At 44.5% G+C, this 144179-nt stretch overlaps 2 protein-coding genes across 5 annotated transcripts; both read right to left on the bottom strand.

The window, feature by feature from the left end:
- Positions 1–23877: 23877 nt before the first annotated feature.
- On the bottom strand, positions 23878–90696 carry ADARB1 (adenosine deaminase RNA specific B1). 3 transcript variants are annotated; one of them, XM_048309234.1, is made up of 11 exons: positions 90629–90696; positions 70593–70629; positions 63892–63966; positions 57134–58065; positions 49363–49477; positions 46953–47121; positions 46297–46445; positions 45519–45687; positions 36424–36605; positions 30507–30706; positions 23878–29808 (listed from the first exon to the last, which is right to left on the bottom strand). In XM_048309234.1, exons 3-11 carry the CDS (start codon positions 63917–63919, stop codon positions 29632–29634), a joined length of 2121 nt encoding a protein of 706 aa, XP_048165191.1. In that variant the 5' UTR covers positions 63920–63966; positions 70593–70629; positions 90629–90696; the 3' UTR covers positions 23878–29631. The 3 variants fall into 3 exon arrangements, with proteins under 3 accessions (XP_048165191.1, XP_048165193.1, XP_048165192.1); XM_048309236.1 differs by having other exon boundaries at positions 30528–30706; XM_048309235.1 differs by lacking the exon at positions 90629–90696 and adding an exon at positions 86736–86798.
- Positions 90697–103480: 12784 nt separating this feature from the next.
- On the bottom strand, positions 103481–143535 carry SLX9 (SLX9 ribosome biogenesis factor). Of its 2 annotated transcripts, none has more exons than XM_048309814.1 (6): positions 143383–143535; positions 141848–141956; positions 111247–111315; positions 108041–108194; positions 105505–105573; positions 103481–104128 (listed from the first exon to the last, which is right to left on the bottom strand). In XM_048309814.1, the coding sequence occupies exons 1-6, from the start codon at positions 143518–143520 to the stop codon at positions 104002–104004; spliced, it is 666 nt and encodes a 221-aa protein (XP_048165771.1). In that variant the 5' UTR covers positions 143521–143535; the 3' UTR covers positions 103481–104001. The 2 variants fall into 2 exon arrangements, with proteins under 2 accessions (XP_048165771.1, XP_048165772.1); XM_048309815.1 differs by lacking the exon at positions 143383–143535 and adding an exon at positions 143141–143286.
- Between the last annotated feature and the right edge of the window lie 644 nt (positions 143536–144179).

The raw sequence follows: 144179 nt of genomic DNA, 5'->3' as shown, positions 1-144179 counted from the left end.
TCAGCTGCTCGCTGCTCTGCATGCCTATGGATTAGAGGTAGCTCCGGAGAAAGTTCAACAGCATCCTCCTTGGAAATATTTAGGAGTGAAAATTTTGGACCAAACTATCCAACGCCAAGAGGTGCAATTCCCGGATTCGATTAAAACCTTGAATGATGCTCAAAAGCTGTTGGGTGTCATTAATTGGTTACGACCTTATTTAGGTCTAACTGCAGAGCAGCTTTCCCCTCTTTTTAATACATTAAAAGGGGACCCTGATCTGAATTCACCTCAGGAGTTGACTCCGGAAGCGCGGCAAGCGCTGCAGGAGGTCCAACATGCTGTTTCCGCTCGTCAGGTTTATCGAGTGGATCCCTCCATTGCTATCACTGTTTTCATTACTATTCCAGACCTCCATCCTGCAGGTATCATTGGACAGTGGAATACACAATGGCCTGATCCTTTGCATATCCTAGAATGGGTCTTTTTGCCTCACCAGCCAAAAAGGACGGTGACCACAGTGTTTGAATTGGTCACTTCTCTGATAATCAAATGCCGTCAACGGTGTTTGCAACTGATGGCTGCGGATCCTGCAGTAATTGTCATTCCGATCTCAAAGGAATACTTTGAGTGGAGCCTCATCCATAGTGCTCCTTTGCAAAGCGCGCTGCAAAACTTTTCAGGGCAGATCACTTACCATCTGCCCAGCCATAAATTACTGCAGCTGGCAAAATCGACCGTACTTTCCTTGCAGCCGAGAAATAGCCGAGTGCCGGTGCAAGGACCCACCGTCTTTACGGATGGTTCAGGGAAAACTGGGAAAGCCATTATTACCTGGAAGGAGGGATTGGAATGGCAGGTGCTGAAGGAACACGAGTCAGGCTCTGCTCAGTTGGTTGAATTAAGGGCTGTTACCATGGCTTTTCAGCGATTCTCACAGGAAGCTTTGAATTTGGTTACTGACTCTGCTTATGTAGCAGATATCACCCAACACTTAGATTGTTCACTTCTGAAGGAGGTGAACAATGCGGCTCTGTTTTCACTGTTGCAAAACTTGTGGTCTGCGATTCAGGCTCAAGTGCATCCGTATTACATTCTGCACATTCGAAGCCACACCAATTTACCAGGGTTTCTAACAGAAGGCAATGCCAGGGCTGACATGCTGGCCAACCCTGCGTGGGTAGGGCCTCAGCCTGACAAAACTGCACAAGCCAAGGCATCGCACGGTTTCTTCCATCAAAGTGCACATACCCTGCAGAAGCAGTTCCATTTAACGCCAACCGAGGCGCGCGACATTGTCAGCGCTTGTGCCGACTGTCACGGACTCGCTGCGCCTTTGCCAGCGGGGGTAAACCCCAGAGGGCTAAAAGCCTTGCAGATTTGGCAAACGGATGTAACTCACATCCCAGAATTTGGTCGGCTGAAATATGTGCACGTGTCTATTGACACTTTCTCCTCGGCTATGTGGGCTACTGCTCACACTGGAGAGAAGGGCCGTGATGTCATTGCCCATTGGAAATTGGCTTTCTCAGTCCTGGGCATGCCAGCTTCTGTGAAAACCGATAATGGTCCTGCCTACGCCTCGGAGAAGACGCGGCAGTTTTTACACCTATGGGGTGTAGACCATACCTTTGGTATCCCACATTCTCCTACTGGCCAAGTCATCGTCGAACGCGCTCATGGTACCTTGAAGCGTGTTTTGGACAAACAGAAAAGGGGAATGCATGGAGAAACCCCACAGAGCCGACTAGCAAAAGCTTTGTATACAATTAATCACCTTACAGTACCACAAAATTCAAATAATCCTGTTATTCTGAATCATTTCCTCTCATTGCAGTCTGCAGGCAACAGACAGCTGCCCCGGGCAAAAGTCTGGGTACGGAATTTACTCACTAACCAGTGGGAAGGCCCTCATGAGCTTATCGTTTGGGGTCGTGGGTATGCTTGCGTTTCCACAGATACTGGGGTACGGTGGCTACCTTCAAAATGCGTTCGCCCTGACCTACGGCACCAGAGGCAGAACAGGCAACCTCCAAATGATGACCAGAACGCCAACCATCCAAATGACGACCAGAATGTAGATCATCAGCCTAATGACTCTTCTGATGATGACCAGGATGTCAACCATCAGGCAGATGGTCCTTCTACAAGCAGAGACTGGGATGGTCCTTCCACAAGCAGAGACTGAATTTTGAATTTCTTGTTATGGAGTCAGATAGTTAAAGCCTTAAGGACATTTTTAGAATTAATAACTGATGTAGATTTCTATTTAGGATTAATAGTAGGGTTGTTATCTTATAAAACAAAAAGGGGGAATTGTAGGTACAAAAATGCTGTTAGTGAGGATCTTCTTGTTATTTTTCTAAGTCCGTGAGAGACTTTTCTCTCTCACAGAAGAGGTAGCAGGGAATGTAAACAACCAAGCCACCTGCAACCTTGGAAAGTCTTGTTTATGGTATAGTAGAAAATATTTTGATAATGGATGTTTTAGGATTTTGGCCAATCACCCCCAAGGGGTGGCTGGTCCTTTGTCCAATTAGACTATGAAGAAAAAAGTCTATAAAAGAGTTTGTAAAATAATTAAATAGATCAATCTTGCTGCACAATTCCTGCCTGCTGGATCTTCTCCTCCTCCTCCTCCCTATAGCTGCGGGACACGGTGACACGGTGATATACCGTAGGAACCAGGCCTGCGGTAATACTCCTCTCTGTTTAGTACCTCATAATTCCTGGCATCTATCACTGCAAGATTTTGGTCTTCCCAAAAGCATCCTGAAGGTCTCTTACTACATTTCTAAAGTTCAAGTGTTCTATCTTTGGTAAATACAGCAGCTAATCAGTAATCACAGTGCAGTGCAATAACCAGTAACGCTCATAAGAACCCAGCTAAATCTTTAATTCTTTCTCAAACAAAAGGAAGAAGGAGGCTGATGGGTTTAGGATTCATAAACAAGTTGCAGATCTCTTTGAAAACCCTCAAAAGGTGATACAGACACAGACTTCATGCAGGGGGTGAGATTTATCAGCACTCAAAGTTGCTCTGAATTTTACAGAATCCGATCCTAACCCAAAGTCCTAAAGCAAAACTAAGGGACTTGTTCCCTCCTTTGGGAATCAATCCATTTGTTCACTGGGCCCCTGCAGACAGGCTGTAACCAGCTGCCTTTAGTGGATATTTCTGGTTTCCACAGTTCTCCCTTACAGCTTTGCTGACAAGTTTGTCACATTTTCAAGAAGTACCTCAAAGGGATATTTATTTAAAATTATCATAATTTCATCCAATGCTACAGATCTGCCTCGAGTGGCACAGATGAAATCCTCCAGTTTCATCCACTCTGCTTTCCTATCTTACTTTAGACTATGCTATATTTATATATTTACATATTTACATATTTATATATTTATATATTTATATATTTATATATCTATATTATAATATATACAACTCAATACAGCTGTTCTTATAGTTCTGACAACAGCCTCTGCTCCCTCAGCTGTATCACTCTCTAACCTGCATGTTCTTTAATATGATTTTTTCCTTTTTTTTCTTTTTATGATGTATTTTATTTTTGTATGCAATCAAGCCATTTTTACCCAAGCTGGCAAGAGAAGTGGAATGGGAAGTAAATTAGTTTTCAAAGCCATTAGGGCACTCCAAAAATAATAAGGAAAAAAGGTGGCAAAGTGCAGCACTGTAAGATTTTGCTTCACTAGAAAGAAAGGAAAACAGTGGCTGCTCATAAAAATGCCAAGGGAATTGATGTTTCATTAAAGAAAAAAATTCCAGTGGCACAAAAGACTAATTTAGGTCTTAACATGCCACATAGTCAGTGTTTACTATTCCCATAGATAAAGGGTAAAATACATTCATGGTCTGGTTGTACCTGCATGTATTTATTACACCTAAGGCAGCTGCTCTGGGATACTCAGTGCCCTTTAGCTACAGCAAAAACAATTACCCTCTTTTAAAACAAAGTTACTTGAAAACCAAGAAGCATAATAAATAATACTCTTCTTAACCCATAGTCCTAACCTAAAGACAAGTAATATTGGAAATGAAAAACATTCATCTGTTGGATATCTTCCTAACTCAGAAACTTTGTTCATGAAGTATGGATTGTCAGTTTACCTAAAATACGTTTTTGTGTTGTTCAAAATACCCTGGAAAGTGGGATAGCTGTTTCAGAAAAATAAAAAACCTAAGAAAGAAAACAAGGCATGGGATGGGATGAGAGTTTCTGTTACACTGCTCTTATTCTGAGCTACAGATGAGCATCGAAAGTGCTGAAGGGCAATATTTTAATATGTTACAACATATTAAAGACAACAGCTATAGCATTCCTTGACCTGTTTCCAGCCTGCTCAGCACAGTTCATTCCTTATTTATCAAGTAGGTCACCCTTTCCTCTGGTTTAATAAAGGCTTACAGGGCAATTTATGGACTTACATCAGAGCTTTATATCAGTAGTGGTTCCACTTGTGTCTAGAAACTTCCAGGACAGCAACACCCTTACAGAGCCAAGGTAAGATCTTTTGATCTCATGAATTTATGTATTTGGTTGGCAAACTGTTAAAACTAAACTACTGTTAAAGCAATCAGCAATTGCATCACCGAGTTTTGAAAAAGAAACCAGAAAAAAAGAAAACCAAGTGGTACTAGGAAGCCATAGGATATGGAAGGATGTACTGTACACACAGAACATTTCAAATTCTTTTCCCACACAGGTCATCACACTTCCACTCTGATTTTCAGGCTTTTTCGCTAAAGAGGTCTACGTCAGGACTAACTTTTCCACAGAAGTAGGCTCATAAAATAGCAACAATGCATATGAAAAAGGAAAGCATGAAATTGAAATTTGCAGTCATGTCTCACATCAATAGCTCACCTCTCTGTTTTCTCAGCCTTCCTTCCCCAGTAAAGGAATTTTTCCCCCCTGTCTACACATAAATTATACACATATTATGCACGTAATTATGTGCATAAATTATAATGATTTTAATTGCTCTATCTTCTTCAAAAAGACAGACACTCTATTAAGTATGCATGCTCTCTCTCCATGTAAGCAAAGTATTTCTCTGCTCTGGAATCAGTTACAAACTTGAAGTTGTGTTGTCGAGTGAGAGAATGGTAAGTGTGAGAAAACTTGAACAGTTTTGAGGCTGATTTCACAAACAGGTTTACATTAAAGTAGATGGATAAATCTTTGTTCAAGCAATCCTTTATGATGCTTAAACTTTTACCAAAGTTACCAAAATTTATCCCTTCACTTCCCCCACACACTGTTTTAGCAAATGCTTTGCAATCTCAAATCCACCCTAGATTTCAGTAGTTATTCACAAAGCTATTTAGAAAAAAATATGGTGAATTTTCACTTTCAGAGTTTGCAGATCTGATTTCCCCACAGAGCACAGCCAGCAGTGTCTGAGAACTGTAGGGGTCAAACTCCACAGGAGTCATTGTTTTACCCATGATTAGATTCAGTGGAGGCCAAATTTCTTGCTCTATTTAAAAAACACTGTGAGTTGAGAAAAGACAGTATTCCAGGAAATAAGTATTGCTGGAACTGTTGGAAATTAAACTCTTTTTTTCTCTTCTCCTTCATTGTACATTTGACACATATTACTTTTTCTAATGTTACTCCCTTTATATCATGACTACTTTTGTCAAACAGTGTTGGTATAACCACAGGATTCATGCAAGACCAGAACTTTGCTGGTAAGCACAAGAACAACTTGGTCTTCCAAAGATAAGTTCTAAAAATCTTAACATTTTTTATTCCATACTGATCTGTTATAAAGTACAAATTATTCTTCAAATTGTTTCCTACCTCACAAAATACATTCCAGAGATATCACTTTATATTTTAAGAAGTACTCAAGACTTATTTAGAGATCATTTTGTTTCAACAGCACAAATGAAGACTGCCACTTTTCTAACTGGGCAACTGTTGACAAGAGCCATTTAAGCTGTCACACACACTAATAAACAGCTGTGCACTCTGTGGGCTTTTGGAAAGGAAAAAAAAAAGATGAAAATGCTTTTATGTGGCAGAAGCTGGGCTGTGTAAATGGGAACAGCTTGTTTGCAAGAGCAGGGCAGTGCTCAAAAGGAGTCCTGCCAGCCCACAAAAACAGTGGCACAGTTACACACTGTGGTGACAGTGAGGGGCTCTAAGCTGGTACCAAGCTCTCAAGGACAACTGGAACTCTGCTGATGCAACTTTCTTAGCTTTAAAGCATAGTCAGAAAAACTGACCTACAAGAGTCCTTGCAACAGCTACTGGTACTGAACATTTCTATCCACTTTTATTGGCTGCTGCTGCCAAGGAATGCATCAACTCAAAATAAAAGTGCCACATGTGTCCTTCAGCATAAAATCACTAATTGTTATTAGTAACAAGCACCTTCATTATTCATGGGAATGTTAATCCTGATGCTTTTAAACTGAAGAGGGTTAACTTGATGAATACTCAGTTTCTTTTTACAAATATTGATTCTTAAAGCTCACGGTGTTTTCAGCTGATGAATATACAGCAACAGTTTTCATTCTCAGGACCTGCATTAGTTTGCTGCACCATTGGTTGAAATCCAAGCATTTAGTCAAGCTTGTTTCCTTCGCTCCTGGCTTTGCATATGTAATGACAATGATGTGTTTCCCACTTGTGCCAGCCTGCAGTCCTTAGAGGAGAATGACAGAGTCAGCACTACATCAGGAGAGACAGCACTGCAGAAAATAATCCTGTGCAGGCTCACCCAGGTGGCATTCTGATTCCAAATGTTGGAACTAATGAACCATAAAGAGCTAATGACAGGACAGAGTTTGTTTTTACAGTCGTACCTTGTTTAGCTTAAACCACTTTAAAAATTATTACCTTGATGTAGCGGGTTGGTTTTGTAACCGGGCAGAAACACCAATTTAGTGCAGTGGTTTGGTCCAAAATACTCATTACTATTTACCCTCTGTGAGATAAGTATTAGGAGAAATGCAAAGCAGGCACCAAACTTGAAAAAATATAAAGAAATTTATTAACAGACCTAAAAGAAGAGGGGGGGGAAAAAAAATCATACCACACCTTCAGAACACTTCTCCTCCCCCCACCTTTCTCCCTCTCCCAGTGACAATATAAAAAGACAACCCTTGAGATGTTCAGTCTGTTTACCACTTCCATAATAACCTTGTTCAGTCCATTTAGGAAGAGGAGTCTCTCTTGCCCATGCTATGAAAACATTATCACAACGAGACAGCTGCCCGGGTTGGTTCTCTGCTCGCATGTGAGTCCCTTCCCCGACTTGCAGCTTTTCCCACAACTGCTTTCGAGGGTCCATTCTTGAATTACTGGGGTGCAATTTTAAGGTTGAGCCGTTCAGAAACAAAAGTTCTCTTCACCCATCTCTGGGAGCATTTCATCTCTAGGAACAGAGGCCCTTCTCCTTCCCTGGGAGCAAAGGGTCTTCCTCATCTTCATCTTTAGGACTACCTCTGGGAGCATCTCTAGGAACTGAGGTTTTCTCCTTTCCCATTTGGAGAAAAAGTCCTCATCTCTTCCATCTCTCCCTGTTCAAACTTCTCATGAAATTACAGCTGCTTCAGCATCTGCCGATCTCAGCGCAGGTGCTTTTGCTCACAAGTTGAACGCTCCACGCCCCATGCGTTCATGAAATTACAACGGGTACTCTGATACATCATAGCTTTACAACAGAATTTCAGCTTTAAGTATCTCCTCTTTCTTCTCCCTCAGGTTTTCAGCTCTTCACAGCACTAAAAGGGTTAATCTCACCTAGGCCTTGCAGCTGGAATGTCGCTTATTGCTGTTGGTCACATGATCTCTGCCAGACAGCAGGGCAGCTTCAGCTGAATCTTGGCCGCACTGGAGAGGGGGAGCCGGGCTGCTCCAGCTGCCCACAACAGGGATGTGGGGGGGTTCCATGGGTGGAACAGAGCCCATCGGCTCCAGGAGGGCCGTGGCCCAGCCTGGACTGGCCCAAGCAGGGCCTGGACCGGGCCCACTGGCCCCTGCACGGGGCCTGCTGCCACCTGTCCCAGCGCCGGAAACAAGACAGAGCCCTGCCCCAGGGTTAGTCTATTCTTAACTGTGGATCACAGAGGCGGTCACAACTTTAAGTGGCTTAAAGAATTGTCCATATTCAAACTGGCCAGCTGACAGGTTCTGTCAGGTCACAGAGGAAGCTGTAAGCACCCCTTTGCAAGAACATCACTTCCGGGACTATGCTTGCTAACCCAGATCCTGTTCCTTATACTCTAGGTATAACAACCTTGCACTCGGGTTGCAAACATGAGAAAAAAAAAAGAAACACACTTGAATTTCAACATAAACCACTTTTTGCTGATTTTCGCTAAAGACTGCAATAAAATCTCTGTATGCATTATTTTGCATATTTGCAAACAAGTTTTCACATCTGAAAACTACAAAAGGACAGGTTAATTTTGCACATGAATGAATCTAAAAGCATATGGAGGTTTTGTATTACCAGTACAGTTAGTACAATATGCACAAAAAAAAAAATTAAAAACCTTTATATATATTTTCTTGCTATCAAAAATTATATTCTGATATTCAGTGGTGGTTTTTTCTATTCAGCAAGACACTAATGAATAAAGTAAGCTCTAGGCCTCCTGTGAAACCTACACTACAGTCCATATTATTTAAACCCATCATCTCAATGCAACATATCCCTGAAAAATTTGCTAAATGGGCATATCCTAAGAAATTACATATTCCTTCCTGGAATTGGGACCCTCATCCTCAGACTGGCTCAACATGAACCTGAACTGACCATTGCCAATAAAAAGTATTATATGAGACTGTTGTCAGTCTGTTCCACAGTATAAGTTCAAACCAAAAATAAAGAAATATATAAGCAGTACCCAACAGTTCTTTAAAATAGTACTAATGGATAAAATAACCCAAATATTTAATTTGTTAATACAAGAATATGTTAAAAGAAAATCCTCAGTGAAACAGTTACGAGACTGGAACTAGTAACCCCTGGGGGACAAAGGTCCCTCCAGAAAACCAGCCCGATTCAGTACTTGCAAACTGGTGAGGCCAGAAACAAGGTAACAGAACATAAATCACATTTTGGATTATAGGTTTTTCTATTCTCTTGAACACTGAAATGTTTTAAAAATTAATAAATTAATATTTTATTTTTATAAATGTACCTTGTATTTCCATGAATAGAAGGATTCTCTTTGCAGCAGCAGCAGAAGGACAGACAATTAAGTAATGAGCTGTTCAACTGCATTGTGTGACAAGGGACAACATGACAGACTAATTAGGTCAGCCCCACTTCATTATTCTCCAGTAAAAAACACTGTGTCTGGTAGGCAAGGAGTTACAAGTTGCGATTACAATCAGTTATGAATTATCAATTACCTGGCTTCTCATTTGGGCCAAGGGTATGTTTCCCATTTTAAAACATACTGAATTTTTTATTTCAATACTAGCAATACTGAGAAAGTTTCCTTGATTTTTCTAATATAAAAACCAGAGGGGTTTTTATTTTCATCATAAAATAAGGACAAAACAGCTGTTCCTTGTTTTTTTAAGTCAGCTTGGCATACATTTTCTAAACCAACTTGAGGCATCCTGTTGCTCTGCTTTAGGGTTTCATTTGGTATTTTTTACCATAACGCCCTTACCCAAGGAACCATCCTGTGACAGAACTCAGTCCATTGAAGAACCAGGTTCTTTGTGCCTTCATGAAGATGCAGAAGAAAACAAGACCTTAAACTGCCAAAATCTGATGAAGAAAATATAAACCTAAATGGCATCACTAAACTGATGACTAAAGGAGTAGATGCACACAAAGCTTACATTACTTAGCCCAATTTTGTAAAAAAGTTTGTTTCAACACAACAAATACCTTAATTATCACTCCCAAGCTAATTTGCTTCTATTTTTTAAATTTTATTTTTAAAAACATGAGAGTTTTAACTGGATTTGATTCTTTATCTCTTCTCAATTACATAGGACCTGCAGACCAAAATCGGTCTAACATGACCACTTTTAGTAGGACCTGAATCTTTAATTAGAATTTTTTGAAGTCACTACTGGATACCAAATGACATCCTTTGTTCCACTCATATTTCTAGTGGTTAGAAGCAAGGCTAATGATATGACCAGAAAATGTCAAGGGGAAAAAGGTGTGAGCAGGTACTCTGTTGATAAGACTACCCCAAACAGCACTACTGTCTCAACCTCTGGTGTCTTTTTTACCTTTCAGAAAGTCCTTTCTCATCCTGAGAATCTTTTGCAGAAATCTTTGTTTAAAATCACATTGCCTAAGGAGAGACCACGTGAAATCTTACCTGCAGCCATTGCTTTTGAGATTCCAGTCAAACACATTTGGATCAATACCTGGGACAGTCTCTTGAACTGCTTCCAAATGCCAGGTCAGGAGCTCTTTGTTTTTTGCAGTCATCTCTGCCAATTTTCAAAGCCATGTGGCCCCTCCAGAGGCTAAGCCGTGCAAAGACTTTGATGGTAGAGATACGCACCTGGTTTTTCTACAGGCTCCTACCACCAAGCTTCTAATTTTAAGCTTACCTTCCTTATCCTTGGGAAGAAAAATATTTATATAATCATTTATTCAGATTATTCAAACCTGGAGGGGGGCGGGGGGGAAGGAAAAAATGAGAACTTGGTGTATTGCCTTCTATTTGTCACCAAAATCACAATCCACCAAAATATTCCTACCAAAGTTAGGGTTTTTAAAATAAATAAGAAATCTTTTATCCATGTATTAGGATAGGTCTGGTTTTTGTAGGGTAGCTGGGCATTTAAATCTCAATCGGACAGCACCTCTGTTGGGAGGGGAAAAAACAAGCTTTCCTTCCCCTCACTTAGAGAAGCTGCACTGTGTGGTTGGTACTTCAGATACAGGAGGATTTCACCCCGTCTCCTCTGTCTAACACAGTGTTTCTTTGCTCTCTTTTACTGAGCGATTTCTATTGCTTCTGCATGAGAGGAGGACTTAACCTTCATGTATGTAATACTTGCTGCTACTGCATGACACACCAGCCCCTTCTTTGCTCTTTCTAGTCTCCTCTTTGCTATTACGACACAAACCCAGTGTGTAGTGACACCACTTGTGTACAGCTCTTGACTTTGAGCTGATTACAGGTGCTTTCGCATTTGAAGATTGTGGAAGGTATCTTTTCAGCTTTATACCGGCTAGGCTAGTACTTTAATGCCTTAGAAAGCCTCGAGCAGCCTTGAGAGGTAGCACGGGCGATCTAGCACTTAAGTAGCTCTAAAATCGGTACCTGTATCAGCTGCAGAGCAAATACCATCAGCAGAAGCAAAGAGGGAGAAATATAGCTCCCTACTCGCTCAATTTCCTGCGGTTAGAAGCTTTCAAATGAGACAGACAACCAGAGATGTTCACAGGAAGATAGCTGAGCCAAGAGAGGGCAGGGCCTCCCTCGACCATCTCTTTTATTCGGAGAAGGGGAAAGGGGAGGACTGGGGGTGGACCCGGGGTGACCGGCCAATCAGACACTGCTAAAGAGTTTGAGTTACATTTGGTTTTGCCCGCGCTTAGAACAAAGGAGCTCAGAGCACATGGCAGGAGCAAGTGTCTTTGGGAGGGAGGAGGGGAAGCTCACAACAGGCAGCAACAGAAGATGACAAGGTAAAATGTTATTTCCACCCCTCTCAAAATCAGAGAGAGCACAGGGGGAAACAGGCACTTGCACCTCTGTGTGTTTGTGCTCCAAAAGAAAAGGTGCACTAATACAGCCTTACCCATAGTTTTCTAGCAGAAGCTGCCCAACACCAAGTTCTCTTCAAATAAAATACATTTGCTAGTTCCACAGTGACATTAGGAAGAAGAGAAGAATGTTTCTTGCTACGGTGCTAAACCAGACTCTGATCTACATGTGTTCTGCTGCTCCAGATCTACCCTGTAACCCTGGGCCGTCACTTAAACTTTCAGCTCAGTCATTTCCATGTCTATAAAAGGAAGACCCCAATTTCCATCAATCTCACATTTCCAGGTTTCAGCTCTGAAGGGCAGTACCTACTCCCAAAGTGTCTCTGCAGTGCTTACCAAAGGCACTGTGACAAGAGTGGGAGTCTAAAACCAGTGTAACAGCACAGGCGCTGGAATAAATGACTCTGTGCTCCAGAAGGTCAAGTCCTCCACACAGAATGTGGAAGGTTTAAGTTTTCAGATTTTGAATATTTCTGCTGAAGACAATCTTCAGCAAATAAGAGAGGAGATACCTGGGTTCTAGACAGAGATCCTCCTACAAGAGCAAGATCCTTCCCACACGAGTGAAACTTTGAAAACGCAGGTTTTAATGGTGACCTAAGCCTCCTCAGCCATCATCTGTTATAAGATTTGCTGTTCCCACACTTTTCCTTCCTGCATGGTGAAGATCTGTGACCTTTTTCCTGCCTAGAATCTTGGCAATTAAAACGTATAAAAACAATTCAATGGTTTATCAGCTGAATTTCCAGGTATTGGTATCTTGTCCTATGAAAGAAGGCTTTTCCTGCTGTGCCAAGGCAGCCTGGGATACAATGGGAGCAGATTTGATCAGTGAATCTCTGAACAGTGACATAGCACAAAGTGCCCCTAAGAACAGGATAAAGGCCTGCTGTGGTAGGCTATGTTTCCCTCTGTAGAACATTTATTTGTATTCCACAGAAAGAAAAACTATTTCTTTGCTCCTGAGCATGCAACAAATTGGGAAGAAAACTGTTGGATGAAAGTAACAGATGGGATTGAAAAGGGCAATCAAGAGGGAATCATGATGAACCATTCCAAATAACAGCTTGCAGGTGAAAAACATTCACCTCTTCTCTTTTGCAGCTAGCTGTAGGAAAAGATGTTTGTATTTAATCCCATTATATGTGAAACTCTAGAGCCTGTCAGGGCAAGTATTCCAACCTAATATGCCAGATCAGGTTGCTGCTTTCTTTAATTTGCTGCAGTAAGCCACAACAATTTCTAAGTTTTGAATTCCCCTTGTACACCAAGAAAGTCTACACTGTTAGTTCTAACAGTGCTGGGATGGTGGAAAAAAAATAACAATATCAAAAAAAAAAACCCAAAAAACAAACAAACAAAAAAAAACCCCCACAAACACAAAAAACCAATGAAACCAACAAAACCCACAATCCCCCCAAAAAATTTGATGCGAATGTAAAATTTGAGCTGCATAAAACTTAACCCTGCTTTTACTGAATCTTCTTTGATGTGATTAGTACATTTGTTTCTATGAGGCTATTATTAAACACAATTCATTTAACACACTGTCAAACTCACCAGCTATTTTAGTCCTGTCATTGCATAGTTATCTTTATCACTATCTTTAGGAGACAAAAGTTTGAGAAAATTAAACCCATAGAACATGAAATAAAATACTGTAAGGCTTCAGAAAAGAACAATTAGACTTATAGTTCTAGTATAATGATTTTTTGGCTCTTAGTGACATCAGAGAACAAAACCAATATATTCTTCATATGCAGTTCATATCAAATGATCTGGTCAATCATTAGTCCCTACCCAAAAACTGAAGTCTAGATATGCAAAAAAATAGGGGTTTTGATCAGAGTTTGCCTAATTCTTTTAAGAACAACAGTTTTCTACTGGTTAACTTTTATGGTAGTGTTCCTTGGGTTTTTAATAAAAATTTTTTGAGAGGAAACATAAAAACCAAACAGAACCTAACATAGAGATTGTGGAATCAAATCCCTACACAGCTCCTTCCTTCCAGCCCAAAGAGTTCATACAAAGTACAGACACCGTTGTTCCAAGTCCATCCTACTGGGACTCAAATGTCAGCAATTCCAGATGGTCAGAGCACAATAGCCACAAAAGCACTTCTAGATGTTAAAAAGAACCCCTTCATCCAGGAAATAAACACCTGGCTCAGAATGCCAAGCAAAACCAGGCTGGGTGGAGAAAACCCAATGCATTTCTTTCACACAAGCATTTACAGCACTGCTCTGTCAACCATATTCCATGAGCTTCCACCTTAGGGCAGAGGTGGCAGCTCATGCAGAAAGAGAGGGGGCAACTTTGATCATGCTACTTTAATTGCACAAAAAAAGGGCACTGGAAGGATACTGAGAAAATGTTCTTAAGCCATTTCTTTCTCTTTCATATGCAGTGATAAGGCTGAAAGCAAATAAATTTATGCAGCCTCATTTTTTCCATGCGAGGTGTCAAGGTTCAGAGATAAGTGCCCTGTTGTTACATGTCAAAACTAAATTTAGATCAGAATTTTGAACTGTTGTGGGGTAGGTCTCTCAGTGAATTTCTTCATCTGAAAAGACATCACGCTTGGCAGTTGGGAAACTTCTGTTACTGCGTTGCTGTTTGCTCTGTTCTGCGTTATATATATACACATATATATCCTAGTAAACAACTGTTATTCCTTTTCCTTCATTTTTGCCTGCAAGCCCCATAATTTTTGGAGTTATAATAATCTGGAGGGAGGGGGGTCTTCTTCCCCGTTCCAGGAAGGTTCCTGCCTTCCTCAGCAGATATTCTGTTCTTTAAACCAGGACATAAACTTTTCAAACACATCTCAGATGGCAGAAGATACATCAGAACATGAGCTTCCAATACTTGCTGCATTTTACGGGAGTTTGGTGACATTTGTACACTAGAAGTCACCCAATCACTTTTTCATACTATTCTAAAAATCTGCCTTACAGATTTACTCTCATTTTGGATTAACTGTACTTGACCCAGTGTTTGTCACATTGTGTATTGCACTAATGACTCCCTGACTCCCTGTCACACACACACAACATTTCTCAAGGTTCATTAAATGCCCATCTGGAGCCAGATGTCACAAAAGCCTTCTGGAAATAAAGCATCTATGCAGCTGCTCCTGCATCACAAGTTGATATGCTACTACAGCTTTAACTCACCTAAATAAACTTGGGTTTATCTCCTAGGGGTCAGAATGTCAGCTGCCACCCCTGCAGTACAACTAGTAGTAAGTTAAAATAGGTACCAGTGCCATAGTTGTTGTGACAGGAGTTGGACGCTATGATCCTCAAGGTTCCCTTCCAACTTGGGATAATTTATGATTCTTTACCTTTCAGGACCTTTCCCAGTGGCAACTCTACTTAGATCTGGAAAAAACCCCAAACATTTCAAGGCTCAGCTAGGAAGATGCCCAGCAACATCTAAATTTGACCATCTATAGCTGAAAGGACAGTGATAACGATCACCCACTCCACTAAAACACCCATATTGCAGTTAAACATTTTGTGTCTATTAGGCTAGCTGTCTCCATAACAACATAATTAAAAGTACATTTTAAATTCTTCATTATGCTCATGTCCATGAACGAGATTAATTTTTAGAAAGATGCTCTTGCAAGAGCTGACTTCTATTACAGTCTGGATTGATGAGCATTTTTGAGCAGGAGACAAAACTGGCTCAGTTGAATTAATAATATATGTTATTAATATATTAAAAGATCTAAACAGCTTTAAAAATCCATTTTCTAGTGCTTTTTTTGTCATTACAGACAACTTCGTAACTAATTCTTTCAAGCCAGCTATATGTTTAGTTGCCAGGAAGAAACAGTTTTGGCAAAAGAACAACACCATTTAACTTACCAGCACCAAAAAATTAGGTGGCTGAGATACACAACAGAAAAGAAAAAAATATTGAAAAGTTCTCAGTTTTTCATACTAAAAAATCAGTTCATCCTTACAACAAATGATATGTTCGTAAACAGATTTCTGCAGTAAACTTTACCAAAACCTGATGCAATAAACAATTGAAACCATAAAACAAAGGGTGTTCAGAACAATTTCTCACTTTCCTGCTGTTTCTAAACAGAAGAGAGACTCCAGCTTCAGGCAAAGAACTGTAATGAACAAAACCCACAATTCATCTGCAGAGATCACAGAGATGAGAATTCTGGGGTCACCTTAACTGCATCTGAATACATCAGCAATAAATTTTTTATTGAAGCTGAAAGTCCACTTACAAAGCTGACAAACTTGAGAAACCAAGAGATGTGTTGACATACGGGACACCAGAATTTACAGTTTCTCAGCCATGCTCCTGATTTCAACATGAGTTTTACTTGTGGAAAAGTGGAAAACATCACTGTGTTGGTAGAAGCACAGCTCATACACATTACTCAACAACATACCTGAGTCAAAGCCTTCCTTATTAAAAGCAAAAAGCATTTTACAAAGATTTTAATCTAAATTGTTTATTCCTGACTCTTCTCACCTGCAGTCTGAAATTCAATAAACCAGCTCACAAACCCAAATTGCTTGTGGGCCAGCTGATTTTGTTTTCCCTCACTTAAGAGCTGAGCAGCCTCATGTTCCTGAATATAGCTAGGCAGTACATTTTTTCAGGCTCATCTGTGAATTAAAGGAAACTGATGCAAGTGTTGTATTTTTACACATGTACACAGACTATCAGAAAACAGGTAATTATGTCTATACAAAAAAAAAAATTGTATTATGGTATATTATGCTGAAATATCATTTGGTTAATGTACCCATCTCAAAATGGAGATGAGTGAACACTGGTGAAATTTCAAATGAAGTTTAAGAACTACCTAATTGAAGCAATATTTAGAAGTCTGAATTACAGTTGAATTAACCTATTTAGTAAACTCATCTTTGTCCTTTTTTCTTCTTCTATGCAAAAGCACTTCAAGACAGTTCTGAAGAACTGCCACACGGTGGAGGCAAAAGCCTATAATTTGAAATGAGAGGCACACACGAGTCACTGTAACATTCTGTCCCGCTTGTATGTTAGTGAAAGTGAATTGCTGAAATAAACATCCCTTGCTTTGAAAGTTACTAGAAAGCTAAACTGAGGAGGGGTGGAAGGGGAAAAGAAGGGAAAAAAAAATAAATACCTGTAGATACAAAAATGCTGCTAGCAAGGATTTTCTTGCTATTTTCTAAGTCCGTGAGAGACTTTTCTCTCTCACAGAAGAGGTAGCAGGGAATGTAAACAACCAAGCCACCTGCAACCTTAAAAAATCTTGTTTATGGTACAGTAGAAAATATTTTGACAATGGATGTTTTAGGATTTTGGCCAATCACCCCCAAGGGGTGGCTGGTCCTTTGTCCAATTAGACTATGAAGAAAAAAGTCTATAAAAGAGTTTGTAAAATAATTAAATAAAACAATCTTGCTGCACAATTCCTGCCTGCTGGATCTTCTCTCCTCCTCCTCCCTATGGCTGCGGGACACGGTGATATACCCTAGGGCCTAGGCATGCGGTAATAAATACCATCTCCAAGATTTTATCCAAAAAATAGTTTAAACTGTAGGGAAATTACCATTGAAACAACAGAACAACCCTTTTCAAATTTAAAACCTGTGCAGATGTATATACTAAGAGAATTAGATCCCTGTGAAACACCCTGCCTGTGAAACAGGCAGACAACAGAAAATAAATATTCATATGTTTTATTTTAAACTGAAGCCATAACCCTGCAAAAAGTGTCATGTGCAGTGTAACAAGAAACCCCATGTAAGTAAAATCAGAAATCCCTTTCATGAGTATGTCCCATCACTAGCTGAAGTCCATAATTTTGGTTTTAATGTAAATCACATCCACCTACAGGCAGAAGAGAATTCTTCCTTCCTGCAAAGCAGCAGAGGTACACTGTTAGCAAACTGTAAAAGCTGGATTTTTAAATGCAATTCTACCTAGCAATGGTAGCTATCCTGGAAAAGGTTGCCTTGAAGACCTTCCAAGCATTCCAGAGATTTTTCAGAGGTGTACTTGTCAACATGTGGCCCCTGTACATTCATGTAATTAATAACAATCTCCATAAAATTTTTTAAAATGGCCTTTGTGGGGAACAAAGGGCCCAATCTGTTGACCAAACTCTGCTTTTACAGAATTGTTCTGCCTCCTTGAGGCTCAGGATAAGACATTACCAGGAAACTTCCATAGCCTCATAGGGCCTTGGGATCATTATTTGCTGTCACTTTTCTGTGTGTACCAACAAAGTCCCAATGAGAAGTCCAGGGGTGATCAAAGAGTCTTCAGGGCTGTGGGGAGATTGTTAAAGGCTTTAGGAGGAGACGTGCTATTCCCTTCTATCCTCCCAGTTGTAGAGAATGACATCAAAAGAAACAGGTGGAAGCACTTTATCCAGATCTGGCTCTGAGAATGGTGTCACTGGCAAAATTTTGTGGGTTTGGACCATGGGGTGGTCTGTACAACACCAGGCCTGTTTGTGCCCAGCAGGATTCACCTTTATCAATGGAGGAAAATAACATTTTCCTCATAAGTTGGCAGGATCAATCAAAAGAGCACTGCTGTACTAGTCCATAGGTAATTAAGGGAAATCTCTGGATCCTTCACTTTATAAGTAACTTCAGCTTCCCAGCTGTTAACTGGGACTATCATACAAGAGACTGAAAACAGCTCCAGGAAATTCAGGTAACATTCAGCTGGCAGCCAATCCCTAGTGGCGCTCCCCGGGCTCAACGTTAGGGCCAATTGGCCAATGATAATAGATTAGAAGGAGACATTAATTCCCCTGGGGGTGGAGAGACCATGACAGAGAGATCCTGATGGATTAGTGCACTTGGGAAATCACCAACCTAATGAAATCTAACAAGGACAAATGCTGGATTCTGCTCTTAAAATGCTGCAATTCCAGATGTACATACAAACTGGGGGACAAGTTCCTCACCAAGAGGGTGGTCAATCACTGGAACACACATGGAGGTGGAAGTACCACTGGGTTTGGCTGGGACAGAGTTTAATTTTTCTCAGTAGCTGTGTCATGGGATAGCAAGCATAGCCCCGGAAGTGAGTCTTCTGCAAAGAGGTGCTTACAGCTTCCTCTATGACCTAACAGAACCTATCAATTGGCTAGTTCGAATACTGACAAATTTTTAAGCCACTTAGAATTTTCACTGCCTCTGTAGACCACATTTAAGAATGGACTAATTCTGGGAAAGCTCTCACTTGCTTCTGGCCCTGGGACAGGTAACTGGGCTGGGCCCATATGGGGCCCAGCAGGCCCAGGCTGGGCCCTGCTCGGCCCGGGCTGGGCCCTGCTCGGCCCGGGCCAGGCTGGGACATAGCCATCCTGGAGCCGTGCGGCCCTGTTCCATCTGCGCCCCCGCCAGCTCTGTTACATGCAGGTGGCGCGGCCCGGCTCTACATCCCCCCCTTCTCCAGTGTGGCCAAAGATTCAGCAGAAGATGCCCCGCTGCCCGGCAAAGATCATGTGACCAACAGCAATAAGCGAAATTCCAGCTGTGGGGCCAGGTGAGATTAACCCTTTTAATGCTGTAAGTTTCCTCCAGAACAGATGGAGCCTGCAGACATTAAGTAAAGAAAGAAGAGCTGAAATCCTGAGGGAGGAGAAAGAGGAGATGCTTAAAGCTGAAATTATGTTGTAAAGCTATGGCAGTGATGGACTATGATACATCAGAGTACCCGTTGTAATTTCATGAAGGCATGGGGGGGTGGAGTGTTCAACTTGTACTTGTGAGCAAAAGCACCTGTGCTGGAATAAGCAAATGCTGAAGCAGCTGTAATTTGATAAGTTTGAACAGAGAGAGATGGAAACGATGAGGACTCTTGCTCCAATTGGAAGGAGAAGAGCTCTGTTCCTAGAGATAGTTCCCAGAGACAGTCCTAGAGATGAAGATGATGAGGACCCTTGTCTCCCAGGAAAAGGGGAGGACCTCTATTCTTAGAGATTAAAATGCTCTCAGAGATGGGTGAAGAGAACCATTGTTTTTGAACAGCTCAACCTTAAAATGGTACCCCAGTGTTGCTGCCTGTTCTGAGCTTCCCTTCCCCCTCCCCAAGACAAGCCAGAACTTGCCTCTGCCATGTGCTCTGAACTCCTTTGTTTCAAGTGCGGGCAAAACCAAATGTAACTCTTCAGCAGTGTCTGATTAGCCAGTTACCCCGGGTCTGCCCCCAGTCCTCCCTTTTCCCCTTCTCCAAATAAAAGAAGGACCCGAGAGGGGGCCCACGCTCTTTGGCTTTGCATTCCTTCTGCGAACATCTGTGTGCCTCTGTCTCTGTTTGAAAGCTTTTGATTGCAGGAATTAGGCAAACCGAAGGCTATATTTCTCCCTCTTTGCTTCTACTGGTGGTATCAGCTTTGCAGCTATTTGCCACTTTTAGAGCTACTGAAATGCTAGATTGCCCGTGCTACCTCTCTAGGCTGCTCAAGGCTTTCTAAGGCATTGAACTACGAGCTTAGCCGGTAAAAAGCTGTGAGTATTCCACACCCTAGTAGCTCAAGATTGGACCCTCGAAAGCAGTTGTGGGGAAAGCTGTAAGTTGGGGGAAAGGACTCTCACATGCGAGCAGAGAACCAACCCGGGCAGCTGTCTTGCTGTGATATTGAAGCCATGAGAGAACTTCTTGTGGAGATGTCTCCATAGCATGAGCAAGAGAGACTCCTCTCCCTAAGTGAACTGAACGAGGTTATTATGGAAGAGGTAAACTGACTGAAAATCTCAAGGGTTGTCTTTTTACAGTGGGAGAAGGGGGAGGAGAAGTGTTCTGAATGTGTGTATGATTTTTTTTTCCCCTTCTTTTAGGTCTGTTAATAAACTTCTTTATATTCTTTTAAGTTTTGTGCCTGCTTTGCTTTCTCCTAATTCTTATCTCACAGAAGGTAAATAGTAAATTAGTATTTTGGACCAAACCACTACACTAAATTGGTGTTTCCACCCGGTTTTTGAACTGAACCCGCTACAAGCTGGCACCGTGCTGCTTTGCAGATTTGAGACCAAAACAGTGTTGACAAGACAACATTGTTTTAGTGTTGCTGAGCAGCACTTGCACAGCATCAAGGCCTTCTGTTTCTCACTCTGCACCTGCGAGTAAGGGGGGAGTGGGTGGCTTAGTTTAGATGATGAAGGAATAGAGGCTGATAAGATCATGATGATCTTTTCATCAGGTGTCCTGTCCTGCTGTAAGAGGAATCCGGGAGGATTCTTTCAGATAAGATTTCTCAGACGAAAATAAAGCGCAGACGCAGCAGTATTATATCTGAGAACTGTTTATTGATAAATGTCCCTGCCGAAGAGGGGATAAAAAAGAGAGAAAGAGAGAAAGCAAAACACACAGAACGTCCCCAGCAGAACCCCAGGGGGCCCGCTGGTGCCTGCTCGAGGCACACGGCAGCCCTGGTGCTGCAGGGCTCAGCGCGGCTCCCGGCCGGGGCCAGCGGCTCCCAGCCAGCGCCAGCGACTCCTCTCTCCCGGCGGCGGGCTTGTGCAGCGGGGCGGCTGCGGGTTGCTGTCGGCTCCTGCAGCCTCGAAGCACAGGTTACCGTGGCAACAGGCCACTCGGTGGAACGGGGAAGGCCGACGGGGAAGGCGCGGAAGAGGTAGCTCTGCAGGGAGCCGAACCCCCAGGCAGCCCCTGCTCACCAAGAAACCAAACCCGGCGGCACTTGTGCTGCAGGTCACCGTGTCACAGCCCGGTTTCCCGGGCATTTTTTCCCGGGCGTCCGGGGCTCTGCCCGGCTGCCAAGGCCCCGGGGGGGTCGCCTACAGCCCAACCGCGGAAGCTTTCTCTGCCCCGATTGGCTGTTAGGGGAAGCCTCTACAGGACGGGGCTCCCCTCCCTTTTCTGCCTCCTTAACACATGGCACGTGTTAGGGCTTTCAGCACGTGTACAGCCCCTATAGTAATTTTTCACCCCATGTCAGAAAATGGATTCATAACATATGTTGAGGCATAAATAAAAATCAGATTGTTCCCTCTCATCAGGGTCTGTTTTGTAATACAAACAGCGTTTGTCCTGCCACAGGCCTGGCCAAGTGGTCCAAGCTCCCCCGCTCCCTGGGCTGCAGAAGCCCACTCCTGCTCCCACCACACAGGCCTGCTGCTGAAACCCACCTTTATTGGATGGTTCATCTTTTGTTGTGTGCTACAAAGATCCAGAAGTGACCCCTGCCAGAAGATTCCCATGATTCCTATTGCAGCATTTGATACAGCCATGGAAAAAGCTTAACCTTAAAAAGCTGCTGGCACCCTGGCTGACTGCACAGCCATCCAAGGATAATGTTTCTTGAGCTTCACCACTCTGGAGTTCATAAGAGATGTAACTATTTCCAGCCAGGTACATAAGCCATTGAAGAGAGGGGAATGAATATCTCTTGAATATCTTTTTTCCTACAAAAAGAGGAGTACAACCCTGCTGGATTCTAGGAAGGCTCAGTAGCGTGGGGCCTTGTGAGTAGAGGCCTCAGTGAATTGAGAGGTGCCTGTGCAGCAACAGACCTTACCCTCTGCTGTCCTCTGTCTCAAAGAGTGTGATGGGTCATCACTGTAATTTGATTCCTGTAGGCATAGCCTCTCTCAAAGCATTTATCTCTTATTGGCATCCCTTGGATCCCTTCTAGGATCAACTCATAGGTTCCCACGTTACCGGTTTCAGGTTTAAAAAAACTGCTCCAAAGGCTGTTTGCCCCCATGGCAGAAGTCCCAGTGGCTGTGGCAGTAATGCTGCCAAGCTGACTGCTTCAAATGCTGACACACTTGCCAAGCTTGGGATGATGCCTCTCGTGCCTGGGACTATTCTGGTTTGTTTTCCAAAAGCATGCAACCATTCCTGCGTGGCATCTAAAATAGTTGCCTGTTTACTGTTGTTAGAGAGTACTAACTTTATTTGAACAACTCAGTGTAGGCAGGAGCTGGGCCATCACTTAAGGCAGGTGGTCATGTCCTCATAAATCCTGGATTTTGCCTTAGCCAGGAGCTGCTCTTGGAACTGGTGCCCCTTATCCAGCATCCTCCAAACTGTGGTTGTGCAAGTGCTTGGTGACAGTACCACAGACACAGTTACATTGGAAAAGACCTCTGAAGTCATGAAGTCCAACCTAAACCCATGAAGCCAGAAACCGCTTTCACAGTGATAAGAGTTTCCTTTTGTACATTCCTGGTCTTTGCTTTCCCTGCTGTTCCTAGGAAAGGTCAGAGAGTCACAGAATATTCCAAGCTGCAAGGGACCCACAAGGATCATCGGAGCTTACAAGGGGTCTTTCCAAAACAGGTGCCTCACCCACGCAGGGATCTCCCATCTTACTCCTCGAATCAGAAATTGATTTGATAAGCCAGATGATGGGGACAACAAATACCAGGCTGAAGGCTACTATCCATGATAGTCCCACAACAAGCAAGCTGTGGAGCAGAACTGTCTTGGATCTAACTCCTTTTTAAGACGGATTTCTTCTATGCAGGGTCAGTTGGTACACCTGCTTCCAGGGGGCCAGATCCACAGGGGCCATGTCTCAGTGACTCCCCGCCCTTCCTCAGCCAGTGTTGGAGCCCTGGATTGGAGCTGGTATTTCTGACTGATGAGCTGAGACCAGGATTCTCCAGAGGCATCCTTTGAGCAGGATACAAGAGCAGTACATTTGGACCAAACCTTCCTGCTTTGTTGGGACAGGTGCTGGTTAAAGGTGACCATCGGGTGTTTGGGCTCCAACACCAGAGAGCTGGGTCCCCTCCTTGGGGAGTGGCAGTGCTGGCACCCCAAGGGGCTCACAGCTCCCACAGCAGCAGCTCAGGGCTACCACCCTGGGCAGGATCCAAACCTGATGGCAGACACATGCTGGGGTGATAACCCTGGTGACCACCTACAGCTTTTCGGGATCCCACTTGGGATTTGAGTGCAAAATGCCAGTTTTAAAACACACCAGAGGTGGCACAGCCCTTCTCAGACCCTGACACAGGCCATGGGTCTACACTGGAGTCACAGACCTGTCACTTGCCCTCCTCTTTCCCATGCTCTTTACCAGCTCTTCAGGACGTAACCAAAACCACCACCTTAAGGACATGCAGAGTATTTTGTGACATTTCACTTATTGTTTTGCTGTCACTAGCAACACTGATATGAAAAAAAAAAATAATGAAACTTAGCAATGATATAGCTCTTTATATTTTGAAATCTCTGTACAAACATTACTTAAAACAAAGCAAGGTAGTATGCAAAACAGCCATTGCTTAGAATAATCGACCAAGGGGTTGTGCTTCAGTGGTGACACCAGGAGAGGGACACGAGTGCTGGAAGGAAAGTGACAAACCAGAGGTATAACGAGGTCTCCTCTTCAGTTTGGGGTTATGAATGGAGAAAGTGTCAAGGACAGTATCTGAGAGTGTTCTTTAATAACCTTACACCAGGTAGGTAAAGCCGATGTATTTGCACTGTCACACAGGGAGACTGGGGAAGAGTACCTGCTTAATGCAAATAATATACAGCAATATTGTGCATACATATGTATAAATACATATTCACACACACACACATTGGACCTTAAACTTGTTGAGGATGTCTCAGCCAAACTGCAACAAAAATTATATTGGTATGATAGTGATGAAGATATTAAAAACATAAAAACACTGCAGTGACACTGACTGTGGATCTTTCCCTCCGGAGAACAGGTATTACTTAAACTGTTCCATCTGCCAAGGCTGGCTGCAAACATGGCTCTCAATTCCTCTTTCCTGGAATGACGGAAGAAAACAACACAACTACCCACAGAACTCATGCCTGCAAACACAAGTGCTGTTGGTGCAATTAACTTCCCATTTATTAATGTGTAATGGGACAGGCCTTTGGCTGAAAGGTTCTGAAAAACACAGTACATTGACATGATCCAAGAAGGAACTCATGCCCTCCCTGCTCCCCACAGCCCTGCCAGGTCCAGGATTCCAGCCCTAGCTCAGTTCCTGCAGCACCCCTGATGACTGGTTTGCATCATTCCCAGCTAGACAGAAACTATGGAAAAAGCAGTTTTATTGGAAGCACCATATGGGCTCAAGCACACGATGCCAGTGGATGCACTGAGGGAGAACTGCCAGAGTGCATCCCCCCAGGGACAAACACCTGCCTAGGGACACCCTCCCCCTCAATCCTGCAGCTCCAAACACCAAGCCTGCCTGCCCAGCGACCCACACAACTTCCTGCCGTGGGGAATCAACCCAAAATTGCTGCAAATACTCCAGGACCAGTTGTTTGCATAAAGGAAGAGCAGCAAGCCCAATGAACCTAAAAAGCCTCAGATGTACACACACAGCTGGTACATCTGAGCTGAGCTGTGACATTTCTGGGAAAAGCAGTGGCTGGGAGGACCTGCTGCCAGGTAGGCAATTCCTTTGGTCCATGCTCCCTGTGCCTGCAGCCCAAGGGCCTCTCCAGCAGAATCCCCATCCCATTTCTACATTAGAAACCAGAGAAAGCAGTGATTTCCATTTCTCTCTTCTCCTCCTGCTTCTATCAGATGCAGACTCAGCAAGAGCTGTAGCACATCCATCTCATTGAGCCACCAGCAGGACAGGGACCAAACCCAGGAAACCTCCCCCTTCCAGCCCTGTGGCAGGAATTCCAGCATTCCTTCTAAAATCCCGCCTTGTGTCTTTACCAAAACCCTTGCATCTCTGCTAGCTCTAGAGCCAGGATAAACATTACGCCTCTCCCAAGAGGAGCACACAAAGTGAAGGTGGAAACATTTAAGCTCAACTGAAAACACTTGGTATTAGAAAATAAATAAATAAATGAATAAAGAAACCCAACAAAAACCACAACAGTGATTCTGAGACAGAATAGTTACATTTTATACATTTTATTTCTGTGGGGTTTTAGGTTTTAAATAACATGACACATTTTTGTTCTGACTCTATACCTGAATTGCAACTCTCCTTCCTTTTCAGTAAACTTTGGGATAATTTTCACAGTGGACAGTTAATGATGATGAAATTGCAAAGAATTCAAAGTGCAGTTTCTTTGCAAGCATGAGCCTTCCAAACATTAATTTAAGGAATGGAAATAAAACTATTCTGAAAGCCACCGGTATTTAAAAAACCCAAAACTTTAACTATGAGGTGACCATGACTAAGCAATTCTTAGAACAGATTTTCAATTCCTGGCTGGTTATTTTTTTAAAACCACAGCTTGGTTTCCAAAGGCAAAACCACTCCATGACACTGGCTCTGCCTCACACTCCCAAACACTCTGAACCAACAGCTTTAACTTGTGCACATTTGCACAGAGAGCACAGTGAGTTTGGGGGTTTCCCTTGGCTAGATGCACTCTTGGACATCACAAAATCATGGAACAGTTTGGGTTGGAAGGATCTTAAAGCTCATCCAGCTCCACCCCCTGCCACGGGCAGGGACACCTTCCACTGTGCAAGGTTGCTCCAAGCCCTGTCCAACCTGGCCTTGGATACTTCCAGGGATCCAGGGGCAGCCACAGCTGCTCTGGGCACCCTGTGCCAGGGCCTCACCACCCTCACAGGGAACAATTTCTTCCCAATATCCAATCAAAATCTAACCTCTGTCAGTTTGTAGCCACGTCTCTTGTCCTGTCACACCAGGCACTCTCCAGCTCTCTTGGAGCCCCTCTAGGCACTGGAAGGGGCTCTAAGGTCTCCCCAGAGCCTTCTCTTCTTTTGGTGAACAGCCCCAGCTCTCCCAGCCTGTCTTCAGAACTGGACTGATGAAATGCAACACAAGTTCCGTAATCCTGAGCCTTTCAGCAGCTAGTTTTTTAGATTTAGAGGAATAGCACACAAAAACCTTCCACTCCAGAGCTGCCTGTGCAATAACCAGCCACGAAACAATTTCTTCAAGCCAAGGAGAAAGTGAGAATTGCCAGCTGTACAGAAACCCCACTGTTGTAAATCCCTAAGACAGCAGAGTCACTGTTGCCATCACCAGCTGTTCCAGGGGAAGAGCCAGCTGGACACCCCCACTGCCAACAAGCTCCCACATGACACGCTCACACTCCATAAGAATAATCTACAGTTATTACCGGGTCCTGAGTACAGCCATAAGCAAGATTTCAAGTGTTAACTTTTAGGCCCAGATTTTCTTAAAACGATCCTGTAGAACACATACATATTTAAAAAAAAAAAAAAAATCTATATTTAAAATTATCTATTTACCTAACCTACAAAACTTTACTACAAGTAGTCTGCCATCTGGAGAAAAAACACCTTAAATTCAATTTCAAGTATTCATCAACATTAAAGTTGTTACTCTAAGTCCTTTGAAGATCCTGAGACAAACAATTATAATTACATAAATATTCAATCAAAATAATTATATAAATATTCAATCAAATATAAGGGAAAAAAAATAAGTAAAAGAAAGGAAGCAGCTCCCAGAATGTCAGTACAATTTCCCTGTGCAGGCCAGCTCCCACCCACCCAGCCCAGGCTTTCCAGAGCCCTCAGCCTCCAAAAGCTGGTCCCCTACAAAACTTGGCAGCTGCCAGAGGCTGAGTTGTCTTATCTTTTGCAGTCACTTTAGATTATATACATTGCTATCCCTCCTTGCTCAGTGACAGTGATTTCCAGGGAACTCTCCCTACTTCCTTCTATGTGTGAGCTGCACAAAAAGGAACAAGGGATTGAAGGAAGCCAAGCAGTATTTTATTGACTCCCAGAAGACAGATATGGATTGCACATAGCCCTGGAAAACTTTTTAAAATCCCAGAATTACCAACAAGAGAACTCATTCCTCATAAATAACCTGACACCGCTCCTTCGTCAAAAGATTTTGGCATGGAACATATTTCCTTTACATTTTAATGTTACTAGTTCATTTCAACAGCTAAAAAACTGTCTATATAATATTTAAATATTTTGCTCATATTTTTGACTTCATAAAAAATAATAGTTTTAGCTACTACTTTCCTAGTCCTCAAACAAAATTCAGAAAGACACCAACTTTTGAATGAGTCCCTTAAAAAAGCGTGTTTCACCTAAGAGCAGTAATGACTCCAAGGAAACACACACGGTGTGACCACCTTTTCCTCAACCCTGCAGAAACATGTCCACACACTCAGCTACAGCCTTAAACAGAACTTCTGCACTGTGACCAAGACAAGGTCAATCCCAAAGGCTGGTGTCCCAGTGCTTGCAAAATCTGACCACATACAACTGAATTCCTTTCTGTTTTGGAAGAGGTCAGTCTACCTACCAACCTCTCAGTTGGATGATGACTCCAAGAGCCTTGTTGGGCCTGCAAGAGGCCATGGGAGTGCTCTCAGCTTTAATGAGAAGCTGACAGGGTGACAGAAGCCACCACAAAGGCGAATTAACCCAGCCCTTCTATTGCAGCTTCTTCCCCTGGCATTTGGAAAAGGCACTAACCTCCAGAAGCATCAATTTCCTGAAGGGGACCCCTGGGTCACAGACTCTCTTGCCTTCCCAGAGCAGTGCTTGCTATTATCCATAGTACCACCCAAATGTACTGTTTGCACCTCAGTGTCTTCCTCCCAAGACGTGAACCCAGAGACTTCAACTAATGCACAAATGATTTTCAGGTCTGATCAGGTTTTGAAGCTGAGAATGGGTTCCTACTCAAGCAGAAATGCCTTAGCATTCATGACTGGTCAGAAGTGGGTTTACAACAAAGTCTCCAGCACCCCAAGGACTTGCTGACCCAAGAGGTGCTGGGGCTAAGGTCCTCCTTCTACACAGCAGTTAATCAAACATACCTCAATATCTTGCTTCCATCTCACATTTTTACATAAAGCAGAGGTGTCCACACCTTCAGGAAAAACACTTTTTAAAGGAACAGTCAAAACAAATGGACACACATTTGAAAGCAACTTACCTAATTAGTTTCATGAAGCCCATCACACATGTAAAGCCCAAAGGCCAGGGAATCTCAGACACAACAATTTGGCTGAAAGCAGGTATAACTCACAGGAAGTAAGTTTTAACAACTGGTTTCTCTGTTACAAGAGCTTCCAGAGGAGAGCAATTAATACCCACCAAGTGATTGGTTTTGGCAACTCAGGCTCTGTGCCCTTAAAATGAGTAGATTTTTTTTAAAGCTGTCACATTGCTGTTACAGTGAAGATTGTATTCAGATGAGTTCCTGGGATATACGAATCACCTACTTCTAAACAGGCTTCTGCATGTTATAGACTAAACTTCTTAACTTACAAATAATTATTTTGCTGTTTCCAGTTTACAATGGTAAAAAAATGAAGACTTCACAATGTGTGTAAATGGGAGGTAAATGTATTTTTAAAAACAGAATAAAAAGCTGCATGTTAAAAACTGGCTCACAGACTAATAAATACATACATCAAAGACATGAAATTTTCAGCAGCTGGTTTTAAAGAGCAAGGAATTGGGAAAAAACTAGCTGTCCAGACTCCATTCTGGCTCTGTGATCTATGTGCTAAAAATATCTGCAGTTGAAAAACAAGTTAACAGAGGAGTAGAATCAGCTTTGTCGCCTATTTTCTTTTTAAAAAATTAAGCTACTTCCTAAAAGTGTGGTGTAAAACCTAGAGAAACTATTAATTTCTTCATGCACTTGATGACATTGAATTAAAAAAGAAATATTTTAACCCAGAAAAAATGAGTCATTGTATACAGTAAGGACAGCCTTACTGCAAGTTTTCTACAGTAAAAGTATTTCTAGAAATACACCAGAAATTACTTTCCTATAACAAAATATACAATTATGTGTCAGATCATCATTGAGTTTCAATACTTAGGCAAAACAGAAATAGTTGCTGTGAAGTTTAAAAAAAACCCAACTCCAAAGAGCAGAAAGATGTTTTGACGGCTGTGGAGATGCCAGAAAGCAATGCTGGACACCAGGAATTTCCAGAACAACTCCCTTTCCAAAGTGATGTGCAGTTTGTGAATTAGACCGTGAGAGAAAACTGATCCTGTTCTATGGGCTTCTCCACCCAGGCTCCAAGTCCTGCCTTCAGGAATGCTTTAAACAAACTCTCTTTAGCAGTTTGATACTCAGCGGCTCCTTGCTTGGTGTCGTGGTACAGGTTGGGCTTGAGGATCTTTGAGCGCAAGCTGGAGGAAAGCTGTGGGGATGAGAGACAAGACCCTATTAAGCCAAACAGTATCAGAGTGACTGAGTTATTTAAACAGCTAATATTAAAACAAGGTAAGGATCTACCAAACAAAATGTTGAGGCCAAAAAGCCACAGACATACTTCCTGGAAGCTTGCTTTCTGAGAGTAAAACATGAAACCTCAGCAGTGAAAATGGGATTATCCTTCCAAATAAATTAAAATGCAAAGGCAAGCTCAAAGGAGACAGCATCCTTTGCTTACTCAGCTACAAGGAATATGCATTTTGGACCAGACATCATCACATTAAAGAATAAGTTAACAAACACATTGTTCTTTTCCTTTACTGCATGGAGCAGCAGCTACCTGGCCTCCAGTTGCACCAGGGGAGGTTTAGATTAGATATTAGAAAAAAAAATTCACTGAATGGGTTGTAAAGCATTGGAACAGGCTGTCCAGGGAAGTAGTAGGGTTACCACCCCTAGAAGTCTTCAAAAAATGTGTGGATATGGTGCTAGAGGACATGGTTTAATGTGAACATGGTGGTGGTGCTGCATTGATGGTTGGACTTGACAATCTTAAGGGTCTTTTCCAGCCTTAATGATTCTGTGGTTCTAACATCAGGCTTGGCTTAAAATAGGCTGAGAAAGTGGCTTCTGAGTACAGAAAGCACATCCAGGTATTTCACTAAGACTTAAGAAGTGGCAAACCTGGCGCTGTGGAAGCTGTACCTTGGCATGGATGCGCATCCAGCGGCTGTAGAATGCATGCTTACAGAGGCGCGATGCACGGCCCATCTCATCCTTGCCAGTTGTAGCATTAATGATTTCCAGACCAGAGTCTCCTACTGTCCAGTTCACACTGAAGTTCGGGGCTTTCCCTGGCTGACGGGCTTCTGCGTTACTGATACCTGAAAGAAAAGTGATGTTTAACGATGATAATAAATACAAACACTTGATTTTTGGTTTTTTGTTGGGGAGTAAACAGTGTTACAAGCAGATCTTTTATTTTGAGGGCATTCTCCTGCAGATTTCTCACCGACTCGCAGAGGTAACACCATGGACACCTCACTCTCATTCTGGCTAAAGTGGTCTCTACTTCTGTCCTTCCCAGCAGGGCAAGTGTGCACCTCTGCAGAAAGCGGCCTCCTCGGCAGAGGGGATCATGGAGAGCTCTGTGGCAGGAGTTCATGGGGTTCATCTCACTTCCAAATGGATGCGAAACTATGAACCCTGGAAGTGTTCACGGCCAGGCTGGACAGGGCTTGGAGCAAACCTGGGATAGTGGAAGGTGTCGCTGCCCATAGCAGGGGGTGGAATGAGATGGGCTTGACAGTCCCTTCCAACACAAACCATCCTGTGAGCCCCGTCCTCAGAACCCTCCACAAAGCCAGAACTGGCAGACATTTGGGTCTTCCAGCATAAATCCATTGTGTTCTAGCTGCCTCCCCACTTTACATGGCCAGTGTTGCACACTGAGCCCAGAGATGGGGAACCACAGGACTCCAAACAGGATTCGAATCACTTTGCTCAGGTCTTAAATTATGTGACACCTTCAAGCTATGGCTCTATCTCCAGGGATAGAGAAGCAAAGCCACCACAATCCAACCCAAGTGCAAATCGAGGCTGGCTGCCTGCCCAGGGCAGGATTTACTCCCCACGACACCCCGATGCTCAAAAGATGGACTGTACATAATGAAGGTCACAGCAGCTGCTCCATGCATGTGTGACTCCTCAGACATTCCAGGGGTGGCAAAACTCTATTGAAGATGTCTCAGTCACCTCACCAGGAGAGAGCAAAGCACCAGGGCAATTTGTTCTTTCTAGTAAATAAAAATCCTGCTTTAAGGCAGCTCTCATTGAGAACCTATTTCGAGTCTACTCCACTGTTAGGCCAGGTCCTACACTTAGTAAAATCTAGACAATTTTTGGAAATTGAACATAAGCAACACAGCAGGATGCATTTCTGGCTGATATCTGGAATGCAATCTAATGAAGCTGGGCACCTGGTGATGCCTTTTCCTGGTCTTAAAATCAAGAGTCAAACACAGTTAGAAGGGAAAAAGGGATTTTACCTTGGTATTTATTTTAAGGATCCTTACATGCACACGTCCAGGTGGAATGCACCAAAATGCACCCTGCAATCCCCCCACAAAAGATCTGGTATAACATTATAGGTCTTACTAATTAGCATATCTATCAAAGATTCCCCAGTGAGAGGCTCAAGTGAGCCCCCCTCCCCAAGGAGCCTTCCCCTGGATGGTTCTATCTTAGTTTACAGAATGTGTTCTGGAGAGGACCTTGGGGTCTGGGGCACTCTGATCCCTAGCTATGAAGCTTCTAAAATGTTTAGTCTCTCAGCTTGACAAACAAGTCCAAGAATGTAGGCAAAAAGCACTAAGAATACAGAAGTTATAAAAAGGTATAACAGGGGTATAAAAGAAAAGGCAAAAAATCACCATGGCATCACTGGGAGCAGGACTGGCTCACCTGGCTCAGTCTCATGGCACCTCTGGGCCCAGGACTGAGAGTGTGCAAGACCTACAAAGTCTGAATGACTCAGCAAAATTCAGGTTTGCTTCCTACCATCAATTCCTCATTTAATAAACAAAGAAACACTTTGAAATATAAACTACTGAAGCTGTTGTATTTTTATACTTGGTTTGGATCAACCTTGTCACTATGACTGATAAGAAATAATTAAGTGAATAATAATAGAAAATAACCTACTATTCCCCATTTTCTTAAAATATAAGCTGAAAAAATTGAGAATTGGAACAAAAGTTCATTTTACCAAAAGTACTGAGGCAAGAGTGCTAAGAAATTGATGCCACCTGACAATTTTTTGTCTTTTTTTTCTTTCATTTACTGACATCTATACTATTACCTTTCCTTTCATTCCATACACTATTACACAAGTACAGGGATCAGACAGAGGTCATCAAGTACTCCAAAACACTTGTGATATCACACTGAGTCCCACAAGCAAATCAAATAAAGATGACAAAGCTGAACATCCAGTATGGACTACATTTCCATTGCAATTATACAATTCAATTCCTTGGGTTTTGATGAATTAATTATTTAAAAAAAAAAAAAACAAACCCAAAACTAACCCAGATTTAGAATTTCAAATAGATTTAATTAATAACAACCCATTCAGCTGCTTATTTGTATGCAAGAACTCTAGAGAGATGGCAAAGGAGTCCCTGATGGTGGATCACAGGTAGCATGGACAGGGAATAAGGGTTATCTCAAAATCAAAGCATTTGATAAAACTTCAGGTGGGTCAGATCTTCCCCCTCAAAATCTAGACATGAATATAGCACAGTATGCTGAGATTAGAAATAGAAAAGAAATCTAGGATAGAGAGTCAAATATTTTACTCTCCTTTGAAAACTAATAGAACTAAAGCTATTTAGAGAACATTGCTCAGAACTTATTGTTAAATATTATTAAAAAGGGATATAATAAGCAAAAGGAAAGGTCACAGCTCTTTGTGCCAGTGCTTATATAAATAATAATGCTTGACAGTTCTTTGAGGAGAGAGCTAAAACAAGCTTCATTAAAAAGGACACAGAAAGCTGAAAAGCACCAATGTGAACAGGAGGATGAGGTACCAAGGGAACAGCCAAGAAAAAAAATCACCAGAAGTTCTGCTGAAGGATTTAATTTTGTCTACCTTAAAAACAAATTCATTAACACTTGAATAAAGATGGTCTCCTTGGGAAGAGTGAACACAGCTGGAGAGCTTCCAGCTCGGGGCAGACCTGGGATGTGTTGGGGGGGGGAAACTGAGGTAGGATCGGTGATGATACTAAATTATTTTTAAAAGGCAAGAGGAGGAGCAATTGCAAAAAGCAGCAGAAAAAACCTCACATTCTGGGGATCTGGGCAATAAAAAGGCAGATGAAATTCCTCACAGATTAATATAAAGCAACATATATTAGGAAAAAACCCTAAGCAATCTTGCAAAAGGAGTTCTGGACTTGGAGCTCAATATTAGCATTCAGGAATGAGGTTTTAGTTTCTAATACTCAGTTCTACCAAAAGGTCAGGTCAATCACCAACAGTAATCAAAGTGAATGTTAGGAATTATTAGTGAAGGATCAAGGAAGTGAACAGAATACATGCCACCACATAAACCAGTATTGCTGCTTTACTCTGGATATCAGCTACTGCTCTGGTCTCACTAGCACAAAAATGGGTCTGCAAAATGATCCTTATGTGAAAGGGTCTCTGTGCAAGGAACAACAAAGTAGACTAAGACACTTCAGCTTGCAAAAAATAGGACTTAGTTTTCTATACCTCTGAGATACTCCTTCCTATCTGAGTGTCATGACCACTGCTTATGGTCTGGATCTCACAGAGCACTGAGGAACATCTAACTAATTAAATTAGCAGAAAGGAAGTTCCTTACCCAAGGAGGCTGTGGATGGCAAAAAGTTGAAACCATTTCAAAAAACATAACCAGGAATGAACAAATGAAAGATGTGCTAAGGATTTCTAAACACAAAGATCTCAGTACCTGACTTGGGCTTCAGCAGGGGTGAACTCCTGCGTGCCCACCTCCCACAGTGGCTCCACCAAAAAGAGTCTGTGCAGGTCACCCTGCAGACTGGCAACTTGACATTGGCTGATTTATCCAACCATCCTCACTCTGTGAAATCAGTCCCTTTTCAGATTATTCTAGAAATTTACAAGATTCAAACCTGTCTTCTCTTCAAGCGTGGTGGCCACCTCTCAGGGAGAGTTCAACTGCCCTCAGTGCTGGGCTGCTAAAGGCACCCTGAAAATCTGGCTCCTGCAACCAAAAGGCTTCCAAGAGCACAGGAAGGGAGTTTCCTATCAATAGACAGATTTCCTGCATCCCTTACCTGAAAAACAGCTGCTCTGGTATGCATGTTCCCTACTGGAACTGAATATATGGGGCACGTGTTAGTGGTGAACAGGGCAGTGCTGAGTTAATGGTTAGATTCGATGATCTTGGGGGTTTTTTACAACCTTAATGATTCTATGATTCAACTTGCTGGGAAAAGGTGTAACTCAAAACTCTCTTGTAAAGAAAGAAAGATGATAAAAGACAATTTTTAGCAGTACGTAACAGTATCTCAAAATAATTCTAACCTAATGCAGGTGCCCCAGCAGACATAAAATTTACTTTATTGAAGAAAACCTGTTTTTACAGTACTTTCTCGGCTAAACAGGCAGGACAGTGGGACAAGACAGGTATTTCTGTTCTAGTTCATCCCTCTGGTAGAAATAAATCACAGAGGTGTGTGTGTGGTACAAGAAAGAACACAGAACTGGAGACAGGTATTTCTGCAGTAGTTGTTCTAGGTAAGAATACACTGAAAAATATGTGAATCCAAGAGCACAGCTACACGAATGCCCCAGCTGAATGTAACAGCAGAGGTCAGAAAATCAGCTTTCAAGACTGAACCAGTAAAAAAAAAAAATACATCAACGGAGATCTCTGCCCAACCTCCTAAAAAACCTATCTGTACATTTTTGAGATGTGTATTTTTGTGAAAACTGAACAGCTGAGAACATTTCCGAACTCTCTGCTACTCGGCAAGTCCTGGCTCAACTGTTTTAAACAGATGGTTCTATTTCATGGGAAATAGATGATAGCACCATTGCAGAAAGATGATTTTCAAGAAGACAAGGTACTGTTCTATGCTGTGAAAAGGAAAACAAAAACTCTTCTCATCCTGCCACAAACCTGCTGTCTTGGAAGGACTGATAAAAATTCCCCAAAATCAGGCAGAAGCAGTCCATGCATCAGCTACTATGCCCATAAAACTATTAGCTATTTGGTACAGAGTGTTGCAACTGTTACTTACTTGCTAATATAAGGATGAATACGTTATTTAGCACTTTTATACATTCTAATTCGGGGAATCCTTATTAATTACCTTTTGTACCTAAAGGAATACTCATTGTTCACAACGGTCTTTTCCCCACTCCCTCCCTAAATCTGTTTTAAAAAGTCATGTCCAACTTTCAACATGCTTTAAAATTATGAGCTGCTTTTTTTCCCCTGGAAAATAAACACATACCAAAAGCTAAACTCTACAGAGCAAAGCAATGCACACAGTGAGAGGATGAGATTTCAGTTTTAAAGCTTTCAGGGCATTACTGTAATAAGCCATTTTTGAATTTAAGACAGGTGAAGTGTTATCTCCATCCATTTTGAGCTGATTATTGATCTAGAAATTGTGAACCAAGTGTGTCTATCTTGGCATACTAATAAATGAAAGGACCAGTCAACAAAAATCTGCAATGCAAGAGAAGTGACAGTCAGTGCTAACACACTATTTCCACAGGTGGGAAGAGGTTTCACTAAGCCTTCAACTTGCCTCTCATCTTCCTAGGGCATGCTCCAGACAGGAATGGTGGGGAAGCTCATCCAAAGTTTCATTCCCCAGTTCTTTTTAGCTTTTAAAGGTCCTTGCTACAGTATTTCTGACTGGATATCTGTATTATGTTTTACCACAACTTCTCTATTGTAACCAGCAAGCAGTTTACTCACAGCACACAGTTTGCAAGGTTTTGAGAACTGGAAAATCACAATGCTACTGAACAGACTTAGTTACCGGCACGGCCTTCTCCATTAGATACTTGCCACTAAGTAAAGGTCTGTTGAGTGTATAAAGAGGTGGTAGATCTTCTATCTCTGCTATCCTCTGGTATACGGCTCTGGATAGATGATCCCCATGATATAAACTCCCCAAGATGATGCTAGAGAAGTAAATTGGCTCCACAAAGAGGCTAAGTAAGGCTCCTTGAATACCCAATACGTTCCACCTAAGAGGGAGGGAAAAACAAAACAAAACAAAAAACAAAAAAACACTTTCTTTTTAATGGAACAAGTAACATCTGCCAGACATAACAGCAGTTAATCACAATGGACCAGACTTTCAACCCTTCCTCCTGACCAGCACATGACCATGGTAGCATAAGCTGTGAAACCTGCCAGAATTTCAGAGATCAGCTTAGGGGACACTCAGTGTAATCCTGAGTAAAATGACCTAAAACAGGAGCAGACTTCTTGTAACCCTGCTAACATATCTGGTGATGCATTTTCCAGCACTCTAATGCCAGAGATGGACAGGATCATTCAATGGGAGAAAGCCAAACCGTGAGATTCTCCATCAAAAACAGCAGCTGATGCCTCCAGAAGACACCTGGCAGGGAGAAGAGCATCCTTTCCGGAGCACAAGAAGGATTGTCTGCAAGACCTCCACACCTCACCATCACAAGGAAAGGCCTGTCCTTCAAACCTTAGCCCAACTGCCCACATCCTGCTGACATGTGCACTGGCTTGCAATATCCACAGGCAGGGAGAAAAGTGAATATGAAAACTGAAAACATGCAAAGAATGCATATAGTCTTTGCTCCCTTTAGCTGCTTCACAGATTGCGAACATAAATCCCTGTCTGAGCACTGTGATTTACACTGGATCAGATCTGGTGGCAGGGATGCAGAATGCCTAGGAGCAAAATCCTGATTCTGACTTTTTTTTTTAGCTGTGTTCATTTGATAAAGTTTTGGCTCTCAGTGTCTCTGTAACTGTCACGCAAAATACTTTTGAAAACTTCAACATCTCCTGCAGAGTATTTTCACTGCTTGGTCTGAGGAATACGTGCAAAAAGCTTGGCACAATGAAAATAGCGTATTTCAGTCTTGGAATCCCAGAATGGTTTGGCTTGGAAGGGACCCTAAACATAATCTAGTTGCAACCCCTGCCATGGGCAGGGACACCTTCCACTATCCCAGATTGCTCCAAGCCCTGTCCAACCTGGAGCTGGAGTCCAACTGCAACACTCAGACACAAGAAGCAGGAAAAGTTCCCTTGGTGCTTGGATGAAACAGAGGAGCACATCAGAAGCTCTCGTGCTCCCATAGAATGGTTGTCCTTGTTAAAAAGCCCATCCTATGCCAGGTTGCAAGGTTGTCCTAGGAAAAGAGGGAATTCGGATGTTGCTAACAGTGTTTCTTGCAGCTTGTGCTGGGATGGCAGAGCTACACATTAGCATCATTTCAAGTTAGAAACTCCACACCACAACTGTTTCACTACTGCAAAAACTGAACTACACAGGCTGGCTTCAGGACTTGCAACATGTTTCTTTTTTTTTTAATAAAAATGGTAAAACAAAGATTATAATCCAAGGAAACAGTTTCTTTACATATCTTTACTGAGGATGAAAATGGAGGCAATGCGCATTAATTTACTCACCTGTCATTAAAAAAGCTGGCCCTAATAAATGAGTAAAAATACTGTGATATTAAATGAGGTGTATTTTACATGGAATAAAGGCATATTTTTAATAAGACTGAAAACGCAATCAGGAACCAAGTGTCAGAGTAAAGATATCAAGTGAAAATTGCTGCTTCCCAGGACCAGTATGCCTTTCTGACTGCTACAGACACAGGTAAAACTATGGAAGAAACATCTGGAAAGAATTCAAGACTGAGCATTGCAAACTCAGGTTTGCAGACAAGGCACATCACATTTTACATTACATGATCAGTGCTTGAGTGATGATAGACATTTTAAAATAGGCCAAGGCACTCTTCTGGCAAAGCCCTTACTTCCTAAATAAACCCCCTTTGCCGGACCCTTTTCCTTACTTCTGACTTCAGTATTTCCAGAGCTCGTGTTTTGCTGCTTCCTCCCACACTTGGTGACCTTCTCTGGTGCAGAAAATGAAAGTTGACATTTGTCTTGTTAACTTCTGATTAGAAGAGGAGGAGGAGTGAGGACAGCTGAGCAAGCCTCTGCAAGGAGGGCTGTATGAACTGGTATTACTTGGCTAGGGCCTTGGTTTGCTGGGTTGTGCTGAATCCCCTTTGCCACTGCAGCACACACTCATTGGGCTCAGAGCAATGGGCCTGTACAAGGACAGAGACTGCAGAAACCACTCATACAACCAAAGCTCTTAATATTCGTTACGCAGGGTTGGGTGGTGGTTAGGTTTATAAAACTAGCTTTAAATTTCATTGTTGTAATAAAAGAACATTTACTTCTCTACAAAAATGTATTCTTATATCAGAAACTGGTTATAGTGCAGAGATGAACATGAAACCCAAAAGAATCACATAATCACTAAAGCTGGAAAAGCCCTCTAAGAGCATCAAGTCCAACAATTAACCCTGTTCAGCACCACCCTGTTCACCACTGTTCCCAGGTGCCACATCCACACACCTTTTGGACACTTCCCACCTACACTCCACCACTTCCCTGGGCAGCCTGTTCCAGGGTCTGGCCAAATTTTTCCCCAGTATCCAACCTGCACCTCACCTGGCACAGCTTGAGGCAATTTCCTCTGGTCCTGTCCCTTGATATGTGGGAGAAGAGACCAACCCTCACCTAACTCTACCCTCCCATCAGGGAGTTGCAGAGAGCAAGAACGTCACCCCAGAGCCTCCTTTCCTTCAGGCTGAGCCCCCCCAGATCCCTCAGCTTCTCCCTATCAGATTTATGGTCATGTTTTGCAGATCATAGCAGAGTGAAAGAAAGCACTGCATGGAGACTTTCTTCTTGTTCCTTTTTCATACTTTACTTCCATCGAACAGTAATATCTCACTTCCATTAGCACGTACACTGGAACAACCTTTATGAATATAAACTGAGAAGAAACCACCACCATACATCAGTTTTCAAAAGGCCACAGGCATTGCCTCCAGAAGTGCCTCATCCTCCAGTTTACAAACACAGGTTGTCAGAACACACACCAACAATTGCTGCCAATCTAACACTAACCTCTACTGAAAGCACAATTTCTTTTAAAATTAATGGGCCAAATGCTGTACTTCACTATAAACCATGTGGTGCAGAGCAGAAAAAGCAAAATGCACTACAGAAAACTTCAAGTCAGTGTTGTCTTTCCAGTGGAGCAATTAAACAATGGATTTTTTTTCTTCACATTAAAAATAGCATCAGAAAAGAGTTAAGTAACTAACTAAAGTGACTTAAATCTAGCCTACAAACCTAAACCTGGGTACTAAAAAACGAGCACGAGCAGAACACAAGAATGCTGCATCACATCAAAAGATACTGACATGCCTAAAGAAAAGCATGTAAAGCAGAGCGCTGCAGATAGGAAAGAACATGGAAGCAGGCAGGGAAACTTTTCCAATGTATACCTTCTCACTGGAAACACATGAGATGCTTGTCTAAGCTAAGCAAAAAAAAGTGTTATAACAGTATTTAACACATTCTGAGCACTCCAGTTTTAAGTTACTACAAGAATTTTCTTTGACAACCTTCAAAAACTTTACCTCAAAGTAAAACTGATATTTAAAGTGCAAGCTCTTAGATTGGTATGAATAGCCACAGGATTTACATTCAAACTGCCAACGCTCAAACACGGGTGCCCTGATTTGAGCTGGGGTACAGCTAATGGTGATTTCTTCACTGTTGGGAGTACAAGGACAGTGTTGGGAAATGCTCCTTCAAACCAGTACATCCCAACACCTTTACAGGCTCGACCCCCACCTTGGCCTTTGCAGATCAATGCAAATGAGTTGTGTTCAAGTCCTGACAATTTACACAGAGGACACTCTCTGTGTACTGTGCTCACCTGAGGTCTTACAGATGACCACCTCAGTGGGAAATCTGAATTTTATAAATTTATCATAGTCACTGGTTTTCTTATTCTGTATTCTCTACTCTAGATTCTGTTCATAACAATCTGAAGGATGGATGCACTTCCTCAACCTTTGCTGTTGTCACGCACGCTGCACTGAAAAAAGAGGGTGGAGAAACCAGACACTGACACCAAATCAAGAGGAGTCCTCTCCTCCTTGCTGTGTTGTCACATTTCTGCTTCAGACCACCATCTGCTCAGGGGTATCTACAGTGGATTCCTAAAAGGTCTGTGGATTTCTTCAAGAAATGCAGCTGATTTCACAGCTCTTGACACATGAGAAGGTAAGTAAAATTTAACTCTCAGCAACACTTTCACAATGTGCTGGTAGCACCTCTTGCCAAAAATAAAACCAGTTAAAAATATACGCGTCAGGTAAAAATTCCCCTCTGAACTTTTCAAACTCCAAAGGTACAGAAATGCTGCTATTCACATTATTTTAGAGAAAATACAGAATTGAGGGGGGCCTAACAGCAGTAAGTCATACAATTTGATGTTAATATCAAACAGTTACTAATTTTTTATGCAGAGAGCAGTATGGCGGAGGGCAGTCACTATGTGTGACCCACAATGGTGTCCACATGGAACTGGTGTCAAAATTCATCTCAGGAAAACAAGAGTCTCCTGCAAATACTCAAACAAGGCAAAACCTATCAAGTGTTTACAGTTCAAAGAGCTTCCCATATCAATATTATTTATAAACCACAATTACTATGAAGAAATAAAAATTATTTAGTTAGCATTTTGTTTATCACAAGTTTTTACTTGCAACTGATGGCAAGTGAGAAAAGGTGTCACTGTGGAAGATGAAGGACTATACCAGAAAGCAGTTTTCCTTCTGGTGTGCAGAAGGCACAACTTTAAACCCGATTTCTTCTTGTTTCCTTAAAAGATTAATTAAGTCTCTATGACCACTCCTCTTCAAGGGCCACAGTTGTAAACAGGCAGCAGTATCTTTACAAGGAGTGAGAGCTTCTTTTAAATCAAGTAGCTGGCTCAGCAGCCCACACTGTAAATTGTAAGCGCAGGAAGTCTCTGGTCTTTGACAGCAGCCCTTCTCACAAACACCGTTTTAGACTTGCAATTACACACATGAAAAAGTGTTTCCCCTTGTAGCTGCACCAAGGCAGGCAACCATGCAGCTCTGCCTTGTCCCAGCTTTTCTGGCATTGCCTGGATTTGCTGCCTGTATGTTGTTGGAGACTGAAATGTTAATAGTTTATTACTTAAACATCTTCATGAAGGACTTTTGCCTACTCTAGCAAAATGTATTACAAAAGCCGCAGAGACCAGTATTGAACAGGCCTGACTGAGGCCTTACACCTCTTGATGATGAAGATAAGATAAAGTAACAACTCAGGGCTGGGGACATTCCCAAAGCACAGGCTTAACACCTCAGGAGTGGAGACCACAGCCCCAGGGCTATCAGCTGCCAGGCTCACACAGACCCCCTGCACCAAAGGGTGGAGGGAGGAGAGGCTTCGGGTGTGTGCTGGAAAAGCCTCTGGTGAAAGGCAGTGAACGCCCATCCTCCGCTGTGCAGGGAAGCCCAGCTGAGGGCCCTCTTCTGCTAGGGAGAAGCTGCATCCACATGAAGGACAGAGGGGTGCCATGGCCCATCGAACGCCCCCCCCAAAGGGGTCCCCAGATCCTTCACCAGAAAACCAGAGATGATGCAACAGATCCATGGTGCTGCAAGGGACAGTGACACACTGGCGCCCTGCAGGGGAGACACCTGGGCGTTCCCACCTGCCCAAAACATGTGTTCATCCACTGCATTTTACACTCTTCAGTTCGGCGGCAGCAGGGGACCCTCACCAAGACCAGATGGAGGGGAGCAATGAGACATCATTGGGACCCTGGGATGGGTAATATGCTTCCACCTAACCCCTGTCACTCTCTCCCTGTACCCCCACCCCCCTGTGCACACTTCTTTCTCTATTTCTTTCTGTCTTTTCTCTTTCTTTCTCTTTGCCTCTTTTACTATTAAATAAAACACATCAATTTTTTGGCACCAACATCTAATCTCGTTCAGTTTTAATCTCGTTTTTGGGTATATTTTGAACCTTCAAAGTTTTTTCTGTTTTATACACAGACTTTGTTTTCTTTGCTCTTCTGGGTTTAAACCAGATCGTAACATATGTGAGCCTAGTTGGAGAGGTTCCATAATGGTACACCTTGGATAGTCGTTTCTCACCACCTCCCCTCAGGTATTTTACCTAAGTGCCACCATGCATCAAAGTGGCCACTGCAATCACATCAGCCACTGTCACTGGGTTAAGAACTGGTGAGGAGAAATGCTCTCTTTTGGGGACAAAAGGAGGAAGACTGAGTTACAAATGTCCATTTGGATTTCCCACTCTGAATAAGCACAAAACAAGGCTGGTGGATGGGCATGTGATATTCTTTCACACAAAAGTTAATCAGAAAAATATTTTCCCTTCTTTAAAGTAGAAGAGCACCAATGACTTTCCTTTTAACAACTCAACATAGAAAGTTTTTCTCAGTTCCTAGAGCTTTTCTACCAGAGAAACCATGTGAAAAGGAATTTTGCACTTCTCAGCAGGACATTAGCCATTAACTGGAATGTTTAATGAGAAGGTAAGTAATTATTTGAAACCAAAAATATGGGCAGAAAAGCACATCAGAAGGAGAATGACAAAAATCAACATCATGAAGTACCATGGCACCAGGTCAGGATACATTTAAAACAAATGCACGTATATTAATGTTAACTCTGGTCAGAAACCACCCTAACACCCTACTGCAGAGCCACCAAGCTCTAACACACCAGGACAATCCTGTTTTAATGCTTCCAGCCCAAGGGGGATTACACTCATGGCCCTCCCACATTTCTCACAACTCTCCCTGATTGTTCCTACCAGGTCTAGGAGGGTGCTGGGCAGCACGCTGCAGCAAAGCCCTCAAAGGCTGGAAACAGCAACCGGGATTATACAGATAATCCACACAGATGAGCCAGTTCAGATACAAGTGGTTTGATACAAGTGCAGTGCCACACCCCAAATTTATCCACATCTTTCCCAGGCTGTGACTGCAAACCTTGGGAAAGATCAGTGGTAATTCCCATGTCTGAGGCATACTGGAGGACTGATTGCTGGACACTGTGGAGCAAGGCATTCTTTCAAATGTAAATGGACAAAACATGTCAGGGCAATGTAAAAAAAAAAAAAAAAAAAAAAAAAAAAGATGAAAATTTGGGCCTCCTTACCCGCCATATAGTCTTTGTTCTGTGTCAAGGGGTTCTATTTGCTTCCTTCACTGGCACAAACAAAATTATTCCCATTAGCCCCAAGGAGAGGTGACAGCTAGCTATGGAAGCGAGAGATGGATTCTGTTCTGCATCATACAAAATCAACAAAAGAGTCAAATGTGTTCTAGCTCAACAACTGGCTTTTTTTTTTTTTTAATATATTTGCAATGCCAATGTGATAAAAGAATGTGGCATGAATCCCAAGTCAATAGGTTGGGAGAAGCCCCTGACATGAAACTGGGGAATTTATTTGGTGAATTTTACTGAAAATATTATAAAAGAAGCTGAAATGTCATTTTTATAGAATTACCTTTCCCCAGCTGCCTGTCCTAGCTTCTGAAAGACCCTATTCATTTATGTTAGGGGTATTTAAACTAAAATAAAATGTTTTCCTTCAGTAGAGATGCTGATTACTTGAGACAAGACTAAAGGAACAAATCCATTATGCAACTTTCCTCCTCTATTTTTCATTTGGCATATGCAGTTCACAAAAACAGTTCCTACTTAATATCCTTAATAAACTTTGAATCGGGCTAACGGTGACTTTAAAACATATTTAACATACATATCATTAAAAAATAACTAAAGTAACATTAGCCAAAAAACTTGGTATTTCTCATCTACTTTGCAAGAGCACAAAGGCTGCAAACGCACAGACTCATTTAAAAAAATTATGATGTTGCAACTCTCCCATACTTCTGACACTTGTTAAAGGATTCTACTGCTAATTTTTTTTTTGTCCATTTATGATTCTGAAAACAAAAACAATCTTTCAATCTTTGCCAAAAAGAACAACAAAGAAGGAATTGGATGAAATATAAATTAAAATACTGTTCTGGAAACAAAATATTTAATTACAATAAAATACTTAAACTATAAATAAAATTCTAGAGTTAAAAACTAGAAGTGCCCATCCATTAGGATTTTTTTAACAGGGACACTTTCCACCATACAAAATAATAAAAATCTAAACTATGCGTGGAAAATGTAGGTATCCTTGATATCATGGAATGGTTTGGGTTGGAAGGGACTTTGAAGCTTGTCCTGTTCCAACCCCCTGCCATGGGCAGGGACACTTTCACTAGACCAGGTTGCTCCAAGCCCCATCCAACCTGACTTGGAACATTTCCAACAATGGGGCAAGGATGTATATCACCAGAGGAAGTTATCCAAATATAAGTAATGTAATAGATTTATTGTACTGTTTTCCTAATGCTGTACTACTTTAGGGGGAAAAAAAACCACTAAAACATTCCTCTGCTATTCCCTAGTGATAGAAATACATAACAAAGCTGTCGTGACTTGATGTGGCTGGAATGATACAGAATGACTCCACCTTGCCTCTGAAGCCAGCAAAAGGTCTGACATCAACTGTAGGTGAAGAATCAGGGCTTTATCACGGGGTGACAGCCACTCTCACACTATGTCTAAGCATTGAGATAAGCCCAGCAATTCCCTGCACATGCACTGTGGGTATCATGCACCCCTCCTTTAGGAATCACAGGATGGTTTTGGGTTGGAAGAAACCTTAAAGATTATCTTATTCCATTCCTCTTCCACTATCCCAGGTTGCTCCAAGCCCCATTCAATCTTGACCTTGGACACTTTCAGAGATGGGGCAGCCACAGCTTCTCTGGGCAACCTGTGCCAGGGCCTCACCACCCTCACAGGGAAGAATTTCTTTCCAATATCCCATCTAACCCAGCCCTGCTTCAGCTTAAGGCCATTCCCGCTTGTCCTATGCCCTCCTTCAGCAGTAACATCAATAGCAACAAAACCAATCATTCAGCATCTCACCTGGCTATCTTGTCACTGCAGGACATGGTCAGCAGCCTCTCTCCTTGCAATACCCCATCCCATGTCTGGATAGTGGTAGTGGAGCGCACGGGGATGGTCCCTTCCCCAGACTCGATTTTTGTCCGTAGCTGTCCTCTGGCTTTTCGGTTTGGATGTCTGTCCCCTTGGTCTGAAGGGCAAAAAACACTGAGAATCAGCTGAGGAACATTTTCAAAGGGTTTTACATTAGAATCACAATAAGAAAGACTAATTTGAGGTATTTGCCTGCAGTTATTGCTGGCTTACATCACAGTTCCTGCTGCTCTTGGCAATTTAGCTACAGCATCAGACACCTCTCACAAACACTGCCTTCCAAAACACACTTGCAGTTAAACCAAGCTTTCACCAAAGGAGCAGTAGGAAGCAGGCAGCTCTTGAGCTCTTTTCTGGGTGTTACAGAGTTAAAATGAAGTTAATGGGCAGACTGTGGAAGGGGCAGGCAGAGAACTGCTGTTAAAGGATAGAAACAAGGAAAGGGGATGGTTAGTTCTGTAGGAATACTTGCTGACTCACTGGCTTATCTCAGTTAGCATCAACCTCTTCAAGACCACAGGGCTCATCACTCTATACTGAACTTCTACCACAGAGGAAGAACAGCTCAGACTTTTTTGGAAGAGATCTTTGTCTAACACACCTCTATGCTAAAAGGAAAGAAGACACCTAAATTTTAACCATGCCGCTTGTATATGCCCCAAGAATAATTTAAGCTCCCTTGGGTGGAAGAGGACTGCTGTCATACCCTCTTGAGCTGCTTCATGGGGTGAGAAAATCCGAGCATCACCACAAGGAGATGTGCTGATATAGAGATGGAACTGCACATTCTCCTTCAGCTTAAACCCGCCTTGCTCCGATCTGATAAAAATGGATTTTTGCTGATCTTCTTTATTGCTGAAACAGAGAAGAAAGCTAGAGTGAAAACTGTCATTAACATGGAAATAAGCATAAGCTGGGCAGACTTAACAGGCATTAAAAACAAACACAGGATGGCTGAAGATTCTGTAATATAAATCTAATAGTTATGACAATTAACAAAATTAAAGGACCATCAAGACAGGAAACAAAGAGCCTGTGGCAACCCCAGATGTCAAGAGCTTTCAGGCACTTAAATGAAACATCAGCAACCTTTAGCCCACTTCATATTATTTTGATTTATATGTTTACAGTTTACAAAATGATTGCCAATTATTTTCCCTGTCCTCCCCTCTCATGACTGACACCTCACTGAATAAATGTTTTGTTCAACTCAAACTTGAGGGCAAAGGGCACAAGTTCTAAATTCAACATCCTAATGCAACAGGACAAGTGTTTTACAGTGAAATAATGAAGACAGATGTTTTCCACAGACACTTTCTCAGCTCTGTGGGATCAGCTCATCATTTTTTCCCTCCAGCTTACCTTAGGTAAAGCTCAAGTTGTGTGTACAGAAATTTCAGCAGACACCGTCGAGCTATAATTTCTGCATGGCAGTCATTTAATGCAAGACCACGATCACTCATGTATTCACCATTGATGCATTTTGTTCCTGTAGAAACACTTATTACCAGGGCATCTTTCACATCTGTACCTGCAAAACAAAATTTCAGGAAGGAGATACAATTAACATCACCAATAATGCAGTGAGTGATCTTCTTGCAGAACCGAAACAAGGCTCTTCTTTTTGTTGTTGTTGTTTGCTTCTTTTAAAAAAACGGGTCTTTCTCCTGATAATTTATTTAAAACAAAAGCTTCATTGAGCCATACCTCCCTGCACCAGCACTGTCTGTGGCTCTTATGAGAACTACTCTCTTCATGTTGGAGTTCAGACAAGTTAAAAATTGAAAACCCGCAGGTAAAAAGTGCTGCTTCAAGAAGAATCATTAAAGACCGAGATTCAAAGTGCTTTTTTTCCTGAGGTTCAGGCAGCCAGCAACTTTCAGCATGTACCTTCTGGCCACCTACGCAAATATTCACAGCCACTTTAGAAATCTGAAAGGCACTGGTTTATTAAAGCAGCAACACATCATGGAAGGGTATTGAGCCAACAACAGGAAAGGTAAGACTAGGGAAAAAACAATTGTAAATGCTTAAATCACTGTAAAGATTACCAGTATAATGTGTAGTTCTTGGCATTAAACCACCCCATGCAATAGAATTTTAAAAGTATGTTGGGTGGGTGTTTCCCATACAGAGAACTGCCTTTATCACTCAAAAAACCCAGGTGAATGAAGGACTAAGAAAGACAGACCAAAATGCCACTTAGCAAAACAGGGGTAAAAAAAGCCCAACAAGTTAAAATGAACCTGAGCCCAGCTGGGCCCTCCTGCCCACAGGGCTAGAGGAGAAGCAATGAGCTGCAACACAAGGCTATGCAATGGGGTCATCTAATTCCAGGTGTTGCCCAGACATGTATTCATGGTGAAATATTTTCTAATTCTGTGTAAAGCTATTTCTACAGTTAATCAAAACATATTCATGTGTTAGTTAAGTCTTAATTCTTTGGCACATGACTCTTCTGGGAATTGCACATACAGGGCTGTAAATAGCATAAAAACCTGTTAAATATCACAAAATAAAAAACTACAGCACATTCCTCATGTATTTGGGGCTAAAACAGTGTTATTACCAGATGGAGGTCTGCCTGTTGCTCAGCAGTGCTTGAGGAGCATCAGGGCTTCCCAAACCTGCCAAGGGCCTGTGTCAGTGGGAGGGCAAGAGACCAGCAGGGGACACGGCTGGGACAGCCTCAAAATGAGCATTCCACCAAGGGTTCACATGGACTGAAGACCAAGATAAACCTTAATGTGAGGAAAACTCAGCAGCAGCGTGGTCATATATTAGTTTAGGGCAGAACTTCACCGTTTTGGGTTATTTGGACAAGCAGAGATGTTGGAATTGAAAAAAGAAGGAGGCCCGGTCGCTCCGGCGGGGGGGAGAAAATTGCAGTCCAAAACCAATGTGGTTGATAAGAGCAAAACTCCGTTTATTAGCAATCCAGAGGCACTTATATAGTATACCAGCTTGTTAACTCTTAAGTCGCTTAAAACTTATCAGAGCGCATTTCTACTTCTACATAATTGGACTTGCATTGGCAAGCTTCTACAGTTATGTTATGATTAAAAGAATTCAGAGTTTACCTCCCCTTCTCTGGGTCTTATCTGAACAGCTGCAAATCTTCAAACTCCAGTTCTCTTTGTTCCCAGCCCTGTTTTTTTCACACAAGAATTTTCTCATGCAGAGTTTTTCCTCACACACAGGCCTTTTGCTTACAGGCCTATTGCTACAGTTCTTTTATTGATCCCCTAATTCTATCAATGATCCATGCCCCTGATCCTTTAATAATTGCAACACAGAGAGATCTCATGTCAGCACCCAGAGAACCATGACACCACTGCTGACACATGCACACCACTGCCATCTGCCAAAACATCAACTGCTTTCTTCAGATATTTTTACTAAAATGACTGACATAGAGCACTAAGAATAAAACATGCCCAAAACAGGAATACCATCTACAAGGCCAATGGGGGATTTTATTTATTTTCCCAAAGTTTCATGATTAACTTTAAAACCTACATTTTGTGAGCTACTCAGATGTCTCAATCAGGAAGAGGACAGGAATTCTGTGGAAACAGGAGTGTTTTCAGGTCTAATTTTCCTCTAAGTACCTGAGATTTAATTACTGTATTTAGTCCACCTGCAAGATTAAACAGTAAAAATATATTTCAATACTGAAATATATACTGGTTGACTGAAAAAAGTTAGTTTACTAGATGCAAACAGAGCTATCATATTTAAGCATTCAAAATACTATTTTTTTTTTATTTACCTGTTGTCATGACAATTCCAGCAAGGACTTTTCGACGTGCATGTGGAGATGTGAAATTTTCTGTCAAATCACTGAATTTATCTACAACCAAGCGTGCAACGGCATCAGCTAAAACCTGTAACACCACACAGAAATGCACATTAAAAAATTTTTCAAAAATTAAAAATTACAGGAGCATTAAGTTATAAAGATTTACCCTTTTATATGATTGGACAAAGCAAATGAAGTGAGTTTTTATTGTTTTCTCTAAAAATTGAGGCATCACTTGCAAGTGGAAGCAGGGGTACGAGTACTCCATGTCTACTAAAACAAGGTCAGACAGCTGTAAGCCAAGCATCAAAGTATCTAATGCCTGTGATCCTGATGAACATTTGAGGCTTGGGAGAACAACTGGATAGACAGATAAGTCTATACTCTCATGCTCAAACCTCAAAACACATCATTTCAGTATCCTCAACATTGAGCCTGACAAGAAGATTGAAGTAAAAATCCATGCCCCTCAAATGAACCTTTTATAACAATCTAATTCCTTATCTAACTATTACATAAATAAGGGCAACTTTGTTTTCAACACTAGTTTAACACTTCCTATGTCTTATTACAAAATCTGTACAAAGTTAGGAATAGAAAACATCAGTGTATAACCCCAAATAAGCTGCCTCAAAATTAAGAAAGATTTCTGTCTTTCAGGAAAACTTGAACAGTCACTTTAAGTCAGGCTGTAAGTGGGGCTAACTTCTAAAATGAAGGAAAACTCCAAAATACCAGTCCTGCTCCTGTTGACAATCCAGTTCAGCACTGCAGCTAATCTCACTGGCTGTTTTCAAGGCAGCTGGAACTGTAACTGCTAGAAAAGATGAGTCAAGACCAAATTCTTGAATTTTCACCTGAAAAGAAACTGAAGCCAAGGCAACCATATGTTGACAACCAGCAGTATCTGAGAGGTTCTAGGTGTGCACACCCGGCCCACAGCTTCACATGCCACAAAGACACAGGTACTGTGTCACACCCACCAGTGCCATGCAGATGTTGCATGAAGCACTGGAACAGAGGAGCTGTGGCTGCCCCATCCCTGGAAGTGTTCCAGGCCAGGCTGGACAGGGCTTGGAGCAACATGGTCTAGTAGAAACTGTCCCTGCCCATGGCAGGGGGTGGGATTGGATGAGCTTTAAGGTCCCTTCCAACCCAAACCATTCTATGATACAGATGTGTTAGATGCCCAAAAGAAAAGGGGGAAAGAAAATAAAAATAGAAAAAAAGAAAAGAACAAGGTTTGAGGACCACCAGCCCCATTCACTCCCGTTTCCTTAACAAGGCTCATGAGAACCAACAGCCCAGAAATGATGTGGACATGCTCTCAATGTTAACTTCCTTTTGGAAAAGCTTTAGCAGCCAAGGAAGAAATAGCTAAAGGTTGGATGTCATGATTACAGAGCTTGGCAGCTCTCACCAGAGCCTGATAGATAACACTAACCAGCAGTCAGGTCCCAACTGCACCAGCCTCATCCATGTTTTGCAATTGCTCAACTTGTGGAATCAGAAGACTCTTGACATTGCAAACACCAATTTTGTTGATACATTTGAACGGACTGCAACTCAGAAACTCCATATATTTTTTGGGAACACAATTTGGCTCAGAGGCTATTAACATGTCCGGTCAGACACTGATTTTCAAACATGGTCTTTTTGTTGCTAGACCCAAAACTGGGTTACAGTCCATGTTCTGCCAGCACCACCACCACACAGCACTAAATCTGCATTTAATTGTCCTGGTACTTACCTAATGCAGAAAGCTGATCTTTAAGGTAAATACACAAAAGAAAAAGCAAATAACTGAGTGTTTTTTCATTTCTAAGACCCTGGTCTTAGAAATGAAAAATTAATACACAAAAGGCTTAAATTATTAACCTCCCTGCAGCCATGCAGGCAGATCACTGTATAGCCAAGGCACAGAGTCCCCATTCCAGTGTTTTATCCCTAGCCTCATTGCATAGTTACAGCTATTGCTTCCCAGTAGCAAGTTTTATGCTCTCATTTCTGTAATCTGTGTATTTTCTGCTCTACCCTACACTGTCATGTGCTAGACAGCACATGGTAAAATCATGCTGAATTGTAAAATCATGTTGAATGACATTGTGGTGGAATATAGATATTACAGAACCAAACTATTCCAGACAGGGATGGACCTGATCCACAAAGAGAATATATGCTTTAGGTCACTTCCAACCCAAACTATGCTACGCTTCTATGCTTAATAGAGGCTTCAAACCTGCTAGAAAAGGCTTGGCATCCAGGGAATAAAATATGTGATTCACCTTTGCTCAAAAAAAAATTTAAAAAAAGGAATGGTGCCTGGTACCTGGGGGAGTCTTCCCCAACACTGGGAACTGAAACTGCCAGGTGTTTCTGGGAAGAAATCCATGGCCACCTTGCCTGCTAATGCCACTGACAAAAGGCTCCCTAAACAGCAGCTGGGTAGGAAGCCTGCATACAGGCTGGATCCATCAGCTTTTTCCAAAAGGATCCTTTTTTTCACATAACAAGCAAAGCAGAGGAAACTGTGGTGTTGATATACAAACAAGCACGCAGTGAGTTCCTCCAGGAAGATGAAAGCTGGCACAGCAGAACGGGATGGAGTTGCATCTCACTGAACCTGGAACTAAGCTGCTGGCAAGGAATTCTAAAAACACGTGGATGAACTTGGAGCCAGACACTGGGAAGGACTCATAAGAAGGACTAAGCAAAACTCAAGCGAGACAAAATGACCCTTGGAGATGCAAACAATCCAGGATAAACGGGGGGTGGGGGAGGGGGATCACTGCCAGAAAACAGGCAGATATATTAAAGATTCGTTATTTCTATTTGATACACAAATAGTGTGACAACAGCTGGGCAGTGAGGAATAAACACTACTAAATGCCTACAGATGTAGTCACTAAGATTTTGGTCTTTTATAACAATACTCCCCCAAGAAATTAGAATTATCCCTCTCTCCCAGGCAATCTATTACATTGACATAGCTAAGAGCATGGAAGACAAGGGAATAAGGCAGTGCTGGGAACAAGACTTACTGGCCAGAAATTACGTCCTCGCTGTCCCCATCTCAAAACTAAGGACTTGAAGCTGTTTCCACAACAAGCCCAGGCCACTGACTGGCCTGAGTAGGGATCTTTCACATCTCATTCTGACTCTACTGCCTTTCATACAAATAAATATTAATTGGAACAGAAATTGAACTCATGTCTCACCTCCCCTGTGAATGCTCTAACATCTGACACACAGTTTCTCTACCCTCGCTCCTGCATTAAATCATTATTCCAAGTTGAGTAATTCAAAAAATAGAAGACCTAAAATAGCTGACAGTTGGCTCAGTAAGGCATGTTAGCTCCAAGTTTTTTGGGTGCTCCTTTCTCTGATTAAGTCACAGAGAATCCACTCCTTTTCTACACACACAGACTGGTTTTGGTTAAATTCAGGTGTTGCAGCAATGTTGTAGCAGAACTACCCTGACCATTCACACTTGAAAATATTCTGGAGCTGGTGAAGTTCAGGTCAATCTGGAGCTGAAGGAAGACATTGGCAAGCCATGGAGACCACCCAAGATGAATGCTGGTGATCCCTGAACAGTGGGAAAGGCAGCAGCAACAGCTCACAGGTCTCACGGGAACTGACCGAAGACATCTCAAGTCCTCTGTGCTCTCCTTGGATCTCCAGGGAACTTTCTCAAGCAGAAATGTTCTCCCTTGTTTTGGTTTTTTTCTTTTCTTCACAGTTTATGGCTTATGTGAACTTCCCACTGCAGGTAAAATCAAGGTCAACCAGGTCCTCCCCTTTAACAGCGACCAGCACACACAATTCAGAGAAGTTTCCTGTATTGATTTAAAGAAACTTCTGCCTGGTTGTAGAGTCTTTCACTGCTTATGCTGATGTATCTTGTACATTTCTTCCAATTCCACAGCAATTATTCCAACATATAATTCATTATATTGCCATAAATATATTCAAAATTATCTTTTTCCCAGGTTTGAATCCATTGCATTCTTATTCTCCTGTATACACTAAGCAGTCCATTGCAATGAACTGCCTAGAACTCCTCAGTACCTCTCCAGAACCAGCTTTCCCAGATCACCACTCATGTTCATAATTATTTGCATATCTTTTCTATATTTGAATAATTTTTTATAGTTCCCCTCACCCCATGTTGAACCAGGACTAAAAAAGCACTTCAAGTACAAGTAGCCATTCAGTACTGGTTCTCATCCCATTTCTCCTGCTTAACATTTTGTTTCAATGTCTGTCCACAACAACAGAAAGGATAAATTGAATTTAGTGAACGATTAAAAATACTCTCTCTAGTGATGTTTTTCAAACTGATCTCATTTGCAGTTACAATGCTCATTTGTGGAGCTCATCTTGCTTTCTCTCACAACAGTCCAACTTCCTAATCTAAATAACTGTATTTTAAGCTTCAGTGTGTACAATTTCAATTTCTACCTCTCTGCACACCTTGACTAATCAGTTATCTTGTTAAGTAAACAGTTTGAGGAGATAACATTAGGAAAACCTCCATCTCAGCTTTCTAATAGAAGCCATTAGTGGCCTGAAGAGGTGATACCTCCAACCAGCAGGATCCCACTGTCTGACGGAAAACTTTTCCCTGAGTGACGCCAGCAGCCTGGACTGCTGAATGTTTGAAGCATATACTGGGGAATTACTGCTACTGTTCTTTTCTCAGTTTTACTCCAAAGCATTTGGTACTGGTCTGAGAACTTCTTTTTGGGACAGCACCATGCCATCTTTGACAGAGGTGTGAGACCCCTCCAGAGAAGACCACCAAGATGTTCCAAGAGCTGGAGCCCCTCTGCTCTGGAGACAGGCTGGAAGAGCTGGGGTGTTCACCTGGAGAAGAGAAGGATCCAGGGAGACCTTAGAGGCCCTTTCAGTGCCTGAAGGGGCTCTGGAGACGGACTTCAGGACAAGGGCCTGGAGTGAAGGAGAAGGGGGAATGGCTTCCTACTGACAAAGGGCAGCATTAGATGGGATATTGGGAAGAAATTCTTCCCTGTGAGAGTGGTGAGGCCCTGGCACTGAGAAGCTATGGCTGCCCCAATCCTGGAAGTGTTCAAGGGCAGGTTGGACAGGGCTTGGAGCAACCTGGAATAGTGGAAGGTGTCCCTACCCATGGAAGGGGGTGGGAATAAGATAATCTTTAAGGTTTCTTCCAACCCAAACCATTCTGTGATTCTATGATTTTTTGATCAGCTCCCAAAGCAGAGCTAACCATAAAAATATTTTCTTTGTTTTGGAGAGGCAAGTCCCTCTAATGCAAGTGTGACAACCTGTACAATCCCACCACACCCACTGCCAGGTGATAAATGCACAGCTGCTGAGTTCTTCAGTGGGACACTTTTACCCGCTCTGAGGCACACATTGAGTGTGTTCCCGAGTTTAACTCACTTTCCCAGCACAGAGATGTTCCTCACTGCAGGGAACCTTCCTTCATCCCTGACAACAGGATGAACAACAGGCCAAGCTGTGAGCAAGCAGACGAGCTTGAATTGAAAAACTGAACCACAGGATCAGCACCTCGATAACCCCCTGTACAGACCATAAGGTTATTCTCACACCCATTTCACAACAATCAATTTTTGATTGCAGCAACCCTTCTGTACCCTTTGATACTTTGCACATGTGTTTCTGCATTTAACTCTCTTTGGGGCACCTGCAGCTCTCAGGAGGTCTGGTGGGGTCACAGACAAGATTTTTCAGCCATACTCACAACCACCACTGTCACAGGGATCATCTCTCATCTCAACTCCATTCTTCTCATCACAAATGAGCTACAGGCAGGTTTGGATCTGCCACCCAGGCAGTCAATTCCAACATCTTCACTAGCACAACTACACTGTACATCTTTTATTTCCCCTAAGCATTTGGTATTTGAATTTTTCCTCCCCTTGCATATTTCTAGCTTTCATTTTTTCCAACCCAGTCAACATTTTATTTGGCCCACATGTTATATCAAATCCTATCCTCATTTACATCATTCCTGCACTCTCAAATTTTTGTGATTTCACCCACTTTAGGATTATCTCTGAATTTAACAGTCTTTTACACAGTTATCACTATCTAAAAAAATTAAACAACTCACAGACTTTAAAAAAAGAAGATAAATAAAGCAGGACATCTAAACACCACAAATGCTTAAATCATTAAATACACACAGACCAAAATCACTAATACATAAAAGACCTAATGTAATTCCAATAACAGTTAATTAAAATTCAAAGCAAAGCAACACAGTGAAGTGCTTGATGACATCCTGATGACAAGCTGATCAAAAGTCCCTGAATAAAAAGATCACTTGAAATTTGGTCTAAATGAGGCAGCACCCATGTAAGATCTTTCCCAGCTCAGCTTGGGCTTTTCACACTTCCCTCTTCCAGTTCCAGTTTTCACCATTTTACTGATGCAAGAACTAATAACACATAAATTACTGGCAGTGAAATTTTTTTGGTGTCTGGGGTCAAATCTACTTTTAAAAGCAGAGAATGTACTCCGCTTTTAAAAAGCACAGAAATCACTGAATCTGCTGAAGAAATCATAACTACCCAAAACAGCATGATCCTGGATTTGAAAATGAAGGAAACATTTATCAGTAACACAATAATTGTGCAACGTTAAAATGAAACCATATAGGAAGTTCTAAAATATGCATATTGTCCATGTATTTTGCAAAAACAATGTATTTAAAATAGTCACAACATCTACTTATACTCTTTGACCCCACGTTATCAAATCAGAACAGTATGTCAGAATTTTAATGAAATCTAGAACAATGGTTTTGAGATAGAAAAGGTCAAAGCCTTGAAATTCTAAAACAGAAAGTTACTAAAGAATTCACAGGCAAATATTTTAATTTAGATGGGCATATAGTATCATTAAAAGGACCCAAGAGATGCAGTAGAAAGACAGTAGTCAAACAATTATTAGTGTAGTTTGACTGGGAAGATACATAAACAAGAAAAGAGAGGAGAATTCTTCTGCATTAAAAAAAATTCAAAATTACTCCATTCTAGTGATTTTAAATTTCTAGTCTGTGTCCAGTATATTTGATATTTTCTCTAGTTCACTAACTGTTTGATATAAATTATTTCTCAGCCAGATTTACTTGCCTAAGCAACGTCCATATGCATATTAATTCATCTGCCTAGAGCCCAACCCTTCAGATGACAGCCATTTAACCACACATCCTGGATACATGCATATGGAATGTGTTTACACCCTGGAAATCAGTGGCAGTTGCATCAGCCTCACTTAATCTGACCTTGACTTCCAACAATTTCTGTTTGCAGGAGAGAATGATTTTCTTCTCTGCTAAAAACTGTTGCATCAAATAATAACTTCACTTAAAGCAGTAATTCTCACTTGAACTCCATCTAAGTCTTGCTGCCTGAGATGAGCAAGATGTGATTCAATCTTTCCCCAGCACAAACCATAATTCAGGCTGGCACTGGGGCTCTCTTACGCAACATGGTCAAGGTAGAAAACATCAGAAACAAAGCCTCTTCTCTGTGCAAGAAAATACACATTGTCAGAAGCTACAACTGGATAAATCACCTAATACATATAAACATATATTATATATATGTATATATACACGCGCATATCTACGGAAGCAGAAACGCTGTGCAAACTGATTCAATACACATGACTTGACTCCTCTTGCTCATTACACAAAGCCATCCACAACACCCAAAGGGTTTCTCACCTGTGGCAAGTGTAACTGGAGCCCCTCGCTGGGAATGGGCTGGCGAGATGGAGTCTGGTCCAGCTGCATGTTAAACAGGGATGCCAGGGCTGACTGAGCAGCCCGAGCTTTTGCCAGCTTTTTATTCCTTCCCGAGCCTTCGAAAGTCTGACCATCCACCGCCACAGCCATGACAAAGTTTTTGGCGTGGCTCTCTCCGCTCTCCGAGAGGAACTCGTACTTCAGCCCCGGGCGCAGCTCGTTGAGGATCATGACGGGGTTCTTCCCACTGGCTGTGGGGTAGGGTGAGGGTGGGGGGAGAGGCGACTGGGAAAGGCTGCTGGCTATGGCAGACGATGGCAATCCGTAGTCCCCGCCCGAGCCAAAGGACCCGTCCCCATTGGACCCCAGATAAAAGGAAGCGTCAGAAGGGACTGGTGTCTCAAACCCGTTGAAAAGGGTGTCGGGGAAATCCGCTTGGTCAGATGTGAAGTCCGTGTTGACCGACAGAGTCCTGCCCATGGCCAAGTGGGCTTCTGAGGCATTTGGGAACTGGACGAAGGAGCGCAGAGCCTTCTCAGCAGCATGAAGCTTGGCTTTCTTTTTTGTAGGGCCAGACCCCTCAAACACCTGCCCATTGACCTCCACTGCCATCACAAACATGGGGGCGTGGACCGGCCCTGTCTGGGAGAGGAGTTTGTATTGTAAACCAGGTTTAATCTCATTAAGCTGCATCAGGGCATTCTTTGGCAGAACAGGGCCAGGCATTTTCTTCCTCTTCTTGGGGCGAAATTTGGAATGGCCATTGTTGCCTTCCTCCAGAGGTCTCTTCCTGCTGCTGCTGCCACCACCGTTGGAGAGCAGGGTCCCCTCCCCGGGCCCCTGCCCGGCGCTGTCCTTCGGGGGAACGTTGTCCACATTGCAGTTTTCTTTAATGTCGGTGCTGCTCGAACCTGCGGTGCCCAGAAAGAGTAACTTACAATGCCTTCGGTGCAGGATCTTGTAAATGCAAAATTTATAGATTCCTTTATCTCTCTTTGTAACTGGTTAAGTGATGTGTGCTCACAGGTTAAATATTTTTGTAATACAACTGGAGATGATGATAATGTAACAAACCTCTCAATAATTCAAGAATTAACACAATCTTCAAACTACACACTTGATACAACTGTACAGCAAAAAATCACTATAACTTTTTTTTTCATTTTAATTATGCTGGAACAAAACTTTTACTTGTAAGTTATATTTAGCCTAAAAAATTCTTTACATTAGAAATATATATAGCAACATATGCCCACAAAACAAACAACTGCCATTAGTAAAATAAAAATGGATGCTTAAGACCACAACTCTGAGCCAGATATTTATTTCTATTATATTATCAGTTTAGTCACGTTACTTTTTTATCTCAGTGATTTTAGTTGCTTAAATTGAAAAACTACATAAATAAAACCTTCATTCAGAGCAATAAAAAATTAGGCAGCTCTTTGGTAGGTACCATGACTGAAGAGTGTTTGAATGCTTTTGTTTCTGTTTAGCTATTCCATATTTTTCAAATTCAGTTCTTTTTTATACCTTTCCTAAACATTCATTTCACCTCATCCCAATTTTCTCAGGAAATACAGCTGCCCACTGTGCCAGCATGGCCACAAGACTACATATTTCCACACAGCCTTCTGTTAAAAAGATCTCTTATTCATCATTTACAAAGAGTAATTCCTTGTTGAGAAAACTGCAGTCATGGAGTTACAAACCCAAAAATCGCTAGAGATCCTCTCTAAGGCTATGCACAACAGAATTGTGACAAAAGCTGCCCAGTCATAGTGATAATATTTTAATGAGCGGGCAGGGGAGACAATATAATATTAATTTAATGATTTGTTTTCAAAAATATAAGTTGTGGCAATGATGTCAGAGCTGTATTTAAGGAATTAAATTTGCTATAAGTTCAAAGACCTCATTTTCACCCTGATAAAGAAACTTAGGAAATTAACTATTTGTGCTTTCTATTAGCATTTATGAATGAAAATTTAATAGGTCAAGTATTTTTAACTCTCCTGTTCCAAAACTTCAATAGATCTGTATTACATCTACACTGATCCAAGGTGGTAAATGCTCATTGAAATTAGAGCAAACCAAGGTGGAAGGAAGCTCTCTTTCACAGTGACACATTCCTGTGACACTTTTCAGTCTTCCCTAAGAATCCCCTACCATGCACACATCACTTCACCCAGGTTACAAAGCTGATGGAATGGTTACTAAATTTTCATTTATAACATCCTCCAGCAAAAGCTCGATAGGTTACTCCTTTCGGTGCTCAAAGAGAAAAAAGGGAAGGAAAAAAAAAGATCAAAAGAAAAAGCCAAAGTAGGAACACATTTTGTTAAAGCACAGCAGCACAACAAAGAATTGTACAGTACTGATCGTGCAATTAAGTCAATTAAATTTGGTCAAGAATTGAAATTCTGAAGCATTTAATTGCTAGAAAACTGCTAGATTTAATCAAGTATCTCTTGTTCAGCCACAAACCACAAACATTGCCTGGAGAACGAAGGCTATAGGGCCACAACTGTCAATACAGTGTTCATGCATATATTCTTCATAAAAATATAAATTTATGGTGGAGGAATCTAAGGACAATGGAGGACATTTTTAAATTTTTCCTTACAGTGAGCTTCTTACATCTCATCTAAAACATCATTTCTGGAACACTGCCCTTACTGGTGGCACCAGGTATTTGTTATCAACCACTAAGACTTTCAGGCTAAACAGAAATCATTAATACTAATTAATGGTCTCTGGTTTCATTTCTTTTTATATGAAAACTACCAGTGCCTGTGGAAACCACAGAAAGAAAACAGGAGTTGAACAGACTCCAGCTGAACATTAAAAAGAGTAATTTTTTGCATATAAGCACGGCAGCTGAACTAACTCCTTCATCAGGTAGGGGAAACGATGTCCTGAAAGGGAGGAAGGACTTGTAGGGAGCAGGAAATAAACTTGTACGCTTACCTTGTCTCATTAAGAGAGAAGGAAAGAAAACTACTCCTTGCCTGAGAGCTACTAGGCTTTGTTAGCTTTGGAGCATCTGCAGGGTGGAAGAAACTTGGAAAGAAAGCACATAGGGAGCTGATCCCGAGTCAAACCAACAGACCAGGAAAGGAGGTAACACTGTGGAGTTGATCCAAATCCAAAGTAGGACTTCCTGTGCAAACCAAAAGGACCTGTGCTTGTTTGAACCCACAGAGTTGCTGGACTGCAAGGAAAGGTCCTTCCCTGTCAGACCGAGGGCGAAGGTTTGCTTTTGGTCCTTTTCCTCAGCCTGTCCTGCCCAGCAGTGCTGAGGCCCTCTAATTACCTGAGGGATTGGGAAGATCTCACAGATTAGTCAAAACTTAACCTGTTCAAGTCAGACATGTCACCTCTAACCTTGTCCATGTTCAGACATAGACTAACGCCTCCAGGCCAGCCGCTTCCTGATGCCTTCCCCAGGCATGCCACCCTTCCAGGGAAGTTAGGAATGGCGCTTCTGGCTCTTCCTCACCTTGCCCAGTTCCCCATCAGTGACAGGACCACCAGACCCCAGGAGAGGGTATCACACCAGCATAAGGACACAGTGACCCTCCCCAGGGCAGCCTCGCAGCTCTGGGGCTCTCCCAGAGATCATAGCAGGGAGCCACATGTGCTTTTTTTCCCCCCAAAGAAAGTTTTCTAATGGCTTTTAAAGACCCCATAAACTCATAGCATCCATGATGTCCTGAGCAGGGCACTTCACCACTTCATTACCAATGGCATGAAAACATCTCCCATTGCGTTATTTGATCCTCCACCTGCTAGTCTTAATGCATCTCCTGGGTTTTATTTGCTGGATTTTAAAGTTTGATGATTCTAATATTAAACACCACATGTTGTGCATGATTTTAGAGAAATCGCTAGTATTTCCAGTCTTTAAATCTAATGTTTCAAGGAATGAATGCTTTTTTTAGAGAGCCCTTTGAGGTCCATCACACCTGCTGTGTATTTAAGGCTTTAATGCAGTATTAACATATATAAAAACACTTGATTGAGATCCTGTTTTCTTAAACATTTATACAACCCATGATTTAAAAATTGGGTATTTTTCATGAGATTGGTGTATTTTCTAGTCATTAAAAATAGCTGGCAGCTTCAATTAGAGATTTGATTGATGTCTGTGGAAGCCACCTTAGCAAAAATCATAGCTGACACCAACAACTTCAGCTGAAGGACAGTCCTGTCCCCAGATCTCATCTGAGTGCTTACAAGAACACTCAAAGCAGGAAAGAGGCATGGGGAATTTTTCATGCCAGGAAAGAAATAAATCTTCTGTCTGGATGTGCTGGCTTATTTTTGGGTTTATTCCCTGTAATTAAAAAGTGTCTGCCATCAAGATATTTTATCCGTTGGGGACCTTCCATTACCTGCTTGCTGAGAGACAACACTCCCCCTGCTCTGTCTGATCTGGAACACAATTAATTAAATTCAGATGACTCTTAGCTGAACCAAAAGATGGTTCTAGCTACCCCTTTATACTGCTGCTCTAATTTAGTGGCCTGGGGAAATTCTAAATAAGTCTTTTTTTTCATTAAAAAACAAGCAGAAAAAACCACATGCTCTCTTCTGAGCATTTTTTAGAAAAAGGAGCAAACAGATCACACAGATCAAAGAGAAAGGTCAGGAGAATCACATGTTTGTGTCCCAAGTGTTCAGAGTGATGCAGACACACCAGACACGCAAAGCAACAGAAAACAAATAAAAACATTCTAAAAAACTGTATCTGTCCCCAAATATCTTGTCACATCTCTATGACCAAAGGATAAAGAAGGAAAACACTAAAAATTGAAGTCTGAAACACTGTTTGTCAGGGACATTAATTTATTAATGTAAAACATCATCACTGTCTTATATTTCATCTGAACCAAAAAAAAACCATCTTAATTCTGGCTTCTGCAGAGGAATTCTCATTATGCAACCACAGGCTACAAAGACTGCATGGCTCACCTTCCCTTCCTTTAAGAAAGTTTCCCCAAATGCAGTTATAAAGTAATAAAATATTTATATTTTATTACTTCTAATATGCCACTTCACTATTTTAAGAGACATAAAGGTAAGGAGAGATAAAAAGTTTAAAAAACATGTATCTCTGCACAAATCAAAGCAAAGAACTTAAAAATTTAAAATTTAAACTTTGATTTCTCCCTCCCTCCCCCCCCATCAGATGATTTAACATTTCAAATTCATTATGTTTGCGTGGGCACACAAAGGAAGATCATCTTGCACTTTATATGAACCGGGCTTAGCCAAGGTTCTGACATCTCAAAACTGAAGTTAAACAAATGCATTCCCTAAACAGTTCCACTGAGCCAGGCTTCTGACAAAATAACAAAGTCCTTGAATGGTTTCCCATAATGATGCACTAACACAAAAAAACCCAGAAGGTGACAAAAATTTAGTGTTTTGCTTAATGACACGGAATTAAAGAATGCCCCTATAAAGAGATTATATTTCTCCAGCTCAGGAAGGCACCTTCTATTCATGCTGAGCTATACCATTATTGAGAAAAGGGATGCTTTATCAAAAATAAAAATCTTATGTGAATTACCCAATTACACTACTTTTTGATGGCCTCCTTAGGGAGGCCACTTTTAAAAACAGCTAAAACATCCATTTGAAGTAATTTCTTATATATAAAGGAAAAGAAAATTAAACCAAGCATATTCCAGTTGAGTTCACTGTTTCACTAAGGAAAAAAGATTAATTTTATTTCAGGTAATAATTTTCGCTTTGGTTTTGGTTTTTTTGGCAGGGTGAGGATTTTTGGTTTGGGTTTGTTTGCTTTATTTTTAACACAATGATCTAACTTCCTCATCTCCCCCTAAAATTGTTCTGTAACTCCTGTAGACTGAATTACAACTCTTCCGCTCCAAAGCAATTGCTGGGCTTTGTCACCTTTGCCAGATGCACTCTTTAGCCACTGCCACTTGAGGGGAAAAAGAAGCACATTTGTTATTACATAATATACAATTATTTACAGTCAGGCACAGCACAGCAGCAACAGAACAATTCTCTGAGTCACAAAAAGAAATAGATAGCTGAAAGGCAAATAACAGTAAAAATATTTTAGAATGGTTTAATGAGAATACTTTTCTCACAAGTTATGAGACCTTGATTATACCCCAGAGTTAGCACTCACACACTTGGCTGCATCAGTATGCATCAAGATGATTTCTTTATTTGACTATTTTTGTGCTTTAAAATCACTTTAATAATTCAGTAGTTCAGGGTTGGGACAATCAACATCTAAAGAGAATCATCAGGCTATGTGAGACCTACACAGAGCTCTTCCAGCTCCTCCTTTGCCTTGTCCTTTCTCCGTTTCTGCCTTCCCTCCATCATATTGTACTCTTCAACTCCATCCCCTTCATCTTACCACTCACTCCTTACCAGTACTTAACCCTTGGCATGGGCACTACTGCTATTATCCCTCCCTTCCTCACTGCCGGTTCAAAACAGGGAAATATTTTATTAGTCAGCTGCTGTAAGAAAAATCTAAGGTATAAAGTGTAATACAGAAGGTGTAATTATATTAACATATTTAAAACACTGTTAATGCAAAAGCTCCAATTCACCCTTCTTCACCACATTTAAGTATTGTCTTTTCCGCATCCAAAGTTTCTTTGCAGTCGCCCCTGTGCTTGGGAAAAAAAAAAATCACTTTCAGAAACTATTAGTTTATTACTATGTAAATAAACACATCTTACTCATGTTTTCTTCATCGTCTACATCCATTGCGAAATATCTTTGCTGGTTTCTTGGCTGGCGGAGACTGCTTCTGTCTGGAAAACAGGGAGGGGATATTTAGGCTTTAAGGTAGCAACTTGTAAGGTAAAGTATTGAATGTCCTTTAAAAGCAGCAGCCTGGGCACTGAGCTGTTTGGGTAAATCCTGACCAAAGATCCCTCCTAAAACTGAGATGATTGTCAGTGACTGAAAGATGCAGCCCCAAGCTGTCGAAGGCCAGAGTGGGAGGATGAAGACCACAACGAGTCTCCCCACAGGGAGAGACCCTTTCTCCTCCAGGCTGAGCAAGCCAAGTGCCCTCAGCTGTTCCTCCTATGGCTTCCCCTCCAGACTCTTCACTTTCTTCGCAGCCTCCTTTGGACATTCTCTAATAGCTTCCTGTCTTTTTTGTATTGTAGTGCTCAAACCTGTGCTAGGATTCAAGGTGAGGCCACACCAGCCCAGAGCAAGCAGGACAATCTCCTCCCTTGCCCAGCTGGCGATGCTGTGCCTGATGTCCCTCCTGGCTGCCAGGGTACTGATGACTCCTACTCAACTTGCCATCAGCCAGGAGCCCCATAGGTCCCTTCCACAGTACTGCTCTCCAGCCTCTCATTTCCTGGTCTGTACACACAGCCAGGGTTGCCTCACCCCATGTGCAGAATCCAGCACTTGCCCTTGTTAAACTTCTTACGGTTGGTGACTGCCCAGCCCTCAAATTTGTAAAGGTCTCTCTACAGGGCCCTTCTGCCCTTGAGGGAGTCAACAGCTCCTTCCAATTTAGTACTGGCAGCAAACTTATTTAGTATTCCTTTGATTTCTGTCTCCAGACTGTTTATTAAGATGCTGAAGAGCACAGGGACAAGGATGGAGCCCTGTGGAACCCCACTAGTGACTGAACACACACCTGATGTCACCCCATCCACTATAACCCCTTCTGCCCAACCCCTGAGACAGTTTGCATTACACAGCATCAGCACTGTAACAAGAGGATATTAGTTGACTGTAATCAATAGGACTTGTAAATAATTATCACCTTAATTAGCACATCACACCTGCTCCAGTTACTCCTGCAACTTTGTACTCAAGGACAAAAGACTTGAACAATTCCTGGTTTAACTCCTACCAAGGTGATGAGTGAGCTCCCTGAGCCAAGCCAGAAGTGAAAAAGGCTGTAGAGCTGCCCCTCACTTCCACACCATGGATAAACCCTCCTGAGGAGCTGGGTGATCAGCCTGGGCTCAGCAACTCACCCTACAGCCTGAAGGAGAGAAAAGGCAAGCTCCTCTCTGCTAAAAGCAGAAGCAAACAGAAACTCCATTTGCATAAATATCTGTATCATTTTGGGGGTTTTTTAAATAATTTCAGTAACTGTGCTAAAACAGATTCAGGAAGCATCAAGGAAGATTAACAGCCAAGGACAGTTAACAGAAGAGCCCTAAGCCACCTAAGAGATGCAACCCTACAGTATTAATGTAGCCAAATGACACTAAGCTCTGTTTTAAGCTTTAACCATGTATGTTTAAGAGTTAGACTACTCTTGGCAAATAAAGAATGATCACCTTTTTCCCTAATCCTTTCTTTATAAAAAAAATACATGAGTACAGTTAGCAGCACTCAGCTCCTCTCTCCAGTCCCCACAACTGCACCAGCAGATCACTCTGGTAAAGAACCTAAGGGTCATAGAACCACTGACTTCAAACCTTCAAGATCAAGTCCAGCCTTTTACTGAGTAAGAGCATGCCCCCACTAAACCAAAGCATGAAATGCCATGTCTGTTTGTTTCCAGAGCAATTCCAGAGATGGTGATTCCACCACTTCCCAAGGCAGCCTGCTAAGCCTCCCTTACTCTAAGCACATCACTACAAGACTCTGTGTGTCTTATACAACTATTTCCATTACAACTAATTGCTAACAACCACCCACTTCAAGTCAAAAATACTTGGAAGAGAATGAATTAGATATTTAAACAGTATGAAATGTTGTGGGTTCCCCAACCCCAGCACCGTTCAAAGCCAGGCTGGATAAGGCCTTGAGCAACCTGCTCTAGTGGGAGGTGTCCCTGCCCACAGCTGGTACTGGATGATCTCTAAAGTCCATCCCAACCCCTTAACATGGTATGATTCTACGAATAATGTGTAGGAGACAGTACTGAGCTGGGCAGAGAGAATGAACTCAGTACTCTGCATACACATTTATCTTCCAAACTTCCTCCCAATGTAATCCATGGGTTTTTTTCCCACCTGGCTTTCAAATGTAGAGGATTTGATAAGAAGAAAAAACGTTTTTCAAAGTCCTTCCATATAAAATGGGATCTATGTATGCTTTCAGAAAGAGAGGGGAGATTCTTTCACAAAATGGACTCTGAGCCTGGGCTGCTCACTACAAAAAAAAGCTTCCTCTCTTGCCAAGGCATGCTTGGTTACTTTTGAAAACATTACTGATTCAGTTATCATTTCACTTTGAAGAAGGAACAGCATTTCTGACTTCTTTGACCTTCCAAACTTTTATTCGAGCAGCAAAACTGCATTAATAAACACATTCACTGCCTGTAAATAACCAGTTTAGCAACTGACATCCAGGAACATCTCAGGTCCTACAGACACAAAGCCTCCACGTGAGGTTGGGCAATGGTCATCTGGCATCTGAGCAAGGACACCTTCCAAAAGGACTTCACTGAAGCTGTGCATCTGCCTTGGACACCAAGATATGATAAACTCTCACGTTTTGCTCCTAAAATCCTGCTCTCAGATAAGGGACACAACTACAGTAACATTCTCAGCACTGGAAAAATCTTTTATTTGGGAAAAAAAGTGTAAGAGTAAAGGAGAAAGCTTAACTGCTGTTCAGAGATTAACAAACTTTGAAAAACAGCAATAAGGAATGACTGCCATAAATACAAAGTGATTTGGGTCAGTGTACTTACAGCACGTTCTGTGTGGAGTGGGGCTGTGGGAGAAGCACATTATAGAATCTAGATGAATTCTGGTAGATGACTTACATGCACCATCATATTTTGACAACTATCCAGGCTGGCATTTTTTGAAAAACTATGCCACTGGCATCTTAAATTAGCAGTACTTCACTAACCAAACCCAACATGCTCAAGCTCACCACTGGAACTGGGCTGATGGGCTAACAAGGAGCTCTACCTGCTGGCACTCATTCCCCAGATCACAGCTTTTATATCTCCAGACGGTGATGGAAAGCAGAGACTGAGTGACTGTAATTATTTTTGTCTGAAGCCTAAGCACTAAAAGCTTCAAACTTCCCCAGTTCAGAGGAGCTGAAGTTCTACTTCAGCATCCATGTTATTAGACACTACTTTTCTAAGGATGAAGAAAGAGGAACAGGAACCTTTGAGCTCAGTTGACACAATTTAGAAAGAACTTACCACGGAGAAACAAGCCATCAATGCCATAGTCATGCCACAGTCACATGTTCACCACCAAGAAACTCAGGAGGACATGAGTCCCTTCTAAGAGCAACTCCCCAAACTAGTGCTGTGCCTAATTTGGTGTGCTGTTCTGCAGGCCAATTAACAGTTTCAGGCCAAGTTTCACAGTTCAATACACAATAAGCTGTGTGTGACAGACCAAGAACATGGAGGGTGAGGTATCTACATCTACACAGCATTGAAGGAACAACAATAATGACACGGAGAGAAAGGGAAAAAACACCCCATAGGGGGATGAGAATTCATTTTGCACCTTTGAGAAAATGGCACACTTTGTAAAATGCGAAGAGCATTCTGTGCAACTACTGAGCTCTTTACCATAATTCCTTCAGCTGCTTAAATTTTTACCACGTTGTTCTCAGCACAGCTAAGAAAGAGACACATAACAATGTGTACTTCTCCTTCCTTCTGGGGGAAGAGTTGCTGCATTAGCTATCTGAAGTCAAAAGTGATTTTGCTTTTAATAATTACTTTATCTGCCCTAACCTGTCAGAGATATCATTCACAAAATTTGCTGTAAAGATGGAAAAGAGACTTCTCCAGGTCACTTTTGTAGCTCTCCTCCCAAAAAGCAGCTCCTAACTCAACCAACATTTGCTCCCCAAGGCAGTGACACTAGGGTACAACACTCAGGAGGGAGGCCTGAGACAAGGCCTTGCAGGATGACAGCTTTGCAGAGACAAAAAGGTCTCTAAAATCTGACTATTGTCTGAAGAACATACACAGTGCACTTGGGAGAGAAACTTGGTGACCCACTGCAGGTGTGACATTAACAGTTTTAGGAAATAAAAAATATCATAGAATCAAATCATAGACCAGTGGTTTGAGTTGGAAGGGATCTTAAAGCTCATCTCTTTCCAGCCCCTGCCATGGGCAAGGACACCTTCCACTAGACCAGGTTGCTCCAAGCCCTGTTCAACCTACTCTTGAATGATTCCAGCAATGGGGCAGCCACAGCTTCTCTGGGCCTCACCACCCTCACAGAGAACAATTTCCTTTTAACTTCTAATCTAAATCTCTTCCTATAGTTTAAAACTATTCCTTCTTCTTTTATCACTATCTGCCCGCATGAAAAGTCACTCTCCCTCTTTTTTGTAAGCCCCCTTTAGGTATTGGGAGGTCACAATGAGGTTTTCTAGAGCCTTGTCTTCTCTTCTCCAGGCTGAACAACCCTGTAATAAGCAAACTGTAATATGTATGAAGTTAAATACTCAATACCCTTAAATTTATAATGTCCACATGATTAGACAAAAGCAGGCTGAAAACCAAGTGCAAGGAAGTAAATGCTGCACACAGAACAAAACTATGGCATTCAGCGTTAATGTGTGTGCTGGAAGCAGTAAATCCCATAACATCTTGTATTTCACAGATTTGACACCCACTGAGGCATCAAGGAGAAAATGGGCTGCCTTCTCTCCAAAGAAAAAGCAGTTCCCAGGTGGAATTTGGGACCTACCCCATCTGCAATACTCCCATTTCACCTGCATCACTGAACAAGGAAAGCAGAGACACTAAACAACTCAAGCATATTCCACTCAAATCCCAGAGATAAACTAACCCAGGCAAGATCAGAAGCAACACAGCCAGACTGGTAGAAAACTTCAGCATCTCCTCAGTTCTCCCCTCTGCCACCCAGTGGAACAAAGCCAGTCTATTTTTCCATGGATTTATGGCTTGTGATAGATGGAGTTTTGTGATGAGGGATTTGTGAGTCCAACTTGGAGACCCTGCAGCTGTGGCATCTCTAGTCCCTTCCCATCAGGTCCTCTGGCAGCAGGAGGCTTGAGGCCATGCTGCAGCCCCTATTTTACATATATATAAAGTATATGCATATACATCACATATCATATGATAAATTTTTTTATATATATATCACTTTAAAATCTCCACGCACCAAAACCACCCTTGCAAATCTCATTTACTTATGGATTTGGCCCCTATTATCAGCTTACTTTACATACTCTTTGAAGAAATAGTCATACACTGTATTTTGTAAGCACTTTCAAAGATTTTTTAGTTTTTTGCTCCCACAAGCAAGTTGTGTATTTTTCAAGCACAAGGACAATATTAGAGGCCAACAGCAGTTTTCCTTTTAGTTTTGTGTACTTCAGCAAGAATGAATATAAATTAGCAGCAACTGCTAGAATTAGTAGGGGCTAAACTACAGCCTGAGAAGTTGCTCTGCACAGCAAATTCCAGATCCAGAGCTGCTGGCTGCACATTGGGAACCCCAAGAGCTCTGATATACCTCATACTGGAGTTTATTGCTCAGCTTGAAGTTTATTCAAGCCATTCCAACAGCGCCATCTGCTGTTACACAAATAATTCAGGTTGCATCTATCCCTGGACCAAGGAAGTCCAGACCTCTGCTCCAAATTAGAAATAACTTCAGATGTTTGCAGATTTATTCCTTTGTCTGTAACCTCCTTACTGGTTTACTGTTAGGACTGAACATCTCATTTTTAACATACTTTATTTCTGAAGGACTCCTCAAATACCTGTGACTACCAGAAATGTATTTACAATGTGCTTCCAAGGCAAAAGTGGTAACTATTCAGAGAGAAAATTGAGCAGCCTAGACCTCCCAGTAAGTAATATCAATATTTTCAACATCATTTAAAAGATAACTGATACAGCTATCCAGTGCTAAGGAAAAGAATAGCTAATTGGAAGAAAAATCTAGAATAGTTTTAAAGGAAGTTAAAAAAGACTCAGATATCTTGAAGCTACTTCATAAAAAGATAAAAAACCAGTCACACAGGTAGGCTGATGGTTGGGATTAGGAGACAGACTTACAAATCCGACTTATTTCCTCTTTTCCCACCAAAATCAGCTATTAAGCTTTGCTCAAACACTCCACAAACTCTCAAGTCCTACCTGCCAGCTCTGCCTATTTACTTTATTAATATGTATTGGATACACATTCATTTGCATATACACACATATTAAATTTGCACCCAGAAGGGTAACTAAGTTTTTGTAGCATCAACTTCATTCCCTTAGATATTTCTAACCAATATCCTCTCTATTTTCAAACTGTGCTGATCAAATAATCGTGAAGGGATTTAGAGTAAAACTACAAATAAAAGATATAGATATAACAATAAAGTATATAAGTGTTCAAATAAATTAAGATGAAGTCTCTTCTCCTCCAACTTATGAGCCAAATGCATCAATAAGAAAACAGAGAATCCTGTTCTATGTTTGCAAATATAGTGTGCTTACCTTTTTAACTATTGGAGAGACATGCTGATTCTGCAACCTGAAAGAAGAGGAAACTCAGTTAATTGTTTGGCTCTCTAAAAATTTAAGAGCATTACAAATGGCAACCCCTGACCTTAAAAGGGACAAATTTCTGATTCCCTAAAAATAAATAGTCCATATTGCACATACACAGTCCCAGAGCGAAGTCCTTTGTAACCCTAGCAAAGAGAGGGGGACAGACCATTCTCGACATTCCTGGCTGGTTAAAAAAAAAAAAAAATTTAAGAAAAAGGAATTAAGACTCAAGGCTCCTAATACTGGGGGTCATGAAACATCCCTGAGGTACAAGCAGTTATGTAGTAGAACCCAATCTGCAATCTCTGCACCTTCTAGGAGAGAGAGTCAGAAAAAATGTGGTAAATAATGGTTTAAAACCAAAATAAACTTGTGTTATCACAGCCAACTTATCCTGAAAGCAAATCCAGAGTTCTCATCTTGTTAGATTTTTTTTAATTTAGATCTTCTGTTTTTATTTTTAGGGATTGATTTTAATCCATAAAAATGGCCCCTCATACAACAACCCCCTTTCCAAACACCAGTTTCTTGATAACACTGACACTAGTCTGTATTCTCCTGCAAAACAGGAAAATCCCTCAACTACCAGCAGTGGGATGGAAAACAACTGGTAGATGTAGGGTAAAACACACACACCCCCATTTTTAAGATCTCTTCCAACCAAACTGGTTTGATTCTTATTCTAAGGAGGATACAGGATAACAGGGATGCTGTGAGAAATTTTATTTCCACAAATAGGCACAGCTGTTGGATAAAGAACAGATAGCTTTAATTTAACAGATAACCTCCTAGATCTAAAAAAATATTGATGGGGCCTTACCAGTGTGAAGATAAGACTATTCTAAAATGGTTCCAAAATCACAATCACAGCCCACGAGAGGGTGCTGGTACCCTGCAGAAACCTGCATTGAATTCAAGTTACACAGAGCACGGCTACACAACACAACCCAATAGATGCACATCTTGGGTCTTAAACTGGTTTGGTCAAAAAGGGATCTGACACAATATTTAAAGTCCACATACTAGCATATTGCATCAATTCATCCCAGCTTATTTTTTTTTAAAGACATTTCAATTTCCCAATACTTCATGCTGGCATCTTCCAATAAAAATAAAAAGATTAATTCAAATACGACATTGGTCTTAGCATAAAGCAGGAAAAATGCCCAGATTACTCAGTTCAGAGTCGAAGTCCCAACCTAGTGTTCCCATATCGACAATAAAAACTTCCAAACTCTTGGAATACAAGCTATAAATTAGGTGTGATGTGAAAATCTCATATTTGCGGCAAAAGCCACCAAAAATGTGTTTTAAAAACAAGCTTGACAATTCTCTTCTTACGTGAGCATTGCTTAAAGTTATAATTAATGCTGAGAAAACACACTGCTAATAGTTTTTATCTCAGTATATCATTGAGTTACTTTATATTTCATATTATCTTCCTTATACACAACATTACTCCAGTCGGTAATTCTCTAACAAACTAAAAACAATCCATGAAAATTTAGACTCTTAAGTTTACCACTGAGTACCAAAAATCCTTATATATTGACAGCTGCAGTGAGTTTTACAGAGAAAGAACCAGCCAGGATTCAAAACTAGGGAAAAAAAGCTTATTTTAGTAATTATTTTTGTTATATTATGAGCAGTAAAGACAGGTGGAGGAAAAACTGAGACTTGTAACACCTCAAACCAGTAAAAATTCTAAATAGCAAAGAAAGGAAAATAACACTAAGTTACAAAAGCCAGGAACAAACCTCTGATCTTCAGCATGTCCTACCCGGCTCTGCCCAGTGGCAAATGAGTATTTTGGGGCTTGTTCAAGTCATGACATGCTTCCCCAACACCTTCTGCAGGGAGAGCCTGCAAGAAGGGGCTCCTCCAGGAGCTCAGCACTTAGCCACAACATCTCCATATTGTTACCTTCCAAAAAATTCAATTAACCAGTTCTTTGTCCCTTACATGTCACATTTGAGTTAATTTACCCTAAAAAGTTCAGAAACATGCCCATGATTTCTCCCTGGGCAGCAAAGGATACTTGAAAATCATCACATGTTGGCCATTTAGGAATACCTTCAAATACTAACTTTTTAAAGACCAGCTGAAAATGTTTCAAGGCAATGACAATCAAAACAGACATCTGAGGTACCACCTCAAGACATAAACCTGCAAAAGATCACCCAAACACCAAGGCAACAACCTGGAGGCACTCATCACTCAGCACCAGTCCTACAGTCAGGATAAAAAACCACCACGTCCAATCTTTACATATTTACTTTCCTATTTATTTTACTTCTCTCGTGTTGAAAAAGGAAAGTAATCTGTTGAGGCATCTCAACTGCTGGTGCATGACAAAAACCACATATATGTTAAATCCAGTGTTGAACAGTTTGGGTTGGAAGGGACCTTACAGCTCACCTCAATCCAATCCCTGCCATAGTCCAGGACACTTCAAGCCCCATCCAACCTGGTCTTGAATGCTTCCAGGGACTGGGCAGCCACAGCTTCTCTGGGAAACCTGTGCCAGGGCCTCAGCACCCTCACAGGGAAGAATTCCTTCCTAACACCTAATCTAAATCTCTCTTCTCTTAGTTTAAAACCATTCCCCCTTGCCCTATCACTATCTGCTTGTATAAAAGTCACTCACGGAATTTGAGGAAGAGATGCCTTCAAGCAAGACTTTGTTCCTGATCCCAGAAAACAATACTGTGAGCCTCCAGTAAGAGTTTAAGAAGCGTTTGGACAGTGCTCTCAGGCACATGGTGGGATTCTTGGGGTGTCCTGCACAGGGCCAGGACTTGGACTCAAGGATCCTTGTGGGTCCCTTCCAAGGCAGGATATTCTGTGACATGTTTTTTCATACACCAAGTCATGAGTCTCCGCCATAAACTATAAACACAGTTCAACAGCACAACTACAGAACTGAGTTTTCCTCTGAAAACATTTTCCACCTAAATACAAAGAAACAATTTGACATCTATGATGTACTTACTTCAGTTTATCAGTCTGAATTAAAGATATAATAGCCCAAACCCAACCCCCATTCCCTACAGCCCTTTTGAACTGCTCATTTAAAATTCTGAAGTAAATTAAGAAAGACTAGCAAGTGAGCACCACAATGAAAAAAAAAAAGTTTAGGAAAAAAAGGATATATATGTTGCAATCGGAAAAAGAAGCACAGTTTATACATGATACAAGCTGTCAAGTGCTTCTCCTTCCCTTGATATAAAACAAACTCTTTTTGAACTTACAAACAGGTACTTTTTATACACAAGACACTGAAACAAAGTTCACTGACACTTCAAAAGCTATGAAAATTCAGCAGCTATTAAGCAACAGGAATCCATGGATAAAAAAAAAGAGAATGCTACTCCATCAAGTAATATCCAAGCTTTTACTGCTTTTACTGCAGGTATCAAACAAAAGTATGTTCATCATTTATTCTAGAACACCCAATTATTCAAAAACTGTTCAGAAAGAAACACAGTAAATTATTTTTCAAACACTGTCTCACCAGAAATGGTTTCACATATTCCCATAGTATCAGCAAGAAACTCTTCACTTCTAACTTCTAATTTTCCCATTTCCTATGTTTGAAAACTTATGTTCACTGCTCTACTGGTACATTTGGCATCCCAAAGCCTCAATACAAAATTTTGATACTGAAACAATATCATTTCAAAATCAAAGGTTTTAATGCCACACCTTCTTACAGGATCATCCCATGTATAAGAGCAGTTACCTTAGAAGAGAACGTGATTGAAGCCAAAGGAATTATTCACATGAGTAAAATTACCGTAAATGTCTTCAGGGGAACTTAGGCTTTAATCTTGTTGTTGATTTCACTACAGCTAGTGTTTAAACATTTACATTACTCATTTAGCTGCTTTAAACATTAGTCAAACTAAAATAGTCCAACAGTGCAACCTCCAGACTAAGCAGCAGCTTTTAAAAGGCAACAGAATTCAAGAAAACAGTTTTAATTTCTCCATTTGGTATTAGTACTTTTTAGACAACAGCTAAAAAAAGAAAATAAAAGTTACTTTTTACTACAGACAAATTGTGGACAAAATTTAGGCTACAAGAGCAGCAGAGACAGGACAACCCACCCATCCCACCACACTGACCAATTCTGACACTGGGAAATGCCCCACTTTGGAACAGATGTTTCTGCACCTACTGTTAAAACTGCTGAAAGCCCTTCTCAATGCTATGGTGACCAACCAGGGTTTTCAGGTTAACACATTCCAAAAAAATAACTGTAAAACTTCCTTCAAACTTGTTCTACAGATGTGCAGCACATACTAGAGGAATGCAAATCTTTCTTCCTTTGAACAGCAGCGATATTTTCCAGCCTTCACAACAAGGCAGACTTAATTATTTTCAGTCTTACTCCCACCCTAGGGCAAAGATTAGATGCATGTGAACACTTCGTACTTAGCATTAGTCTTCAGAAAAAAGCCTCAGAAATCAATGTTTAATAAAAGATGCCAAATAATTGTCACTCAAGTTTAAGTGTTCAAAACCATGAGATTATGTTGTGCATTAAGGACATGTGAGTATCTTCTCTGGCTGTTACCATGGGAATTCACTCTCCACAGTCCTTAAATAAAGTTTATTGCTTCAGGAGTGCCAGAACAAGGCACTTTATTCCCAGACCTCTGCTTTTAAAGACAGGTTGGGACGGCTGTGCCACTGCCGGCAGCCTCCTGGTGTAACAATAGATTACTGACAAAGCTGGGAGACTGAGAATTAGCAAAGGTGGGATGAAGTGCCCATACTAAGCCATGCCTGCAGTGATACACCCTTCACTGGGAGCTCCCAGATCATGTCTGCAGCCTCAAGAACCAATGTGATTTATTCCTGGATTTAACAGCAGAACACAGAAAGGCTAAGTGTTACCTCTCAGCACCTGACAAAAGACAAGTGACATGATGGAGATTTAAACCACCCCTCCTGTTGACAAGATCCAAGAGGCAAAGACATACCCACACACAAATCACTGCAAGAAAAAGCATCTTATGCAGCCCAGACAACAAATTTCTTCAATTTTCTTGATGAGAGGCAATTTGATTGCAGTTTGTTGCCCCAAGATGAAGATAAAACAGTAGAAGAGGGATCTGCAACTTCAGTAAAAAGAGTTCACCAAGGTAAAATGCACATGCTGGAAACAGGGCTTAACACAGTCACTGTTTGTGCACATTTCAGTCTCAGAATGGTTTGGGTTGGAGGGGACCTTAAAAGACCATCTTGTTCGAACCCCTGACCTGAAGGGGACATCCTGCAGGACAGAGACACCTTCCACCAGACCAGGTTGCTCCAAGCTCTGTCCAATGTGGCCTTGGACACTTCAGGGATGGGGCAGCCACAGCTTGTCTGGGCAACCTGTGCCAGGACCTCACCACCCTCAGAGCCAAGAATTGCTTCCCAATATCCCATCTAATGCTGCCCTTTGTCAGTAGGAAGCCATTCCCACTTCTCCTTCCCTCCAGGCCCCTGCCTGAAGTCCCTCTCCAGCTTTCTTGGAGCCCCTACAGGCACTGAAAGGGCTTCTAAGGTCTCCCCAGAGTCTCCTCTTCTCCAGGCTGAACACCCCAGCTCTCCCAGCCCGTCTCCAGAGCAGAGGGACCCCAGCCCTTGGAGCATCTTCAAGGCCTCCTCTAGACCCACTCTAACAGGCCCATGTCTTTCTTGTGCTGAGGACCCCAAACCTGGACACAGTACCGCAGGTGGAGTCTCATGAGGGCAGAGGGGGAATTCCAGGCCTATCCTTTGACATGAATCCTAAAGCCAACCATTCTCCATCAGCCTGCAGCTCACCCATGGGAGATACAGCACAAACGGCATGTGCTGTGCACAAAATGCCAGAAAGCACAAACTACACCAGAGGAACAAAAATCATGGATTGCACATGTGCACCCAAAGCCAGGACACCCACTAACAGCCTTTTTACCTGGCTTAATATTATTTTTAAAATATACATTATGCATGTAACATGGAAGAGTTTTAGAGCTCTTTAATCCTTTAGCTTTAACTTGCACCTTACAGGAACTCCGGGGACAGTTAGAAGACTGTGAAAGAAACCTGAATCATACTGTTTTCCAAACAAAAGATTGGGTTAGCTGGAAAACATGTTTCCAGGCCAGTTGTTTTCTTGCTGCTTCTCTATGTATGATATTAATTTTGTGCTCTGGGCAGAGCTGGAGACCACAGAGGAGCGATGCAGGGATAGGACTAGACCACAGCATGGAGTCTGGACATATGGTGGCTCTCACCCTACCACATCAGCCCAGGAAAAGACACCAAGTGCCCCAGTGCAGCAGGGAGCCAAAAAAACAGTGCCTGCATCTTAAAGTGAGTTTTCTTCCCCACAGAGGCCCACTCTGAGGCTGTCCCAGAGAGGGAGGGAGCATAGCACCAGCAAGCTAAACTAGAAGCATCCCATATTTGTGACTCAAGCCTCACTGACAGTCTGCATTTCCATAGTGGAGACTTCCAGGATTTTTGACATCTGTGTCTCATCTCTGCAATGTTTTACGAAGAACAAGCTGCTGGACTTCTAAGAATATGAAAGTGTTACATTTCACTTTTACAGTCACATTTCTGCTTTTCTCCTACTAAAATACGAGCGGATTTGAAGAACTTCAAGCTAACTTTTGATGCACCTTGACTTCTCGTCAGTCTTCTGAGATCCTGAAAGCCTTCCTCAGGATCTTGAACGCAACTGGCTGTCAAGGATCTCTCTCACAAAAGACTGACTTAAACTGTCCCTTCCACAGCAGTTCCTTGTGTTACTCAGTATCAAGTTACTTTATGCTAAAAAAAAAAAACAAAACAAAACAAAAAAAAAACCACCACATAAAGAAAAAAACAAACAACAACCAAAAAAAAACCCACACAAAAACAAACCCATACCACCAATCACACTTACGCTGTAAAATCTGAGTGCCTTCACCACTCAGGTGTGTGGGCAGAGTGTTTACCATCACAGAGTACTAGACATATTTTAGCCATGTTGTGCAGAAATGGCACTCAACCACCTTCATACTCAAGAACCTGTAATATATCCCAGAGTTTAACGCTGCAAGCAAGGGAAACACCCAGATGATTTTGGATAGGGCAGGAGGAGAGCGGGAGAGAGGGAAGATGCTGGCATGACCAGGCACATGTTAGGACCTGTGGTCTGCGTTACTTGCACATGGAATCATAGAATCACTAAAGTTGGAAAATGCCTCTAAGATCATCAAGTCCAGCTGTTAAGACAGGACCTCCATGTTCACAACTGAATCATGTTCCCAGGTGCCACATTTACAAGCCTTTTGAACACTTCCAGGGATGGTGATTTCACCACTGCCCTGGGCAGCCTGTGCCAGTGCCTGGCCACCCTTGCAGTGAAGAAATTTTTCCTACTAGTCAATCTAAATGTGCTCTGGCACAACTTGAGGCCATTTCCTCTGGTCCTGTCACTTGTTATCTGAGAGAAGAGATCTATCCCTACCTGGCTACAACCTACTGTGAGGGAGTTGTAGGGAGCAATAAGGTCCCCCTTGAACAAAAAAACCACATCAGAGGGCAACTGGACCAAACCTTGTGAATGTATCAAAACAGTGACTCAAGACTAAATCAAACAGTTTTGACGTATTCGCCCCTCAAGGGCTGAGATCTTGGGAGGTAACTCATACATTAATTTTAATTTTCAATAAAAATTGTTAAATAGCTTTTCAGATAACCTAACATAATTTGTTGAGTATTAAAGTTGTTCCTGATAGCCAAAGAAAACAAGACAAATGAGAGTTGAAATACTTACACCTATTTTATCTACTAGGTTATTTACACAAAGTAGCCCCAAAGAATCTCCCAGCAAGACAAATCTGAAACTCTTTAGAGAGGAAGAATTAATGAGTAAGTGATGAAAGTTCCAGATCAAGACTTCCCAGACTTGTTTGGGTTGGAAGAGATCTTAGAGCTCATTTCATTCCAAATCCTGCCATGAGCAGGGACACCTTCAACTATCCCAGGTTGCTCCAAACCCTGTCCAACCTGGCCTTGAAAACTTCCAGGGATGGGGCAGCCACAGCTGCTCTGGGCAACAGAATTCCTGTGCATACAGGACCCTGCCCAACTTTGCTACCTCCTGCAAATCAGCATCACATCAAAGTAGAAGGCAAAGAGAGAAGGACTCCAGGGTGATACATGGCACAGGGAGCATGGGAGAAGTACCCTAAAGAGCCGCTCAGTCTGGAATCAGAGTCTGACTGTACAAATACAGGGGGGAAAGGGAAAAAGGGAAACAATTATCAGTCCTGGGAGGGAGCACTTGTCTTGGGGTGACCTTATGATGTGTATCCCGTATCGCTGCCCTATGCCCAGAAACTAATTCTTGTGCCTTTCTATGCCTTTAAACTGAGCCTTAGAGGTGGAAGGAAAACTGAGCAAAACTTTCAAAGCAGTTTGCAGCTTGTTCAAGGTCACATAGAGATAGGGACTTTTTTTTCCCCAGCTGTGGCAGGGAAGCGAGGAAGCACCCAGCTTACTGCTTTCCAGTCAGCTTTTGGCCAGTTGTTCAGTTTCTTTTTTTCTCCGGAGAGAGACTGAAAGTTGAACTTTGCTTTTCCTTCCCTGGAATTTCGTATTTTCTCCCTTTTCTGCTGGACTGCTTCAACCTCAGAGCACATCAGGAGGACTTTCCACCGGGCACAGAGGGCCTGGCCCTGGGCCAAGCCCCAGCTCCGAGGAGACCAAAGGGAGGACTCTAACACTTTTTCCCAGGTTTTTTTCTCCACAGTGAGAGATTTTATTATTTAGTATTATTTTCCTTTTCCCATGTGTTTGGTAAATAAATAGTTTTATCTCCTTCACTTTCCTTCGAGGAAAATTTATTTTTCCCAAACCTGGTGGGGGGAGGGGTGGTTGTGCCTTCTCTCAGAGGATATATTTCTAAATTTGGCCAAACGGGTACAGCACTGTCCAGAATCAAAGGCAAGAAACAGTCTATGCTTTTCAGGTAGAATTGATACATGCTGCAAATGTTGGCAGAGCAAGTATACTGGATTAGCCCCAAGCACATCTATTCTTCTACAGCCTTCCAGAAAGCATATCTGGGCAGTCCCAGGAGAAGGGCAGAGCTGCCAGCCTTCCATGTGTGCCACAGGCAGGTAGCAGGCAGGCAGCAACCAGGCAGCATCCACGACCAACTGCCATGAGCTGTGGAAGAAGGATGAAAAATCCAAGGGATACCAGCCTTCACCTGGGACATGGGGCACTTGCCTGTGATTTTGCTGGAGACCAGAGATTTGTGTCTTCCCTGCTCGGTTGTGTTTCCACTCCAAGCAAAAGTGGAGCCATCCAAGATGCCTGTTGCCACACCACCCCCCCCCCCCCCCCAATCTCATGTGACACGCACATACCTGGACCATCCCCACATCCTTCCTCTGTTTCTGCTGCTCTCAACACCTACAGTAGCACATGCATAAGGTCCAAGGATGACCCCACCAGAGGTCCCCAAGATTTTAAAAACAGCAGCAGATCACCAAGGAGACCAGCACTGCTTCTGCACAGACTGTGGTACACCTGCTCCAGGCAAGAGAATGGAAAATCCCCATTCCCCTGGCACACCAACCTAGGAGAGCAAATAACTCAAGACATAACATTTCCTTCAGGTTCCATACAACAAAACCACTGAGAGAAAGAGCCACGTGATGCCATCAAGACTACTTAAGAGATCTCAGCCATGAAAGCAACGAGCGTATCAGTTCATATGCCAAAAAAAACCCATGTTGAGTGGAATTTGGATTATGAACCTACTTTAGTGACCTTTTACTGTACTTATTTTTAGACTGAAGTTTTTATTCTGGACAAAGTACTGAAGACAAAATATTATACATATGCATGTAGTTTTAACATATGCACATACTGCATGAATTTTCTGTGAAGTAAAGAAGCAGATACTGATTCAGAAATATAGGGAGTTGGCTGTTCTCTCAAGGATAACCTATGCACTGTGAACATGCACTATACAAGAAACCAAGACTTAGCTCTGGGAGGTAAAATCTTCCAATAACATCAGCAGCCTTCTAAGATAGATCCAAAAGTCATTTATTCAAAACTACCCCACTGCACACACGGTAAAGTAGCATTCACTAGCAATGCTGCTAGGACAACTGCTGGAGCAAGAAGTGTTTGTATGCATTTTAAGTACCGCTGGATGTAAAAATACCCATTAATACAATTTTTGTATTATTTTGTATTTTTACAATTTATGTCCAGTTTGGACTACAGCAACACACCAAACCTAGGCAAGAAAACACTAGAAGACAGCAAGGAAGGCCTGTGACCCAGGGAGATGCACAAATACCCAAGCCAAAGCCATAAGTAAAGCTGAGGAGCTTTGCTACACTGAAAGCTACTAGGAGAAAAATTCCTTTCCCTACTTTCTACAACTGCACTCTAAAAGCTATGGCCTTCAAAACATTGGGGTTTTTTTCTTTAGCATTAAAATCAGCCTGCTTCAGCTAAGCTGTCCTACAGATCAGGTGATACTCTGGCAAGAGAGTAACAGTCAATAGCCATATTCCTCCACAGAGCTTTTATTACAGTAATCAAATGTTGTACTTCTAGTCCCTTCCATATTCACTGAAAGCCATCAAGAGCAGCTAGGTAGAAAATGTTCTCACAGCTATCAGGGAACCTCACTCAAGTCTGGAAAGCAAACTTTAAAAGAAAGCAAACCTATTGAACAAAGGACTGCGGAACGAACATACTTAAAGGAGAACAAGCCACAGCTCTTCTTGGGGTTGTCCTGTGCAGGGCCAGGAGTTGGATTCAATAATCCTTCTGGGTCCCTTCCAACACTGGATATTCTGTGAACTCTGAACTTGAAAAAGGCTTCTGCTAAAAGCCAGCAAGGGCATCACAGATGCTGAGAGAAGCTGTGGGTGTTCATATGTGGTCTGGGCAAACTGGCCTCAAAAGAGTCGGGCCTCACCTTCAGCTGAGCTGCTGACTGAAACCTGACTGAAGCCTGCATGAAGAGCTTCTGTCTGGGTTCTGTCTGAGAAAAAGCACATGAGGAGGCCAAAGGAGATGGAAAATAAGCAGTGGCATTGGGAATACTGTCCAGTAGTGCTGGGTATTATCTGGGCTGCAAAAAAAAAAGCCAGCCAGTCATCATGATCTGAAACGCAGCGATGAGAGAAGGACAAGCTGAAAAAAAACTATGGAGTTAAAGGAACATTAGCCATATTTAAGCTGTATTTATTGAAGCTGTTCATATATAATATATATCTATTATCTACACTAATATTAAAAAAATCTATAAAATATAATTTATATAATTTTTTATATAACTGGGATATATAACTAGGACCAGGAGGGCAGGACGAGCCTCCCTCCCTCCCGCCGGCAGCAAGCACCCGCAGCCCGGCGGCCCCAGCCCCGCTCGGTACCACGGAGAGCTCCCTCCCTCTCCTCCTCCCTTTCTCCTAAAATGGAAAACCAAAGTTTGCTACCGAACAGTCGTTTTCCCTTCCAAGTAGGAAAAAAAAAAAAAATCTGAGGAATTTGTACACAGAAAAAGTTCTCTTGACAGCACAGAAGTTATGTGCACAAAGAATGATGCTGCTGCCCAAAAATACGAATAAATTACCATCTTGGCAATAAACACAAACCAAAGCCCAAAAGAAGTATTTCATTTCCAGGCAATTTCATTCACAGATCTTATTAATAGTGAACCTGATTCCTTTAGGAACTCAGGAGCAGCAGAAGGAAAAGCATATAAGAAGATTAGGTTAATACTATATTTAAGCATATGTAAGGACAGTGAACGAAATAGTGATTATTCACTCATTTAATTCAAGAAAAACAACTACTTACTAAGAATAGCTTTCAGGGGATGAGAGAAGATAAACTAGGCTGCACCAGGAAAAAAAAAAAACGACAGAGCTACAGTAGTACTCACTATCCCTCATTATCCGTATTTGTCAGCACTGAGGTCTGGGGAAATCAACTTTGATATAAAAGTATCAAACAGGGACAAACTACCCAAAGGCTTTCAGACTAATGCACCCTTTCCGCTAGTTGGGAAGCTTTCCCAACTCATTATCATCCTCATGGAAAACAGCAGAGTTCTATTTAACATAACAGATTTTTGCAAGAGTTTCAAAGACATGAGAAAAAACAGATTTTGTGGATTTGATGGAAGGACCTGACAGTCCTCGTGAAGTAGGGTGGGGGCTACTGGGGTTGAGCTCCCACCAGTTCAAGCATGTATGGTAGCTTATGGAGTGAAGACAGGATTTTCTCCACTTTCACAAAAGCTTTTTCTGGAGACGTCACCCCTTTGCCTGTACTTTGCCAGAAGCACAGGCACACATTCCCAACCAGACCTTCCTGCTTTCACTTGCATCAGCTGTGCTTTTCTGTCTCACATTCTTGAGAGCTGCCAACTCAGCAAAGGGTCCTGATTTAGCTTCTAATTAATCAAACTCTGAACACTCATTAGCGACACAAGCACAATCCAATCACAAATTTAGAGGCAGTGGACATGCCCTAGAGCTCATCTCTGCACTCACCCTCCTCCGAAGGGAGCCTGTGTACATTCTCCCACCCCCATCCCAGCTTAAGCACAGAGGTGGAGACATGCAGGACTGTCAAAGAATCATGGAATCATTAAGCCTGGAAAAGACCTCTCAGACCACTGAGTCTAACCAGGTCCACCACTAAACCACGCCCTATATGCCACATCTACATGTTTTTGTAGAATCAGAAGCATGTTCCCAACTCCAATTAAAATGCTGGTATACACACCCAACTCACAACTGCCAGGATCACTGGTTTGAGTTAACATTAATTTCCAGCTCCTCTTTGTTATCAAAACACAGTATCACATGACATCAAACTACAGAACACCACTTGGCACTGGTGAGCAGCGGGAGATAAAAAGCATCTGTAAAAGTATCACTACAAGAAGGTCTGTATAATACACATTAAATCCCACGAAAGCCTATCTGCTCTCAGCGCTGGAAGGATGGCTTTGCTGGCCGTAAGAGTGCTTCTAACTAAGAGAGGGGCTGCAGCCCCAGAGAAGAGATCAAAGCCACCACAGCTGAGAAAATACAATCGTTGTGCCACACAGCTGCTCTGAAAAGCTTACAGGTAAAAAAAAAATAGGAATATGCTCTAGTCTAGCTGGAAAAGATGACTCTGGTTTAATAGAGAATATAACTGTGCAGTTGCCTGTGGCTCCATACCCGTGAACAACACCCAGACTTTGTGCAGACTCCACAGGCAACAGATCCGAGGGGCTGCAAACCTGCACAGAGTCAGCATCCAAAAGGGGCTGTTCAACCAGCTGACAAGTTTTAGCTACCAAAACTTAAGGGAGAAAAATGCTATTTGTCTTCCAGATTCAGAAGCTATCACAAAGGAGATCTCTCCCTACTTAATACCCCTTGGTAATTTCCATACTGTGCAAAACACACGTGCTACCAAAGTGCTTTCCAGGTGTAAACTTGACTGAAGGTTATCAGGGTTATAAAAGTGAGTAAGCATCCAACAAAAGTGAAGTTATCTCCTCCTCCTTTGATCTCCCAGTGTGAGCTACTTGCGCCTATCAGGAGCAAGCTTTAAAACCTGGGCAGTCGAGAAGGGATATAACCCTGGTTCCCTCACAGAGCCAGCTTTATTATACAAGTTTCTCCCAAACAAAGCATAGTTCAGTCATCGGCTTATATTAATTCTTCTCATTTTTCAGAGATTTAAATATACCAGCAGTGATCCTTTATCTTTAGCTGTGAAAAACATGGCAACTCAAAGGCCAAAAGCAGCATTAAAATGTGTTATCTTACTCCAGTTTTGATCAGAATGCATTTTTTTCTTCCTATCCTGTGGACCACACTAAGGCTCCATCATCCACAGGGCTGTAATCTTCCCTCAAACCAAGCCTACAGAAGTATTTTCCTTCAGTATTCTCCCAAGTCTCTGGTAATTTCTGCTGCATAAATTTCATGATCTATGGTCCCGACCTTGGTGTTTATATTATCCCTAACTGGAGTCTTCCTCTAGAGTTGGTCACACTCATTTTCCACCTAATCTTCAAATTTTATTAATGAAAACATAGAGCTAATCATATTTTTTAATTAAAAGATCCAACTGTGCTCTTACTGGGAGCCATCTAAAGAGCTTTAGAGTTGTTTTATCAAGTACTCAGTACCTGTGCTCAGTATTTGAGGTGAAAAATTAAAGCTCATTTTGATACAGAATGGCCTCTATAAACAAGGTTTTATAAAATCTGCATGTAAAGAAAGAAGTCAAAGGTATTTTTCCCCTCTAATAGTTTTCCAGCAGACCGTGCACAAATATTAGAGCATAACTAAGCAAGGAAAAAGGCAGTGAAAGCTTAAACTTAAAGGCTCATTTGCTAATAAAGTTGAAGAGCTCAGTAAATCAACCTAAATCAAAATCAACTTCATTTTAGACACACAGAACACTTTCAGCAGAAGTCCTACAGAATGGCAAAGGCAGGTATTAACTATCTCTACAAATCTCAAAACCTACACAGACTAAATGGGAAAAAAACACTCCTAGTTGAGGCTGCCTCACAATTCCCATGCAAAAACTTCATTTTCACATTACATATGACAAATGAAAGAAACCAGTGTTTTGCATACTTGCTTGTTCTCTTTTTGATCAAATTTTAAACAGTTTATCTCTTTCCAGAGTTGATATGACAAAATTAATAGCAGAAAGGAGGAGCCATTGAAAAATTGAGTTTGGAACAAAGATAAATTGACATTGGTACAGTACTCACACGTAATTTTACCCAAGACCCATCACAAAATTGTTCATGCAACTTAGAAGTACCATAATAACAAAAGCACCAGGCAGCTAAGTAATCAGGAAGTACCTTCTGCCATGCAGCACCAAACTCACCCCCAACTGAGGAAGATTTCTAGTTTAAATTCAAAATATGGTATATTCCTCACATTTTTTCCAAATGAGGATACTCTTCATCTTACCTAGGTCCAAGAACTCCATTTTGTTAAAATCTCTTTAAAATAAACTAAACCCAAAAATTCCTCTGCAATCTGCTAAGCAGCCCTTCCTTTCGCATCTCTGCCAAAAGCACTCTGCATGAAAAATCCTGACCCCGGTGCTTTCCTAAACCTATAAAAGGACATTATCCCAAACAACTGCAAGAGCCTTTAAGGGGAAATTTAAAACCTTCACTCATCTCCCTCATGCTTCAGCCCCCAGGGGCAGGGTGAGGGACTGTACCCAAACCTTTGCTTTTCTTCTATCACCTATGATGATGCAAGAGCACTCGTTAGATCACTCCTCTCCACTTCCACAAAGGAAAACCACGGATACTCAGGAAAATAAGGACCTACCTTCTACTGGAACTACTTGTGAAACTTGATTTCCTGTTTCTCTCACTACCACAGAGATGCTCTGATGTCCAATAATATTTGCACTCCGGCAACAGCTTTTCTTTCAGCAGAGCACTCATCCGAGACTTCCTTCCTCACAGATTCCTGTGCTCACACAACTTCTCAGTACTTATCTGTAACATATCCACCCTCTTGTCAAACCTGACGGACTTTTCAAGGTGTTGACCAATTTCGTTCAAGAGCACTGACAGTGTGATGCCATGCAATGGGAAATCGAGCTTAGAGGCACAGGAAGATGGCCAGAGTTCCCAATAAAGACATTTTTTATGAAGCAATCCTGAGTTAAAAGCACAGACAGCTCTTCTCACTTCAGGAGACAGAACCACAAAGAGACCTAACCCTGGAGCATTAGGGAAGACATTTCTCCACAAGAAAAACAAAGCACCCTTCCTCTTCAAGCAGATAAATTTTAAAAAATAAGTAAGCTGAAATAAAATGTAAAGAAAGAACATAACCCACAAAGACAAAACCATAACACTGTACACAGGAGAAGAAGCTTCTTGACTCAGAGCTCCTTGGCACTTCCACAGATGCTCAGTATCACACAGAAAAAAAAGCTCAGTAACAAGCAACTTCCACCAACACACACAATTAAGAAAAGCAGCCCGACATTCCCAAGCCCCTCTAACCAGGTGATACTCACAGAGGACAGCTGTGGAATGAAGTTATTCCCCGGCTGTGCTGGCAGCGGGCTGGCCGTGCATTCGAGGGGACAGCATTGAGTCACAGCCCAGGGCAGCCAGCACTGACTCAGCCCTGCGCTCCCGCCGGGAACAGAGGCTCAAGGTAACCCCGGCAGCTTTTGTGGAGGTGATGGATTCCCTTGGCATGGGGACACACACACACACACCGCAGCTAACCCGGAGGCAGAGAACAGAAAAAGATCTCGAATCCCTTTGCAACCAGACATTCTTAAGAGGATGACTCTCCTGAGCATCTTCTGAGCTCAGCTCCCATAGTAGTAGCAGTTACATGGGTTTCTTTGGGGTTTTTTTTACCTTAATTATTACTTAAATGCACACATGTGCTACTGCTTTGGTCAGCTACAGCCCCAAATAGTCACAAGCTGGCTCCTGCTAGCTCCCAGAGCCTGCTGATGACCTCTTCAAGGACTTAAATTGCAAAAACAACTTTCTCATACCTACCGTACAAGAAACATTCACTAAAAGGATTTTTAAAATGTTAAACAGCAGGAAAGAGAAAAAAATGCAGCCACACTGTCTCCAAACAGGAAAGAAACTTGCTTTAAAATGTCATTTCACTTGCTTACATAATCATTTCACCAAGCTTTTTTTTTTTTTTTTTTTTGGTCAGGCAGCAATTCTACTATAAAGGTATTTCCTTTAAAACCAAGATACATAAATAACAGCATCCACTAATAAATACAGGCCAAACCCACAGTTTCAATCTTCAGTATTTAAATATAAGCTGAAATCCACACTGCAGCAGCTGGATGGCCTGAATTTCAAATGTGCCAAGCACCTACTGGTTTCAGAAGTTGCAGAAACAGCAGGAAGTCTAGTCTTCACCAGACCACATTCTCAGGCATCCAAGCAAAGACCCTCAGGGTGCTGCACCCCAACCATTTCAAACACAAGAGGCATCAGCCTAACAAGACACTCACTGCAAGCACCTGGAGACAACCATTTCAGCCTCACCTGAAACTACCCTGGCACCTAGAAGCACCAACACACTCAACCCAGCCTCTGCAGTCAAGGAAACATTCCCTACAACCACCACTGTCATCCCCAAAACCTCCTCAAGTCACAGGTGACACCTCATAAAAATGATGCTGAGTTGCTGAGAGGGCATGTTACACTCATGGTCTGTCCCACAGCTCTCTCACAGCAGTGTTCGCCATCACCCTGTTCAGCAGGAAGCCCTTGTTCCCGTGCAGGATTTCTGACTGATCACCTGGGAATAACCAGAGGCAGCAGTCTGCGGTTTGCCAAGCGTAGGCATGAGTTTGCTAGGAAACAGCAGAGCCTGACCTGGTCCCAGTCCCAAACTGTGTCTGAGCTAGTAAGCCCAGCCATTTAGGTTTTACTCACTTCAACCAAAACATGGGTGGCTTTTAAAAGAGAAGAAAGACCCATTTAGTTATAATAAAAGTATTCCAGAAGACCTTTGTGCTCATAGCAAGTCAGAGGCCTGCCACTGACGGCTTACAGAATTGCATTTCCATTCCCAAAACACATACAGCCCGCAAAAGGGCACTAAACTTCCAACTGAGCAGATAAATCTGGATAACTGGGGGCAATATCAAAGAAGGGTCTGTGAGCACAGTGTGATCAAAGCTATGAGACACTCCTGTTTCAAACACTGAGCACAACGTCCTCTCTGGTACCTTCTCAGAAAACAACTGCTCACAGAGCAAACACTCCTCCTGGTGAAAAAGATGGCTATTTTTTCTCTCTTGAGCTGAGGAGCCAGTGCTCTTGAACATCAGCAACACAGAGAAGCCTTGGCCAGCATGCTGACTGCTGAAAGCAAACTTCAAAAAGCATGTGCGCATGAGAGGCTGGGCCAACACTCATCCGTCACGCTCTGATAAACCACGCAGCAAAATGTGAGAAAATTCCTCCTGCCATCCTTGCTCTCAACTCCTGAAAGCAAGAACAGTGGGCTCACACAGCTGCGCCCTGGGAGACTTGGGGAAGGTATCCCAGTAAGGAGCAGCACAGCCAGGATCACACCCAAGCTGCTCAGTCTCTGTCTTGTGGAAAACCATAGACCCAGAGCACAGATAAACAGGGCTCTGCACTGAATTCACGGAGGGCAGTGCCTCAGAGCAGGGGTGACACACAGTCACCTGGCAGAGCCCACTGCTAGCCATCTCCATATGAGCATGGATTTCATGGAAAAACCAGGACTGCTCAACCTTTGGCTGCCCGTGGAGCAGTGGGAAGCTCTTCTGTGCAGCTGTGCCAGCCCTGAACAGCGAGGGTTACTGAGCCTTGCCTCTGGTCAGTGCACACAATTACACAGCGTAAGGGCCAAGAAACATAGTCCACTGCAGAAGGAAAAAAAAAGTTAGACAGAAGATTTGGCAGAACCCCCAAAGGCGTCTATCTCGGATATCCCAAAAGTAACAAGTCATTCAAGATATAACTTGTTTATACTACGAGGCTCATTACGACAGAGGCCTGCCTATTTTTAGAGGTGGATATTGCTACAATTGAGTGCTAGATAAACCCAAACAATTATTTTAAAACGGTATTCCATCACTAATTATTCTAAACATCTTGTGCGTCCAGGAAGGTTGGCCTGCTGCCGCTCTCCAGCATAAAACAGCTCCAAGAACAACGCTACAACTTCACTCTCAGTCAGCAGTGACAGAGTAACTCACAGAGCAAGCAGGGTGCCTGTGGGATCCCAACAGCTCCAGTAAGCTCACCACCACTTGGATAAAATAAACAACAGTAAGAAATGAGACCCTAATCTTGTTTATGCTAAAAAATACATGAAGTTAGTTTTTCTTTTACATACCACCAAGAAAAGGTGATAAAAATTAAGAAAAAAACAAGAAAAAAGAAAAAAAAGAGAAAAAAGCCCAGGCCAAGGACCAGCATGCCTGACGGTGGCTCATCCATCAATTCCGTGGTTTCACCAGCCTGAGTGCAGAGTCCTGAATGCTCTGTAGCCCTGCTCTGGCATGACCGGTGCTTCCCTCATCTGAGTCCTGAGAGGTACAAGATGAAGACGGGCAGAGAGCAGGGCTGGCCCAGGCTAGCGGTACCGCTCCATCACCAGGCACCAGACAGGTGCCCTTAGGAAGTCTTTTGCTTCGTTTTTTTTAAGCAAACCAGACTTTTAAAAGCACAGTCACAGATCTCACGACTGCAGTTTTGTTCCAGCACAACACAAATCGAACCAAATGCCAAAGGAACAACGTAACCCACTGGGGGCCACGGCAACAGATGGAAAAGGGCTTTGGGGGGTTATCAAGCCGGGAAGGAAAGGCGCGTTTCACGCCCGAACTGCTCTCCAAAGACGCGCCGCCTCCCCACTGCAGAGGGCAGGCGGCGGTGCCGGGGGCGGCCGGACCCGGCGACGCCGGAGGAGCACGGCGGCGGCCCAGGGGCACCGGGAGAAGGGCAGGGCGGCCAAGCCCCGCCTCACGGCAGCGGGTGCCAGGCACAGGGGGTTTCCCGCTCCCCCGGGGCCCCGAGCGGCCGGGGCAGGCGCCGTGCCGGGCGGCCGGTCCCGCTGGGGAGCTGCCTCCGGGTCGGGTGTCCGGGGCCAAACTTCCTGCCGTACCGCCATCCCCCCAAAATGGCCTCGACGCCGCCGCCGCGGCCCCTGCCCGGCTGAGCCCGCCCGGGCGCCCGCCCCCGCCGGGAACGGCCGGGCCCCGCTCCGCGCCGCACTGCACCCCCGCACCGGCACCTCCACCGCGGCCCGGCCCGCGCAGCCCAATCGCGCTCAACAGGTACGGAGCGGCCGGACCAGCCGGCACCGGCACCTGCCACCGCGTCAGGACCTGGACAGGTCCCGCGGGGCGCTCCCGCCGCCGCAGCCGCAGCCCGGGCTCACCTCTCCCCGAGCCGCTGCCCGGACCCCTCCGCCGCCGCTCCGCCATGCGCGGTCCCGGCCGAGCCCCGCCGTCGCCGCGGCCCCGCTGCGCCGTCGCCGCCGCCGCCACGGCTCCCTGCGCGCGCCGCCGCCGACGTACAGGCCGCGCCGGACCTGCCAGCGGCGCGAGCCCCGCGCGCGTGGGGGCGGGGCCGCGGGGAGTGCCCTCGTTCCCATTGGCGGGACCTCGCGCGTGGGGGCGGGGCCTCGGGCGGTCCCGTCATTCCCATTGGCGAGCCTGAGCGCAAGCGGGGGCGGGGCCAAGGGCGCTCGCGCGCGGCGGAGACGGCAACGAGGGGCGAGGGGCGGGTTCGGCCGCTCGGGGGAGCCGGCGCTGATTGGGCGAGTGCGGGGCGGGGCCGGCTGGGGGCGGGGCCGCGCTGTGCACGGTTCGCCCCCCCCGCGCCCTCAGCCCGTCCCCGGCCGGGCCCGCCCGGAGCGCCGGGACGCCGACCCGCACCCCCCACACTCGAAGGGGTGCCGGTACCAGCCTTCACAGCTGCCGGGGTATCCGGCACTCCCCGCGGGGCCCAAGCACTGAGCCTCTGCCATTCCAGCGTCATCCTGGATGCGGTGTCCGTGTCCGAGTGCATCCCACCACGCCAAGATAAGAAGGCCAGTGTTTTCCAGAAAGCAGTGGGAGAGCTCCACCCAAACACCATCAATAAAGTTCATCAGTGCTTCCACCATGTCAATGGCCCTTTATGTGTGTTAGGGCTTCAGGGGATCGTAAAAGGATTAAATAACTGCTCTAAAGCTTGGCTGTTTGTGATGGCAGGCTTAGAACAAAGGCATGTGGTCACCTGGGGAGCAGGTTTCTGACTTGCATGTTGCTCTTGACACAGAATCCCAGAAGGGATTAGGTTGGAAGGAACCTTAAAGCTCATCCCATTCCATCCTCTGCCATGCGCAGGGGCACCTTCCACTATTTCCTCCAAGCCCTGTCCAACCTGGTCTGGAACACTTCAGGGATGGGGCAGCCACAGCTTCTCTGGGCAACCTGTGCCAGGGCCTCACCACCCTCAGAGCCAAGAATTTCATCCCAATATCCAATCTAAACCTACTCACTGTCAGTTTAAAACCACTGCATTTCATTGCAGTTTAAAGACATCTGCAGGTCTTGAACCAAGCTCAGCCCATGGGATGCTGCAGGACACAGAGGAATGCAACACTGGCCTTGCTCTTCCCAGTTTTTGTCAAATTTCAGGCTTGCAGCCTGATATCACTCCTTTGTCTCTGCCATTCAGAGCACTTTCATCATGTCCCAAAATCTCATTCCTGGCCACAGTTAACCACAGGCATCAACTGGTCAAAGAGAAATCTTAACCTTCTCAGCTTTCTGTCCCTTTGAGGTACCTGACCACCCTTTCAGTGAAGGAATTTTTTCCAAATATCCAATCTAAACCTCCCCTGGTACAGCTTGAGGCCGTTTCCTATGGTCCTGGATATGTGTTGACACGTCTTGCTGCATCAACCACCTTGACATTACTAAAACTTCATGCTGAGAACTCCGTGTGCTTTCTCACCTGTTTCTCCAGAGTGTTTGGGTTGTGACACCCACATTACCATGTCCTTTCAGTGCCCAATGAGGGCTCCAGGTGCAGCACTGGGTGGCTCGTGGCTTCTTCCTTCTCTCCCTGTTCCTGGTGGGGTAAGGATCCATGCAGGCGTTCACACGGAGGGCAAAGAGGACCAGCGCAAAAGCCAGTGTTGGAAACAACAACCTATTTTTATACTTCCTTCTCGCAGGCACAACCCTTCACCTCTGCCCTGCTCGGGAGGAGCAGCACCAACGGGCAGGCTGCTTTTGGCTACTGATGCCTTCATCTCCAGGAATGCCTGTCTGTGTTTTCTTATCCTATTTTAAGCTCAGAGAATTTAACACTAACTACTGCATTTTCCCCCTGCCTTAGGATCAGCAGTGAAGCTACGAAACGAAACCACTTTCCTCAGTTCCACCTCTGTGTCACTGGCCAAAGTGGTTGTGTCCCACCAGGATGTTGGGAAAATCACTGCTGGACACAATCCTGTGCCATGTGCTCTGGATGACCCTGCCTGAGCTGGGAGGCTGGACAAGGTGACACAGTGTGGTCCCTTCCAAGCTGACCTTGAAATGTGGCAGGGACAAGGGTGGGGTGGGAGGCAGAGTGTGTTCCCAGGCTCCTCATCCCTCTCAATGGCAGACCCAATTCCACCATGGATCAGCTGGCTCCCTGCCACTGTGGGATGAAAGAGGGTCCCTCCCCAAACAGCACTGGCCTTGCTGAGCTGAGCCACTATGACTCAGTTACTGGTGCTTATGAAACATCACGTTTTCCCAAATCATTCAAACGTTGGTGTGGAGTTGTTTGGGTTTTTTTTTGATTGGTTGGGATTTTTTTGGCTTTTTTTTTTTTCTGTAAACCCACTTTAATAAATGAATGGCTTTTTAACAATGGTTTTTTCATCAAAGTCCTGGGAAATCGGAAATATTAGGCAGTCAATCATAGAAGTGAGCATAGCACATTTCAAACACCAGAAGCCAAAAGCAGCTTCATGCTTTCCACACTCTGACAGTGATTTTCCACCTCAGGGAAACATGATTTGCAAACTGGTCTTGCTCCTTGGGGTCCCCACATGTGCTGAGCATATGCCTGTGTGCTAGTCCTGGTACACAGTTCTGCAATATGGATTCTCCATCCCACATCCACCATACTGGAGACACACCTTGCATCCTGCATGCCAATTCATGCAGACCTACTTTGAGAGTCCTTAACCTCACCTGAGGATGTGGTGGATGCACTGCCAGACCCAGCACCTCCTCCACCATTCTGTGCCACCAACCCAACAGAAGCTGCATCCCTGAAAAGCCCTGGCAGCAGATCCAAGCTTGGTAGTTTCTCCCTGCTGTCGCCATATGATCCTCAGCAGAGTATCTGCCAAGCCTGGGGAACGTGTTTCCAAATCCATGCTGCAAAAGGAAGGAGGGAGGATTGTTGGGGTCCCTCCCCCGCTGTGTAGCCCTGGGAGAGGGGCCCTGAGGGCACAGACACGGGGTTTCCTGCCCCTGCTCAGCCTCGTTCCCATTGGTTGGTTTGTGTTCCCTGCGCGGGCAGAAGGACCCTTGGTCCCGTGACTGGAACAGTTCCTGGGCAGAGCTCCGGCCAGGCGGCTGGAGAAATAAACATCTCTGAAACAGCTATCAAGAATCTGTCTGTATATATATATTTCCTTTCCACGGGACTCCTGGTTTGATATATGCGTGTTGCAGGATCCCCACTGCAACAAATGGTGGAGAATGCGGGCAGAATGATCCCCGATCCCTAAGCGACTGATTTATGTGAGTAAACCCTGGAAACTTTGGATTCCTCTTCTTGGTTTTGCTTTGCTATTCCATATCTAAACTATGGAGGAACCGTGGGAAGACTCTTGGCTCTCAGAGCCGCATATGGACATTTATCTTAAACTTAAAATGATTCTTGAACAACGATTTGTAAATTTTAGCTTGATTCAAGCTCAAAAAGAACTGAAACACTTCCTGGCATGGTTGTTTAAGAACTTTTTCTATGTTTCTTGGGATTTAATTATTACCAAGGGCTTTTGGAAAACCGTTTGGACACAGTTAATACTGGAGTCAAAATATATGCCGATGGAAGAATATTTTCGTGAATATTATTTAGTTACCGAGACTGTTGAGCAATGTCAGCTGTGTCCTGGCGAAGGGAAGCCTGGCGCAGGGACCGTGCGGCCCAGGCCACGTGCACCGAGCGCCCTGCGAGCAGCAGCGAGGCAGTTCCCGCGCGCGGGCGGAGCCACGCGAGCCGCAGTGTCGGTGGCGGAGCGGGGAGCGGCGGGACCCGGCGGTGCCTGCCCGGTCCTGTGCAGCGCGTGGTGGAGCGAGCCCCGGGAACGCCCGACCGAGAGGGGCGGCGCGCGGGCGGCGGCGGGCGGCGATGGCGGTGGAGCGGAGCCGCGCCCAGCCGAGACGCGCGCTGGAGCAGGGCGCGGGGGAGTCGTCGCTCGGGGGCCCGGCCGAGACGTGGGTGCAGCGCCCGGCAGCGGCAGCGAAGCTGCGACCAGAGGAGGCGACGCACGGAGAACTGAGCGGCACGGCCCGGCCCGGCCCGCACAGCCCCGAACGCGACCCCGGGAAGAGCGCGCAGGCACCAGCAGCCCCGACAATTCCAACATGGGAGCGACCGAAGGAGAGAGCAAAGACGCAGCGAGACAGAAAACAGCAGCCACTCGGAAAAAGGAAAAGATCATAGCAACTAAGACCTTAGGGATAGTAAAATGGTATAATGTTAAGCAAAATTATGGTTTTATAACAAGGTGTGACAACCAGCAAGACATATTCGTGCATAGAACTGCTATTAAAAAGAATAACCCTGAAAAATGCATCCCAAGCTTGGGAGATGGAGAGGTGGTGGAATTTAATATTGTACTAGGGAGAAAAGGGTTACAAGCATCGCAGGTCACTGGGCCTGATGGTGTTCCTGTAAAAGGCAGTATATATGCAAAAAATCGTAGTCATGTTAGACAGTATCTCCATTGTAAGCCCCCCCTACAGTTTCCCTTTCCTAATCCCACCTTTCCCTTTTACCCTATGTCCTATTACCCCCAGTGTATTCCCAATCCGTTTTTTCATCCATGGTTTCCCTCACAAAACCATGCTTTTGCCAATTGTTTCCCCAAAAATCCCTTTCCAATGCCGAGTGGGGGATGAAAAGGGGGAGGGAAGAAGTTAAACCCTCTCCTGCCTCAGTTTCCCCACAAAGCATGCTCAGAGAATTCTGTCTCCCTTCTGTCAGCCCTAAGATGTTCCACAGAATCTGTTTGGACATTTAAAGACTCAGGAGGGTGGCTTGTTTTGTTTTGAAACTGTTCTTGTTATGTTTATCCAGTTGTTTTCATTCTCCTTTTATTAAAATAAAACGGGTGAGGTGTTGGGGTCCCTCCCCTGCCATGTAGCCCTGGGAGAGGGGCCCTGAGGGCACAGACACGGGGTTTCCCTGCCCCTGCTCAGCCTCGTTCCCATTGGTTGGTTTGTGTTCCCTGCGCGGGCAGAAGGACCCTTGGTCCCGTGACTGGAACAGTTCCTGGGCAGAGCTCCGGCCAGGCGGCTGGAGAAATAAACATCTCTGAAACAGCTATCAAGAATCTGTCTGTATATATATATTTCCTTTCCACGGGACTCCTGGTTTGATATATGCGTGTTGCAGGATCCCCACTGCAACAGAGGATGTTTAACCCATTCCTTGCAGAGTGGCAAGCTGGCAGTCCTGTAGAAGGACAATGGCATCCTCAGCGGGGTGGTGGCTGCTGCTGTAGGACAACTGGGAGCATAGCTGCCTAATCAAAGATTCAGCTGCATCATAGATGGTCTGTAATGTGAATTTCTAAGGCCAGCACATGCTTCAAGGCAGTTTGGCAGCTCCTCTTGCAGTAATCTGCTTGTGTAGACTCCTGAACAATGCCGAGGTGTGTCCTCGTGCCTACATGGTGTCCTGGGCTGGGTCTACAGGCAGGATGGTGATTCCAGACTGCCTGTGAGCACACAGATCAGGTGATAGACCAAGCAGAGTGCCCTGCCTGATGTCATCCAAGAGAAGAGCTGGATCAGGGCAGCCTCAAGACAGAGAGGCCCCCACACTGAGCTGGGGACACGTCCTAGAGACAGGGATCTCCATCCACAGGGATCTCCATCCTTGGGGTTGGAGGAAGAGTGACATCCAATGCAATTTCACAGGAGTACCAATGGTCCTGTCTTTTCACCCCACCTGCAGGGACCCCACTGTGGTACAGGGCAGAGGAAGGACTCTGGCTTCCCCTCACCCTCTCACACTCCCAGGCTGGGCAACCATAGGCATGGGGCTGTGTGGTGCCACCCATGGCAAAACGTCCCTTGGGGTCACAGTGGGCAGGCAGGACCAGAAGCCAAAATGCAGAACTACCTTGGGGACACTCTGAGCACTGCCCAGCAAGAGGTCATGAACCAACCTGCTCAGTGACCAACACAAGGCCAATTTTTAAACCATGAGCATCTAGGGAGGTTCTGGTCATGGCAGATGAGGTGCAGTGTAGGCTGGCTATTAATGCTCAGCTGCCAGGCCCTGGCACCAAGATAGACAGAGCTGACCTTTTGTGGAATTGTGACAAGAAGGGGTCAAAAAAATAAAAAAAGCAAAGTTAACATTGAAAATTAGGGGGAGGAAAAACTGGAAGCAAGATCCAGCAAGTGCTATTCAAGTACAAGAACATCTCTGGCTCAAAAATCCCAAGACATGGACTGTGAGAAGTTGGAAAAATGCATGGAAAAGGATTGCTTGAACTGGTTCACCACTTCTTTTTACACTGGTCACCAGCAGCAGCAGCATCCAGAGCTCACCCCAGGTGCCTGCAGCATCCTCTGCTTGTCTGATGCACCTGCATTGCACACGGTCTTGGGGTGTATTCTCTTTATCAGAGAATGTATTTCCAAATTTGACCAAACCAGCACAACACTGAGCAATGATGAGCATCCCATTCTTCACTTGGAGCCCACCACCAACATCAGGCATTGTGGGCACAGCACCCCCGAAAGCAGCACGAGCTCTACATTTACACAGGGGGCCAATAGGCAGGTGGAGGAACATCAACAGAGTTGTAAGAGTTAAGTGTCTTCCCATAGTAACACCTCCTGCTCCCAAAGCAAAGGGGTTCATGAGGCGGGCAGGGGTTGTTTTACCAGTGAAGGTGTTTAGATGAACCATCACATCAGTGAGCAGTGATTACATGTACCCAGGACAGCTGTAAACACATTCAGATTAAGCATATCCAAAACAGCTGTAAACACAGCCACATCCCCTCTGCCCAGAGCACCAACACTGCTTTCACCCTGAAGCCGCCAGCACAGCTCCAGGCCGTGGCACCAGGGATGTGGATGTGCTCATAAACCCATCAGGCTGTCTGGGCTTGCAGCCCTCGCAGCTGTGGGGGGCACTGATGCCCCCATGACCCTGTCCCACAGCAGGGCTCTCAGCAGCCCCCTTCCTCCCTGCCGAGCCTGCGGAAAGCAGGGGGCCAGGAGCAGCAACATCCCCGAGGGAAGCCACTCTTCTTGCCTCTCCCCTTTCATGGGTTGGCTTTTGTCCATCAATCCCTCAAACAGTACCTGCTAAAGCCGGACAAACCACACGTTAAATACAGATTAAGTATTCAGCTGAGAGGTTGGTCCATACCCCCAGGCTGGCTGAGCTGGAACAAAGGGGTGCCTTCGATGGGGTGATTATCTCTTCCTTCATCTCCTTCACTTGGGAGGATATCCTGGCATCATCTGCTTTTACTTGCTCAGGGCCTGACATTTGTTTCCTTTCTAGCACCATCCGGTTTGGGACATTTCTTTGTCTAAGCTTCCTCTCCTACTTATGTTGCTGAAACCAAGTCCAGGGAGCATCAGGCAAACAACGTGTCGAACAACACTGACAACATCCTCCACAGCAAACTGCATCCTATACACTCCTTGAGCACACAGACCAGCAGCAAATCCCCTGGTCATGGCTTACTCAGTCTCAAAGAGAACCTGCACTGCATTAAACCACAGAAATCCTCAATTTAGGAACTCTGACACTGGATCCAGACCCCACTCCTCACTTCCCTGGGGTAGCACCATCAGGGACAACTCCAGCTCCCCAGATGTTTGGGGATGACAAGGCACAAGGAGCAGATACAGGCACACCTGTATGGTGCATGTACAAATCACACTGAGTTCAAACAGGGTCACCAACACACCCCATCTGGCATGAAACACCAATCATTAAAGCAGAGAGAAACCCTTAGATAATATTTTATACATCCTACTTGGAATGAAGCAGTCTGAAAAATCTCAGAGCATCCAGATGCAAAGGTCTAAATCTTAAAAACGCTGCTGGCAAGGCACTGTGCTTTGTTTGCACTATTTAACAGCTTCCTCCTAAGGAAAATTGAACTGGTTAAGGAAAAAAAAGCCACCACAAAAATCCTTGTGCCCCTGTCAGCAGTGCCACTCCTGATGCCAATCCCAGTTTGGGTTGCCAGAGCACCCAGTGAGGCATCAGGACCAGACGGAGAGAAACCACAGAGCCACACATCAGCTGCCTCTCCCAGAAAAAACTTCTGAACAGGATTAAATTGCTCATCAAACTAAAAACACAAAGCCAGGTTTAATGCCTCACACTGAAGCAACCATGGTTCAGAGCACAATCAGCCGATCCCGGATAATTACCTCATTGGGAAGAGTCAGCATGCAGGGCATGACTTTCCCTTGCAAGGAAATGGTGACTATGGAGATAAGGGTGATCCAATTAACCAGACTTTATGGGGATTTCAAAATGTTATGTGGCAATGCTCTTAAGCACTTAAAGAATACCCAAAAGCTCTTAAAGAAACTGAGCTGCCATGGGATAAGAGGTAGAGCCCTCCTGGGATTAGTAACTGGTGAGAGGTCAGGAATTGAAGAGCAGGAACAGGACTGCATCTCTCAAGGGAAGGTCCGATGCATCCTACCTGAGTGCTCTGAAAAGGTCAGGACACAGCACTGTGACAGCACATCCATGCAGGATGGCCACCAAGGGCAGTGATGCCAACAGACAAAGGCAGAAAGGCCATGGTAAAAACCTGTGCTTCTGAGCAGGGACAAGTGGGGATGTGCTCTGAGGCAAAGGCTGGATCAGGGGATTCACCTCTGCCCCTCTCTCGTGCAACACCTCGATGACAGGAGTTGCTGGTGCCAACCTCATCTGCTTCCAAAACTATCATGGAGCTCGAATTTGCATGCAGTTGTATTTCCTTGGGTTTCCTGAGGCTGCTCCTGCAATCCCAACCTAATCTTGGGTTGGTTTCAGAGGTAAAAAAAGGGCAAAGGAAACAGATACAAGTGTGGGAAATGTAAGGAGCAGCCAGGGAAGAGGGCATCTGGGGAGGGAAATAACCCCACACGGGGAAAGAGCTCGCTGCACATGCTGGGGCATGCAAGAGTGGCAGAAGGTCAGAAGTGCCAAGTCTCTGCTCTGCCAGCCACATTCTGGGCCAGAAGGAGCAGGAGACACTGGCGTTTCAACTGTCTGGAGCTCCCTGAGTGCTGGGTCAGCCACACTGCCCACAGTGGAACTGCTGAGGACTGTCACGATGGCTGGAGGGGTCTGTTGGCACCTGCAGCCATGTCCCTGGCAAGGTGCCCCAAGCAGACTCTCATGTGGGCTGGGGTGTGACTGGTGATGTGCGCGATTACAGTAGGGTGAGGAGTGTAGGTCTTTCTTGTGAGCTGGGAAACAACTCCTGACCCCCAGACAGCAAAACTACAGACACACCCCCAAATGACCCACAGAGGCTCAAAGCTCAGACTGACCAGTGGCTGTGGTGAGGACATGCGTGGAAGGGAGTCAGTCCTGCTGTGCCCTAGGCAGGGAGCAGAGGAGAGGAACCACACTGCAGCAGAGACCCAATGCTCCCAATATTCCCACTGCTCCTCACCAGCTGCCACTGGCACCTTAAGGACAGTGTAAGAAGTGTAGCTGGAGTTGCACCAGACCATGGCATGACCCAGGGCCTGCTCTCAGCTGGTGGAGGGGAGAACCTGGGAGTCATCTCAAGGAGCCCATGGCAGCCCCCCCAGCCCCACTGCTCCCAGCCAGCACTTGGGACAAGCCATCTGGACCCCAGCAGCCACAAGGTTTCCCTAGTAGCCTGGGAGGCAACCAGATCCACCCCAATACCCACAGCACCAGCATGCACCTCAGTGCTGGGGCTGACAGGGTTGGCAAAATCCATCCCACATGCTTAGCTTCAGGGGAACAAAGAAATGGGCAAATAAGGCAGCTCATGGCTTCAAACAGCATGTAAACAAAAGTGCTCTCTACCCGGCAAAAGTCATATTTTCCACAGGCGAAGGGGACTTATGTATGAGGTCTGTAAGGAAAACTTTCCAGGGCAGACAAGCCAGCAAGCGGAAGGAAAAAGGAGGTAGGCTACGTGCTCACGACCCAAGGGATTTCCTAGGGTTAGATGAAAGGCTGGGACAGGGTCTGTGTGACTCACTGCACCTTTCCGAACTGTGCTGCTGCCCTGATGCAAGCGCCGCTCCAGCAGGAACCAACCAGTGGGCCATCACAGGTACCACAGAGAAACGTGGGAGTAGTAAGAGCAGGGATATTAAAAAATATTCCTGCACACCAGCAACACTACCCATGAGCTGCTGGGAAGGGAGAATCCCCTTCCACCCACTGCTCTGCGTGTAGCTGAAAATATCCACTGGTACCACCAGATGGACAGGATACCCTGGCTCCCACTTTCAGACACAGCTCTATGAACAGCCTTCAAAGGCAAAATCCCCAACAAGAAAAAGAACAGCTCAAAAAAGTAGCCCCAAATTTCTCCAGTCCCGAGTTGTGGTGTATTCACTGCTTACTCACTTCTTGCCAAGTCTGGAGTTGCCGGGTTGGGCCCCCACCCACCTCTCTGGCATAACTACTCCTTACAGCTTGGAAGCTATTTTTTTCCCACCCTGCTATCTAAAACAGAAAAAAAAAAAGGCGTGAAAGATTTTATCATCCTGAACACATGCCAACTTCGAAGGCGACTCTGTGTCTCAGACGCCTGTTTCCTGGCAGATTTTAAGTCCTTTGCTCAACTGCTCAGATGGCGGGGGCAGGAGATGCCTGCAGCAGTAGGCTGTGAACTGGAGCTCTAAACACTCACATGTTTAACTGCTGCTAAATTCCTGGGGGACCAACAATTCTAAACATCGGGCTCAGAGCTACACACACACAGCCGAGTGATGCCGCCGGCCCATCCGAGGTGAAGGAAAGGTGTGAATGCATTGTACAGTGATGCTGTACATGCAGATCAAGGGCCACCAGCCTGGGTACAGGAGGTACTGAGGGGGGGTCACTGGTGCAACACCTCCACCTGGGGACAGCTACCAGGCAGTAAAAAGGGGGGTCACCCTGCTCAACACCTGTCACCCCTGGGTCAGTCACCCCTTCGCTTCCCAGATAATGATGCTTCAGCTCTGTTTGAAGGGGAAGAATGAGACCCAGCAAGCAGGCTGAGCAAGGAAAAAGTGCTGGACAACTGCACTGTTGGCATCCAAATTCCCAGTGACCAGCTCTGGCTGTAGCCACCTAAAGGTGCTGGGAAATCCACATGCAGCCAGAGGGACAGGGACCCTACCTTGGTGCCACCCTGTAGAGAGCTACACACACAGAGCCCTTCATGACAGTGACGCTTTGGGGGGCTCCAACGTGCTTGGAGCTGGTTTTGCAGAGGTATGTTCAAGTTTTGGCCAGGACCCAGGGATTATTCCATTCCACCTCACGTCATTACCAGGGTGGGGGGTAGGGACTCTGGCTTGCAGTAGAAGAAAAACATAGCAGTATTGTCTGCCATCGTTCATCGTCTCAGGGTCTGTATGAGCATTTCTTCATGTGAATCACCCCTTCTTTTGTACTCTTTTGTTATTAATATTGTTGCTGTTGCTGTTCCTTCTCTTATCTCATTGCTGTTTCCAGTTTTCCATCCTCCTTTGTACTTAGAATCATAGAGAGAATTATACAATGGTTTGGGTTAGAAAGAACCTTAAAGCTCATCCAGTTCCACCCCCCTGCCATGGGCAAGAACACTTTCCACTATCCCAGGTTGCTCCAAGCCCCATCCAAACTGGCCTTAAACACTTCCAGGGATGGGGCAGCCACAGCTTTTCTGGGCACCCTGTGCCAGGGTCTCACCACCCTCGCAGGGAACAATTTCTTCCCAATACCCCATCCAACCCTGCCCTCTGGCAGTGCAAAGCCATTCCCCCTTGTCCTAGTCCTCCAGACCCTTGTCCACAGCCCCCCTCCAGCTCTCTTGAAGCCCCTATAGGCACTGGGGGTGGGGGGGCTCAAATGTCTCCCCAGAGCTTTCTCTGGTCCAGGCTGAACAATCTCAATTGTTGGATGTCTTCACCTTCTTCATCTCCCACCTTCTCTCCCTCTCAGCACAAGGATGGCTGCACCTGGGGCTGGCCAGCCTGAGAGCAACAGCATGGAGGATGGGACACAGCCAGCATGTCTCCTTGGCCCCTGCCAGTACAAAGCTCCTGCCAGGCCCTGTTGGAAAAGGGGTGGCATTTCTCTAACAGGCAGAGTCAGCAACAGTGTCTGCACTGCCAGAGCCAAGAGGCACCAGACAAAGCCTTTATTCAACAGTGCCAGCCTAGAGAGAGAAGAGCAGCAGCATTACTACTGAGGCAAGACAGGTATGATCAAGGTGCCAGCCACCCCCACTACAGCTGGTTTCAGGCACTAACTTGGGTCAGTGTCAACTGCAGCAGGCTGCTTTCCCAAGGTTAAGAAGCATCAGTAAACTTTTTTTATGGTTCAAAAGACAGCACTGGTATTTTTGGGTGTCAAATCAGGATCATCTCCAATCTGGCCCTGCCTTCAGTTGTCCCCCATGAAAATTCACTGGGGTTTTGTGAACATGGGTGTTTGGTAAAAGAAAAGCCTGCTCCAGAGGTTCCCAATCCCGAAAGTGACTGGCTGAAGTTCACAGCCTGCAGGCTGGACATGTTTTGGGATGCTTCCTACAGGGCAGGCCAAACAGGGAACACAGGCCAAAAGGGATGAGCATCACCCACAGGAAGCACGTGCTTCCAGGGCAGGAGGAAGGCAAGTCTGTGACTTAGACGTGATCTGCAGTCATTTCTCATTGCTTGTAGCAGTCTCCCGATTCACTGTACACATGGAAAGAACAATTATTTTAAGTCATTTTTCCAGAGAAGGAAATAAACTCTAATTTCAATTCCTATTTACCAAAACAAGAACCAGACAAACCCAGTGCTGTATGAAAGTATGTTTATTCCAAAGCTAAATTTCTCACAGAAAACAATGTCTATGAACAGCAGCACTGGTCATGACAAACTCCAAAAGCCTCCTGGGCTTGCAGGCTTGGGGTCCTGAACCATCCCAACAGAGCAAGCAAGAATCTCTTCTCAGAGTTGTCAGGAAGGCGGGGGGGGGGGGGGGAAGGGGGGACAGAAATGACAGAAAACAGATACATGGCTGTTGGCACAATTTCAGAAATCACGCCTGCTCACAAGAAGAGCAAATGTATCGAGACACTTTGCAGGGAGATTAATGCCTGCACAAGAATCTCACAGAACACCCTGCTCCATGCAGACTGCCTGTAAAGGAGCAGCTGTCCCTGTCAGGAGAGAGTTGCGTTATTCCTGCTGACAGAAACCAGGGCTGTTGGATTTAATCATCTGCTGAACTGCCTCCAAGGACCAAAGTGGCTGGGAGGTCGTGCCAGGGATGTGCTCCTTCGCAGCCTGCGCATGTCTGGGCCCAGGTGAAGCTCTAAAGGGGTTCCCCTTCTTCCCCCTGCCTCAGCCTCTTGGAGAGGTGCTTGCTGATCGCCAGAAGGGGGTTGGCTCTGTACTGGGGATCGGTGACAGCCTCATGAAACCGAGCCACTTCCTCCTCTCTGAGGAAAGAAAAATAACACACCAGTTCTCCAAGTGCCTCATGTGAATGGAACTGAGCAGATAAGGACCAATTCATAAAGCAGCAGATTTCTGTTGAGACAGAGTGATCCTGGGTGTAAATCTCAGAGAAAGAGAGTGCAAGAATAAACCTAATTTAGCCAAGGGCAAAGCTCAAATTGCTGCCAGCTTCACAGGAGCCAGAGACTTTGATCTCATGCCACAGAGACACAATCGTTAGTGTCCAGCATCACTTGGGAAAGGTTTTTTTTAGAGCTTTTCCCTAGTAAACCAGAAACAAGAGACTGTGGATCTGGTGAATCACCAGGAATGAAAATGACTTCAGATTGCACCAGCACAAAATCAAATTCTCTTTAGAAAGCTCATCTACTGACTCTCTTTATTGCTGAACATTGAGCCTCAGTAATCCTACATGCAACACCAGCTGGACACTATGGGAAAAGCATGACAGAATTACCTCTGCATGCCTGGTCACAGCTGCTTCCTGGGAAAATGGCCTTGTCTTAAAAAGCAAGCAAGCAGGGAGGAACAAGAACAGAGCAGGAGTATAAAAGAAAACCTGTGAGTTTTCACATAGCCACATCCACTGCAGCATCCCCATCTCCCTCAAACTGCCAGGCTCTCCATAGCCTTGCCAGACACACTTGGTAGCACGCAGGTACTTCCCTCCCAAGCATGGCCCTTCCCTTCAATGCTCCTGCCAGAGGAACAGAGAGAGGAGCCAAACCTGAAGCTTGTGTTGGAGCAATAAGCTGAAGCTTAGGGAACCCCTCATCTGAACTAATACCTTGGGAAAGAAACCTCAAGACCTTCCTCCAAACTTTTTCCTTCCCAAGAAGCACAGACTTCCCAGACCACCAAAAAGTAAAGGCAGGAAGAACTGAGCAAGAAAGGCATCCCAGCACCAACACTGGTCTGTTTCTGACAGAGAAGGGTATTCATGGAGAGCAGTGGTGGAACTGTAGCCTGACTGCTCAGCCTCAGTTTGAAGCTGAATGGCTCAAAACTGACAGAAGTCCTGGAAACAAGAAAGCAAACACTGCCAGATCAGAGAGCCTAGTCCCAGGAGAGCTGTGCTGAGGGAAAAGGAAGCTCTTGGTGGCAGTATAAACTATCCAACAGATTATACAGAGGAATAAGGAGTTGCCAGACTAAGTCCAGGAGTTACTTGGAAACATTTAAGTTCTGCATTTTTGTTGATATTCAAAAGCCACATGGACATGGGTCTTGAGCAACCAGTTCTAGGTGACCCTGCTTGAGCACAAGGGTTGGACCAGGTGATCCCCAGGGTTCCCTTCCAGTCTCAACCATTCCGTGAGGCTCTGCAGGGACTGGACACTGACAACTGGGTACTTACAGGAGCTGATGTTTCTGAGCTTGTTTCAACAGACAGAAGTCTGCTGGTTCTGCCTTTGCTTTTATGTGCCTGTGCAGAGAAGAAACAAAACAAGTGATTGTTAGAGCATTAATTTAGCAATGGCTGTGTAGATGGAAAGAATTCAGGGATTCTGCATCTGCCTTCCCAGAAAGGACAGGTAATTAATTGTCCTGCATGGAAATTGTCCTGAAAGGCAATTATTTCCATAGCCAGGCATTGCACAGAAATGCAAACTCCTTCCACCCAAGGCTGACAGAGCAGGAGGCATTACAGGAAAACCAGATTGCTCAGTGCCAGAACTGGTCATTAGCTGTCCACGCCCAGATCACTTTCTGCTTATCACTGACCTCCAGATCAAACTGATCCTGTTGCTTAGAGAAAAGATTCCATCAAACCTCCCCTCCCCACCACACATGTCACCCCTGCACAGCTCATGTTCACTGCTGATGCCGCGGAGCTCCAGCTCCACAGCCATCCGTTACAGGGAGCACCAGGGATACTCAGCAAGAGGAGGGATCTGCCAGCCCTGCTTTGGTTCCTGCAGTGCGATCACTGGGATATAACGTGCTGTAATGCAGGATGATGCACTCTGTGCAGAAGATGCGCAACAGCAGGTACAGATCTGCCATCTCTCTACACATTTCTTATTCCTGGGCAAAGTCCAAGGAGACCAGAGGTGTAACCCCATCCCATGCGGTGCTCGATGCCAAGCAGCAGCAGAGATTTACCACAAAGCCAGCACTGAGGCCCAGCAAGGGACATGCAGGAAGGGCAGAGATTGCTTTTGGGACTAGTGGTGCACAAGGGGAGTTGCTGGTAGAACTGGACGTTCTGTTCTTCAGGATTACACAGATACGAAAGTTAACAGGAGAAACACGTTAGGAAAAGGGTCTGCCTCCATGGGGTAGCTCCTCCCCAGTCTGCCCTGATGCAGAGCCCCAGCACACAGGCCAAGGGGCAGAAAGAGGGCCTGCATCCCACCTCTCTGTTGGAGCAGGGTCAAGGAGGAATATTCTCATACTGGTGGGTGCTGGGGGCTACGGCCACCCCACCTGATCTGCCCCAAAGGTCAGGAAACACAACAGTTTCTCACCTTCTCTTCAAGACAGCAGGATCTGGTCTCTTGTTACACTGACCTCCTCTTCCTATTTCCCTCTCTGCCACGCTACCCTCCATCCTCTTATCTTGCCTTTTTCTCCCCATTCTTCCTTTCTTCTTACTCCCCTTGCCTCACATTCCTTCATGTCACTAATCTCCATCACCCCTCTCTATTCAATCAGCTCCTGCTAATCTCCTCTCCTCTCCCTCTCCACATTTTTAACAGCTCAGCACAGGAACAGCTTCTGGTCCTAGTTTCCCTGGAATGCTCACAGAAGCTCAGGAAAATCCTTTCTCAAGCTGGATGGCAACCCTTGGTCACCACAGCAGGGCTTGCCAAACCTATGTATGCCACCAAGTCGTCATGGCAGTCCCTTCAGAGGTGAGCAGCTCTGCAGAGGGTGACAAAGCCTAAAGGAAAGTTATTCTAGAGTACATTCCTGGATGGATTTCCCCCCAAAACCACCAGCACACTGCCTGTTTACTTGGACCCTGTTAGCAGCCCAGCTTCATTACACTTCATTGCCTTCGTTCATTATAAAACAGAATAAAAATCTCCCTGTAATGCGCTTTTACCCTGCAGGAGATCCAATTCCTGGAGAATCTAATCTTTTATTAATTCTGCTGACAAATCACCAGAGTATTACCCTTCCTTTCTGTAATGATTCAAATCCTATAAAAGCTTCCTCTGATTATTTCAAATACTTCTATACAGACATCCACGAAGCCAGAAGCCAGCAAGGGGAAGAAAAGCCTGTAGTTCCTCCACGCCAGTACCAAGGGGGGCTGGTTTTGGGTTAGCAGCTCAGAGGCAATGTAGGTGACATGAGCCCATGTCAAACTCCCACCTCCAGGGCACCAACTCGGGCTTCCAAAAGGAGAGACTTTTGGCAAAGGTTGGGGATAGGGAGAGAGGGAGCTGACAGTGCACAGGGAACAGCCAACTCAGCCATGCTCTTGGCCGAAATCACATTACAAGACAACAAGGATTCTGGCCAGAGCACAAAGGGCTCTGCTCAAAGGGCTTGAACTGCCTCAGGAGAAAGCCTGGATGAAGGTCTGGAAGGATGAAATGTCAGGCTGCAACACCACAAGCCCAGGTTATCAGGTGAGGTCAGCAGCATTACAATGTGGACACCTACATGCCACTCCTGCAACTCCCAGGACATCTGGATGCTCCCAGCCTGTCTCATGCCAAGCCTCATCTGAGCAATATGGTTCCCCTCTTAGCTGTGGGTTCAGAAGACACATTCCATCTTTTTTTTCTTGGGTCAGGTGAAGCATGGAAGGGTTAAAATAGAGTTGAGAATGAGACCCTGTTCTCCTGACCGCTGCCTGTAGCTACAAGCTGAGCCAAAGGACACTTCATCCCACAGGAAGCAGGGAAATACATAGCCCACCCCTAAACAGCACATACCTTTTGAGAGGCTTCCTGCCTCTGCCACTTGTGGTCAGGTCAGAGAGCTCAGGCAGGGCTTCCATCAAGGGCTGCATGTCTCCCACCACAGGTGTTGCTCTCCGCTTTGCTTCAGCTTTTTGCTTTTGCTTGGCCATCTTTACACTTTCTATTTCTGAGTCAGAAACAAGGGATTACTGGAAGAAGGGGAAACACCTGCAGGAGATAACCCTTGAGCTAGGCTGCTTTACCATTTACAGCAGGCCAGAAGTGATTTAAACCAGGGAAAAAATGAAGAAAATGAAGCTGGGCCATTCCCTCCATTGATGTGTTTGCTTGGAACTATATACATCCCTTCTGACATTGCAATGGGAAGTGAAATTCCCAGACTGATTCTGTCTCTTTCCATCCCTTACACTGTTCATTGCTCGCAGAAAAACGGCACAGGGAGTCCTGGCACGGCAAAAACCACACTGACCTTGCATGGAATTGGGAAACAAGAGGGGAAGGGACAACCCAAATACAGTCAATTCCGCATCTGGCCTTAAACAGGCACAGCCCCCTCTCTGCATTGCTGTTGGGACCAAACAACAGTCTCCTAGCACAGGCAGAAAAGATGGACTTAATTTCAGTTGTTTACTAAGTCTGGAGCGAGTCAAGGTTCCATCTTCATGACTCATTGTGGAGTGCAAGCAGTCAGATGCTGGATAAACTGGACTCTTGGAAAAGCACCGCCCCAAGTGGCAGACACAGATGGCTTTTCTCAGGACCAGGTTTCCCAGTCTCCCAGCAGCAGCTCTGACAAGGGTGTGGGCACAGAAAGCTCCACAGATGTTAGATCTGTCTCCTTCGTTGTCTTAGGAGGTTGGGCACTGAAAGCCACAGGCTTCTGCCTCAGTCCTTGAGGCTCCCCGGTGTAGCAGTAAGTCCCACAGCTGCTCACGCTTCTCAAAGCCAGCAGCTTCCAGGATGAGCACCAGCAGAACATGTCCTTTAGGACAGCCCACAAAAGCCCAGTACTGCTACAAGCCTCCAGTTGAACTCCAAGATGTCTTGACCTGACCCAAAAGTCCCTTGGACATCTGTAAGGATGAGCCTCAGTGCTGAGCTACAAATGCCTTGTGCGGACATGACGGTGTACCAGAAGCCATGGGGCTCAGCTGCTGACACAGGGAGGCCAACAACTCCCAAGGCAGCATGGCCACAGAAGCCCAAGTATTTTTGGCAGGAGCACAAAATCAGCCAGTCCCACTTACAGACCGCAATCCTGGTTCTAATCCTGCTCTCACAGTCAAGGAAGCAGAGCTCAAATTCAGTGGCTGGCTCCTTTAATACCTTTGCCTTGCTTGTTCTCCAACTCAGCTGAATCAAAGAGCAACAGTTTTTCAGGAACTACAGTTCTGCTGTACATGGATGTTTCTGACAAATCAGGATTGGAAACACTTCTCACAGCAATCCCTGCCAAGAACACAGCTTTCTGTTCTGCATTACTTCTTTTTTTGGTCTGGCTTTATGAAGCTGAGTACTTCAGTGCTCATAAACAGTATGTGTTCAAAATTTTCAACACCTGATTCTGCGCAAACATCCCAAATTCTTTTCCTATGAGGTCTTATTCGTCTGAGGAGCCATGCAATATATGTATTTTTAAATGTGCATACTTCTAATGTCTGAAGCATTACATAAGTTTTTTCCCCTCTCTAGTCTCTCCTAAGATTACTTATTGGAATGGAAGAAAGCTCCAAGTTTTGCATTTGCACTACTGGGCTGAACTTTGGTTCCCAGGGTCTTGGCATCCAGTGTCACAAAAGCAGCCCTGGGCCAAGAAGAAACAACAAACTCAGATTTAGGAAAACAGAGATGTAGTAATAACTTCAGCAGTCCAAACTGGGTTCTCTTTTGGGGACAAAGAGTTCTTTCTCCACAAAGAACTGGCAGAGTTTTTAGGTACTTTTGTGCCTGTAAAGCACTTCTAACACCTAGTATCTCTAAAGACAGAAAATTTGGCCTGCAGTTTACTGTCTTGGTGTTCTCCTCAAAGCAAAGCCTCTGCGTTTTACTCATATTCTCTCATCTTAGTAATTTCAGAGCCAAGAGAAAGAGAAAGAGGCCACAGCAGGGCCAGAACAGCACACATGATCTTGGGAAAGAGTGATGCTACAAAGGCATCAGGAGGGCTGGATTAAGACAGTGTAGGATCCTGCTCCTGGGCTTTTGCAAAGTGGCTGACCTTGACTAGCATAGCCATCTGTGCTCTGTGTCCAAGAAAGATGTTAAGGCACTTGGAAGCTGTTGGCTGGTTGTTTGGGAGGAGGTTTCCCTCACACTCATGGGTATTAAATTCTTAGCTTTTTATCCAAGAAGAGCCAGACACACCTTCAGTGCAACTGGTGAAATCACAGGTTAATGAACTTGTGCTCAGAGCTCAGGCACAGGAAGCATTTGGTGTAGTAGAAAGCCACACCCCTCTGCCCCAAACACAGTCTGCGTCCAACTCTGTTGGGCAAGAAGATGTTAGGAGAAAAGCCTGTCCCAAGAACAGCTTCAGGTGGCACAAGGAGTCTCTCTGCTACACTGGGTAGGACAGCATAGTCCCCTACTGTGCTAAGACACTCAAAGCAAAAATAGAGACACTTCCCACAGGAAAAAGAAGCATTTCTGCCTTGGGCTGGATTTGTTTAGCTCATATTTCACTGCCTCAAGAAAGGCCAGACTGTCTGGTAAGTGGGTTCACTGACCTGCAGCATGTGGGAAAGAGCAGTAACACAACCAGCAGTGTCCAGAGTTCTCCCTTACTGAGAGGCAGGAGAGCCCCCTGCAGGCTCTCACCACAGAGGTTTGGGATTAGCTGGTGGCTGCATGGAGCTCAGCTCCAGCCTGTCCTGCCATCCCCACAGATTCTGGGTGAGGAGGAGCTCTACTAGACAGCTACTCACATCTGTACCAGAGCTTTAAAAGATAGAAAAATATCCTAAACTTACATGGGCACAGTGCCCTTCTGGATAAAGAAAGGGTTTAAGCAGTCATATATATTACACATGGTCAAAAATCAAAAGTAGAACTGGGGCAATGACTGAGTCTTGGTGCTGAACACCGAGAAGCAATGCCTGGAACTTTTACCCAGTGCTGGGGAGGGATGAAGGTTTCTGAGAAACATTCAGCCTCTCCCAGCACTGTCACCCAACCCAGTCTAACTATGGTCTGTGATACCATGTCACAGGAATACTCACTCTGCAGCCATCTTTCCTTCCTCAGCTTCAGCTTCTCTTTTTTGGAAAGAACTGTTTTTTCTTCCAAACCTAGAAGAGAATAGACATGAGATGGAGCCTGGCTCCTGTACAACAGATTCTGTTCAACCCTTGATGCTTTTGAACTTGCTGGCATGGCAGGCAGGCTGCAGGCAGATCCAGAGGGTACCCTGCACCCCAACTTTTAGCCAAACAAATCAAACCTGCCTTGCTGTGAGTTAAAAAACAAGCAACAAGTAAGTAGATCAGATCATTAGCACAGGATCACAGAATGGTTTAGATTGGAAAGGACCTCAAAGCTCATCCCATTGCAAACCCCCCATGGGCAGGGACACCTTCTCCTAGACCAGCTTGTTTCAAGCGCCAACCAACCTGGCACTGGACACTTCCAGGGATGAGGCAGCCACAGCTTCTCTGGGCAACCTGTGCCAGGGTCTCACCACTCTCACAAGGAAGAATTTCTGAAATATATCTAGGGCAGCCTTAAGGAGCAGCTGATCACTAGCAGCTTGTAAAAAAGAGTAGTAGCTACTATTTACCAAATACAGTATTTGGAAAACAGCTGTTGAGCACTGATATCCAATATAAAGTAAAATACCATCACAAATATTTTTACTGGAGATCTGTTGCAAGTGCTATAAAATTTTAAACAAAATTGATTTTAGTCAACTTTTCTCCTGAAATGTGCTGGAAATACCCAAATTCCAATACAGTAACAAGCTCCCCAAAGATCATGCCTTTCACTTTAGCTTATTCTTAAGTCTGGGTAAGAAAAAGTACCCCTTTCCCCCTCCCCCCCCAAAAAAAAAGAGAAGACACTAAGGATAACTTCTCTGAAGTTACAGATCTTTTAGGATGATTTAAACAAAAGCATCCTTTAGTAATTTCTTAACAACAGAACAAATCTGCTGGGGCTAAGGGGACCTTTCCATAAAACCAACAATCACTGCCACGTTTTGAGTTTCTAAAACAGGGAGAATGAAGCTGGAGCTTCCACAGCCTCGTTTCCCAGAAAAATAAATTCCTAAAAAGCACTTACTAAAACCATGTTTGTTGTGATACCAAAGCAGATGCTGAAACAACGAATTGCACGGTCCAATAACCAACTCTTATGCCCACCCCCGATCACTCCACATTTCTGTGGTTTCAGGGGAAAAAAGGATGACTTGCAGTCAATTATCACATAAGTATTATTATTATATTATGGAGTTATTATCACACTCCAGTGATCTCCAGAAGGCTGCCTGCATAGGACACCACAGCTGCTCCAGCCTGCCCAGATGCCCTGCATGCTCAGCCATGGCAGTGCTGGGAAGATCTGCCCCTCATCTGGAAACACACTCATGACTTCACTGGAAAAACAGCACCTGGCAGCATTTGTTAATGAAAAAAAAACAAAAAAGGCCCAATTCAGCCAGCTGGCCAATTATACTAATAACAGCAATTCATGTTTGGTTGGTGTTTTCTTCCCCCAAACAGTAGTGGAATATCTAAGGAAACACAAAAGTTGTTTTCTTGGCAGGAACACAACCTTGCTGCTGGCTGGGGAAAATGGCAACAGATGACCAGAGGGTGCCTGGAGGAAAGGAGCTGCATATCCCTCCTCTGCCAGCAGCCAGTTCCTGCCCTTTTCCATCACCTGGCTCCCTAGACTCCAATTTCCATATCCTAGCCTGCCCCTCAGAAGGCTGTTCAGCTGCTGGAAGGAGCAAAGTTGTGTTTGGCAGCTTCCAGTTGTGATGCTGAGTGCCAAAACCACTGGAAACCCACTGAAGAACAGTGAAGGCAGAATTTAGCTGGTTAATTAATGGCACAGACTGTTCCCAAGATAGTCTTTTATTTTTATTTAGCTTGCAAGCATCTCTGAGATCAAGCCAAACCGCAGCTCCATTTTAATTATTTTCCTGTGAAATCAGAAGGGTTTGAATACCCCTCTCCAGCCCATTCCACGGGTAATTTAACAACACCTCCCTTTGAAACCCTCTGTGTGGAGGAAAGGTGAGCAAGCCCCATTACATGAGCTGAGGGTAATTTCCATACTGTAAAACTTGACAATTATTCGTTTTAGCGAGAACATGTTTTTTCTTTCTTCCCTCTGATCTGTGCAGTACAAGACATCTCAGATATAAACAGATTTAAAAAAACCACAATAGCTTTTTGCCACCTACATCAAGTGTTTGGTATTACTCCTGGCAATCCTCAGGATCCTGCTTTTATGGCAGAGCAGCAGATTTTTGAGGATAGCTTCCTTAATTTCAGCAATCTTGAGGGGTTTTTTTTGGTAAAGGACACAGACTAAAAATAAAAATTGAATATATGTATCTATATATACACACACTATATATATGACTACTTTCCATAAAGAACTCCTTAGACTAAATATATCTATAAATCCTACCTCAGAAATCCCCGTTTTATCCTTTCTAGGCATTCAGAAAGAAGCTGAACTGAGTTCAAGCTGTAACACTATAGGCTTCCCTGCCCCAAGATCTCACTATTTAAGTTTGGCTCCACAACCAAGAGGGTTTGACAGTTCCAGGAAACTACATTACTTGGAGCATTCAGCCACGAGCAGAAATATTCAATAATGTGCAATGCCATGTGCAATGCCACATGGACAGAGGAGGGTCCTTCAGCACCAGGTATTTGCACCCCCCTGCAAAGCTCCACCTTGGCTATGAGACATTAAGAAACAACATGTAACATTAATTGTTATTTCCAGAACCCTGATGATCCTTAACAGTAACGCTGTTGCTGCTCAAAACATAGTATTTTGGCAAACTGAAGTTAAATAACAACAGATGTGTTAATTTTAGCCTCAGTTGTGTAACAGCAAGAATGAGCATATGCCTACAGCTGTGGGACAAGTTCCTGAAGGAAGTCAGACTACATCCAAAAGCAGAATTTTGGGTGTGGTTTGGGGTTGTTTTTTTAAATTACATAGTGTCACTTGTAAATTGTGAGCTACTCTTGTCCAGTGAAAGAGCCTAGGAAATGTAAGGACCGTCTCCTGGGGCACACGCAACAGTGCTGTGACCTGGCAGCTGTCAGTGCACAACCCTGAAGGTGTTCTTATTCCTCTAAGAACAGAATTGAGGGACAACATGGGCCAGGCAAAAAGCCAGTCAAGATGTCCTCTGGCAGAGAGGATGCTCCACAGGAGCCAGCCCAGCAGCTCCCTGCCCTCATCCCACCCACAGTTCCCAATCAGTGTCCAGCTCCACTGCTCCCAAAAGCATTGATGTAGAAGGGTCACTAGTGTGACCAAGGCTTGGAGGTGGCAAGGACAGAGGCAGGGGGTTGTATCCAAACTCTTTGTCCTCTTGCTGTTAGAGGAACCCCCAGGGACAGCTTGGTACCTGTATGTGGGAACAGAAAACACATATTTGGGTTTTGCCCAGTCCAAGCCCTGCTGCACCCTGAGCAGGCTTGGGAACCAGTGATGGAGGAAAAGGTACCAGCTGCTGCTGGGCTAGGGCAGGTTTCTCCATGGATACAGCATTTGCTTTTCATGATCTAAAACAAGCTACATCATTTTTGTTCACACTTAATAATTACACCAGCATGCAAGTGCTCCTCCTGCCCCAATGTAGAAGGCATCCTACAAAAAGTGGGATCTGTTTTCTCAGCCCCTTCAGATCCCCTGGTTATTTAAAGCAAAGCCTACCTCCAAGCCTGGCTTCCCACTGGAAACCCAGAGCAGCAGTGCAGCTCGTGTCCTCACACCAAGGTCATGGCTCCATCAGGCCTGGTAAACATCCCCAGGCTCCAAGCAGCCCCAGCAAGGGCACAAGGCCTCCCAGAGCAGCAGAGCTCAGACTCAGCTCACAGAAGTGCACAAGTGATGTTCCATTCGAGGTGGGAGCACATCCCCTCAGGAGGTGACTGAGAAGTCACAATATCCACAGCAGGCTGTGAAAGGCAACTTCAGAGACAAAGTCTGTCCTTCCATACAGTGTCTTAAGCACTGCTGGCACACTCAGCCCCCACCACAAGGTAAAAGTACCTCCTTCTCCTCCTCTGCCCATGGCCTTTTCCATTTTAGGTCCTCATCCTTCCCACCTGCATGCTCTCAGCAGCCCTCCCCAACACAGAGGCTGCCCTCGGAAGACTCAGTCACAGACAGGCACACAGACGATGCTGACAGCGGCCCAGTGTGTCACTGTTCCTAAAGCCACTTGTGCAGCTGAAGGTTATTTTTATAACCAAGGCTGAAAAGCCACAGGGAACCCAGATTTCTGAGCCAAGCATGCCACAAGGACTGCAGAATGCCTTGTCTAAGCCAAGAGCTTGGTATTGCTATTTCAGGCATAGTGAATCAAAGAAATCATAGAATGGTTTGGGCTAGAAGGGACCTTAAAGACTTAACTCATTCCAAACCCCTACCGTGGGGAAAAGAAGAAAGACAAAGACAAAGACAAAGACAAAGACAAAGACAAAGACAAAGACAAAGACAAAGAAAAAGACAAAGAAAAAGACAAAGAAAAAGACAAAGAAAAAGACAAAGAAAAAGACAAAGAAAAAGACAAAGAAAAAGACAAAGAAAAAGACAAAGAAAAAGACAAAGAAAGAAAAAAGAACAGATCTCAGTACTCCCTGACATGGAAAACTTCAAAGCCCACAAAACAAATGGAGAAAAGCTCACCCACCAACAGGTGCCCTGGGAAACACATGCCATGTCACGGACTTTCCAAGACCAGGTGTGATCTCCTTCAAGAAACAGGGTTTTCCAGCTTGGGGAGAATGAGTCTGCTTACAAGGAAAGACATTTTAACACCCCCCCACCCCCCTCCATGTACCTGCAACAAGTGTGTATACATTTCTTCCAATGAAGGAGTTCTCCAAAAGTATCATAAATTACACAGTGCAAATATTCTTATTTGTCAAGGAATGGCATGGCAAAAAAGTTTACTTTTTCTTTGCTTTCTCTGGCATATACTTGCTCTCTGTGCAGCCCCATAAACAATTTAAATACCCGTGACCACAGTGAATTTAATTTTATGCCCAGCAGCTCTCAGCAAGTTCTGCTGCAGCTTCCAGCCTTACAAAAGGTCACCCAGCCACAAGAGCAGCAGAGGCTACAGCATCAGTGCACCATCCCTGGAAGCATTCAAAAGGTGTGTGGATGTGGCACTTGGGGGCATGGCTTAGGGGCACACCTGGCAGTGCAGGGGGAATGGTGGGACTCAGAGAGCTTTTCTAACCTTAACAAGTCTATGATTGTATGAATGGCAAAGCCTTCTTGCAATCAAGCTGGTCCAAGGAGCTGTAGGTCTGCAGCAGCCTCAGATTTTCCACACTCAGCCAAGAAACCCGATCATTCCAACATCCTTCCCTAACACTGTGAGCAGAGAAACCCCACCAGTGGCTGCTGAGGGCAACTTCATGGCCCCAGGCCCCTAAGAGAGGAGAGTCAACCATGCTTTCTTTGCTTCCACCACCCATGTATAAGCCCAAGAGTCACATCTCCAAGACAGTGGAGCTGAGGCCAAATGCTGCTTCAAGCAGCACCAGGGATGCCTGGACTCTCCCTCACCCAGAGGAAACAACACTGACTGGCTCAAGACATTCCTGAAGAAAAGACAGTGGTGAACTTGTACAGTGGCATTAAGCATTGCCATACAGTTAAAGCAGCTTCCTCTGCTGCAATTCAGACACAGGGGAAGATACAGGAATACATATATAATACAAGGATATATATTCAAATACAGGGCTACGCAAAGACCTCAAAATCAGACTCAGAGGAAAGATCCCCTGGGAGCACGGGCAATCCTCACTTCCAAAAGATCAGCCTTCCCAAAGGCTTAACTCAGCCCTAGCAGAAGTTTGGCAGCTAAGCAACATGTGACCCTCCTTTACATCCACTGTACCTGCTTACCCTGCTCCTGCTGGTCTGACAGCATCTCTAGTACCTCTGTCCCAATGCTGATCCTTTCCTTTGTCTGAGGAGACCTAGCAAGCCACTTGTCCTCCTTCTTCCAAACAGCACTCACACTAGTTTTGGGAAGCAGCACATAAATTTGGGGTATGAAGCACTCCTACACCAGCTGAAGAGCATCCTTCCAGAAAAGGCCCTGAGGCAACCAAGTTGATCATGTGCGAGCCATGTGCCCTTGCATCAACAGCAGCCAGTGATGCCCTGGAATGCTTTAGGAGTGCTGCCAGCAGGTCAAAGACGGTGATCCTTCCTCAGTGTTCAGCACTGGTGAGGCCACCATCTGGCATGAAGAAGCCACTCCTGGGCTCTCCAGGACAAGGAAGATACACACTTGGGGGAGCTAATCCAGGTAAGAACCACTAAGATGATTAAGGAACTGGAGTATCTTTTACTTGAGGAGAGGCTGAGACAGCTGGAAAAGAGGTCTCAAAGGAAATCCTATCAATGCGCCTAAGACCTGATGGAAAGGAGGAAGAGGAGGGAGACAGATTATTCCCAATGGTGCCCAGTGACAAGAGACAAGGAGCACTCACTGAACCACTTGTTTTTGGGATAATATTGATGATTTTTTAAACTGTCAGGAGGTTATGCAGCCTCCAGGTCTCCATCCATGGAGATATTCAAAACCTGACTAAACAACCTGCTTTATCTGACCAAAGTGGACCACCAAAGTAGACTCCCATGAGTCTGCAGCACAATTTGGACAGCTGGCAAGAGTTCTTTCACAAAGGATAAAAATTTTTATTTTAGCAACAGAGATACATGCACCAGAGTTATTTGTGCAGATGTTGCAGTTTCAATAAAAGGCAGTGAGAAGAACAGAACACCATTTCTACAAAAGCATGAACAGCAACAAATCTCTGGAATGAGATTTATTCTGAGACCAGGAGTAATTCATGTTTACCAAGGGGTAAATTCTCTCCTTAGGGCTTACTAAGGGAGGCAGAATACTGAAACATTGCTATGCTTTTTGACAATGCCTTGCAGGCCTGCATTTGAAAGAGATTTTCCCCAAAATACCCTTTCCTTTCCTGCTAATAAGATTACCTTTGACTACACTGTCCTTCGAGAAGTTTTAAAAATCAGTAGTTCAGTATCTCTACAGTATTACACAGTGAAAGATCTAGATCTGAAATAGTTACACTACTGGATTTTATCTGGTGCTTCTAATTTATGCAAAAAGCAAGAATACATCAGTCTACCTTAATTTCCTTGCCTTTTAACTGCATATTAGCTAGTAGACAATTAAATTGGCATTCCCTAGGGAAGTTTTCCATCTCCAGGCACTGGTTCCTATAACCCCTCTCGTACTGTTTTTTTCTTTTACCTATGCCTTCATATATGCTCTTTCAGCACCTTAGGGGAGGCAGCTCTGCTCAGCTGTACTTGTTATTACATTCCCAATGGATGGATTCAGTGGAGAAACTGCATTTTATCACAGAATGGTTTGGGTTGGAGGGACCCTTAAAGATAATCTAGTTCCAACCACACCTGCCTCAGGCAGCATTTTATGCTGCATTTCCCCTCAAAGCCAAAGCAGCGGCCTGATGGGGTGCTGGGGAAAGGTGAGAGAGCAGACAAAAACAGGGAAGAGAGGGAAACAAAATAAAAGATGCTCAGAGGACAGAGGGACAGACTTCCAAGGCAGACAGACAAATATGTCACTGTCAGGTGCCACTGCAGCACTGGCAGCAGACCAGCTGCACACAGGAGGAGGTGTGAGACAGCACCTGGAACGAGTTGTGGAGTTGTTTGCTGTTTCTCAGGAATAACAGCAAACACTAGAATCTGTTATGTGCAGAGCCCCATCTTCCCCCCCCACTCCTACACACAATACTTCATGGATTCATTGGTTTGGTAGAAATACCAAGTTTTCCTCATTTCTTTGAGTCAGGTTTAGCATTCAAAGCCATCTTCCTTGGAAAAACAGGACATGGAGGGATTCAGACAGATTGTATCATCTGGAATGGTTTCTTTAATTGAAATGAGGAAGGACAGGCAACCAGACAGTGTTCACTGTGCAGCTTGGTGAAACAAGTGCCTGCAGGAACCACTCCCTTAATCATCTGACAAGGCAGGGATGCAGACAGCAGCAAGAGCTACAGCTGGACCCTTCCTCAGATAGAGATGGAAAAAGAGAGCCAGGAGGAATCCCAGGGCTCAGCCCTTCCATCCTGCTGAGCAAAGACAGTGCACACTTTACCTGATGGCAAGTGCTGGGGAAAGAAGAGACACTAATAAAACAAATTAAAAAAACCAGCACTGCCCGCTGGTCAAAGATGGGGAGCGTCCCACTCTGCGTTGCACTGCCGCAGCCTCACCTCGAGTCCTGTGTGCAGTTTTGGGCACCACAATACAAAAAAAGACATCGAGCTGATAGAGAGCATCCAAAGACGGGTCACAAGGATGGAAAAGGATCTGGAGGGGAAGCTTTATGAGGAGTGGCTCAGGCCACTTTCTTTGTTCAGCCTGGGAAGACTGAGGGGAGACCTGTGGTCTTCAACATGCTCCCAAGGGCAAGCAGAGGGGCAGACTTCACTCTCATGACCAGTGACAGGACTCGAGGAAAGGGCAAGGAGCTGAGTCAGGGGAAGTTTAGGTTGGATATCAGGAAAAGACCTCTAAGATCATCAAGTCCAACCACTAACCTACCAGTCCAGGTTCCACCACTAAGCCATGTCCCTAAGCACCACAGATGCCCTCTGAACAATTCCAGGGATGTGGCTCTACTCCTGTCCTGGGCAGTGCCTTCCAATGCCTGACCACCCTTTCAGTGAAGAAATTTTCTCCAATATCCAATCTAAACCTCCCCTGGTGCAACATGAGGCCATTTCCTCTGGTCCCCTGTTCCCTGGGAGCAGAGCCCGAGCCCCACCTGGCTGCACCCTCCTGTCAGGGACTTGTAGAGAGTGAAGAGGTCCTCCCCTGAGCCTCCTTTTCTCCAGGCTGAGCCCCATGCCAGGTCCCTCAGCTGCTCCTCACCAAGCTTTTGCTCCAGATCCTTCACCAGCTCCACTGCCCTTCTCTGGACATGTGAAGAATCTCCCACCACACACACTGAGGTCGGGCTATGTGATGTTTTACACCAGTTGTGGCACAGGGGAAGCTGGCAGGGACTGTTTCAGGTTAATCACACAGCTCCTACTAAAAGCTGCCTCTGGCCAGAGGTTTTCAAAGACTTTTGATGGATAGAATCCAATGTGAACTGGTAGCAAGACTTTGCAGCAGAGAAACATTTTTTGCCGTATTAAGCCACATATCCACAATGGATCCCCTCTGTAGGTCTAAGGGAGGAGTGGAAGTCAGAGCAGTGAAGACCACCAGGGAGCAAGGAGGACAAGGTGGATCCTTCTGCGCACTCTGTGATGTGGAGGCTTGGCAGAGAGAGATGCATCTTCCAGCCAGTAGCTACTCAGCTCCTGAATCAGGTCCATCACAGACAGTCTGAGTAAGCAAGGTGCTGCCATTTCCCAGGAAGCCCCCGGAAGCAAGATGTTAACTAGGATTACTCCAGCCTGGCTTCCAACGGATTCTGCAGTAGCCACTGAGGTAGTGTAAGGTTTCTGAAAATTTATGATCAGCGGAGAACAACGAGCAGGAACAGGCAAAAAACAACAGCACCAGCAAAACAGCACCGCCCAGACCACCACTGGTCAAGGGACTCATAACTATTAAAAGGCAAAAGAGAAAGCAAACACCACTCCAAGGTCCATCTACACCCTTCCTCTCAACACATACACACACTGTGTCAGCCAGTAGGTAACAAACATTACTGGAATGACATACTCTTACACATAATATATTAACTCATTTGACTGCTGAATGCCCAGTGATCAATACTTAATTGTATTTCCAGGCAACAACATCAGCCAGAAACTGCATTGAATAGACTCTGCAGATGTGTAACTTCAGGGTAAAAACAAAACCATCACAGGATCAGCAGTAAGTGGGAGTTACATACAGGAGCTTCAGCAGCACAGAGAGGAGAGGAAAGATCACATCACAAATGTCTCCACAGTGAAGGAGGAAGAACTGAACCATGAAGGTCAGGAGAAGACTGTCAAAATTGGCTGAAATGATAGTTTCAAATGACAGGAGCATAAGGATGAAGCTTTTGCAGAGACAAAAAGGAGAGAAGCAGGAACAGCAAGGGAAGGGGCAGAAACAAGAATATTAAAGGAAGCTGGACACTCACAGGAATCCATTAAATGTTCAGTGAGGTTTGTCTTCCAACAGAAATGTGCAGGGCTGCCACAGCAAAACCAAAGTCCACAGAAAGCCCATCTGGGCAGATGGGGAGAAGAGAAGGCAGGAGGATCATTTCTGTTCCTAGCCTGGTGACTCAAAGCACCTACTCTCTAAGCCCTTTCTTCTCCACAGGACACATAAGGCACAGATTGGACAGATCCTCTCCTTCCATCAGTAGAGAAGGAATAAGCACTCAGGGGCACAGCAGAAGGCAGAGAAGAGTTGGGAGAGGAGAGAATTCCTCCCTACCATTACTTCCTCAGAGTCTAGTTTGCTAGAAGGGCATCAAGTACTTCACTCCAGCAACTTCCATTGGAGAAGCAATTGTGCTTATGCCAACCAGTGCTTTGCAGAAAAATCTGATCCTATGACTTTTCAAACATGACAGCTGACCCAAAAGTAACATCGAAGCCTGATCTCTGCATCCCTCCATCTCCCATGGCAACAACTATTCCAACAGCAACATGGACTTGAACTTGCCCAAAGTAGAACAAGACTGCCTGAAATTTATTCCTGAAGCCCTCCCTTCTTCACAAGTGTCCAGAAATACAAGGATACAATGAAAGCACATGTGCAAAACTGTGAGAAATCCTAGAAAAACCTTTGAAGATCCATAAAAGTATTCTTCCCAGTTAACAGTTCCCCTGTTTTTTCTCGGGAAATTTGCTGAACTAGCATCTAAAGGGTGTGTTGCAATCCAGACCAGAGGAAAGGGATTTGCTGGAAGGCCCCGACTGAATGCACCTTTCTAACACTGGCAAGTAGCTATCTCAGGCTGCCTTTTCAGCAGAGAGGATACTCCATCAGTAGGAAGGACAACCCTGCCACCATTGTCCAGAGAGCTGCATAGCTCAAGGACAAGGAAGCTGAAATGTCACAACTCTGCTCCCCCCACCTCCTCAAAAAAACTTCCATTAAGCAGAAATAGTGCTTTAGCATCTATAATCAAGCTGGGATTTCACCAAAACACATATTCCAAAAAAACATGTCAGGCAACAGTCAAAAAACCTGAGTGTATTCAGCCACACCTAAGGTAGGCAGCCCTCAGCCTTGGCTGGGCCACACATCAGGGCAGGAGCCCTGATTTAATTTAATAAATTCTCTGTTCAGTAAATCTGCTTTCCTGGCAAACTGGCAGCCTCTTCCACCACATGACTGTACAGGCAACATCTCCAGAACACCACTCCAAGGTCTCTGTATGCCAACACCCCACCCACTGCTAAAGGGATTGCAGACACACTCTCAAATTCTGCAGTGATGCTGGCAGGATGCTTGGGGGTGCTTTGGGGAGCAGGGAAGAGGTCTGCAAAGTGCTGACCTGCTCCAGGGAATACTGAACACAATATTGGATTGCTTGGCTCTAATGGAACTAAAGAAAAAAAAAAAAATCAACCATAATTGACTTCTATGTTAATGACACAGAGCCTGGGCTGTTTCCTCTGGAAAGATCGACATGGAATGTGAAGCAGTATCAATACCAGGGGCAGTATCAACACATGACATTTGGAAACTTGGCACAGAGACAACAATGGGCAAACGCCAGAGCAGCTCAGTGGGCTGGTAAATGAGAGCTTAGCCTTGGCTTAACTTACCCAAGCATTTGCTGTCGGTTCTTCTACCCTGCCTCCCCCAGGTCCTGCACACAAACCCAACTGCCCCACACCCAGGTCAGCTTCCTGCTTCTTTAATAAGCTGAGCCAAACCAAGGGAGATGTGTGGTCAGGAGCACAGGGAGCTCTGTGAGACAGCTGGACTGATATTTCAGACTTCAGCCCCAAGGTCTGAAGTACCCATAATCTATCTTAGACAAAAGTTAAAATTCAGCAGCAGCAACGTATCTCTAGGCCAACTGTTTGCCCCTATTCCAGCCTGACATGAATGAGCACATGAGCACTTCCCAGTCCTTGGGACAGGTTCACAAGCAAGGACAGAGGGAATGTCTGGAACACCTCTCATGGCTGGAGGAACAGGGCCACTTAGTGGATTTGGCACTGGTAGTACCTACAGCTTTCTACTAGTTTGTTTTTCTAACAGTTATTAGGCACTGGATGTTTGAAGTACCCAGCTAAGCATTTTGAGGAAAGTGCTGCTGTATTCCCAAGGCCTTCCCTGCTCGCTGTTGTCAAAGATGGGAGTGCCCAATTTGGATACTCTTTCATTGTGACACAGCACACCAGCTCCTATGCAAAGCCTCATGGGAAGGTGGGGATGATCCTGTCACAGGAAGAGATTCAGCAGTGACAGCACCAACCAAGCCATGAGAAACAAGAGAAACATGAAAATCATTGGTTGACCCACCCCAACCCTCACCCTGCAAACACAGTTCTCCCAACACACAGGAACCACAGAGAAACACGCATCTGACCATCAGAAGGAAGAAACAAATTCCCTGATCAAACATTCCAGCACCAATTCCCACTCTGATTGCAGCCTGGAAGCAAAAAACAGAAGCAGCTCAGGGATCAACATCAAACAGCAGGTTTTGACCTGCTCTAACACCAGCTCATCAACAAAAATCTTCCTTCCTCCCCTATTTCACCTTCTCCTTTAGTATTTCTAGCTACAGATTTCTTAGCTGGGTTCTGCCTCTTCCCAAGGACCTAATTAGAACAGCCAGCCAAAATGCAGAGTCCACAGCTCCACTGGGAAAAAAGGCAACATTTGGCATGGGAGAAGGGAGATGACCAGAGGCAGGACTGGGCACAACACCACAACTTTGATATTTTTGATGTCCCAGCCACACTCAAGACACAGGACTCCAGAAGAGCCCCCATTGTTAGACAGAAGGTAAAGGAGGGGAGCAGCTGGCAAAGGACTCCTGCAGAGAAACCTGGATGCACGCTCTGAACAAAAAGCTTTTGGAGTGAATTCTGTGTCTCCCACATCTGTCTGTTAAACAGTTATGATGAACACTGCTACAGGATCTCCTCCTTCTCTTCTTCTCCGCAGACTGGGTTACAGCCGTATAGTTTAGCCTGTTGTGGCACAAGCGCCCCCCCTGTCCTCCTAAGGTCCTAAACCCAGGAATGAGCTTTCCACCATGACTACAGTCCCTCTCTTACTTTCCTGCTCACTCCTTACAGGTACTGGGATGCCAACACTTCTGCCTCAAAACCCAGAAGGGAGATCTCGGTAAAAGGTTAGGCCACCAAGACTACACAACAAAAAACTATCAGCTCAAGACTATCAGGAAGGTGGTGGTAAGAGGCTGTGCAAGCCCACCAAGGATGCAGCAGCTTTCAGACACACACAACAAGTAAGAAGGTGCCCGAACCATCTCCTGGAGAGCTGCTGACATGAAAAAGTCAGGCAGAGATGTTTGGACACTAAACTTTCCCCAACAGGGACCTCAGGAAAGATAAAAATTACAGCAGATATGCATAACATTTGGAGACACACATCTGTGTCCTGATTGCCACAGTCCTCCAAGTTACATGTTTTGTGTTTGCAAACAGCACATTCCTAACTGATCCCAGGCACATAATAGAGCATAGGATACACATAAAACCAGTGCTACTCCCTCAGCCACTCCTCTGTGCAGCCCAGAGCACATACCCAGAGAGGAGTATGTGCCTCAAAATTAAAGATGCAAACATGACAGAAACTTCCCTTCAGATGCTCACAGGGGAATTTTACAGGGAATAAACAGACACAGCTTGAATTGTAGCATGAGCAAACAAACAGAAGAGAAATCCAGGAGAGGACTCAATGCTCTGGTCTGCTTTATGAATGGGCATGAGGCGAGAAGAAAGGCTTGGGCAGAAGGCCACACGATCCAAGACTCTGCAGTGTGCAGACACCAGGCTCCAGGAAGGCCCATACTAGGAGCACAGGCACATCCTTTGCTGGGACAAAGGGGTAGGGAGAAAGTTCCAGCCTCTTCTAAGGAGATCCCCGTGTCTGATCCTGGGCAAGACTAACCACCAATGAGAAGTTAAAAAAAGCCTTGCCCCATCTTTTTTTTTTTTTTTTTTTTTTTTTTTTTTTTATGAGCTTTCAGTGCTGCCCTAGTTAATCCAATCAGTTCCTGACCTTTCCAACAGATCCCTCCCTCTGCTTTCCAAACAGCAGCTCTTTCCTGGCCTCCAAACTTGGGCTCAAGTTACCCTTTTTTGAGGGAGCAGAGTCAGCATTTCTACTGCTTACCATATTCTTGCCCTGTTTGCCTCTTGAACTGTAATCGCTCCTCTCCTCCCTAGTGCTAGGGAGCCAACATCTCCAGTCTTGGCCATAGGCCTTATTTTCCAGACAAAACCTGCTATCCTATTTTGAAGCAGGAAACACAGAGCAGATGCTTGGTACCTTACACAAAGGCACAATTCTGTACTTGACCTGAGATAGCACTGCCAGCAAATTTCTGCCATGCGCAGTGGACAAATTTCTTTCCCTGTTCTTTTTTCCCCACCAATTAATTCCATGATGGATCTGAAGGACAGCAGGAAGCATAGGAAAGAAGAAAGTAAGTACAGACTAATGACTGCAAAACAGACTGGGAAGACATACCAATTTTCAGGCAGTTACAAAAACTCTACAGGCAGAATGGACAAAAAAGCCCAAAGTTTAACTTGTACTCCGTAAGTATTTTAATCAGCTGTTCTCAGTTCCAGCAGGTCTGACACAGAATTGTACTAAAAGCATGTACAAGGTCAGATTCTTAACACTTTCATTCCAGTTTTTAAATTGCAGTTTTTAAATTGCAGTAGAAATACTGTAGTGACAACTTTAGCTAAAATAGCCAAGGGGCAGAGTGACTGCATGAATGTATTTGGGACCGGGAGCAGGGCAGGAACAAAAAAAATTCCACTTTGGCATTGCTTAGCTGTACCATTGGCAGCCCCTCTGCCCCATTTTCAGTTGTAGCTTCAGGAGACAAAAAAAAGCCAATGAAACTGCGCTGCAGGGAACACCCACTGGAGCATCCATGGGCCTTTCACCTTGTCTGGCCAGCCACAGACAGAGGCTACACACCAACATCTCACAGAGCATTAACAGAAGGCACTTTGAGGACTTGAACTGGACACCTGGTGTCCAGCTTGACCACCAGCAAATAGCACCAGTGAGCTAAGAACACACCAGGCCTGACTACAGCTTTGTGTAATGCCCAGGTAGAGAGTGCCTGCCTGTAGTACCTCCAATGGATATTTATTTTGGAGGATCTGCTTTGAATCCATGTGGGTACTAAAAATTCAGAACAACTATGTGCAAGGAGTCCTGCATCTTAACTGCCATTTTCCTGGAGGATCTTTGCCCACCTTGAACCCAGCATCTTCTGTTGGTTTTTTCTTACCGGAAGACACTGGGAACAAGTTTAGTCTCTGTGGCAATCCTATTTGATTAAACTTCATAAACTCCTCTTTTCTCACAGTCATCTTTTTCAAGCAAAAGAGCTCTGATCAATTGAGTTGTTGCTCATATTCCACACCTTTGGTATCAATGCTGAAAACCAGATAAATGTGAAGGAAGGACAGCACCGACAGGAGACAGTGCTGTGAGCTCCTATACCTCCTTTGAGGTGAGTCACATGCATTTCCTGCCCCTGTGCTAAGGAAGCTCAGTGAACCTGGCATCACATTCACAGTCACAAGGACTTGGGCAATGCCTACACACCAGCAGAAAGAAAAGCAGGAGAGTTTCTAGAGACACTTCCTGACTACTCCAATCAATTCTTTTTATGAAGTAATTACACCGAACCTTACTCAGAGCTCTAGGACCATGGCAAAATTTCCATGGTGTTATTTTAACTGTTGATTAATTCTCCTCTCCTGGCACTCCTGCTTAGATTCTTTAACATGTCTGGTCTCAGGCTCCCTGTGGCATGAGTTAGTTTCCCCACTCACAACACTCCGTGCATTGACAGTGAAATGAAAAAAGTAATCACATGTCAGAGCTTGCCCTTGATTGTTAAGTCTGTGTGGCAGATTAGTGTAGTGCGCTCCCCCGCCCCATGCTGCCCTATCTATTGAACAACCACATGTCAAGGAGTTAATCCCACCATCTGCAGCTGTCAGAGCTCCTACACTCCATGAAACCCACACACCTGCAGTTTCGAAGCACTGAGGAAACACTAAGCCCAGCCACATCTTCTATCACTGAACAGCCATATATTAAATGTAATCATATTAATTTCTTTTACCCAATAGTCCATTTTGGCAATATATACAAAGTAATTTTAGATTTAGACATAGAAAAGAGCACCACAACTCAGCCTGTATAACACCAGCAGACTTTCATTATTTACATAATTTAAGAATTATTAGCTCAATCTGGTCGCATTCTGATCAGTCTGTTCAAACACCACTTGCATCATAAGTGGCTTTAGAAATTGCTGCACATGCAGAGGACTAAACACTAACATAAAGTAAGGAGGATGAGAATACCCAGGAAAGCTTCCCAAACAGCTTGTGACAGGCATATGTTTGATCTCCAGCCCCCAGCTCAGCTGGGCAACAACTGACACACAGGATCGGCAATGCAGAACACTTCCCGTTCTTGCCCTTTTTAGGGGCACACACAGCAAACTTCAAAATTGGGAATTATTTGAAGAACAGAGCTGGAAAAATAATCACCTGGAAAAGTACAAGGCATAAAATCCTTGCTGCTCTGGACTGGGACTGAGGTGAGCATGGAACTCAAACCCACTCTCAGCATCTATTGCAGTTTAGCATCTGCTGAACCCAGGCACCCCCTCCTCCCCCACATGAGCACACAACCCTCCCAGCTCAAAGGCTTATGTCTAGACCAGAAACAAGATGACTTTTTTACTACAGCACTGTACAACTGAGTACCATTGATAAGTAACTGTTTCACTACGAGGTCAAGACTGGAGCTGCCAAGCAGAAGCCCCTAAAGGGCAGATCAAGGTAATCCTGTGTCTGCATGAAGCCTCCATGTGATGATCATAATGGCCCTTTAACCTTGAAAGGGTTTTACTAGTTCCAGCATTTAAACATGACACAGTGAACTACTGGTTTTGAAGGGGTTGTTTTCATGGTGGTGATATTGATTATACAGTCCAACAAGCCTAGCCCATGAAAACACTCATTCCAGGTGGTGCCCAAGCACGTCAAGTCTCCTTTTCTCCTCCTGGGAGCGCAGACTGCCCTGTAAGTGGAACTGCTCAAACACTGCTTCACCATCTCTTCCAGCTGCCACTACCACTTCTGCTGGCTGCTGCTTTTGTGCTGTCTCAACTGCTCTTCCACTTCAGCTGACAATTCAGAGCTCCCAAAAGCCCTAAGGCACCAACAGCATCAGCAGCTCTGTCATCTTACACAACACAGACACTCACACAGCATCTTCCCCCCTGGCAAGACCTACATCCACACCCCACTCTTGCTTCTCCTCTGGCTCCAGGGACACAGGGGACCATCCCACTGCCAAGCCCCTCAACAGACCCATGTGACCATCACCTCACTGCACACCTCCCACAGCATTCTTCATGTCCTGACAAAACTAGGCTTGCCCCCTGTCAGGGAGCTCTTCGTCTGGCCCACAATGATTCTCACACAAGACTTGTGTCTTGTGTCACACAAGACTTGTTTTTCAAAAAAGGTCTTAGAGCAAGCTTCTTTACTCCAATGTACCCATTTGGCTCTTTTAAATGCAGAAGAAATCTTTTAAAAAAGGAAAATCAAGGTCTGGGCCCCTCTACTAGAGGTAGAAGCTATTTGCTGGTTTTTTTTTTTTCTCCAGCCCATCACCTCTTCCCCTTTTCTTTATTTGAACCCTGCAGGTCAGCATCTGTCACCCATCTTGGAATGACATTTTCCTGGTAGAATCTATTTTAAAGCAAGCCAAATTTTTTAAAAGTGACATGGCTCTGCCACTTTGTACTTGATGCTCTACCCTGCCAGCAGCACAGGCAGACAATAAAGTCTCATTTTCACTGTCTGCACTAGCAGAAATGGGTCCAGCCCCATCCACCCCACACAGAGATAAGATCAGCAGCTGCCAGCACAGAGCTGTGGCAAGAACACCCATGATGTTAAAAGAAGTAACAGGGGATGACAAAGAACAAACTACCATGAGTAGGTGCTTCTCTGACACTCCTTGTCAGCTTTCAGAGCTGCCAGACATTTGGCATTGCCTTGATCTCAGGTCTGGGACTGCAGCCGCAGCAAACCTTGAGACTGCCCGTGCATCCCCTCACCTCTCTCATTCAATATCCCCATGCTTACAGGGCATCAAGGACTGGCATTCTTCCCGTGAAGAAAGTACTCCCTGAACAAAACAACTACACACGCCTTCCCAAGTAGTATCTGCAATACTTAGGCTCACCACACCCAAAGAAACCACCTACTGAGAATACCTGTATCCCCACGTTAGTTCCCAGAAGACAGACTTTCACTGTATAAGGAAAGCCAGATCTTTCCACGTTGCACGGAAGATGCTGGCAGGAAGAATGTGTCTCTGCATGAAGAAGGCTGTGGCATGAGCACTGCGCCTGCTAATTTCCTAATATGGACCACAGTCCAATGGATTTAAATCCACACGCCTACAGACTCATCATGTTTCTCACTTGGTGTAAGACTGAGTTTAATATTTTTACCCCACTGACAGGATATTAATTTTACCTAATGGCCCAAGAGCTGCCAAGAGCTATGAGCCATTGTTCATGTTTTTCTGGCTTTGTTCAGCTTTCCTTCCCTGATGAGGAGCTCCCCATTAGTCCTGACTTTGCTGAGGTGTCGCAGCATGATGTGAAGAAATGCCAGCTACACAGTGGATCCCAAACCAGGAGTGCAAAGCACAATCTGGACTTCTCCAGGAAGCAGGACTGATCCAAGCCACTGTGCCAGGAGCAACATTTGACAGTATCAAGAAGGCTGTTCCATTTCAGCAGTTTGCAAGTTTGGATACTGGCACCCTAAAAATAATTCAGGGCAGAAAGCAGCAGCCAAGCCCCCAAGCATGTGAGGAACACAGGGCACCCAAAAAGCCCTGAGGGATGTGCCCCTTTGGGTAGACACACGCACCTTTGGGCAGAGGAAAGGGAGATAAAGAAGCCTGCAGGATGTCAAAGCACACAACACACTGTGGATAAGAGAGAAAGGTGTTACGTCTCCCCATGCCAATCCTCCCACCTGCTCCACCATGTCAGGCCAAGGAGCAAAGATCAGTTGATAAAGCTTTTCTTCCACTGAGGACCTTACAAAATCAGTCAGCTGTTGGAAACCAGTGGCTGATGCTTCTAAAGCTAAAAAAACCAAAAAATTTCCTGCTATTCCAGCTGTCTTGAACCAGCTCACCTCCTCCAAAAGTCAAGAGCATGCAAAATATCACCAGTAAGATGTGCATGGGAGATGTTCACTCCTAGCCAGCATTTGTATACAGCTCTTTCAGAAGCCTGAAATACACTGGCTACAAAGTCAGTGCTACAGCCATCTTCTATGAATGTTACATAATAAATAATGCATTTTAAGTATTGTGATGCTGGACTCCAAATCCCAGCCTCATTTAGCCTTTAAAGACAGTGCCATAATTATTTACAGTATTTACATTCCAAAGGATGGTGGGGGGTGTACTATCAGATCTCATTTAAAGATTACTTTTGCATGAAGCAAGACTGGTTCTTTAACATTTTCTTCAAGCAGAAAAAGATGGCAGCAGCAGCTTTAGTGAAGCAAACAAATCCATAAATGCATATGGACATATAGGTCAAATAAGAATTAGGCTGAGCAAATAACAAGTTAGCTGTGAAACGTTCTTTTGGCTGTTTTTCCACATACTGTGCTGACCATTTGTGGTTTAATCTTAGAGAAGCTCTCTCTCATATGAGCCTGCAACCCCCCCAAGCTTCAAACAAGCAAGTTTTACTATAAGTACTCCGCATTTCTTTATACGGGCTAAGGTTCTCATATGAGCATAGTTGTTTTGTACACTTAATGCACCAGGAAAAACTGAAGGAGGAACTGGAAAATTTTGTTCTGTGCCCTACAGAGATGAAAAATATCATTCAAAAATACAGACCTGACCTAGAAAAAGGAAGTTATTCTGCTGCCCTCTAATGAGCACATCTAACATGTGAAAAAGAACACTCTCAAAAGAGATCTGTTCTGCTCTGCCACAGGTACATCCTCTTGTGCTACAAAGCTGTCAGCAATGCAGACACAGCTGGAGCAGCACCTCCCACACAGCAAAGACAGGCAGAAGAAACACCTAGATAGGCCCAAGATCTGTTCTGTACTTCCCTGAATGCAGATTGGAGTATATGGCTGTGTCCTGTTCTGCTCCCTTTCCTTGCTTGAACAGAGGGAGCGGAGAGGTTCCTAATTCTGACCTTCAGGACACAAGGGCCACAATGTTGTTACAGGTATACAGGTACCACAGACACGTGGAAGAATGACTTGCTTCAACACTTGTGAGCATCAATTAAAAGCAAAGGAATTCAGTTCTCATGCAGGGGTGTCTCTGCATCTGCACAATGCTCAGAAGAAATTCAGTTGAAAAATGCAGTACGGAAGGCAGAGGAACAGCCACAGAGCAACCGTTCTACCTGGTACTGAGTTTCATCTCAGTTTTTACTGAGCTACTGTGATGCTGTGGGTTGACCTTGGCCAGCTGCTAGCTGCCCCCTCCCTCCTCAAAAGAACAGGGGAGAACAATATGATGAAAAGTTTGTGGGCTGAGGTAAACAACAGGGAGATCACTCACCAATTACCATCACAGGCAAAACAGACCTGAGTCAGGGAAAATTAATGTAATGTATTGCCAATTAAAATAGAATCAGATGTTGAAAAGCAAACACTAAAACACCTTCCCCCCCACCCACCCCCTTCTCAGCTCCACTCCTTCATTCTGACTTCTTCATCCCTGGCTCCCTTGAGCAGTCCACGGGGCCTGGGAATGGCATTACAGTCACTCTCCGCTGCTCCTTCCTCCTCACACTTACCCACTGGGGGCCTGGTGACTGGAGCACCTCCTCTCTTTCTTTTCTGCCCCTGGTCTTCATAGGGCTCTCTCACTTCTTTTCCACTCCTTCTAAAGTATATGTTTTCCCAGAGCCAACACCATTGTTGTGCAGCTGTGGCTGCACTGGGTGCACTTAACGTCTTTGGACGGGGCTGTGCCCAGAATATGACAGCTTTAGCTTCTGTCCTGCTACCAAAACCTTGCCACTTACACCCAATACAGGCAAACAGGCCAACGCCCACTATTTTAGAGGAAGAAAATACATGAAGAAGCTATAATAACCCCACATAAACAGTATCTAGATATCTGTCTGCTATTTCCTTAAATAAAAACCCACTCAGGTACAGGCACTAAAACAAGCACACCTGCAGCTGCAGAGGAGCACACCCAAGCCCAGCCCTACCTAAGCCCAGCCCTGCAGTCACAAATTACTGGCATGAATCAAAAGCAACAGCCAGAGGCTTTGCTGAGCAAAATATTGAAGTGTCACTGAACAAAGCAATTTAAAATTGTGATTTCTGGCAGCACAGTTCCTGTAGTCTGGAAAAGCCTTCCCGTGCCTCCCTATCCACAGGTACACCAGGTTATTTCAATTCAAACCACACTGCAAAATAACTGCTGCATGTATAGACACAGCCTGTACCCACAGCAGCTGGAAATGTCCTCTCCATGCTAAAGAAGCCCATTCCTGTTACATAAGAACACTCAGTGACCTGAATTTACAAATAACCTTGGAGAGGAAAATAGACATAAGGAAAAATAAAGTTAAAAAGCCATGGAGCTAGAAAATGCAACAGAGGGAAATCAGCCCAGAGCATATACACACACAGCCACACCAGGCACAAATGTCCACTACATCCATAGAAGCCAAAATTCTTTAAGCAGATCTACTGATTCGCTGTGTGTTCTGCAAGCAATCAAAACACAGCACAAGTGGGTCAGGAAACAAGTCTGTGTGCCCCATTTTCCCTCAGATTTCCTGCCTGGGACTCAAACACCACATTTCATTGAAATTGGTTATCACTATCACTACGTACCTTCCAGCTCACAGTCCCTTCTTGTTTGAAGAACTGCTTGGATAGCTTATTCTTCTGCAGCAGGATTTTCTCCAGAATTTTCTGTGGTTTGCCGTATGGAACATTTGCAACTCTGCTAGTTCTGTCTAAATCTGTCCAAATTACCGTTTCAAACAACCCAGAATATGCCAGTACCCACTGCATTTAATCCTTGCATGTCTGTGTTTCCCGCATTTAGCGCAATCTACATTGAGATTTACTGTGTTAAAAGCTTCTTTAAAAAAAAAAAAAAAACAAACCAAAAGACAACAAAAACCCCTTTCTACAAGCCACTTGACTAGAAACCTAGGCCCAAATTAGATGTTATTATCAGTTATGCCACATATGAGCATCAGTAGTGCCACTCTGAAATGCTGAAGGGGATAAACAGATCTTCAGCTGATACATGCATTTCCACCCAAGCAGAAAGAAAACTTTGGTCCATAAATTGCTCAAAAAGACCAGAATAAAGGATAATTTGCATACAATAGAATAATACTATAGATTCCACTAGGTCTGAATGACAGACATGAACTTGTGAGATCTCCCTGTAACACAGCCTGTAATTCAGTAAGACCCACATTAGCAGGGCAGAAATTTATCTCTTGGTAAATCAGAAATGTGATTTATGGAGCATAGAAGTTTGTGGGAAAAAACCTCAAGCAAAATAACGTTTTTCATGTACGCATTTCCCAGAGGTGTTAGCAGAAGGAGGCGGCTCACTTATTCCTGCACCTCAGAAACATATCAAGACAAGTCAGAAGGGGTAACCCAGAAGAGGGAAACCTCTCATGCCATCCACCCTTCACCAGCCCCTACCAATTTTCTAAAAAGAGTGTCTATTAAACTCCCAGGACACGTATTTCAGGAAGACATTTGACAGCTTGACACAACACTGTACCACTGCTGGTGACAAGGAAACGGCTCTGACTTCCAGAGCTATCAATCTGCCCTTTCCACAAGTGCTTCCTCACCCCGCTTCGGATTTGGTTTCTCAATTCCTGCAGTGTTGAGCCATCCTTCTCACACCCCACGAGATGTTTGCATTACTGGAATTTGTGCTGGGAGGCCCCTTTGGCATAAGTGCAGAGCCATTCCACCTCTCTCTTGGCAGAATTTATAATTTTATGACTCAATTATGTTAAAGCTTTAACATTAGTACAGGAAAAACAAAGATTTCAGTTCATAACCCTCTTTTGTAACGCTGCAGCTTCAGTACTCTCCTAAGCAGCGCTGATCTATTTTTGTGTAAGGATGTCCAACCATTTAAAATCCATTTCACAGGAGAATACCAGGCTAGATTAGTATCTTTTTAAAGTTCCAGGAACCGTGATCACACAGAGCAAGACATGACATGACATGCAACTGCCATGCCCCACCACACCTGGCCAGGAAGGCAAGAGGTCACCCTGGCCTCAAATTCAGCAAGCCCTTGAATGGCACAAGGCATTGATAGGTTTGACCTATGTTTGACCATGCTTGAGCACCCAACTTTTACAAAGGCTGGAAGCAGGCTTTGCAAAAGCATGGAGCAGCACCTCAGGAGCTTCTCCAAAGAAGTCTCCAATCCCTCACTAAGCCATATCCTCCTCTCCACCCACCCAGCAGCATGGAAAGGCTGCTCCAGGGCAGGCACGTACCTTCCAGTAGTGCTACTGGTGAGCATTACACAGCAGGCACAGCCAAGGAACCAACCATAATAAGAAACTAGAGCGATCTGACACGTCCTTCAAAATCCTAGGACTCATTTCAAGCTCTTCCCACTGACAGCCTCCTACCCTGGAGCATATTGCAAAACATTTTGGAAGGTTTGGGCTCTCTGGAAAATGTTTGTGTACTGCTCAGTATCCATGACCACAAGCTAACTGGAGTCTTTTGGCTTTTTAATGTTGATTTTAAGAACGGAGACTTAGCCACAGCTAGAAGGCGGGAAAGAAAACAATATAGTTAATTAGTTCCATAAATATTAACACAACTGATTCCTGTGATCTGGCAGAAGGTACTCACAACATGGAAATGCTCTATTTGCAGACGGGAAGTAAAAGCACTGAAAACAGTGCAAGTTTCAGACACTCATTTACTGCTTCTCAATTAATTGCATTTACTTTAATTAAAGTGGAGCTTCCCACAGCTATTCTCACAGCCAGCACCACACTGCACAGACAAATTGTTAAAGCAACATTAAGCAGCGTAGATTTTTAACCTTTTTGTTTTAATTATTATTTAAGGCAGCAATGTCTTTAGCTTTCAGTAGGATCCCCACTCCACAGTCTCCCAGAGACCACAGCAGGTCTCTGTTCTCCATTTCAACAAATCCCCACAGCTGTTCACCACTGCTACAATCTGACTCCTGAAGTAAGATCCCACTGCCTTTAATCCTTTAGACCAAAGGAACAGAAAAACCCTCTAGCTTTGAGGCGAGTTGTTGGGAACTACACAATCTGTTTGAGGTGTCCTGTAGACTGAGGTTGTCTGACCTCACTGGAGAAGCTTCTTGGACCACAAACCACTATCTCAGCTGTTCTCAAACACAGCGGACTGTTTGTAACATACTGTTACAAAACTCTCAGACACCAAATCTGCCCTTAAAAGGTGATCTGACATTGTCAAGATAAAAGCAGGTCCTAATGATGCAGTCAAAAACCAAATAAATTTCAGCCGAACGACAAGGAAGAAGGAATGTACAGTAATTTGCTACCTAAAGCAATTTACCCACATAAGGCAAACTGCCATCTGTCACTTTATCAAGCTACCAGGGTGGCCAACCTTGGGCCTGGGGGAGAGGAAAAGAGTTTAATCCCTAGACAGCATTTTCCCTTCCCTGTGAACTTTTCCTTTCTTGCAAATTTTGTTATTGGAGGTTTCAAACACTTTCACACACAATGGCAGAAGCAACACCAGCTTATGGAGGGAAGTTTCCCCTTTAAGCTGAGATCTGCACATTCAGTCCTGGGACACATCCTTGACCTGTGCAGGTGACACAAAGGACACAGACACGTTGCAGAAGGCATGGGGTGGAGGGAAGGGGAAGCTAAAGCAAGAATTCCCAGCCCAAACACCACTCAAACAGCTGCTCCTCCCAGGGCAGCACCCACACACCCATCAGATATTTTCAAAGACATTAAAATGGTTTGAGTGCTACACCACCAAGGGCATCACTGACAGCATCAGGGAGAGCATTTCACCACTCCACACATTCACACAGCCCAAAGCTTGGGGACCTAATAACAAAGACAGATGGAGGAGGAACACCTCATCACTTGGGTCTAGCACAGCACACAGGCATTTCCCAGGGAAATTTCACGCTCATGTTGGAGATGCTGCAGCCACTCCCTGTCATCCTCAGCATGTGGAGCAGCCCGTTTACACTCCTTCCCATCTGAGCAGTGTTACAGTGGGGAACAGCTTGAGGAAGGCGTTCTGCATAAAACAAACACAAGACAGGCCTGACAACTGCCAGCACAGAATGAAAGGCTGAAGAAAAGCAACAGCAGCAGAATTGTGAGGATCCAGCACCTTTCCACACCACCAATGTGAATGACCAACACAAGCAGATTTGAAAATTCCCCAAGCATGCATTAAGAAAAAGAGCAGAGGTTTAGAACCAATATTCAGGACAGATGCATTCATTAAAAAAAATAGGATTAATTTTAATTTTTTGAATCCTTCAATTGTTAAACACCCCAATATGCCAGAAAACAGGAAAAAAACCAAAACACAAAATCAAAACAGAGGAAAGATGATCACAGATGAGGACAAAAGAGGAGGAACCATAATATTCAATGGCAATAAACATGCAGAAATCCAGTCAACAGACAGGAATAAACTATGGGACATAGAGTATTGGCATCCTGTCAAGAGCTCCTGAAGAGTAATTGGGGCCTGGTCATGGCTGCAATTCTTCCACACTGGAGTGGATCCCCTGCAGGGGTAACCACAAGTCTAGACACTGCAGGAACAGCAATGCTGTCAGAGGAGAGGTCTTACAAGGGCTCTGTAACATTCTGGTACAACATGCATTAAAAAAAACCCAAAACTGGACAGCAAATCATATCGCATGAAGCTAATGCAAGACACAATGCTAGCCAACCACAGCGTTTCTGCTTCTCTTGGAGGCTACAAAAGGAGAACAGAATTGGACAAGTGGGTGCAGAGCCCAGGAAGGAAGCAGATAAGGTGACAGACCCAGCAGATCTGGAACTCCAGAGCAGAAGCTGAGGTGCAAACCAGAAGGGATCTGTCAGTGACTCTGCAAAAGGAGGCTTGGTAACAAAAGAAACTCATAGAGAACCTCAGAAAGGAGGACAGCAAGGCTGTATACAGCCTGCAGACCCCAGAAATTCACTGCTGTCAGTAAATTCCTGCTTAGCCTGATTTTATTGTCTCCACATTTCTTCAGGAGGAGAAGGGAGTTCCTTCTATGTCAGATGCCCTGTCATTTCCCTCCTCTATGCCCCTCTCTGCCACTGACAGTGACTCCCAGGCTGCAAGACAGTCCCAGTCTTCAGAGCACAACCTCTGCCCAGGCTCACAACCTACCTCACCCTATGCTTCACACCCTGGTATAAAATCAAAGACCCACAGAGTGGCCTGGGTTGGAAGAAACCTGCAGAGAGCATCTACTTCAACCCCCTCTTTCATCTGTCACTATCCCAGGTTGCTCCGAGCCCCATCCAACCTGGCCTTGGACACTTCCAGGGATGGGGCAGCCACAGCTTCTCTGGGCAACCTGTGCCAGGGCCTCATCACCCTCATTGTAAAATGAAAAGTCCTTCTTTATGTCCAATCCAACCTCAGAAATCAGAATGATTTTGCATCAGGTTTTTCAAACAGTTATGAACTTGCTGTTGTTGCACTTTTGTTTTCTCAACAACACAGACTGTCACCATTCCGTTCTGGAGTAGCTGAAAATAATGCAGGAAGCTACCTATCCCATTGCTCATATCATTCCACAACTGGCTCATCATCCACTCCAAAAAAAGAGACATTCACAAGCAACTGCTTGGCCAGAGCCAAGCTTGAATAGGCCCTTGCTTCAAGGAGCAAACACTGACAAAGGAAAGCTAAAGAAAAAAAATGAGCAGCAGCAACCCCGATATGACAGGCCATTATTTCTGACTTGGTAGGAAACATTTAATTCCCACGCTACAGAAGCTCACCCAAATGAGATTTATCCACTCACATGAGTCACAGAAGGCCCTGTGTGAATTAGATGATGGCAAAGCCTTTGGTTTACATTACGTCAGTGGCTAAGTAAACTATACTGACAGGAAGCAATCACTGAGCAAGAAAGTAACTCATGGACTGAACTCCAGCATTCTCAGGGATGGCACTGGCTTTTGTTACCTATATGCATGTGGAAATCATCTGGAATCTGGCATTAAGCTGAGCTAATGATTAAAGACAAAAAGCAGAGCAGGGGAAAGCAGTTCCAGCAGGTCTGTTTCACAGCACGACACAGCTTAGAGCTACCATATTAAAATACTTTCCTTTTTAGACCACTGGCTTTTTATATCACACAATGCAAGACTCACCTACAACGAATTCCATTTTGGTAATGCTTTTCATTACAGTTCCACCCTCTCCTTCTCATGCCACAAGGATTACTGATGCCAGAACAGCCTGTGCTGGTATCTCACACAAATCGTAAGCACACTGAATCAGCCTTGTATCTAAAGGAAGCAACAGACCATTACTATAAGTAGCAGATACTTCCACAGGGCACCCTGCCTCAACCAGATGCACCAACAACACTCAGAAATACCCAGAAAAACCAGGCCTTCAGCTGACAACAACCAACACCACCAGTTTATCCTCTCAGAATATGGGGCCTCATTCCTTTCAGCCCCAGCACACAAAAGTGCTCATGTTAACTGAGATAACCTGCTAGAGACTCTGGACTTTCCAATTTACACATCGCGTTTCTCCCCATTCCCTCAAAATCACCACAGCCAAAAGAGCAGAAAAAGCTGGTCACTTACAAACTGAAGAAAACTATGACCAAAAAATTGTAGAGAGAGATGTCCTCTCTTGTTGGCAACCATAGGTAACAGCCCTCAAGCCCAAGCACAACGGTGGATCGGCTCCCTACAGGATTGCAGCCCTTTGGCTCTGACACACCAAACAGCTGTTCCAGGTGAAGCCTTATCCCATGGAAGTCGCCATGCTCTGCTATTGCTTAGTTTGCCCCTGCAATAGTACACATAGCATCAAAGACCTGCCTACATCATGGATTTATTTACAGAGCATAACAATGCTCTCTGCGTTCTCTTTTCCTCCTACCTCCCAACAGCCAATTGGCTTTTTTGACCAGTGTTGAGCTCCAAGCTGACATCTTCTAAAATCTAACCCAATTCCAAGATCTTCCTCAGACTAGGTCTTATTTGGAAGAGAGTCACAGCATAAAGCCAGATCTAAACCTAAAACACAGAGATACCAGCAATCATGGACAATGTGAATAAATCTTGGGTAATATGAGATATACACACACATGTAGGACAAATACCTGTTTTCCCAACTGGCACACAGCAGCCTTGGCAGAAAAAAAAATCTTCTCTAGCTGTGAAAAGCACAGGAGATAGGGTGTGAGCCCACCTACAGTCTGCCAACTTGACCTTCTCAGAGCTTGAAAAGCAAGTGGGAGATAAGCACGCTTTTGTCTTGTTATTAAATCCTAAAATAGCAGTGTGTAGGAGAATCCTACCCTCCTGCCCTGTACACTAAGCTGAGAGGAAAAGGGAGGAAGAGGTGGAGGGAGGGCTAGAGTCAAGTTGAATTTCCTGCTGAACAGGCTCTGAGCTGACCAGAGATGCCAGGAGACAACGCACGTCTGCCTAGAATCTCTTTTCTAACTCCAGGGTGTCTGCCATTGTATGCACAGCCTCGTTACAGCTCACTGAATTAACACAAAAAAATTGAACTGATTTCCATAACGAAAAAGCCTCTACATGGCTCCAGAGTGCGACAACAAGAAAGGGCACAACATCTTGGGAAGATGTAAAAAAACAATCAAATCACTTTTTGCCTTGTTGAATTGCAGTTTTGAGCCCCCAAATGAACAGTTATTTTTAGCTGATCATCTGGAAAGTGTGCGGGAGCACAAAGCGTCGGGGTCAGCACGGCTGTCTGCAGGAAGCCAGCATGTAGCCCAGAGAGAGGCAGCCAGGCACTGCACATCTGCATCATCAGCACTGCACGGGGACCAGCAGCATGGCTCTATTTATAACCCAGACATGTACAGCTGTAGCCTGCAATGAAAGGCTGGGACTGCAGGCTGCCAGCCCCCAACAACAAGCTGTCTGATTTAATTAAAGAGATGGCAATGTCCACATGCACACATAGATGCACACATAGATGCACACACAGATGCACACACAGATGCACACACAGATGCACACATGTCCTTTTCCCAGGAGAGTTACCAACAATGAGCCCAGTGTTTCAAAAACAGTACGTTTTGCCAAGGTTTCTGTGCAGAGAGCAGACAAATGTGTCCTCACACAACCTCCCCACTTCCTCACTCTGTGCCCAAATGTGGCTGACGGGCAGCTCACCGCTGCTCAGGCAACCACTAGCCCTTGTGTGATTGATTTGTTTGTAGCCCTGGACAGGAAAACAATGTTACTGTAGTATTTATCTATATGAAGAGAAGAGATTAATTTAGTTTGCAAAGAAGGTATTTGGGAGTCACACGCATCTTCTGCATCAGGACAGCTTGCTGTGCTACCAGGCTCTGTCTGGTAGTTTGTTCCTTCTGCGATTTTTTAAACATTTACATACAGTTTGTGGAGGTTTGGGATTCAAGTTTCAGAGAAATGCTTTGAGACCTTGCAGATGTTTAGAAGTGAAAACTGCTTTCAGATACAAAGCTCTGTCTCACAGTGAGCAGTCAAAGGGAACATTTCCTTGTGGAACTGGAAATCAAAGGGCTCTATCATGTACTCCCTCTTCCCACTTTTTTTCGATGAGTTCAGATTCTCCTGCCCAGGAATCCTCGAGCCACAGACCCCACAACAGCAAAGGACAGGAGAAGATTTGCTGCAGTCAGCCTGCAGTGAGCAAAGCACTGTTGATACATAATGAGAACCTGCTGACAAAATACTGGGTTACCAATGGCAGCTGCTGGTGAGGCAAAAGCCCAGAGATCAGGTCACAGCCTGGGCTCTGCTGTGCTCTCAGCCCTGGCAGTCTTTGGCTGCACGAGGACATCCCACAGATAGCCTGAAGCTAGATCCCCCACCTAGGGATCACTAAGCACATCCATGCAGAAACCCAAACAAAAACAAACCTCTTCTAAAAGCCTTCACAGGAAGCAATGTTTGCATTGTAGTTCCCTGAGCTTCCTGGGATAGTCACTAAAAGCCACTGCAAATACAGTCCCCAGTGTTTTTGCTCACAACCTAACGTAATAATCATTCAAAATACAACAAACCTGTTCTGGAGGAAATGATGCTTCTGGAGTCCAAGTCAAGCTTCTTTACTAGGATATCAGGGTCAATCTTCAACCCAGAAAATACACCAGAAGATGAGAAATCCCAGTCCTTATCCAAAAGAAACATAAAGCAGTAATCAGTACCTACACCACCAGGCAATATTTGTTAAAAAAAAAATTAAAAATCTAACCCAGCACTATCCAGATAGGAACAGTGGTAGTGAGCAGGTGTCTCTCTTGAGCAGGCAAGGGCAGGTAAGGCAGCCTACTGTCCTGCTCCTCCCCACCTCCCCTCCAGCTCTTCCACACAGAAGGAAGTTTCACAAAGTCTGTTCTGTTCCTAACTGATTCCTGCTTCAGCTCAACCTCGCCTCACTCAAGTGCACACTCCCAGGAGAGCTGCAAACAGCATCCTTAGGGAAAGACAGATTTATTACAGGTACAGAACAATACAGATTAGCTACAAATGAACAGATTAGAGGATTAAAGCCTAATCAATAGACATTAACCAGATTCAGTAACTACTAGCAACTCACCAAATCTTCAGCATCATGCTTTAAGCACACAACGCCCCCCTAAGATCTGCAGTAGCTACTCTGGTTGGATTAGTAGAATTTATTACTTTAGCCAACAATATCTACCATCACCAACACATAACTTCACAGTGGTATAAACCCAGCTGTATTTGGTGCAGGCAATTCCTCCCTCCTCACAAGGAAAGCTTAGGCACATAAAAAACATTTACTGGTGTTGCGTCCTTGCAGTGAGGGGGCTGGGGGGAGGCACCTGAACTGTGTATTCATATCACAGCTGGGGAAAACAGGAGATCCTAAATAATTCTGTATACACTAACAGCTTCTCTCCACCTGCCCAAACTTAAAACTGAAGGGAGGCACTGCAAGACCCCCTCCTCTCCCAACGCTTGTTGGTAATGACCCCCACTGCTGCACGCAAGTTACCCCATGGCATCGCAGCACAGGCAGCCTGACTCTAGCAGCAGCAGCAGCAGCAGTGCTGGGATACGCGTGTCACTGTGTCACCACCCTACGTGAGTCGGGGACGCCAGGGTGCTGCCATGGCACAGCTGCTGGTCCGGACTAGTGATACCGGCACTGGAGCAGCACGCTAGGACTGCCATGGTGCACAGTGCTGGAGCAGCTCCAGGCTAGCTCCTGGCACCTCCCTGCCGTGCCCGTGCCACACGTTCCCACGGGTGACCGGAGCGTGGGGAGCAGCAGCTGCCCAGAAGCACCAGGGGTTCAACAGGGCTTTCCCTGCCAGAAGAGACGCGACCTGCGCCATCCTGTCAGCCACCACCGCCGCATCACCACGGCCAGGCCCGGAGGTATCCGCAGACACCCCCGGGGCCCTGCAGCCAGGACAGACCCACAGGAGCTCAAGTCAGGCTGGGGGTGTGCGGGGACCGGCCGTTTCTGCAGGGGGAAGGCGGAGAAGTCATTGCGAGGCGGCCGCCGCCAGCCCCCGCCCGCCGCCGCCGCCGCCGCCGCCGCCCCACGTGTCCCCGCCCCCGGTACCTTCCCGGCCGCCGCGCTCCATCCGCCCGCGGCGGGGCCGGGCCTGGGCCCGGGCCCGGTGAGCGGCGGCGGATCCCGGGCGGGCCAGGGCCGGGGGGCGGCGCGGTGCAGCGGCGGACGCTTGGCCTTGCCCACCATGGCGGCGGGGGGCGGAAGGGGCCGGGCCGGGCCGGGCCGGGCGGGGCCGCGCCGCGCCCGCACGGGCGGGACCTTCCGGCTGCGGCCGCAGCGCGTCCGGCGCTACGGGGAATTCGCCTTCCTCTCTTCCGCGGGCGCAGCTCAGGAAGCGCTTCTTCGGCAGCTGAAGCCAGCCCGCCCCGGCTGCTCGCTCTGGAGCGTAGTGGTGGCAGGTCCAACGGCAGCCCTGTGCTGGCAGCCTCTCTACGGGCAGCCCGCGGACAGTTGTCCTCTGGTTAATTGCAGCCTGCCCAAGGGGGCTCCTGGGAACAGCCTGCGTGTGTTCAGTGCGCTTAAGTTAAACCCAGACACTCTGCAACACAGTTTTAAGTTAAGTGTACGCCCTGTAAGAGCTGAGAGCTCTTGGTAGCTTTGGAAATGATAACTTTCCTGAACTCCTGTTTAGTTAGTTGTTTCAATTACTTGTAAGCAGTGCCTGGTTTTAAGTTTCTTCACAGAAACACTCTTAATTTGATCATTAAAACACCAAAACCTTTAGTTGGTTAACGCTGACAAGCTTCAATAAGCAGAGCCAAAGGGAGTTGAAGATTCGGCATCTGGGATCTTAAATTTATGGCCCTTCAAGGAGTAACCAGAAGACACCAGAAGAGATTAAGGCC

The sequence above is a fragment of the Corvus hawaiiensis genome, chromosome 7 (assembly GCF_020740725.1).
Source record: "Corvus hawaiiensis isolate bCorHaw1 chromosome 7, bCorHaw1.pri.cur, whole genome shotgun sequence".
NCBI classification, from domain to species: domain Eukaryota; kingdom Metazoa; phylum Chordata; class Aves; order Passeriformes; family Corvidae; genus Corvus; species Corvus hawaiiensis.
Note: the sequence above shows the minus strand (reverse complement) of the source record. Positions and strands in the feature narration are given on the sequence as shown.

Excerpts from the sequence above, each read along its gene's own strand:
- ADARB1 (XM_048309234.1), bottom strand. The coding sequence starts at position 63,919 with ATGGATGTAGACGATGAAGAAAACATGA. Across the intron at positions 49,478-57,133 it reads TCCAGTTACACTTGCCACAG|GTTTTAGCTGATGCCGTTGC; the intron begins GTGAGAAACCCT and ends GTGGTGTTACAG. Across the intron at positions 36,606-45,518 it reads TGCAGTGACAAGATAGCCAG|GTGGAACGTATTGGGTATTC; the intron begins GTGAGATGCTGA and ends CCTCCCTCTTAG.
- SLX9 (XM_048309814.1), bottom strand. The coding sequence starts at position 143,520 with ATGGTGGGCAAGGCCAAGCGTCCGCCGCTGCACCGCGCCGCCCCCCGG. Across the intron at positions 141,957-143,382 it reads GGAGCGCGGCGGCCGGGAAG|GACTGGGATTTCTCATCTTC; the intron begins GTACCGGGGGCG and ends CTTTTGGATAAG. Across the intron at positions 104,129-105,504 it reads GCTCAGAAACATCAGCTCCT|AGAGGAGGAAGTGGCTCGGT; the intron begins GTAAGTACCCAG and ends TTCTTTCCTCAG.